Source organism: Eschscholzia californica, unplaced genomic scaffold, assembly GCF_041429995.1.
Source record: "Eschscholzia californica isolate CP2 unplaced genomic scaffold, dmEscCali1.0.p SCAF_5, whole genome shotgun sequence".
Taxonomy (NCBI): Eukaryota; Viridiplantae; Streptophyta; class Magnoliopsida; order Ranunculales; family Papaveraceae; genus Eschscholzia; species Eschscholzia californica.
This window is the reverse complement of record NW_028238472.1, coordinates 44,899,113-45,006,608: the sequence shown is the minus strand read 5'-3', so window position 1 is coordinate 45,006,608 and position 107,496 is coordinate 44,899,113. Positions and strand designations below refer to the sequence as shown.

Below are 107,496 nucleotides of genomic sequence, written 5' to 3'. Positions count from 1 at the left end.
TATGACGAAAAGACGTAAAACAACATCGATTTTTCGAAAAAACGCACATAAATCATTTTAATGGAATTTTTTAGACCATTTTGTTATGTACAGAACATAGTAAAATAGATCTGATTTCATTCACAATTTTAGGGATCTAAAAAATTGTAGATTTCATTCATACAACTCTTAATTAGAACCCAAAACATAACAGATCTTACAAACCTCTTACAAATAAATCCAAGTTTGATCACAAATAGTAGACCAATTTAGCAGAGATCTTCAATATATTTTAAAGATACCAGATTTTTTGTTATTCGATTTAATTTTTAAGAAATCCTGGATTTTGATTTTAGGGTTTTAAGATCCATGAATCCAGAAAAATCAAAGATTTTATTCAAAAGTCTCTTAATAAGAACCTAACCATACAAAACCGATCATAAATGATCAACGATCCTTGATCTTCTAAACCATATGAAGCTGACCCTTGATCTTCTTTTAGAGGGAGAAAGAAACCCAAAATATCGATTTTTGATCTTCTTTTAGAGGAAGAGAAGAAGATCTACTTCATTAGAGAGCGAAAGAAACCCAAAATATCAGAGATTTTAGTGGCAAAATTGAGAGAGAGATCAAATATGGAAGATTTGGTTCCATGATTGGCGGGATCGAAAAATTTCGTCAAATTTTCTAAAAGAAAATGCGTCGTAGAAACAATTTTGAGAGAGGAAGAATGTAAGATCTGAATCTTTTATGAAGCTAAAGAAGGTAAGATATGAACAAATGACAAGTTTTAGCGTTTATGGAATATTTGCACCTCATGATTGGACATGAATTTAATCCTCAAACTGTCTTTAGTCAGAAAATAGAAGAGAAGTTGTTGAATGTCCCGTCGAAGGGCAAGAGGGGAAGAAAAAAAAAGTTGTACTTTCTCTGACATTTAGACCTATTTTGAATTTTTTTTATTGCTGGATTGGATTCGAATTTACCCCCCAAAAGTTGGGCCTCCAACTCATTTTCTCTTGTATATTGCAGTCACAATATTTCTTGTATGTTAATGTGGGACGCATTTTCAACAAAGTCAAGATGTCCGAGTGGTCTAAGGGGCCAGACTCAAGTCCATGGTCTTCGTGAGTGGGTGTGAGTTCAAATTCGACATTTAACTATTTATTTTCAGTATATATCCTTTTTCTCATTTAAATGCAAATTTTCGCTACTCTTGTTTTTTTTTAACCGGCTACTCTTGTTTTATAAAAGGCTTTGAACATCAGAAAACCATTACGTATTCTCCTCCTTTCTAAATGAACTTCATTAAAAAAATTATGCTACATCTAAAAGATATAATTTACCTAACCCTTTTTTCTAAAAAAATAGACTGCGATAATCATTACAAGGTATTGATACGTTACGAAGAGATAATACAAAGGTACATCATGATTCATGAATATAATATACATCATAACTGCCGGATACATAGCATAAAGCCCATCCTAAATAAAGAGCCTAAGAGCATCTCCAATGCAAAACTCAAAAAATTTTCCAATTGGCTTATGTGTTAAGTCTTAATTAAGATTCTCTTTACTATGTGGTTAACTTGAGTGTCTCTAATTCAAGTCCTTCTCCAATGCAACACTCTAAAAAACTCTAATAGAGACACATGTCACACATACATTTAATAGAAAAAAGTGGTTGAGAAAGAAAGACTTTTTACTGGTCCAAAAACTAAATTTGATGACTAGGTAAGACTCTCAAAAGAGATCTCAAAAATAGAATTTCTAGTTGAGACATTTTAAAACTTAATGCTTCAACATCATCTTAAGATCTCAATCGAGTTTTGCATTGGAGAGGGTTATTCTCAAAAAAAACTCTAAAGTCCTAGGTGGCACTAAAGATTTTAAGATTGAGTCTTGCAATGGAGATGCTCTTACGCCGCATCTGATAGCTAGTTTTATCTTTACAGCATTTCCAATGCAACACTAAGTCTCGAAAATTCAGAATGTTATGTAAATGAGTAATTTTTTGTTTTATTTTCATTTCGTACGATATTTTGATGGTATCCAAATGTTGCAGTTATAAAAGAGTATCATATTCATTATCCTCTCGATGATCTATCTGTCATATAAACCAAATGTAAGTATTAAACCTCTTACTAAAGCTCGAAAAATTGGATTTATTAGGGAGTTTTGAATTAGAAATTAAAGATGAACATTCGTTGATTGCCAAATATTTTTTGCTCAACTCAAGCCAATCCAATTAAGACATCAACCAATTAATTTTGGTCTAGTTCGAACCAGTTCGTCCCACTTCATCAGTTGGTTTGTAACTGATGTAAAAGAATCAATGTTATGGAGCTTTGAAGCCTACTATTCATCATTCTTTTCATTCAATCTTCAACGTCAACAAATATTCCAACAACTGTTAACCTGTAAATTTCGAGGTATCGCGGAGTGATTAAGAGTAAGTGAACTTTGAAATATCGGATATTCTTTCTTCTCAAGACGCTTAAATTTATCAAACTCGGGGTATAATTTGAACCAAGTGAATAAAATAAGTGATGCAACTGGAAGTGTTTTTGAAGGATATGTCCTCGACTAAGATGACAATACGCTCAATTTGTGGGGATAGTGAAAATGATGATGAAGACCATCAAGTCTGGTCGTTTTAGAAATCGTGATGTTTAGCTAGAAACCAATTATAATCGAAGAATTACTCAGATGATTTTCGACTAACTACGACTAGATCCTTCAATGGGTTAGACCAAAGAGTGTCGACTCGATCGAAAATATGACTGAGGGAATGGAATGAAAGAGCTTGGATTATATATACCTAAAAGTAACTAAAATGGTCTGGAAAAAGCCAGGACAAAAATACCATTAAATGAGGCAAAAGCGCCAAAAGCTGGTTGGGCCCATGGCCCACAGAATGGCTTGTCCGGCCAGACTAAAAGAGTCTCTGATGGGAAAAAAACCCATTTGGGAACTCTACTCATATTTGGACTCTTATAGAGTCTTAATTTGATTAGGTTTTCTGATTCTTCAAGTCTCTATATAAGGAGCTCATTAGAACAGAAATACGTGTGGGATTTTCTCAAGTAAATTTTTATCGATGTCACCTAAAGCAGAAGAAAGAAATGGAGGAAAAATTTTCAACTATCTGTCAAGTCTAAAGGAGAATATATTCTTCATCTTCACTACTGAAGAAGGTCTTAACTAACTGGAATGGCGATAGATCAATTCCATTGCTTTCGTGTTTTAAGTAAAGGAGTTGCACAAGTGGAGCTCTTGATATTCGAAAATAAGCAATCAATTCAGTCTGAGAGAAAACAATATAAAGTATATTTCTAACCTAACTAGTTCATCTTGTATTTATGCACGAGTTTGTTGCAACCTAATGTTAGACGTAAGACGTCTTAGATTCTGCTTACAACATTTGGAGACTCCATAATCCAGCAGTGGCGTCAGAGCCTCCAGAACGAGCTAATTTTTACTAGTTTAAGACTAAATTTTGATTTAGTAGATAGATAAATCTAAAGAGCTTCACATATCAATTTGATGAATTTCGGATTAAATTTGAGATTATCAAATTGGTTTTTTCAAAGTATTATTTGGAAAAATTTTAAAAGTTTTGGTTTTGAAAAATTTTGGTTCTTGAAAAAGTTCCAAAAAAAAAATTGTTAGCCAGAGGAGTCAATCATCCGATAGAGACATGGTGCCAAACTTTTTTTTGAAATCGTACACATAGATTTCTGACATAACTATTGACAACAAAATATCTTTCGTAAGAAGCAAGATACATTGCTTCCGTCACGAAACAATAATATAGTACAAAATAATGTTAGCTGAACAAATAATTTTTATGAGAGAGAAAACAAAAAAAAATAGATCAAACTTGTACTTATTTGTATTTTGAAAAACTATAAAATTTCAAACCAACAAACTTATATACATTGATAATCTATCAAAAACAACCGTTAATGGAGCTTCAAGATGTTAAGTTCACAATTATATAATAATCGGAAATATAAATTTAAATAGTTGACACGATAATTCAACGTGGGTCGATCGGATACTCAAGACCTACATACAACTTCATTATTAATAATCACCACATACAATTGTATATATGTGGGTTGATCGGGTACATTGGTCAGACATAACTCGGTGAGTTTGATTCCTACAACCCTCTCTATTCATAGGGTTTCCTAGTTTTTTATTACTAAACTAGGAAATAATATAAAATCTATCTAATATTACCATTAGATAGTTACAAGAGATACTCCTAATATATTATACTAAATATTACATATATTCAAATATATTCTGAATTCTTCTTGATCGTTGGATCTCGTCATCTCGATCCGTCACGTACATACAGGTGTTAAACACATATATTATTTCTTGAACTCATCTTGACCGTCTGATATCTTATTTACGATCCGTCTTATATCACGTATCGTATTACCCCCCCGCAAATTGGAGCACGTAAATTTTGAAGGGTCCGACTTGGAGAGAGAAAAAATATTTGTTGATTATTTGTAATCGTCTTCTTGCAACTCTTAGATTGTGGATGCGTTTGTGAAGATGATTGAAGAATGATTAAGTCACAACTAAAAGTTAGTAAATGTGGTCAAAGATTGAACGATAATCAATGACAATGAAATTACATGTATTGTTCTCATGTATATAAAGTTCGTCATTGTATGAATAATGTGAAAGAAAATGTCAAGAACTAAAAAGTTGTGATGATCAATATCTTGTCGTATAAAAACGTCATGTATGAACTTAATGAGTAACAACAAAATAAATTGTTGTGTTTTAAAATTGGCAAGTGAAACATTGCCAAATAAGTGTCAACAAAATAACATTGTTGCATTGAAAATTTACAAGAGAATTATTGTCAAATTACCCAAAAATATTGGAAAAGTAACAACCAAAAAAGATGGCGTTGTGAAAATGTCAAAGTCGCGGGTATAATTCCGGAAGAAAACTCAAAATAGATGAAACAAGTCTAATTTGGAGAAAAATAAAAAAACATTAAAAAAAAATATGGTTTTGAAAATGTCACGGTTGAATCCGGAAGTAAAGATCAAAATAGAGATATTCTATTTGTGGTAGGAAAAGTCCAAAATATAATTGGTAAGAAATAAAATCATCATAAGAAAAATATGATTAAGAAAATTTCGCGGGTTCAATTCCGGAATTTAAATCCAAAATAGGAATTCTTTCTCCATTCAAGAGAAAGTCCAAAATTTTGGTAGAGAAATAAAATCGTCATAAACTAAGTATGACTTTGGAAATATCACGGGTATATCCTGAACTAAAAGGCAAAATAGATGAAATTAATCTATTTAGTGTCACATATCGAACAGAAAAGATGACCGAAAAATTGTGTCACAACTATAAATAGTTGGATATAAGTGATAGGAAAGGAAAACCTATCACAAAAAATATTTCCAACAGTAGAAAAATGTGGCCAAATAACAGTGTATAGTTGCGACAGATTGTGAAATTGGTCACACAACTGGGTCGTCACAAAAACTAATAAAGGAAAATAGTGACAGTATGAAACAACATCACTTTCCTTTTGATAGCAAACATGGCAGTGGGCGAAGTGTCACACTTACAGAGTAGTGTCGTTGTTGAAAGAACTCGTCACAAAAAACGAATTGGGGGATATTAGAAACTTCTAACAAAGTTGGGTTTTCTAAAATTGAGAATTTCTCAAAATTAGGGTTTCCCAAAATCAGGAGTTAATTGAAAATTAAACAAGAGAAATCATCTGTGATGTGTATGAGACTCCAAATCGAAAATTGGTATAATCCATATCAAACAAACTCGGCCAAGAATTATCGTTGATGAATCTGGTTTGCAGAGAGAAAGCGCCAACAAAATGAATTTTCGGGTTTGAAAATCGTGAGAGAAGATATAGGGTAAGTCAGAATCTACCAGTGATGTTATTTTAATGGTCATTTCCGACAAGAACAGAAAGTTCTAGATCTGGTAGTCGAGGGCAAGAGGGAACCCTAAGGCTTTCTAAAAGATTTAGGTTTTGGATGAGGAAAACCATATACCTCCATATTTATTTATGGCCAGCGCTTTGGGGAAAGCTAAATAGTTTTCGGGGTGTGAAGACTTGGTCAAAAATTGGTCAATTTTGTTTGACAATTTTATTTAGGGGAAAGCAAAATAGCTTCTCCACCTCATCTCTCTCTCTTCACCTCATCTTCTCTCTCCCTACCATTCTCTCTCTCTCTCCTCCGAATAGGTCGCCGGCCAGAAAATTTTCCGGCCGGCGACCATGAAAAAAAAAGTTCACTCTCTAGTCTGTTCGAAATTTCAATGAACACAAGAAGAGACAATATTACACATACTAAAACTGAAATCCTTAGAATCGGTATGATCAATGTAGTTCGAAATTTCTCCCATATAATTCCAATTTCTACCGTTAATTCTTATTTCTTCAAATGACGTACTGATGAGTCAGGCAATAGCTCCAAAATTGAAGAAATGGAATCCATCCCTTCCCACTTTCTCTCTCTACTTTCTCTCTCTTTCTCTTCTTTGAATGTCGTTTTAGAAGAACAGAAAAGCAGAGATGGGGAAGTGACAAAAGATTACTGGATCTGCATGAATTTAAATAAGATGATTCCCAGCTCGGATTGGCCTAATCTTCTTCTCTCTCTCTAACTTCTGGTCGTCTAAATTGGGAGGAAAATAAGAGAGACCCACGGTTGAAGAAACAAAGATTGGCTCACCTTAGAAATATTATTAGTCCAGATCTCACTTTCTCTTGAATTCCAGAAATACAGCATTAATTTATCTTGTTTATACAACAACCACAATCACAACAAGAACCAACAGATATAAGAATTAAAAAAGATGTATTTCAACAGGCCAGATCCGGTCTGTTCTTCAACAGACCGGAACTCCGGCGAAGGGAAACCCCTTCGCCGGAGTTTCTAGAGAGAGTGAATTTTTTTTTTTCATGGTCGCCGGCCGGAAAATTTTCCGGCCGGCGACCTAATCGGAGAAGACAGATAGGTGAGGTGGAGAGAGAGTGAGGTGAAGTGGAGTGTTTTTCTTTTATTTCCCCTTAAAATATATTTCCCCGGAAAATTTCTAAAATACTACATATTCCCTTTAAAATTTCACACCCCGGAAATTATTTAGCTTTCCCCAAAGCGCTGGCCTTATTTATACTAGAAGAGAATTACAATCTATGAAAATAAATAATGTAAATATAGAAATAATTTTAATTCTAGTGCATCCATATCTTGGAGTTATATATGAGAATATTTACTTTGGATTTCTTGGGTAGGAATATTTGACTTGAATACTTCTTTTAACCTCCCGCAAATTGAACGGAGGATCAAACTAAAAGTTCAATTTAGAAAATAACTTCATGGGGAGAAACTTCATGATACGATTCTTCGACATATACTTCATTATAATGGATTGGTTGTTAAGAATCTTTTGTTTGGTGTAGATAACACAAATAACCAAGTAATATAGGACAGTGAAAACGAGTAAATATACATAATCACAACGGATTTAGAGGTCATTTAATAAAAAGGTTGCACTTAGTGAGCATAACCACTCTAGGTTCAGAGGCCCATGGCAACAAGAATGCACTTAGTGAACATAATCATAACGGATTCAGAGGTTCATGGCAAAAAAAAAAATCAGCGTCAAAACTGAGGTAATAATCAACGTCCGAGAAGATTTCCCAACTGGGAAGAAACAAAATAACTGCTCCTGTCAAAACCGCCCCTTTTTACGATTATTTTATGATACCCATTTTCCACCAGCACATAACTAACTTGAATAATAAACCATTAACATGAACCGAGTAACACTATGAAGACCATCCTGAATATCTTTCCTTAGATTGATTATGATCTATTTACTAGCAACTACTCTCGTATTTATCATCCAAACTACGATTTGTTGAATCAAATATAATGAGAATACTAAAAAAAATTAGGATATTGACCTAACTTAATTGAAACTGATAAAGAAAAAAAAAATTAATGACTCCGGCGGAAAATAGTCATTGAACCGGCTACCTTTGCCTGTTAAGCGGAAGCAAAATATGATTGAAACTATACTCGTTTGAGTTTTCTAGGCTCAGATACCATAAAAGATTTAAGTTTTGGGTGGGAATATTTGACTTGAATACCTCTTTTACTTTCCACGGGAGAGCTAGAAGAAGAAGAAAGAAGACCGCTTTGGGTAGGAATGTTCAACAAACTATTAAATCCCAACCCTTTTATTGAAGACGAAGACGATGAAGCTTGAAGATGAGCAAACATTATTGGAGCTCCAAGATGAAGAACTTAAACAATGATAAAACGATATTGGAAAAAAAGATGATGAAGCCTGAAGATGCCACATAAATTTATGATGAAAGCAAATAACATATTATTGAAAACAACACATCTTTTTTAAGAAGCAAAATATATTATGGTTCTCTTCACGTTAAAATATATGTGGTAAAAAATATGATGTTAGCTGAATAAACAAAATTTGATGAGAAAGAAAACGAAAAACTAGTTCCAACCTGTATCTTTTTTTTCGTTTGGAAAGCTACACAATTTCAAACCAACAAATCTATATCTACAGATAATTCATCAAAAAGAAGAAACAATACCAAGTTTAACCCAACCAATGATGAATAACACTTTATGATTTCGATTTTACTTGAAGATATTCAAAACAATGAAAAAGAAGCAACCATTTGTTAAAATATGAATCAATTTTGGCTTGACCCGACTCGTCAAACTCAGAAACGGAATACATCATTGTGTTCATCTCGTCGAGCTCGTCAACTTAGAGCCAAGAATCACTCAAATCCGATTCGGTTGAATGAGAAATTTAAGTTTAAAGTTTGAACGAATATCGGTTAAATTAGGGACTAAAACGTCAAATGGACAAAGTTAGATTAGGGGCATCCGGGCGAAGCAAGCACACCCAGATCCGGATGGCTCACGTTCTACCTGAGTGCATCGAACAGTTGCGCACTAAAATATTTGGGACATCAGTGGGACGAAATCAGACGCGTTGGATCAGCGAGATCCAACGATGCGTGTCTCCTCCGCGTCGGGCAGCAAGTTGGCTACACCCAAGTTGTCATCTAACGACATTTGTTTCATTCGTTGGGCAACTTTTGGGACGGATGTAATAGATCATCAAGTCTGGTCGTTTTAGGGATTGTAATGTTTAGCTACAACCCAACTATCATCAAAGAATTACTCAGACGATCTGCGGCTAACTACGACTGAATCCTACAATAGATTGGACAAAAGAGTATTGACTAGATCGAAAATATGACTAGAGGGAACGTGATGAAAGCGCTTTGATTAGGTAACATCAAATTGGACAAAAGTGCCAAATGCTTGTCGCGCCCTTGGCCCACAAAGTGGCCTGGCCAACCAGACTAAAAGAATCCCTGATGGGACAAAATTCCATCTGGAAATTATACTCATACGGGGACTCTTACTCTCTCTCCCTCTCTCTCTCTCTCTCTCTCTCTCTCTGATCAATCTCTATGGTCTCTATCTTCCTCTCACTCTCTTTTTGTCTCTCACTATCTTATCCTAAGTTTCAGTCGATTGAAACCATAAGGTTTTAGCCGATAGAGAGAGAGAAAGAGATAAAAAGTGATCAGAGCTGGAGAGAGAGTGATCAAAGAGTGGTCGAGGAGAAAGATGAAGATATGTGAGAAAGGCGACCAGTGGAAGAGAAGAGAAAGGTTTGAAAAAAGATATTAAATGTTGCTGGCATTGGCGGTTTAACGACCGCGCCAAGAAAATGGTTTTAGAGGTTTGGGAGAAACAAATATTTTAAGCTAAAACTTTTCATTGATATTTTATACTCCTGAAATTTTTCAGTGAGGGTTTTGGGCATAAAGACTTAACCAACCTAGATTGATGTACAGGGTATAATTATATTTTGGTCCAAAAATTTACTAACTCGTCTCTTCGCCTTAAATAAATTTTTTGGCAAAAATTTGTGGGGAAAGATAACGATTAGGGGCAAGAGACAAGTTAGTAAATTTTTGGCAAAAATAAATATACCCCCTAAGTAATTTTTTTCCGCGAAGGGCCAAATCGATTACGAAAACTAACCAGTTTAATCATTAATGAGGGTGAGAAAACGTCGAACTTGACCAAGTGAACCGAGAAGGAACATACGTGTAAGCATGTTAAACCTGGCTCTATCATTTTAGGGTTAATTCTGTTTTGACCACTAATTTGTGACCAACTCACCGTTTTGGCTCCCATAAGTGTCTAATAGTTGGGTTTGACCCTCAAGAGCCAAAAAAATATCAACTTTTTCTAGAACTACCCTTGGAGGCCAAAATGGGATGAATTCCAAAAAGTTTGAAAAACACAAGCCGCCTCATCTCTCCATCTCTCTTCCACTTCATCGCATCTCTCCACCACTCTATTTCTCTCGCCTCCTCATCGTCTTCCCCAGCGAAAGCCGTCAGCCGACCAAATTTTTTCGCGACCTTCAAACCAAAAATTATAGTAATTTCTTCATTTTTTTTCTCCTTCTTCTTCATCCAGACTTCCTGGACCTTCGAAGGTTTGGGTTTTCCCGGACCTTGAAGGTCTGGGTTTCCAGATCTTGTCGATGAAGGGCTCGCCCCGTCACCGACCAAAAAATAGACAGAGATAGAGTGGGAAGAGAAGGAGAGAGAGAGAGAGAAATAAGATAAAGAAGAGGAAATATAAAAGAAGAAGAAATACAGAGGAAATATTTGGAGCTCGCGCGGCTGGAAAATTAGTCATCCGACGACCTTCATTGGAGAAGAAGATGAGGTGGCGAGAGGGATGAAGTGGAGGAGAGATGATCAAATGGACGAAAGAGACGGAGAGATGACGTCGCTTCAACGTTTTAAAGTTCTTGTGAATTTATTCAATTTTAGCCCCCAAGGGTAGTTTGGGGAAAAAAAGTTGAAAACCGAATTGTTAATCAAACCACTAAGTTAGTGTTGGCCAACGGGCCGTGTCGTGACTGCACGGCCCGTTTGACAGTCGTGGCGTGTTAGATACGCAACAGCCACACCAGGCACGGCTTTGAGTCGTGTCGTGTCTTGTCGTGCCTAGACTAGAAGGTCTTGACACAAAAACGCCCCATGACAACGACCCAACCGTTGTCGTGCCGTTTCCGTATCGGGTCGTGGCTAATGGGTCAGTTGTTGCCAAACGTAACAAAAGAAAGCATCAAATAATTTTCAAGTCAAACATTGTGATCTTTGTTTAAACTTTAGAATCTATGTTTATTTTATTACTTAATAATTTTATTAACTATTAATTTTATCAATTAACAATTACTTTTAACAAAATAACAGTAATGTTTTGTAAATTAAGTACCCGTTTCTAACTGTTAGCGTGTCGTGGCGGGTTAGGAACACCACGGGTCGTGGCGTGTCGTGTTTCCGTTCCTAACGTGCCGTGATTGACGGGTCTGGGAGCTTTAAATCTCAGATCCGCCACGGCCCGTTTGACCCATGACGGGTCAACACGACACGACACGCGACGGTTCGTGTTGTATCGTGTTGCCTTATAAATGGGTTGTGCTTACGGGTGGGAATTTTGCCCATGAGCCCGAACCCGCCCACGGGCACCCGAGCCCAACGATGACCATGGACGCCCGCGCCCGTCTCGGGCACAACCCGCCCAGCCCGCCAAATTTTAGTGGGCGGACATGGGTTAAAACCTCTACCCGCGCACCCGCCCATGCCCGCACCCACTTAACCTCACCCAATGATAACCAACCAAATTACATCAACTTTATGGGTTGATGAAGCCCCAGCTGTCTATGTTGCTAGGCTTAGTTGAAATGGTAAACAATATGCTTAAGGGAAATCACACGAACCCAATATATTGGTTTGCAATGGCCCAAGAGAATTCTTAGTAGAATACTGAAGTAGTCTTTGGCTTTGAGGGAACAAAGAGTGGGGTAAGTTTATATTATATCTCATGAGAATTCTTCATTAGTTTTCTATGTGAGATTAAATTCCTAAAAGGAACAACACAAATAACGTTTAGTTTTAATCTCACATTGTCTCTTTAGAATCAGGAATGGTGTTTCCAGATTCTATAAAAAAAAGAGGAAAAAGTGATTTTTTTTTTCAAGTCATGAGATTACCCGCTACCCGCCCGCCCATACCCGAATTACCCGAACTTCTTAATGGGCTTGGGCGGGTAATGAGCAAGGCGAATTTCAAATTGCCCGCCCACTTAACCCGCTTACCCTAATAGCCATTGAAAATTTGTGCCCTACCCGCCCAGCCCGATGCTTCAAGTGCCCATGGGCCATGGACGCCCATACCCGCCCAATTCCCACCCCTAGTTGTGCTGGTCCGTTTACGTGCCTAAACGACCTGTTGGCCACCACTACACTGAGTTGGGGAAAACGGAATTAACCCATCGTTTTATGAGACGAGTGTACAAGGTGATCAAATACTTGGGATTCCGGAAGAGAGAGAGAGGAATATTTTTTTTCTTTTTTGAATTGTAGAGAGAGAGAGAGGATTTGATTGTTGTTGAAATTGATTAATTGATGGCGACGAGTACAAGGGAAGCAAGGAGGAGGAGAATTGTGGAAAGAGGAGAGGATCGTTTAGCTCTCATCACCGGTCGTATACAAACCCTAGATTCATCTCCTTCATCTCCATCACCATCATCTTCATCTTCATCTTTATCATCTTCAGCATCATTATCACTATCTTCACAACAACCACATCATTCTCACACCTTCTCGTCTCCTCCTTCCTTGCTTCGTCAAGATCAAATTTCTCGTGACACCCGCGTTCATCCCACCTCTATCGGTAATCTCTCTCTCTCTCAATATTACTATATAGATCTATTATAGAAATCCTTAATATGTTGTTCATCAAGTAATTAAATTGTTCCTTTCTGCATAATTTGTTTGAAATTGATATTGTTTAGTTACATATGCCCCCAAATTTGATAAAGAAATTATTTTCCCGCTACCATAAATACAATTTTTGTATAGGAAAAGAAATTTATGTGTTAACTGAAAACCCTAAACTTCATTTGTTCCTTCAAAGCTTGTAACTTCTATTATCTTATTATATTTTTGCAACTTCTTATTTGTCATTATTAGTTAAGTTCTTAGGTATAACATTTTACATGAGTCAGGCAATTCCACAAGTAATAAGCTTGCCATAGCATCTGTTATTGATCGAGCGGTTACACAACTTTAGGATATGAATACTGAGAATTTTCTTAGGAGTTAGGACCAGATTGATAATAAATCACCTTTAGCTTTTTTATGTTTTAACATCCTGCATATTTTAGATGCTTTCCGCACGTTGTTGGTTTGAGTCTTAACATGTAAATTACGAGCGACAAGTGGATAATATATGAGTATATCTTTTCTTTTTAACTTTGAAATGATATTAATAGGGGCAAAAGCATCTACAAATTATATACTTGGTGAACCATTGCTTGGTTCTCCGTAGAAAGATGGAAGATTGTTGGGATTTGGGAACCCATCCTTCAATGTGATTGTGTGGCACTAGACATCATGCCAGAAACTGATGTTCTTACCATCCCCACCCCCACCCCGTTTCCATCTTGTATTGTATTAAAGTTTCTCACCCTTCATTGTATCCCTTTCCAGAACCCATATCCATAAGAAGATTTGGTGAGTTTATGATCCTAGCCTCCCTTTTCTTCATCATACTTCTCGGCAACTATGTTACGCCAGAGCATAGTTTTTTCAGTGCAAATCTCCACAACCATTTAGTTAGCAGTGCATCATTCATGATCCTCAAGTTTTTTATCCCGAACCTCCAGATTGCAGCTCCTGATAGATCATGCTCCATGCGATCCAATGAATTCTTTTAGCTCCCTCTTTATCATCCCAAAGGAAATCAAACATTTTACTGTTGCTTATTGAGAATAGAACTCAGCATACTGAATTATGATAGGAAATATAGAGGTAGAGCCGGTAATAATGCCTCGATTTAATGTTAGCTTTCCCCCGTTAGAGGCAGGTCTCAAGGTAGATATCTATATGAGTATATCTTCTTTTAGAACTTCTGCAAGATGATATCTAGTTAACTATTTAAGATTTTTTCTTAAACCAACTGCCAACTTATTTATGATAAAATATTACAATCCCAGATTTCTTTTACAATACTACAGTTACATGGAAGTGTTCTGTTTAGTAGGTACCAAATGAACACCTTCATTTGGCATCTACTAACAGAACAGAACGGCTTCCATGTAACAGTAGAATTATTGTACATCAGAAAAAATTATTATGTAGTCTTTGAAATTTTCGCACTTGAATCACAAAAAGAAAAACAAATCGCCTCTGTAGAGAAATGTCAGGAATAGTAGAACTTGAAGATTACTACAGACAATTTTGTTTAATATCATGCTGGTTGGAAACATTGGAAACCCCTTTTAGTCAATGAGATGCTGTTGCCTTTTGGCTGTTGCTATGGCTAAAATTGCCAAGTAATATGATGATTCTGTGAGCCGTGCTTCGGTTGGCTGGTAGTATGTGTGTCTCCATTATGGAGATTAAGATTCTTCTCTTGACTATGGAGGTTTGTGGCCTCTGTAAACCTGGTCAGCCATGTAAACACTATTTTCTCCCAATTGGTGATTTTACATGCATGAAACCTTATTTTGATTGCCCCACTAACTGCATTAGTTCCATCATATTGATGTTTGATCCCTTTGGTGTTGTAGTTGCTCCTGATGCCATTAATGAGAATGAGGAGAACATCCGTAGCACACCACTGACCAGGGATGTGACCGGCAATGGATCTTCAGAGAATCCTACCATTGATAGTGATAACAAAGTGGAACCTCAGCTACGTAAACACAAGACGAACGTTGAGGACATAAGATCACCTCCACTGGAAGTTAGCAATGTCTCCTCGTCAGAGGTCGAAAACACGCGTGACTTAACACCCCATGATTCCAGGCCACTTCCACGTAGAGAATCACAGCTTCATCGCCCCAAAATATTCACGCCCAAACACATTAGTTCCTCGATCACTGCTTCAGAGAATTTTCGTGTTCTATGTTCCATATTAATAGCTCTTTTAGTTGTTCTATCCCATATAAGTTTTCCTATACTAAATGCGGAAACAGTAAAGAGCTTCATAACATCCAAGCCTCTTTATCTAGTCTTACTGAGTAGTTTCACAATTGTTGTTGCACATTTACTGTTTGGGAAGCAAGGAGGTTCTAGGAGAGCCGGGGTCGAAGCAAGAAGAGTACCATCTTCTGAAGATCTAAAGGCGGAGAACGCAATGAATATCGGAAATGCATTGGACACAGGGTTGCTCATATACAAGGCTTTTAGTGCAGCTTTTATGGATTGTAGTATCTATGCAGTAGTTGTTGTATGTGGACTTTCTCTGCTACAATATACTGGGTTGTCCGCTAGTTCTTGATTAGCGAGTGACCAGTTTCCCGTACCTGGAACAGTCGGGAACCCTGATCTCGATGGTTTTGGCTCATTTTTGTTTTCTTTTGTTAGTGATTTTAGTTTACCCGATAACAGATCACTGAATTGTAATTGTACTTGATTTGGCTGTTTTTCAGCAGTACAAGTGTATTCTGTTCTGTTCCATGAAAAAATATGGATATTTCACTTTTTTTTTGTTGCAATGGATATTTCACTTGGTTAATGGTACCTTTTTTTTACTGAAGGTTAGATCGCATTATAGGCCAAAAGTATACAAGCTTAGTTCAGAAAAATAGGGAAACGAGGTCCATGACCATTACAATTAAGCACGGCCGGTTTAGCTAATTTATCCTCTTGCCAGTTGTCTTGCCTCCTGGTATGAGTGGAGTAGGTGCCTTTGAAGTTTGAGATGACAGAGATGGTCGATGAGGCTTTTGTTGTCACTTTCGATGTGGGGATACTCAGATGTTCTCATCTAATGCCCATGTAATACCCTGGCAACCGATCCCGGCTAGATCCATCATACTTGTAAAGGAGGCAACAGTGTTGATTTTAATGTAGGGATGGGTTGGTGGAGTCCATGAAAGATCATTCCTAGCAACTTTGGTAAATTTAGTGTGTTCCTTGAGAGTCTGGGAAGGCTCTAATTTGGTGGATGACCTGCAAAGTAGAGACATCTAGTTTTTTAAAACAGTGTTCACATCTGGCTTTCCAGATGAGCCAGAGTATTTGAGCAAGACTGGTTTTGTTTTGCTTCTTCATGCTGAGATTGTCGTTCCCGGATACAATACAATCCTTCACAGAGGTAATAAAATCCGTACGCACTGAAAAGTAAAACCATATTTGTCGAGCATATGTGCAATGTAATAAAGTATGGCCAATCGTTTCAATTTGATCACAATAAGTACACTTAAAGGTGTTGCCTATGAATTTTCTGAGTTCTATCTTTAACCGGAAGACTAACCGTACAACAGTTCCAAAGGAATAATTGAACCCTAAGAGTGATTTTAATGGTCCAGATAAAGTGCCAATTTGTTCCAGTATGTTGCAAGGTAGTCTGAGTCTCACTAAAGTGGCGGTACATCGAGCTAACAGTAAAGTTTCTTGATTTTGTGAGGACCACCGAAGAGTGCTCCTGTTCCTCCAAGGTACTAGTTCTGATAATATTGCAAGTAGTGTCATCAAAAGTGGAAGTGATAGCAAGTTCATTCCATTTGTTGTTGCTAATGAGCTAAGAGACTCTAAGTAAGAGAGGAGTTATAAGGGTTGAGCAAGGTATGGGGTGGTTAGGGATCCAGTAATCCGTCCAGATGTTTATGTGTGCATGGTTATGAACCTCCCAGAAAGTGAGGGCTTTGGTTTGGGAGTGATGTTTATTGTTGGCTTTCCAAATCCAAGAGTTATCTGGTTTTTCTTTTATCTGTAATTGGTGCTTCGTTAAAGAGTAGATCTTTCTCAAGAATGCAACTCAAGGCATATTTTCACCTTCGAAGTCACTAGACATCTCTGTCGATATGTTGGAGATTCTGTGTTCTGTTTCTTACTGTCTATATCTGATCTAAATGGATCTATAATCAGCCCATCACAGCCATTAAGACAAGTTGGAAATCTCAAAAACAATTTAACCAACATATTGAAAATGGTCCAAGCTAATTCAAATCTGAATCAGGAACTGCATTCTACTAGAAACAAAACACAACCTAAGAATAACTTGGAAGACTAAAGTATTCTCAAGCTCAAAACTGAGAAAGGTTCTTCATTTAAAATTGATTGCCTCTCAAAATACAAAATTTCAGTTCCAAGTGCAGGTCTTTTAAACATCCTAGAAAGAAAGAAGAGAACAGAGCTGTAACTTTTTGAGTTTAGGATAGACAAGGTAAAGTAGTATAGACTACTGGGGATACGAAGGTTGGTATGGTGCAGGTACTCCGCTGCCATAATTGTATCCACCATAGCTGGTAGGCTGTGCTTGATATGGTGCTGCTGCGCTCAACCGGTCTCCACCAGCAGCAACGTCTTCAGGTTTATATGAGTATGTTTGAGGTACTCCGCCACCAAATGATCCCGAAAAAGATGCTGAAGGAGTATCGTACTTCGATTGATGAGAGTAACTGTATGAACTCAAATATCCGGCAGCTGGATGATGGTGATGTCTGGTTGGTGTTGGGTTTCTCCTGTCATAGGAAGGATAAAGATTTGTGGCTCTTCCCACTTTGGCTGGCCGGAAGTGACCTCCTACACCACCTCCACCACCATGTCCACCGCCACCTCGGGCTCGTTTACCGACAGCTGCACTCCTCTTATCTGTCCTGACTTTCTCCAACTGAATGACGCGCTTCCTAAGATTTTCAAGTGTAAAGTCAGCTTCAAGTTTGTGCTCTTCAACACATCTGATTATAGCTTTCAGGGAGTTCAACTCTAAACCATCGGCAGCTTCCTGTCAAATAAGTTCACTAAGATCAAATTCACATATTTCCGAAACATAGTCAGGACTTAGTAGCCACAAATTTCAAAAATCACTCGTGAAGTAAAGAATTTGTATACGACGAATGGCTGAAATAGGAAACCAAAAAAAGTATGTTAACAGACCGCTGCAGCTGCACTAAATTGGCCATTCTTCAATATTGTATAGGCATTCTTCCTTGAGTTTCTGAGATAAGATCTGAGAAGAGAAACTGGAGGAAACCGTTCAGTGAGACCAGATTCACAGGCAAAATCTACTGCTTCAATCTCCTTCCCGCTCTTTACCAATTCATCGATTATGTCTGCAACAAAATAGTAGTCAAAGGTTTTGGTCAGAGCTTCTTCCATCAAACAAAATCCCCATAAAGAGCAAAAACCATCATAGTTCTGTTTGAAGTATAAAGGGTGCAAGTGGTCAAGGAATATGAGCAGAAAAGGGTCTTAAAAACACCAGCAAAACTCGAAGCATCAGCATTGGAATAAAAAGTGGGAAAATGATGAAACCTTCCTAGGCCAAACCCGACAACTTTTTTTGAGGTTTCATCTCCCTATGTAAGGTTTGTATAGGTTTACACAAACTCGTACGAATGTTAAATGAGATTTGCATAGGTTTGAACTTGAAGCACAAGCCTAAAGAATATTGCCATGTCTTTTAACCAAGACCAATACAAAATTTGGTCTTCCGGCTAATTTCATATCAGAAACTAGTACTCCTCAAAATGGTAAGATAACTCTTCCGACACCAATCTATATAATAAAAGGGGAGGGTATCTTTTTTGACAATACACCCTCCTCTTCAATGACTAAGATTACACCTCCCAAACTTATCTCAAAGGGTTGAGATTACGCATTTGATAGAACTGTTTGTGCCCGGTGGGCACGGGTTATACCCTTGTTTAACTACAAATATATGAATTAGAAAAAAGATCATAAATCCTTAGGAAGCAAAAGAAATGTTCTTGAAATTGTTATAGAGACAAATATTGCTGCAAATTACTATCCCAGTAATGGATAGCACCAATTTTCCCTACTAATTTTCTGCAAGAACACGTTTCCTCGCATAATGTTTTGCAATTGAACTAACTCATTAACAATTACAGTCATCATAATTCTCAATGATTTCCTTCTAATGAAACCAAACAAAGCAAAGTTTCTTGCAAAATATATTTTCATAAGCATTGGTAGATAATTATCTATTTTGATGGTGGAAATCAATAAAAACAAGTAAAATTGAAATACCCATACCTCCAATTTTCTCTCCAAACCCTAATGAAGCAGCAAGCTTAGCCATTTCCCTCCTTGAGGGAAACCCTAAAACCAATTTCTTCAAAAAATCTTCTTCAAACCTTGATTTCAATCCAAACCCAACCACCATTTGAAGAAACATTGAAGCTTCAGCTGGTCCCATTTCTTCCCCTTCTTGACTATCCATTTTCCCTTTCCAAGATTCAGCTATAAACCCTGCTCTTTCTGAAATACTTGAAGCAACCCCAGAAGGAGATTTTGAAACCAAATCAGGAGTTGGAAAAATTGCTTGTAGCAAAATTCCACATGCCCAACGCCTATCAGAAACCCCAATTTTTGCAGATTTATGTGACAAAAAATCTTCCATTGAATCCAAAACTAATCGAAATGAGTCAACCGATTCCACCATTGCTAAAGGAAGTTTTGCCCTCAAATTTACAGAATCGTTTCGTTTCGATAACATATACTTGAGTAACCCTAAAGAATCCATATTCCTACAATAACATTTAAGACCTTCTTCTAATTCCAGATTTCTTGTATCTGTTTTTTCTACTTCAGCTAGGGCAACTTCTTTTTGTTCTTGGATACGAGCAATGGCAGCAGATTCTCGTTGAGGGATTGAATTTTCTCTTTCTTGTAAAAGTTGAAGTGATTTTTTAGTTTCTGAATCTAATGTTTGGAGTTTTGAATCTAGGGTTTGGGTATTTTGAAGGAGAGATTCTTGTAAAGAAGAGTAGTGATTTGAGAGAGTTTTCCATAGTTGAGTACAATTTGATAGAAGAGATTTCTGGGTTTCAAGCTTGTTAAAGGCATTTTGAATCTTGTCTCTGTTGATTATTTCGGTCGCCATTAATGGAAGAAGAAGTGAAGAAACAGAGCTTGCTTCTTCCGCTGAAGTGAAATCGTAAAATTTGCTCCAATCCGAGTGGTGACTTCGTAGTATTCCAAATGGACAAGTTACACTGACTGACTATTGTGTATGACCTTATCTGTGATTACACCTTCCTTACACCTCCTCGCCTTTTAGACTGTGTTAGAACAAATCCAATGTTAGTGCATCTCCAACCCCAGTATCTGTTAGGCCGAAAAAACCACTTTTTCACTCAAAATTTTTGGCCTCAGCTCCAGCCTCTCTTGAGGTCGAAAATTTGTTCATGTGGGAAACGCGTGTGTACACTTTTAGTTGGTGTGCGAAAAACGTGTGCGATTTTATGTATATAAAACACGTGTTTGAACTATTTTTCGAAAAAAAATTATTCGGAGACCGACATTTGGTGGATGTATTTTAATTATTAATATTTAAGTTTTTCTAGAATTTTAAGAAAAATTAAAACTAATTAAAATTACAAAAATATTATTTACATTTAATGTTGGTTTTGATTTTTAAGTTATTTAGTTATTTTTAATTTTATATTTAATTTTTTTGTATTTATTATTTTACAAAAAAAAAAGATAGATTTGGATAAACCAACGGTCAGATCTGTCCCCAATGTGACCGTTGGGGACCCCAACGGTCACATGGGGACCCCCTTCGGTCGCCCCTAATGTTAGGGGCGACTGAGCTAGGGGCTCCAGCCTCCGCTCCGCTCGGCTGGGCTTGGAGCACCGGGCGGAGGCCATAATTTCAAAATTATGGCCTCCGCCCCGCTGGGGCTGGAGATGCTCTTAGAGGCTCGGACTCCCAATTTTGAGAGCTATTGAACTTTTGGATTTCATTGTGATGATGTAGTTATAGGATTTTGATTTCAATTTTTGACTATAAATTAATAGTTTCAAATATAAAATTTGATATTATTCTGAAAACAATTTTACAAAAGTTAGACAAGACAAAAAAAAATATTAGAATTTCTGTTTTTTAAATTATTCAACATAATAAAAAGATTTAAATAAAAACAAAATGGAGTGGATACTCTTTTCTAGGAGATCTACCCTAATTATGACCATGACCCCTAGCGAACATAATTGGGGTTGAGAGCCCGAAGGGGGCCCCGGAGGGGACCCTGTCGGCTGGAGCCTCAACGGCTTAGGCTGGGCTGTTGGGACCCCCAAATTTGAATTTGAGAGTCCCAACCCACAAACGTCGGGTTTGCTCTTAGAGATTGATATTGTTTGGTGTTTTGGAGAAACAAAAACCACTTTTCGGAGAAACAAGACTATTTGAGTAAGAATATATGATTTCCGCCAACTTCTTTTTTGCTCTGATCTTCTCCTCTTTTCTTGAAAACAACACACTGTTGATTGACGACCTCGGAAATTCTTCTTCTCTAGAGCGTCCTTTTGAAATATCTCTATTTAACTGCAATCACGTTATGTCAGAGATCCAAATTAAATTTTGTATTAGAAAAAACTTTCCACGAGAAACACCGTTGCCCCAGTAGAGTTTATAAAAATTGAGTGTTCATTGAAGATGCTCAAGATGGCTTTGTTTAGTGCGAGTCAAATAGAATGTCTTACTGGAGAACTTTTAATAAAATTATCTCCAAACATGCTAAATTTTAGAGTTTGAGTGCCCGGTGGGAGATGCCCTTAGGATGAAAAATAAGTAGATTAGCTACCAACCCTAAATTTGTTTAGACCCATGAATGATTTATATATGTCTTGCATAACATTGTGTTATATTTCAATGAAAAAAGAGCATTGTTTTATTTACCTACAAATGTTTACTCACACTTTTAACAACTAGGTAGACAGGCTATACCAGATATATTTGATTTAAAATCTCACTCAATATTTAACAAACATAACAAAAGAAAGGTTAAAAACTACAACATTTGGGCATTTTATTGTTGGATATTAGAGGATTTGGAATATAGTTAATTAAGATTTCATACTTTGAAACAATTCTACCTTGCTTAGAACAATGACTTAATGAACAAAAACTAAATAAACAATTTTGTTAGGTTAGCCAACAAGATCCCAACTATTAAGAGTACAGCTTCTGATCTATGAAAATTTATATTACACTACAAAATCTTTATCATGCTCAACTAGAGTCAGCTACCTCTACAAGAAGAATTATGCTTCTCATTGTCTTACTCAAGTTGTTGGAATCTTGAAGAAAGGATGGTTAAGTGCTTCACGGGCCGTGATCCGTTCTGTTGGGTCGAACTTCAACAGACACTGCAGTAAGTCTGTCAGTGAAGATTTTGCCTGCCCAGCATCTCGAGAAACGATATCCTATAAAATCAGGCGAACAAGGATTACAGTTCAAAACACGTAAATTGTGCAGAGCTATTTATAAATTTCCATCCAAGTAAACAAAAGTTTTGAGGATAAACAAGGAAGAATATGAGAACCTTCAAGTTGTTGAGTTTCCTCACAGCTCTAATACTCTCTCTGGAAACCGCTCCTTCAGGCCAATTCAGCCGAGCTCCTCTCCTAAAGTACTTTTCAGCGCCATGCCTGCAGATTACCCAAAAACAGGTTCAAAGAACAGCAACAGCAAAAGGAGTCAATGGAGTAGGTTTCTCAATCAACTATCCCCACTTCGCAAATAAGGCTCCGCATAGCAACCTGTGATTTTTTTCATGTGTATCCTATGAACCAAATCATAACTAGCTAACATGAATTTGGCAAAATAGGAAGTGGATATTTAGAGTTTTGGGCGTGGCCACAAACACGCACGTCAACTTTTCCGAGTTCTGTGAATAACTAATTCTGGTTTATACATACTGAGAAAAACATAACTTGAATTGTGAATATATAGATTAATTTAGTGGAATAAAGTGAAGCCTATATAAGACAGGCTACAGGTGAACTAGCGTGGGAGGTTTGTATTACAAATATGAAATGTTTAATATAAATTTATCTGATCACTTATAATAGTAAACGACTTACTTGGCTTTTCGAATCATATGCTCCGGCAAAGGTCCCAATATCCTCTCCATCATTGCCAAATGCTCCAAGTTTTCATGTGTCTGAAAAAGTGCCTTGCCCTGAAAACAATGGTTAAACAAATTGAGCATTTGTGTTGCTTATTTCGCTAGATCCGAAGTCTTGAATAATTGGTACTAACTGAAAAGAGTTCGATAAGTATGCAACCAATACTCCATAAATCACAAGGGTAACACCACCCTAAACCTGAAAAAATGAGTGAATCATGGGATTAGAATAGAATGGTTTTATGAAATTCTATATGCAAATTCAAGGCCTCAAGGGCCAACACAATGATCTCTTTCCTCGCCAATCAGTAGAAATTTAGAAGCTTGGTTTTTGACTATTTAAAATCGAGAAGATCAAGAGTTTCATCCTTGAGGTAAATAATATCGAAAGGAGATGAGGCAGTTGGTGGTTTATTAGATGGTCGGTCCAAAGATCGAGACAAACAAAATTTAACTTATATCTAGAATAATAATCTCACCTAAAATGACCTCAGGTGCTCGATAATGCCTAGTCGAAACGATAGAGCTATGCTCTTTATTAGCAAAGGCAGTACTACCAAAATCAATCAGCTTTATGGCACTTGACTTTGGCAAGCACTTGAACTGCAGCTCACCCTGGGAGTTTCTCTGCAACATTTCAAGAATCCGTTCATGGTTACTTAGTTAGAAATGAAGTTACAAAATTTTTGTAATGATTTGAAGTACTTACCTTGCCGTTCGGAAGCTTTACACTCTCAGAAGACACGAGAAGTATGTTTTCAGGCTTCAAGTCAGTGTGAATCAGGCCCATATCATGCATATCTGCCAATAGTTTACAGCATATTTTTGTTAAGCAAAAGAAAATTGAGAGGAAGACTACAAACACATCTAACGTCTGAAAGTCAAATAAAATCTGTGGAGTAATCCACATTATTAACTATTAAAGAACAGAAACAAGTGAAAGGCAAAAATTAAAAGAAAATCCACACACATGCTACAGATTCCAAAAGCTGGCGACCGAGTTCACGAACAAGATCCACAGGGAGTGAGCAGTATTTATTTCTCCGGAGAAAATCATACAAACTGGGTCCAAGCTTTTCAAACACCTGGTAACAAAAAGGAAGTTTTTAGAGAAAGGTTTTTATATCGAGTAGTGTATAAGCTAAGCAGCCGAATACAACTTCTGAAAATAAACGAAAACGAGCCATCATCCCACCCTTCATAAAAAACATAAAAAAAACAACATATCATATGCTCCTTTCCAGCAGTCAAAAGAACAAATAATAAAAGCATGCATCTTACGGTGTTCAACCAAAAGTGTCACCCCATTGAGGTATTGGCATTCTTTAAAGAATTTCTTAAGGATTAGCAGAGACAGAAAATTTGCACACTTACAATGCATATATGATTCCGATAGTCAAACCAATTAAGAATCCTCACACAACTGCAGAATAGAAATGCAAAAAAAAAATGGAGCTAAGAACATAAAAGGAAATGGAAGATAGTTATAGTTGCAAAACCAAATAGTATTTACCGTAATCCACCCTCATCATTTTTAGCAAGATGCTGAAGTATATCAACTTCAATCTTTGCTGCATCACGATATTTGCTTATGCTTCGAACTACCTTAATTGCCACCAAATCACGTGCCTCACGGTCCCAACATTCCAAAACACGGCCAAATGTGCCTACAGTACTAGCAACTTGCTGACATGGACACAATCATAATTAATTAAAAGATCTGGGAGATAGTAGAACACTGAACAGCTAACCTTCACCCATTACGCTGATAATTTTATCTGCAAGGAAGACAAGGAAAAAGGTGTCATAAAGGGAAAAGAAAAAAAGAATATCCGTTACAAACTAAATAAACTAGATCACCGGCTTGTATTGGCATCTAAACATAAAAGTGTTAAGCTTCTTATGATTACCTATGTAACATAGGTAATGTTATAATTTGTAAGTGTACACCATAAACATGATATAGAAACATCCCACTTGCCAAATTTTGGCTTAACCCATACCCATATGGTTTCATTGCATGTTGGAGAAGCCCAAGGGTTGCATTAGTTCAAAACTATAATTTCCAAACATAGTAGGAACTAAATTTCGAAATATTTCGGTTGAAATGACTGAAATATATCCATTTCCACGCCTACTGAAAGTCCCATCGAAACCGAAATTCAACTAAGTTTCTCTTAACAATGCCTTTTCAAGGAAATAAATTTCGAAATATTTCGATCCAAATAACCGAAATATTTCAATTTCCAATGCCTACCGAAATTTCCACCGAAACCGAAATTTCATTCCTTGAATAATACAAGCAATCATTATCATACTGAATATTCGAACTATATATATTAAACTTAAACTATCTTCTCATGTGACAAATTGACAATCAATCAAGAGAACCATGAATATCACAGAGTTTAATTGCCCAGTATCATAGAAAGTAATTAAAAACAAAAAATAGATATTGCTTACATCTTGGAGTAAGATTATCTCCCAAGCTAAACACATAATGTCCTTCACGATCATCTTCTCTCCGAGGCGGTGATACATGACGTTTTGAATTCGAAGCTTCATTAGACACCACCGGCAACAACCTAGAAGAAGCCTACAAAGATCCATTCCAAAGCCATACTCAAACAAGTCAAAATTCCAATGATAGAAAACCCTAGTTTCCGCAAAAACCCTAACTTTTCCCTCCCCCCACTTGGAACTGGTGTGTCTGTTCGGGAAACCTTAATCTAACTCTATCCAGTGGAGAGATCGAACGGACCTCTTGTTGAGCAGGAGGAACATCCCAGGCAAGTCTAGGGCGTTTTCTGATGCGTTGTTTATCCATTTTTCCCCCCAATTAGCACCGGTCAATCTTATCCTTTCTCTTTCAATATCTGCAACAAAATATTCCTACAAAAAAACTCAATCAAGAGCAGCAAAATTGTGATTTTGATTTTGATTTTGATTTCTGTAACTGCTACAAAATCGAATAGCAGAAGAACTCTCTGGGGAAGAACAAATTAAAGGAGGCAACGGACACTCGTGGCAGGGGGTCCAAATAAGGAGCGCCCTAGCGGTGAGCCGGTGACCATTTTTGCGGTTCAACCCAAACTCAACTCCAGAAAGCCCTGGAGGTCCCAGGTTCGAATCCCAAAGAAGGTAGAATCTTTAGTTATTTGAATTGGGATTATTAGGGTGTAAATAATGTTGTTGGACTTTAGGCCATTGTCTAGTTGGACTATAGGTCCGGTCTTGTTAGTGTCTGAGTGGGTGGTTATCGAACTTATCACATCTACGATGTATCAAGTGTCAAATGTAACGACTTGCGTAAATCGTAGTCGACTTCCAAAAAAAATCTAACTAAATGAAAATTATATACCACAAGATCCAAGAAACCCTTTATCATTCTCTCGATAAATAATTGTTATACCACAACTGACTTAGATTATAAGCGTGCTAAATTTGGTTATTGACCAAGATTAAGTCGAAGAACTCATCAAAGCTAGTTAGATGACATAAACAAGCTGCAACAAATGGAGGTGGGGCAAAGAACGAGAAGAAGATACCAAAGTAAGAAAGCTAGTCGAAACATAAGATGACTAAAGCCTTACCAAGGAAACCCATATTGACTTTCGTGGGACAAAGTCCTGCTCGAAAAAAATTAGAATCAGAGGCCACGTAACTGTCCTGGGTCAAATGGTGTGCTCAAATGTTGATATAAGCTGGCCCAATAGTCTAAACAATAACTGGAAGGGGCGCCACTAAACGCACCCGACCAAAATATTATAAAATGGTGGAGCTTTTCTTGACTCGGGTCAATGAGCTCTCAATAAGCGCCCAGTCAACTAATCCGGGTAAAGTTTACCCCATCTTCTATCTTCTTCTTCTAGAACAACCAACTTTCTCTTTCTAACTGGAATTAGGAGTAAGAACTTGATATCTTGCCTAAGGCCCAGATGAGTTCTCATCTCCTGATACCAAATAGAGAAATTACAAAAACAAAACTGATGAAATCGGAAAGAAAACAAACATCAATTTGACATGAGCATACGAAGAAGACTAAGGGCCATGAAACTTTGGAAGAACAATGAAATTTTTTAGATGTTTTGCCACCAACTCTTCTTTCTCTTCCCTATTCCCTATGTACTTTAGTAACTTTCCAAATATGCTTTTCCGGTTTGGTCTGTTTGGTTTTGGCATGCCATCGTGCCATATTGCCACGAGAGGTCTATTAATCAATTGGGTTAATTCCATTTTGGCCCCCTAAAGATGACCAACTGGCTAAAATGAGTCCCTGAAGATGACCATTTTCTAATTTGGTCCTCTTTTTCATTTTCTCGTCTTTTGCTTCGTTAGACATTAGTGAGCTGGCATTTTCTTGTCACATTTACCCCTGCTTGCATCTATACATGTCTTTAACGTCAGACCAAAAATCCCAAGAGTAATTATGATTGTCAAATCAAGTTACTTCTCAATTTTCAAAGGTCACATCAACTCATCTTTATCTTCCTTCCCCTTAACCCCCTACCCCCCCCCCCCCCCCCAATCTCCATTAAAGAATATGGGTCCAACAGTAAGAGATTATAAAATAATACGATAGTTTTTTCCAACCATTCAAATGTATGATACCAAGTTAGATTTCAGAACTAAATTCGAAATGAAAGAGAAAAAAAAACACCAACAAATACTGAAATAACAAAATACAAATAGATGAAAAAAAAATATGAGAAGGGGGAAAGTTAACTTTCCAAAGCAAAAGTTTTTCCTTCGCATTTTTTTCACAAGTCAGTACTATTTAATGGGAAAAGGGTCAGAGAAAAAACAAATCATGAGAAACTATATTGGTTTGTTGATGAACTTATCTTAGAGAAACTGGATTGGTTTACTGATGAACTTATCTTGGAGCATTAGAGGAGGAGTTGCAGAATAGCTTTCAATATTGCTTTCAATCAATCTACTCCAAGACCAACTTAACTAATAACCTCATAACAAATAAATCAAATACCCAAAAACAAAGGTTAGTAAAATCTCACTTTGCAGCTCTAATTATGAGTTCATTTCTTCCTTATTCTTATTTGGTTGAAGGGAAGGAAGATAAAGCTAAGTTGGTGTGAAGGTAGAGAGAGGAAAAATCAAATTTTGAAAATTGAAAAAATTAATTTGGTTTAGAAAATCATAATGACTCTTGGGACCACAAATATTTTCAGCTGCAAAAAAGATAAGGGTAGGGGTATTATAGGTAAGAAAATCAAACTCATTAACGGCTAGCAGAACAAATCACGAAAAAAGTAAAAAGGGGGGCCAAATTGGAAGTTGGTCATCTTTAGGGAGCCATTTTGGTGACTTGGTCATCTTTAGGGAGCCATTTTGGTGACTTGATCATCTTTAGGGGGCCAAAATGGAATTAACTTAATCCATTCAACAAATATAAAAATATTAATTTTTTTAATTTTTTTTTGTTGAAGAATTAAAAATATACTAACAAAATCTTTTTTTACTATTCGTTTCTAATATATATCAGTTGAAAATGTAATATTGTTGTTGATATTCTAAGAAAATGAAGCAAAGTTCAATCTCCACGACATGTATTGAGACAAAAGTCTCAACTTCCAAGTTAAAAAGCTCATGAATATTCAGGGTGAGTAGATGTTTTTTTTTGTTGAAATGGGTGAGTAGATGTTGATCTAGATTTTCCATTCCCTCACGTCATATTCTTTGTCGATTTACATAGTGATTTTTCTAAAAGAAACTAAGAGTACTAAAACCTTTTTTTTTCTTTTTGAGAAAGGATGCTTCTCCCACTTGGTCTTTGTTATTGATGCACCCACAACCTCATTGTATTTACCTAATTTTGCAATTTGACATAATGTCGACATGGTGTGCCACCATTAGTAGCATGATGATTTGTATTGGGGTAATAGAAGTGACAAAAACCAACGGTAGCATCATTACGCGCCCACAGTTTTTACACCCTAATTTCTTTTATCATCCATCTGATTCTGGGGAGTATTTACTTCCATACATCCCAACTTCAAAATCAAATCTCAAACGTTAATGGTGAGATTCCCCGCGCATCTTCAGATCCCCACTCTCTAAAATGTGCGTGTAATCCACGCGCACCTCACGCGCTCGTCTGTAAAGAAAACTACTACTAGTACTCGCAAGTCTCGCATAGACTTGTTCATCGTTCTTTTTAGAGAGAGAAAAAAAACAGAGAAAGAGAGAAATGCAGTCGCTTCAGCAGAAAGCATCAGAATGGAGTGGAGTTGATTCAAGTGATGCTTTTGCTATTGATGAAACTAATCTATTTCAGAAATTAGGGCTTCAAACTTTCATTAATCTTTCCACTGATTTCTATACCAGGTACTTTCTCTTTCTCTCCTCCTCTCTTCTTTAGTTTCCTACGAAACGATTTGATTGTGTTTAATGAACTATTAAATTTAGGGTTTATGATGATGAAGAAGAGTGGTTTCGTTCAATTTTTGCTAATTCAAAGAAAGAAGAAGCTATTCAAAACCAATATGAGTTTTTTGTGCAAAGAATGGGTGGACCTCCTTTGTATTCTCAAAGAAAAGGTAATCAATCAATCTCTTTTAGTTCCCTTCTTTACTGATTTACATGTAAAGTTTGTTCTTCAATTTTCTGCATGATAATGAATGTATGAGCTATTTATGTATTACTCACATTACTCTGGAAGTGTTTGTGAAAATATATATTTACAATGTCTTTAGTTCGGAATATGTCTAATAAATTTTCTTTTTTGAGGTTGGACTCCAAGAGTCATTACATTTCAATAGCATTGATACGTCATGAATATATTCTGCAATATCCCTCAATTAACTTGGGCACTAAAGGCCATATAAAGACCCTTACGCCCTCCTAGCACACCTGAAAGCCCTTCCATTCCTACCTCTATTTTATTGCATAGATTACGTGGAATAAATCTTGATGATAAACTGCTTCCACTGATATTCGATCCCAAGACTTCATGGGTTAAAGAGGTAGTGTCCAACTACTGCACCAAAGGGTGGTGGACTAATAAATTTACGTAATCTCATGCTTTTTATGTGTGTTGTGTGTGTATGAAATTGCTTTTGACACGTGTGCACAAAAATTTTCTGGTTGCTATTGTGAATCCTAAAAGTCTTTTTTTTTTGTTTTTCTGCGAAGACTCTGAGAGTCATTTACATTCATTATGACATTGATTGTGTGAATGAGCAGATACACTAGCATAATTGATTGACACTTGCTTAGGTCAGGCCATCCTAAGGGGCCTTCAATCCCATCTCGACTATCTTTTAGTTTTTTATTTTTTGCCTATAAGTCTTGTGGATGAACTTCTTCTACCAAACTCGAACCCAAGACCTCAGGGACTTAAGAGGGAGTTGCAAGCCACTAGACCCAAAGGCTCATTCGCAACCATAAAAACTTTCGAAGATAAATGTGCAGTTCGTATTAACAATTGATGGAGTACCCAAAGGGTTCTTCCCTATTTGAACAAATATTTTGTTCAGAAATTGCTGAAGTTTTTAAATTTTCGATAACATCTGGTAGGTTTCACTTTTACATTCCCCCGAACAAAATTGTGGCTCCTTCTAGACTTCTAGTCTTTTTTTTTTTAATTGTTCCATAAATTATAATGAACATGATAGGGTAGAGAATATGTAAATAGATAAAAAAAAAATTCTCTTGGTGAGCTTGTAGAAGGTCTAAGAAGTGCCCCAATATAGTCATTGTTTTGTGTTTGGTGTGCTCTTTCATTGAACTTCGACTTGGCATGAGTCATTTTGTAGCTTTTGCATACATGGTTTTGTTATGCCAAATTCTATAGCGGAAGCTGGAATGTGTCACTTTGGAAGCGATTTATCTTATTTTCTTAATAACATTTGTAATTTGTGGAGTACACAAGTCATATAGAAGTTTTTGATAATTTATCCCTAATTCAATCAGTCAATCTAAGAAAGTTGAGTTGTAGATGAAGTTTCTCATGCCTTTCTAAAGTTGGTTAATGTGAAAATCCAGTTTTAGATTGGATAACCTATAAAGAAGTTAGGTATGTGGTGTTTGTGGAAAGTGTCGAGATTTAATACTGCTGGGGCTAGTATTATGGATTTGACATGTTTTAGTTCTGTCAATCATGCAACTAGAACTAGTGAAGCTGAAAGACTAGTTTGAGAGCAAGTCTGATACTATTGTTGAAGAGCCCAAACCATCCTGTTTACCCCATAAACTTTCAGGCATGATAGGCTATTCACTTTATTTCAAACTTTTGACATCATCGCAAAATGACCAGAGTATATTTCTAACGAGTTGATGCCATACCGCAATGATGTGAGTTTTGGAGGGTAGACACTTTTTATGTACTCACTGTTCTTTCCTTTTCGGAATCGAGAACGTGAACCTATTAGTTTGTTTGATAGTAATGATTATCTAATTGCAAATTTCGCATACTAAGATAATTGAGGTTTGGTTGAGTTTCGCATACTAAAACATGGGGCTCACTTCCCTAGTTTTCTTAGATAACTTTTGTTTGGGAAGGGTTCTGGCTTGAGTGCTGTTATTTTAAGGTTACAAATTTTTGTCTTCGTTTTGGACACATGATTACTTTTCAGGATAATGTAATCAATGTATTTGAAGTTCCACGTTCAGGGTATCATCTTGTATTCGAACCTCACCTTATTATTACGTGGACTGTTTCGAGTTAATAGTTATTGATACTTCAGTAGGCCTTTATCTCGCATAGCAATAGTTATAGTGGAAGCCTTGAGAAAAGATGCAAACTGAGAATGCCGGCCACTGGTTTAAGTAATAGAACTTGGTTATGATTTAACCTTTTATGCAAAGGGTTTGACATTGCGCTCATTCGTTGAACTTTGCATGAATGCTCAAGCAAAAAAAAAAGATTGGATGATTAAGAACTAGATAGGAGTAGAGATGTAGGAACAACCGGACAAGTTCACATTGCTTATATTGAATTTTTGACACCATTTGTATTGGTTTTCATGCAAAAATCTTTTGTTCTTAATGTTGTAGTTAAGAAACCTTACCAACTGAAACACTCGTCGACAAAAAGCAGTATCGTGTGCATTCAAGTTAAAATTTAAAGTATGAAAACATGTATTTCTGTAATAAAGTTTAAAAAGAACTTAAACTCAGTTCAGGACTTGTGTGGAAAGGGTTTCTCGAGTTGAAGATATCAAAGTTACCCAAATGCCTTTAGATAGTGTCGAATTCACTCAATCATTTTTGCAGTATCTGATTTGGTTTCTGAATAAGAATTCTGCAGTATATGAATTATATTTTTCTACCTTGCTAAGTTCTAATAATTGAAAAATGATCTGTGAATTGCATTGAATGATCATGTTCATGGTAATATTGTGGTGTAATTATGTAGGTCATCCGGCTTTGATTGGAAGGCACAGGCCATTTCCTGTCACACATCAAGCAGCAGAGAGATGGTTGCATCATATGCAACTAGCTTTGGATAATGCTACAGATATCGATCCCGACTCAAAAATCAAGATGATGAATTTCTTTAGGTACTCTTTCAAAACCCATAACTTTGTTCTGATTTATTCACCAAAACATAAGAATTTTTTTTATGCTTTCTGATTGACATAATTCACTTTTGTGGTTTCAGGCACACTGCTTTTTTCCTTGTAGCAGGAGATGAATTGAAGAATCAAAATCAACAAGGAGCAGCAGCTTGTAAGCATGGCCCATCCAAACCCACTTAACTATATTATCTGTTAACTACATAGTCTAATACCCCATATTGAAGAACACAAAAACGAAAAAAAAGAAAGATTTCATAATTCATGTGACACTTGAATGTGTTATACAATATTAACAGGAAGTTGTTTTATGCCTCCCTTATCTTTACAATAAATTCCAGAACAATCTGTCTTTCTCTCTCTCTTTGTTTCTTTGTCTGTCTGTCTCTCTCAATGATCAAGGTTTATTCACCCAAATTCATTACGTTTATTTTACACATAACTGGTCATGTCACGTGGTTATCGATATTTCATTATTTGATCATTAAACATTTTGGTTTTGGGTGGTGTAAAATGTCAACAAACAAGACAGTGGTGGGGGAAGATGTCAGTTTTGAGTGTTGAGGATAGAAGGAGAATGCTCGTATCAATGCTGGTGCTATTAATATGCCTTAACATCCCAGGACATTGGTGGACCAGAAGAGTGAAATTTCTGTGCCACACAAAACCCATTCAATGAAGAAATGGGAGTAACAGATTTAGTGTGTCCGATTCCTTGCCATTGATCAAGAGTCCCTAAAATTCGACACCCACTTTAGTAATTTAGTTGTACCTCTTCTATAGCATGTCTCTTTCATTTGAAATTTTAACCTTTTATAGTAATAGACATAGACCTTTAACTAGATTGGATCAATTCCTCTGGTTTCTTATTGTATTCGGGTTTTGTATTTGGCTCCTAATTTTTTTAATTTCCGTTAGTTCGGAAGGTTTTGGCCCTTCCCCTTCGCCTGGAGTACCCAATGAAGGGGATAAAACCCCCGACGACGAAAGCTCTTGCCATCGACTAGGAGGGAGCGAGAGAAGAGAGAGATCTTAAATATTTTCAAGGGTCGTGGTGGTTGGAGGATTGGGGGAAGCAAAATTTCTCTCCGCCAACAAAATTTTGTACTCTCGAAAATTTTGTGTTTTCTGAAGCGACGATTTTTTCTTCAAAAAAGAAATTAACCCAACACCATTGAGGTTGTGTGGAGAGAAAGAAAGCCAGAGATATGAAGAAGATAGGGTTAGTAGTAGTGGTGGTGGAGAGAAAGAACTCCAAAAAAAAAAAAAAATTCCAATGGATGACAGAAAGGTCGTCCGGTCGGTAACCTTCCGATGAAGTGGAGGAAGGAGAAAGAAATAAGAGAAGAAAATTATGAAAAGGGTGAAAAATCAGGGGTAAGACAATATGTTAGTAACAAATTAGAAATTAGATGGGAATTAATCCTACTTCAACAACCAATTTAACATCTTTCACCAAATGTGGAAAAGAAAAAGAAATTCTATTTCTATCTTAATGATGGGATTTATGATTTCGGTTAAAATATGAATCATTTGGATATTATCGTGCAATACACATTACCTTAACTTATAACCTTAAATATAACAAAACAATTCTTGATGAAAATATATAGAACTTCTATATATTATTCTTTTAATTACTTTTAGATCATTATATCATGTTATTCCAGTGAATTTCTTTTTGTTTTTGTTTAATTTGGGAGATATCCTGAAGTCAAGATAATATTATTATACTTCCCCAAAATAATCAAAGCCCTTACTTGTACTCTTTTGCTTCTTTTCTTTTATTAGGGTTTTTTTGTTAAGAATTACTTTTTTCTTTATGATTCTGCTTTGAAACCAAAAGAGATTTAAGTGTTAATAAATCCCGATTACACCAGTGCGAGCTGACACTTGAGCAAGTGCTAAAGCCCAAAAGTTCGTTTATGTTTTTTTAAGATTGTTCTCAAAATAGCTTTCAATTTAATCAAAGATACAATATGCGACGAGAAATGATAGAAGAGATTATAAAAATAGACATACTTTATGCCTAAATGGGAATCAACAGTCCCTCCAGGAAATGAAAAAGATCATTAAGAGAGAGAAAGGGTTAACCTAGAAATGAGTATCATTGATTTCGTTTAGGTTTTGAATAAACTTTGATTTGTAACATTCACTAGCATTGCTCATAAATTATATCAACACAATAAGTTTTAGTAGTCTTGACAGAGTATATTACTTGCCAAAAGTGATAAAGTTATAGTAGTTAAGCATGTTGTAACTTGTCATACCTTGAAGGAAATGAAAAAAATTTGAAGTTTGACGTTGTTTTGCCAACAAATAAGCATGAGACCCACTTAAATCTTGAGATGGATAGCTTCAATTTGAAAAAGCAAGACATTTGCTTTCCAAATAAGCAATAGTTTGGTTCTTGAAGAAGAGAAAGAAGAGCAAAATTTTGGTTAGAAAACAAGTTTCCAATTATCATTTAACTTAACAACTTCTTAATACTATTTTTCCCCTCAAAATCGGTGAGAGAAACAACATTATAAATCCAATCTTAATGCAATAGTCATGCGTCTCTACTTGGTCCGTTCTTCTTTAGTAAGTATAATAATGTTCACGACCTTTAGGGTCTCTTTCGTGATCTTTAAGATATTTAATTTGTGACCTTTAAGATCTTTTTATTTTATTTTGCAATATTGTACTCATTTTCCTTCATATTGTCTTTATTTTTGTAAGTTTCATGTTGTTATTTATTTTAGTAAATCCATGTTGTACTCAAAGGAGTCAAAATTCTCAAAACCACGTAATGCGGATTGTATTCCTTCGTATGAATGAAATCCTTGTTTAACTCAAAAAAAAATCCATTCTTGATGGGAAATTAGAAAATAAGTCCCATAAAGCTTTCCACGTGGCAAGTCCTGTATATTCGAGAAACACCTTAAAGACTTTTTGTAAAGATGAAGTCTCTTAAAAAAAAAATTAGATTATAAGAGAGTATTGCTAGGATGTTATGGATCCAAGTCCTAACCGAATGAGAATGAGTAGCTCTATTAGCTAGTCTATGAGCTCCGTCATTATACTTCTTAGCAGAGTAAGAAAAATTCGTTTCAAAAAAAAAAAGAGTACGAAAAATTCAAATAATAAAGGTTTTGTTTAAGTCTTTTATTTTCTTCAAAATAGCTTGATACATCCAATGAGTTAGTTTAGCCTATTGCACTCCTTATAAAACTATCTTGGCTTCACCTTCTACACTGTTTCTGACTCTAAAACTACCATGGCTTCACCTTCTTCACTGTTTCTGACTCTGACGTTTGTCTTTGTAGTTCTGATGTTCTAGAAATAACTTATGATCTTGACTTAGAAAATGTGATTTTTTGATCCTAAGCTAGAATCACAATATTCACTTGATATAATTGAATGGGGGAATGTTTTACCATATCCTTCTATTAATGGTTAGTGTATATATATATAAGATAAATCATGAGTCAAACTTGTGACTAGGAATGACATAGCTAGTAAAACACATGCCCTCCCCATATTGGAAGTCAAATTATACTACTACACTAATTTTAAATTATTGATATTTTCTCAAAAAAACAGTTAGATTAAAGTATAAATTAGGCTCCATCTTCAACATAGAGTTTTTTCTAGATGTGAGAGAAAGAGTCCATCCATTATTAGAGAAGCTCCACACTCCACTCCCCCAAAAGCATCTTCTCATACTTGAAAATCAAGTAAAGACCAAATTGTACTCCTACTTTAAAATTAAAATGCTTTCTTATCTTCTTCTCACTTTTCTTTTTTCTACTTTAGACTCACATAGTCACATTACTAATTCAGTCAATATTCCAATTTTCATTATGTTATTAGAATATCAATCAACATAATCAAAATGGAATCAAATAGAAAGTTCAAATCCTAGTGTTAAAGATCACTAATCAAAACCCTAAATTAACTTTCCTTACTTTTTTTATTTCTAATTACTTAACCTAATCGAATCCAAATTAGTCTTTTTGGTTTTTGATTCCAATTATAAACCACAACAATATCAACTAAAAGAACTCAAATTAGAGAGAAAGATGAAATAGTACTACAAAATTAACAATGGGGTTTCATTAATCAAGATCAAAAGATATAAACAGAACAATAATTTTTTTTTCTTCTTTCTCATTTCTTCTCTATAAAACTAAGAACCTACCCATTAAACCTTTCTATGAAAGATTCTAGATGGATCAGCAAACCTAGCTGAGAAAGATCTTGAAAGATTATCTGGTTCAGTCCAAGCTGACCCATGATCAAAATTTTGTGAATAACTATAAGCATCATAAGTTACTTGAACTTGATTAACACTTGATGATGAACCAAAAAATTTCTTCTTTTCTTTCTTTAATCTTCTCCATAATACTCTCCATCTTGGTGAAGTTGATGTTCGGGTGACCGGTAAATTTAACAACACTAGCTCCTCGTAATCTTTTCCGATATATTTTCGACCTAATTCGAACCCTCTACTACTTGAATTACACCATGACCCAATGTCCATGATCAAACAACAAGAGCAACAACTTCTCTTTCTCTCTCTCTCTTTACTTCTTTGTAAGATGGTAATGGCCTATGATTTCTCTTGCTGTAAAATGGGGTTCTTAATTATGACAAATCTAAATGGGTATAGGACTATATATACTAAGAAGTTAGATTGGTTTAGATTATGAACGGTTAAGATTGGGTAAAGTCATGAAGGGCCTAGATTTGTTGTGAACGTATTGCTGACTATGATTTTGCTGGTTTTAATTATTCTACCTGGTGGATCTTTTCGGATTGGGTCAACCCACATTGATGATTCATACTGCATGTGGATTATGATGATGATAATGATGACTTGGATGTTTTTTTTTTAAGTTAAAAGTGTTGTGATCAAATCAGACTGATAGACTCGTTAGCAAGGATCCTATGTGCATTTTTGCATATATATGGGTATCTTTTTTTATGAAATATATATGGGTGTTGGATTACATATTTGAAATTTCCTTGGGGTAATTCATGTTTTTTTTTTTTTTTTTTTTGTTGAAATTCATGTTGTTGTGGAACTATTAGAATTAGTAAGTTGCTTGCAATTCGTTTTGGTTGAATCGTTACATGCATGTCTATTGATTGGAGAGATTGAAATTTGAATCTTTATCCCAAGCATTTCTCGAACACTTTTATTTCTGGAACAAATAGTCAATTTGAATCTTATCCCAGGCATTCATATCTGGAACAAATAGTCAATTTTAAAAGAACTCATGTCAACGTCTTTCAGATATGAATCTATTTGAATCAGAAGGGAAGAAGTTGCACCAATATCTCAATTTCAATTCAAACATGGGTTTGATTCACACTCCATGTTCTGATAAATATTTACCATCCGAAAAAAGAAAAAAAAACGGAGTCGTTGAAAAAAGAATGAGTAGATTGTATTCTTTTTAAGAGTTTTTATCCATTCTCCTCACAAGCAATTGGAGAGATTGAAACTCAAATCTAATAGTCGAATTCTAGACGAAAACAAGGTTGGACTCAGAATCAATTCTATTTGACCAAAAGTTTAATGCCCCAAAACATTTTGGATGCTTCAAAATCTCAATAAAATAAATCAACAATGATGGAAGACTGTTAAAATAACTCCCATCCACGACCTTAAAACAATAATGAAGCAATTTGCTATTGTCATAGTAGAAGAAAGTTGTCCTTATTATATACAATAATTTCATTGGTGGTTGTATTTCGGAAACAAAAGTATATTTTGGGAAAACAATATTCGGGTGGAAATATCAAATCTTCCCTAAAGAAAGGTTCTTTAATCTTCTTCTTTCTCATCGCCTCCTCCCACCACCACTCATTGGCTGAAAACCGTCGGCCAGCACCACCACTTCTAATTGTCTCTCTGGAATCTCTATCTTCGATCTCCCTGTCGTTGTCTCCCAAACTCTCTCTCTCTCTCTCTCTTGACTTCTCTCTCTGGTTTTCCTTTGTTGACAAGAACACCCGACTAGGGGGAATCATAGAGGACTTTTTTCTTCTGTGAAGAAAAATGATTTCTGGATTTAGAAGTCTTTCTTCTTCACGAAAGTTTTCTTTCGTCGGGGTTCCTGCCTACAAGGGGGAACTAGATTGAGAGGTCACGATGAAAGTTTGAGGAAAGGAAGAAGAAGAAGAAAAAAAAAATTATGGTCGTCGGCAATAAAAATCGTCCGACGATGAGGAATTAAAAAGTGGTGAGGTTTGGGAAAATAAAACTAAAAATATTTTTTTTTCGGGAAATGATAAAGTTACAAAAGATTTTGACAAAAGATAGTTCCCAGCTGATGTGGCGGTTGTGGTTTGAAATTTTGACCAAATCTAGACCGTTAAGAGATGAATACCACAACCGCCACATTAACTGGGGAATTTTTTTGTCAAAATTCTTTGTAACTCTAGCATCTCCCTTTTTTCTTCCCAACCTCTTGTGCAGAGAATACTATTTTATTTTGCCTAAAGCTACTGCCATTTCATATGGTTAGCAAATAGCAATCAACATTAGATGATGATAATTATGGTCAAGTCAATTGAATGGGTGGTTAGGATGGAATCAAATCTGTTACAGGTGGGACCTAGAGTCCCACAACACTACATGTCTACATGTGCAAGTGGCCATGAGCTCAACTGTAAGTAAGAGGGAGGGGAGAAGATTAACTTAAGGTGGTCCTAACTATGGAGTATTAATGTAATGAAGAATTAGGTGGTGGGTGTATTATTGACTTGGGAGCCGCAAGCTTACCTTAGCCAACCACTCCTTGCCGTTATTAAAGAACTCATAAGTCAAACAACTTGCCAAGAACCTTTGGTTTGAGTGGCAAGAGATTTAGTCTTCCGTTAGAGGTTAAGGATTTGAAACACGTTGACAAATTAAAAAAAAAAAAAAAAAAAAACTACACTAGTATACTAGTGTGAAACGGGGCATGGCAACCCGTGAAACAAGTATTCACTGTCTAAACTGAGCCTGAACCAACCTGCTGAGATATGGGTCGAGTTAGGTTGACCCACAGGTTTAATTTTATTTAGGTCAAATTATCTTTTTGGGTCACATAATAATACGACGGTCACAATATGGTCAACATAGTACTATAGATGGTCGACAATAATCAAAACTATATTTTTCAAAAATTAAATGTGGTCAATGTTGTATTTAAAATGATCAAATATGGTCTAATAATGTTTCAAATCGTCAAATCAGCGAGAAGGTGTGTCGGTCACGAGGAGTCGTGGCTCTCCTTGATTTACACACAATAACACGCTTTTGGTCTTGTTGGCAAGAAGACGATCATTTATTGAAGATGTTGTTGTGGTGGCTAACATTTTCTCTAGTAGATTGAAGTTTTTCAATAATAACAACAATATAAAAGTTTCTTCTTTCTTCATCCCTAGCATAGGGTTTTGTGGGAAGTGTTTTGAAGTTCATGAGTACCGATTACCACTAATTACTGTTTCATCTTTAGAAATGGCAAATAATAGTTTTAAGCATTTTATCGACCCAAATTTATATGGAACAAAATCCCAAACTTAATAGAACATAAAACTAACAAGCTAACTGGTTAAATCCTTTATCAGAATTCATAACAATAAAAATAAGTGTCAATATTTTCAACATCTTAATGTGTGGTATGTTTTTCTCAGTATTATAAAGCTAGATGATTTCTCTATTTGACTACTTACACAAATGTCAAGAAATCAACATGTCAATAATTGGGTAATTGATTATATTTGAGCTCACTAGCCATAATCATTTGATTGGCTAACTAAGTGTGATTTGATAGGATTCCGATCACAATTAGCATTTAGCAGTACTATGAGTTCAATTATTATTAATTTCTTTACACTCATGGAATATCCCAGAGACCCAGAGTGTACAAGAGGATCTACATCCTCTCAAGTTCCATCATCATTATGGTTTCTCTCTCTCTCTCCATTCATAATGGTAGTTGTCACCAATGCATGATTAACTAAAGGGTTTTTTTGGGCTTACCCCCACATCACTAATTGGTAATTGAGTTTACCCCCCTCAATAATGAGTAATTGAGTTTATCCCCTTAGATTTACTATTTTTGACAAAAACACAAAGGTTCTGTTTGGCATCCGTGAAATAAATATGACTAACAAGAACAATTATCCTTCAATATGATTTCTCGTAGTTATTCCACTTTACTTTTTATATTTGATTTGGTCGGTAATAAGATTAGTAAAGATTGATTTTGGTTGTAATTTGTGATTTTATCATCCCATGCCAAACATGTCCTTAGTAGTTTTGCTAAAAATACTAAATTCAAGGGGGTAAGCTCAATTACTAATTACTGAAGGGAGTAAACTCAATTATTGATTAGTTTTGCGGGGGTAAGCCCAAAAAACCCTTAACTAAAATGGATTTGTTATAGTGCTTCTTCTGACCAACCAATCTAAACCTCAAGCAACACTACTAGTGGGTGTTCCCATTCTCACTATTAGTCACAAACTTGGTGGAAGGTAACTATATGTAGAAAGTTTGGTAAGACGTAATACACGTGTAACTACTTTCTCAAATCAGTTATATGTATAGTTCCATACGGCCTTATCAAAAAACTAACAAAGTAGCGTTAAAGATGTAGTAAATCTAGGAGTGAGAATCGGGTGGGTTCGATCGAGCTCGGACATATTATATATCTGATCTCCATACAAGATCTTCCACCCACCAAACCACTTATAGAATACGTCGTAACACACCACTAATCCGTTGGCTAATCACATTCATATTTATTTGTGTTTAGTTAAATTACTAATTAATGAGATCTAAACCAGCTTCAAATTATAAGATGAATCATCCATCATAGAACAACAAAGGAATCACATGATGCACGTGAGGAGAGAGAGAGAAAGAGAGATAAGTAAGAATGTGTCCACATGGGACAAGATTCATCTCCATGGCTTTTGAAAGAAAAGCTTTCAGATTGGTGGGTTGCCCTAGGAGTAATTTGGTCAAGCGTAGTCGGCCACTGTACAAAATATTATACAAAATTACAAGTAGGTCCTTTTATTATTAGTTTGATTATAATTACTTTTAATTAGATCTCCTCATGGACTCTTGTTATCCCAGTACTAAAAGTTGGATAATTAATTTGAGATGTCAGACTTTTTAGTAGTTTTTATAATTTTAATTTTTTACACTTTGACTATGATGATTCTTAGCTAGGGTTTTGCAGAATAAAATTTCTCACTTCTAACATGTGAAGAGTAAGTAAGAATAGGTGTGTGTGGAGGCTCTTGGATGAATAATATAGTTTTTCTTTGGTTCTTTTCTAAAGTCTAACCGGCGCTCATGACTTGTAGGCGATTTTTTATTGTAGAATTCAGAATTCAAATTTTATCATTTCTTATTTTAACTGGACGGAAACTGATATTTATTTCTACTAGAGTCTGAGTCAAGGGTTTTGAATCTTATGGTATCTTAAAACGGTACATTGATGACAATAAGTGATAGCTTAGAATGAAAATTGGTCAAAAGCAATTGACTGAGTCAAAAATTAGACATTCGATTGAATGCCCATAAAACTCACATGGCTCTTACTTTCAGTGATTCTGGTGGTGCCCATACCCCATTTGTCTGGGTCATCTACCCAGGAAAGCTACATAGGCGTATCGATATTCTGTCAGGAGGAGGGAAGACCAAAGATATTCTTTTAGACATATTGGTTTGAATAGAGAAGGTGACCCGTCTTGGTAAGAGGAAGAAGAAGAAGAAAGAAAAAGAAGCAGCGGTCAATAAACATTAGGAAAAATAACAGTTTTCTCTCGTAGTATGGCCAAATATTGGCATGAAGATGCGCCCTCAAAACCCACGAAGCCAAAAGTCTTCAACATAGAGACATGACGGAAGTTACATACTCGTCAGAATCTACTCACTTTGTAAGGATAATATATAAGGCCCATCAACAGGTTGGTAGCTCGCCTGGAAGGCGCTATATATCCAAAGCAGAGCCTTATAATAGCCTAGTTTACCATCCACGCATCAGATAACGGGGAGTTTACACTGATTGATTACCCCACGAAATGGCCGTAGGAGTGAGTTTTTCCTCGCGGGGCACGAATCCAACTTCCAAGCGCCAAAGCCATGCTTTACATCGGTCATAAGGCTAATGCATTCGGCACGTGCATCGCAACTACTACCTACACGTGTAAGGATCATCACACGGCTAAAAAGTAATCGCATGACGTTTGTTAATTATCTTGTACACACGGTTACATCCCAGCCGTTACTAGAGATTCACTAGCACGTATCAACAAATTCAATCCATCAACACGTCCGGATGATAGACCCATCATCTAAAGGATTATGACCCAACTCACAATTGTTCGAATTACAAATTCTTGTAAGTTTGAGAACATTTTTCATTCTTTAAAAAATCTATTCACAAAGTTTCCATCTTATTCATTACCAAACATTTTTGCCACAAGGCATTGGTAACCATTAACATGTCTCAAACATCTGTAAGGAGATGTGTTGAAAAAGACACACAAATGAATCAACTGTACACTATGGAAGAAAACATATTTCTTGAAGCTCCATGCTTCCTGATGGGTCATCAAACAACTCTCTTATCTTCCTTCAAATCCCTAATAATCACAAAGAAAGCAAACAAGAGAGTTTATATGTGTTAGATACAAGGTTCTCTCATACTTGATTACAATCACACTGGTGACTAAAAATTCTCAATCGACAATGCACATGAGGCATGAGAATGCTAATTTTCCCAAGTCAAAATTTATGTTCTGCTGTCGAACTAGGCTCTAGAGGGGATCATGCCGAGTGATTCAAAAGTCACTTATCCAAGGACTATGCCAAACCTTATTTTTAAGAGATTTATAGTTAATTGTAAAAAGAAACTAAAACTAAATGAAGCAAGAAAAATAACAAAAAAGTGATAAGGCAAAACTAGGCCCTGTCCCCATACTCAGTTGGGCTACATCCGAGCCGACTCGTGAGCCCAACTGCAGAGACTGTTAAAAAATCCTATCGACTTTTGACATGATAGCATGGTAAGAGCCCACATGTAAGCTTGCTTCCAAGCCGGCCCGGCCGCGAGGAATCAAGAGATCTTTGCCGGTGCTGACTTGGATCTCGGGTGACGGAATAAGGCGGCCAGAAGCGACGAGCAGTCGCGGTCGAAGCTTGGCTCTAGCCGATAGGCTAGCAGTAAGCTTGGCTACAGCGAAGCGCTTACCAAGCGCGAAGGGAAGGGCCTTCGCCACTTGAGCCGTATGCGGTGGAACTCGCACGTGCGGTTCTTAGGATTTCAGGTATTAAAACAATAACAGGAAGATACATATGAGTTAACTCAAAAAGAGTAATTTCTTACCTCACTCAGGGTAGCAATTTTGGTGGCCAACTGTTTGGTTACTAGTATTCACAAACACCTCGCACGAAACTTTTGCCTGATAACAATTAAAAAATCTATTACTGTGATTATATTCTCTTTAGTTTCTGCATAATATGTTCTTCTTGTGTTTTGATCAATCAATTAGATGCCAAATACAATCACCAAATAAAACGATTTACAAGCTTTTGCGCATAAAAGTCTCTCGTCCAAACTTATTAAAGAGACTTTGACCTTCTGTTCATAGCTTTCAAGCGAAAGAATATGAACCCATAGACTAAATAAACAAATAACGTATCTAGATAGAGTTTAGAGATAATTCTCCCATTAAGTAGTTTGGAAGAATAGGCACGCCTTGTTCTCATTGAATTTCTAATGGAGATGTTTGCCTTGTGCGTTATAAAAGCCAAAATATTTCAACCCCGGAAATTTCCTTTACTTAGTACAAAATGGGGCATGGAAAAACCGGGTTATGCACCAACACAACTCACATAAATGGGAAAAGCATTGAGAATAAGAATAGGATGTAAAGAGAAAAATGACATGAAAACTACATACTTCGATAATTTTCTATACTAGCCTACTACTACCATGAGATCACCCACAAAAGATGAATGTAACTATCAACCATGCTCGAACTCCATTACTTCAAAAAGACGCAAACATCTTGTGACCACACACGAGGAATACCACCACCCTAAAAACCCATGAATGTCAAAATCATAATTCATATACACAAGAGGGATTTCTTTATCTAAGGATTTTCAAGCATATCAATCAAGATAACTATATATAACAAGGAATGCCCATTCATTATAATTTTTCTTCAATTCCTCTAAAAAATCCTAGTTTTTTTATTCATCTTCGATATAGGAAAATCAACTCTTGCCCAATTCGGACGGCTTATAGTAACAAGTAGCACCCTTGTGGAACATAGAAGTTCTTGCCCACTCCAAAGTGAGTATTCAAAAAATGGGTAGAATTCTATAAGTTTAAGCAACATGAATAAGAAATGAAAAAGTAAGGTTGAATTGAGTTGAATGATTAGTTTACCTTGATGGGAACTTCAAAAAAGAAAATCCCAACTTTTCCTTCAATTTCAGTAATAGTATCAAAAGGAATTGAACCCTTAGCTAAATCTCTTAACAAGTAAAAAACATCATGAAGAATCTCAATTCCATTCAATTGAAGAGTAGCATCAACATAAGAAGAACTCCTTGGTTTCAAATGTCCTTCATTTGATCTAACAAACCCTAATTGTTTACCTCTATACCCAATTGAAACAACCAATGATTTATAATCAAGAAAGTAAAGATCTTTATTAAGAAGTTTAATTGTTAAAGCTATTGAAACATCAAGAGAAATAGATGGGTGTCTATGAATATGAACATGGTTGAGTTTTAAACGAACTACTTGAAGGGTAGGATTGGAAGGGTAGAGGAAGAAGACGATGAGAGAGAGAATTGTGAGAGAGAAAAGACAGAGGAAGCAACGGCGGAGGGATTTGAAGAAGCGGCGGTGTGGGTGGAGAGGGAATAGAATGTGGTTGTCTTGATTGGGATTTTGATGGTAATGGTGGTTAGGATCTGGTTGAGAAGGTATAGGTGAATAGAAAGCAACTGGTTCACCTTTCGCTGCCATTTTCGTGGAGGTGGTTGCGGCGGCGACGGTGGTGGGTGGGGTCTTGATCGGAGGATTAAGAGAGGTGCTGACTTTTTCAGCTATAAACTGGGAATGAAAGTCAAAATCAAACGGTTAAGGACAGGTCAGTATAAAACCTCCTGGATCCTGGTAGTGGGTATGACCCGTATGGGCACACTCCGAATTAATGGGACTTATAGGAGAGAAAGGGGGATTTTAGGGCTATACATTTGCCATGTTGTAATGGATGTTGTGAACTAAATTACTCTAGGAATCTATTATGGTGTAGAAGAATTGGCTGAAAAATATATAGAATCAAATGAAAAAAGTCAACTGATTGAAACGGATAAAATCGAAGCTACAAGATTTAGAATGAATGTCTTTCAATTATTTATCTTTCGACCTATGATACAAGAGGACTTGAGTATCAAAAGTGTCTTTGCAAGTACACCCTTTTCCTCTCTCTCAACAAATCTTTAGTTTTCTTTTTTGATGAGAAACAAATCTTTAGTTGATTATATAAATTTTTTTCTGTTGATAGTAGTTAACTATTAACGATCAAAAACAAAGCTACGGATATCAAAATGACTTCTTTCACTTGTTTATCTTTTAACCTACAACATTGAATTGACTTGGACGTCAAGAATGTCTTTGCAGGTACAACCCTCCCTCGAAAGAACAATAACTCAAAGATTCAAAGGAGTTACTTTTTGACATCAATAATACGAAAAATCTTGAATACGGAGTAAAATCTAACTATAGTTTTTTTTTTTTTTTTGTTGGAAGTAGTTAACAATTTAGTTAGTAAGAGATTAGAAAAGGTAGATGAGGTGGAGCCACATGGTAGGAGAATTGTCTATTTTCTAGAGAGAAAGTTGAGTTGGACCACTATACTTTATTAAAAGAAGACCACTGCATCCATTCCACGTTTTTGACTGGCCAAACCCAAAAATTGTCTAGAATCGATAGCATCCGATCATGTTATAAGAGCACACCTATATATAATACGGCCACCGCTCAGCCCTCTTGGGCATCACCTTTGTTAAGCATGACGAAGGTTTTAGTCCATTAGAGTTAATCCTACCAGGTTTAACCCAGGAGGCCAGAACACAATTTAGTTTTCAAACCTAAAATTGATGTCTTTGTTTTATCTCTTCACCTTCACCACCACATCCACCATCTCTGATCGACCGATCACCACCACCAATTTTTTTTCTTTCTCCTCATCTCCCTGATCTTTAACCCCCATTATAGATTGCTTACTATACCTGATGTTGTAGCATTATAGATTGTATTGTTACTCTTACTCCCATCGGGATAAATTCGACCCATTCTCCTGTTCCTGCCTACATATATAGGATATTTTAAGAAGTAAACGTCTTTTTTTAGTAGCGAGGTCCGGAGAAAGGATAGGAAAGGTGATTTCATTTTTCCCCCTCTCCTCTCTATGTTCCGACAGAATTTTTTTTTCCTCTCGTCGAATCTCCTTTGTCTAATAAGAGGAGTCGATTCTCCTAAGACGAAGGAGATATGTTTGTGAACAACAGAGGAACAAAGAGAGAAATGGTGGGTGGCTTGGAGGGGGTGGGGTGAAATGAAAATTAGAGAGTAAAATATAATTAAACATGATAATACTTGAGGTGGAAATTAAGCTGACCCCTAAATTAATTAAGACCAACTCTGGTTCATCAAAGTCTATATCTACTCGAAGTAAAGGTGGATGATCATGAATGATCATGAGCTCTCAACTCCCACGTTAGAGAGGTGAGAGAGATCAATAGCTAAGAAAATCAAGTCACAAAACTACATGAATATATGGTTGTATTTTTTGAAGTAGAGATAGAGAGAAACCTCAATAACACAAAATAGTCACAACTATAAGTTAAACACTTTCAAACTCATTCAAGTATTTCATGTTATATATACATACTCATTGATCTCATGTAGACTCAATTGACTTGGGAGAGATTGATGAACTATTAACCGGCATAGACTTAGATCGCTTCATCCTCCAAGTTGAAGACAACGAACGATGAAACCTACATCGAAACGAACCTTGATGTGTAGTAGGAGAGCATAAACATTGACCCTTCGGTGTATTCGTCGGCACTGACACCCTCGTTTTTCCATTATCGTCTTCTTTAGGAGATATTACTACATTAATGTTACCATTAGAACTCATTTTTATCAATATGAAGTAAAAAAAAAAAGTCAAGTAAGAGTAACACTAAAACCAAGAGTGCAAATTCCCTTTGATGAGAGAAACCCCTATTTATATGTGTGTGAGAGAGAGAGAATCTAACTAGATAGCTTGCTAAATTTTAAAAAGCTTTGTGTGAGGATAGAAAAGTTTGATTAGATCAAGTGGTTTAAAATTTGATTGCTATATTTGGATGAGTTTTGGTGGGGTTTACGAAGTTGGCAAACAACTGAAGAAACGGTATGTGTGGTGTCAGACCTGACTTAGAACTTGAAAAGACATAAATCCCAAATAACCCGATAAAAACAGATCGACAGAAACCAAGTGTTGACATGTCGTCCTACCATTAATTTGGCATGAAGAGATAAAAAATTTCTTGAACAATGGAAAGATGACACATCAGCATTCGGCCTGTGCTCGCATGTTTTGTCAAGGTATTGAACATTTCTCTTGGAAAGTACTCTCGAGTTCGCATTAGAAGATGTTTCCAACACGAAAGGCGATGAAGGAAAAGGGCACGAGCTTCAAGGTAGGAGATGATTTGGATTAGATAAGTTAGAAAAGTGAGAGTGATGAACGACTAAGATGCACTTGCTTTTAATAATTGAGGGCTATAGGATTCCACCACGAGTTCATTTTGTGAGAATTGAAGAACCTTATCTCTTCTTGTCACTACTGATGTCAATATGCAACTATCTTTTTCATTCCCATGTCCTGTTTCTCCCACTAGTATAACTAGACTTTCAATATTCTTGGGCTTCATTTTCTAAATCTACAAAAAAACAATTTAAACTTCTAGAAAAAATAATTTGTTTGGGTGGTGCTAAATAAGTTATAAATAGGAAATTTAGCTATTACGTGTCACACTACTGAATACCAATAAAAAATGACAACATGGACGAGGAAATTTATGCTTATGTTTAATTCAGAAGATCCATAATTAAGGAGAGGAAGTCAATCCTCTTCATTATTCAGGAAAGGTAGCTACATTATATAATTTTTGAGTTTATAGCCCAAAAAACGGGTCCGAATAGGAGATATAGTCCTCTACAATCCTATAAAGGGTTTCAAAACCAAAATAATAATATAAATGGATATCTAGTCCATTTGGTCTCATCTAGAGAGAAAACACAAATCCCTAGAATACCAAATAAATCATAATTCCTAATCTAACCTTTCTCATATATTATAACTGATTTGTCTTCAAAATCCATAAAGATCTTCTTCCATTTTTATCTCCCACATTCTCTCTCCAATCACGTTTCTAAACAAAAAAAATATATATTACAACTGATTTATCTTCAAAATCCATAAAGATCTTCTTCCATTTTTATCTCCCACATTCTCTCTCTAATCACGTTTCTAAACAAAAAAATATATACTATAACTGATTTATCTTCAAAATCCATAAAGATCTTCCATTTTTATCTCCCACATTCCCTCTCCAATCACGTTTCTAAACAAAGAAACGTGATCCATTATTTTCAGTAACCGAAACTTCTTTATTCTCTCTTTCTAAATCCGATTCACATAACAAAACCTCCATTAAACTCAGAAATCTTGTTTCATCTTCATTAGATTGTTATTCAAACATTCGTCTTCTAATCCAATGCACAAGCTCAGAACTCCATTTCCATTTATATCTCTTCATATCAAGTTTATTTTCAAGATCTACAGTTTCATCTTATTATAAGGTAAGAAACCATCTTTCAAATTTATGTTTTCGCTTAACATCTTCTAACATTTATATGATTTTGTTTATAAATGGTTGTAATCACTTTATCATTGAATCATCATATCATATTTCATTAGATTTAGTTTTCCTATTGATAATAAATCGTTTTAATTATTTTGTTTACAAACCAGATTTTGATCTTTTTCTAAAACTGAAACATCTTTCATTCTCTTTTTCATACAGAAGATTTCAGATTTGTAATTTAGATTTTTGATTTTCTGATATTAGGTTTTTGATTTTCTAACATTTCTTCACATCAGAACTTTGCATCCGTACAATTTTTTATCAAGATATTATTCCGTACGGTTCCTCTTAACAGAATGTACATTATAAGTAATTCGTATTAAATTTTTCATACTTTAAAGTACATTATGCCAATTTTGGCCGTATTGCAACTGTATAACAGAATGTAAAATGTATGTAATCTGTTAACAGTTATACATACTTTAGCAGCCTTATTTAAAAAGAATGTTTAATTATTCATAAAGTACGTATAATTGAGTAATATCTGAAACAGTACATGTAATTTATAGCAAATTACACATATTTGTGTTATATTACAATGTCAATGTGATTCAAACTAAAATACTATTTATCTCCAACACATGTTGAAGTTTATCAAACATTATGGATAATATATTCATTGTTTAATGTCGTTTATGATAAATTATAAATTTTTCTAACTAATGTACATGTTTTTTTTTCTTGTAGTAAACCAGCATTGATGGAATTTCCTACGGAATCATCACATAAACTATAGAAGTATAAATTACGATGAAGAAGATTGTTTCTATGATCCTGTGTGGATAACAGAGTCTTATGTGAAGACTTACAAGGAACATATAAGTCCTGCCCCTAACTTTGATGAACCACGTACATTTAATGAAGAGTCAAATACACTACCATGTTTGATTCGCCGTAGACCTGGAAGACCAAAGACAGTAAGGATCGAGAGATCGGACAACATTCCAACGGAATTTGTTTTTAAGTTACCTAGTCTACTATGTTATTTTCATTTACAATAAAACACAGATTATTGTTCAATAAAATTTCATTTCAGTTGTACAAAGGTTGTGTTATTTACTATACAGTATACATAATTTATATATACATAATTTATGATAAATCACATACTTTATTACAAAAAACATGATTTCAGATTTACATTTCCTAACATGTTACCATAATTTATGGTACATAATGGACATGTACGCGTAAAAAACAAGTAATTTATGTTAGAAAATAATCTAAGTATTCAATGGTACATAATGGACATGCCACACATACATATGATAAATTACGTTGTATACATGACAAACGATGGTTTCCTCGTCATAAATAACACATAATTTACGAACTTGTTTCATAATTTGTATTCGATGTGTATTTATGTATGAGTAAAAACGAAAGTTAAGTGAGAGAAAGTTAAGTGAGAGAAAGTTGATATATATGTTTTGAATATTAACCCACAAATCACGCTAATTGATCTCAGAAAATATACTCTTTCCAAATCTGAAAGTTAAGTGAGAGAAAGTGATATATAGATTTGGTTTCCAAATCTGAAAGGATGAGAGAGAAAATCTGTTTTGGAAAATATCCATTTTCCAAATCTGTTTTGGAAAATATCCTTGATCCGTTACTTCCTATAAAACCCCCCAAATCACGTCCAAATCTTGCCTTTCCAGATTCTTTCTGCCCCCAAATAAAAAACCCGTGAAATATGAAGGTGAGACATTGACGGGACTATGTTTTAGAAAGCGAGGGTTTTTATGTCTATATGGTAAAAGGACTAAGAATCTATTTATTGGGAAGATTGGATCCTAAACCCTTTTTGAACATTATTTTGGACTATATACCCATGGACTCTACATTATATATGCGAACGTGTTAGAAACACATGAGTTACACCTGATTAAGAAATTAACATAACTAAAGAAAAAATTATGCTTACACGTAAGATACACCATTATCGTCACTTTTAAACATAAGATCAAGTATGTATTTGGGAGATTTGCTGTTTGGACCCCTTTCGTATAATTGACTTGCTGTTTGGACTCCTTTTTTCCAGTGTTGCACTTTGGACTCCCTTTTGACAGAATCAAGGGGAATATTCCGTCTTTAGTAGACATTTATTATTTTAATATTATTATTATTGTTTATCACATGAAATAATATATTTGTATGAAAATTTTAAAAATATATTTTTCGACTTTCGTAGACATTTGTGAATATTTGTGGGCATTGATGGACCATTTAATAGACATTTATTATTTTAACATTATTATTGTTTAATCACGTGAAATAATATATTTGTATGAACATTTCAAAAATATATTTTTCGACTTTCTTAGACATCTGTAAATATATGTCGACATTGATAGATATTTGGTAGACATTTATTATTTTAATATTATTATTGTTGTTTAATTACATGATAGACTCCAAATGTCTCTTGTTTTTTTAAAGACATTTTAGACTCTAAATTTGTCCCAAATCCTTCACAAAATCCATCAAACTATGAAGTCTACCAAAGTCCGCAGACATTTTGTCAATAATTGAATGCCACAGACATTCGGGGATTTGAAAAATGTCTAGATTTGAATGCCTCGGACCTTTCAGGACTTTCAAATGTCTGGATTTGAGTGCCTCGGACATTTCATGATTCTCAAATGTCTGGATTTGAATGCCCCAGATATTTCACAATCTTGAAATATCTCAATCCACTAACCCCCCCCCCCCCCCCCCTCCCCCCCCCCCCCACCCTCGTAGTTAGCTTTAGAAAGATATTTCAGGATTCTCAAATGCCTGAACGACTCAACCTTACCTTTTTTTTTATGAGATATATTAAACTTAAAACGAAGTTCTTACAAGAAGAAAACCTTAATTTACATTCCATATATTTTTCTAAAGATGTTTCCGTCTCCGTTTAGCTAGCGCATTTGCTTTAGAGTTGCATTCTCTGGGAGCGAAAGAGAATTTGATATCTATGAAATGATGCTTGAGTTTGAGATCTCAGAGATACATGGTTTAGACTGTCAGTGAATTCCCTCGTCTTGCCTATTGATGTGATGACCCAACCCAACCTTACCTGTCAATCCTTCTTTTTTTTTTTTTTATTCTTTTATGTTTTCTACTCCACTTAATATTAGAAAGACTTCAATTTGCGAAAGTTTAAAATAATGTTTTCTTTTATGTTTTCTGTTTTTTTTGTTTTAGTAGTTAACTGTTTTTCTATTTAAAATAATGTTAGCATTTTCATTCGCTTATAAAATATGAAAAATAAATTATTTTTTTTTTAATTCAAATCAGTCGCCAGCGGACGGTTGACCAGTTGTCGTCGGGGGTGCTAGTCAGTCGTTGCCAACTACTATTTTTCGATCAGAAAAAGACGAAAATGACAGAAAAGTAATATTTTTGAAAAGAAGGATAAAAATGGAAAAATAAATATTGACGGTGAAGTTTGAGTACTCACGGAATTATGATCTTTGGTCACAAATTGAGGGCCAAATTGGAATTAACTCTTATTTTTTTAGTGGATTCCATGGTAAGTACATCTTATGAGCACACACGCTTCGACCATAGACAGCTCGAACTAGTTTGATTTGGCCCCATAGGCTCAAGTCAATTGCCTCCTCACAGGCCCAAGTCAATTGCCTCCTCCCAGGCCCAAGTCAACTCCCAGATCGGGCTTACCAACATATTCATCCGCACCACCGAAACCCATAATTATTCACACACCTTCCTATTTTGCCACTAACTCACCAGAAGAACCTTGCCCAAAATGGCAGGGATGGTGTTGGTGGGCGGGGACACTTGACGGGTGTGGTTAGTAAGGTCCAAGGTGAAAATGGAAAAGAAGGTGGTCGACAGTTGGTGTGTGCAAACAAAAATTGACTTCGTCGTAGTAAATTGGCCAAGTCAAGTGAAAAATGTGAATGGCAGAAGATGCGTCCTTAAAATTTCCTTTTTAAGAGCATCTCTAGTGTCAGGGTCATGAAAAACCTGTGGAGACGCGAAAAGCTAGGACTCAGTCTATACGAATAAGTAACAATCGTCGCAAAACACTAATGTATGCGACCCAATAAGTCCTTATGCACCACATTTTATCAAAAGTTCGAAACTAGGCGTGCTTGGACAAGAGTAGTACTAGGATGGTTGACATTTTTTATTTAGAGTTTATAATGATAATCTTTATGACAAATATGGTAAGATAACAGAATCACATAGTTCTATAATTGTAAATTCCTAATGGCATTCACTTGAGTCCTCATTCAAGTATCTTTCAAACTCTCATAAATAATCAAAAAGAGAAAGAGATGCATAGATCTTGATCTTCACATGAGCAAAAGATAGAAGAGATGACAAGAAAAAGAAGACATAATTTACTTCTACTGTTATTGTCCAAAACCAAAAACTTCAAAGAGAAAACAGGTTAATAAGATTAAATAGAAGCATAGATTCTGCAACAAACTATACAAAAGAACGCAGCAACTCTCATGCCCCTGCTGCTTTCTGCGAATTTGAGATTGTCTGCAAGTTCTTGTACATCTCAGAACAACAAAGGGCAAAGTCAGCCATGGCTCGAAATAGCTCTGGCAAGTGTGTCTTGAAACTCGCTAACGATTTCTCTCTCCCTTGCCTGCAATGTTTTTGGTAAGCTTCACTTTCTTCATCTAATCTCTTCTTCAAGCTGTCTACTAAGAATTGTCTCTCTGCAACTGGGTCTTTCTCGTTTGGATCTTCGGTCCTTTCTGGGTCCATTTCATCTGGTGGAGTTTTTTTCTGCATATATTTATGATACCAGTCCTCAAAAGCCCGACTCTTTTTCAAGTACTCTTTGTTGGTTTCTGCCCATTTCTCCTTCAACTTCATCTCTTCTTCCTGATGGATTTTCATGGTTTTAACAACAGCTGCAAAACTAGATATAGCACTTCCCGCTAATTCGGCCGGAAGTTTCTCAAGGTATTCGTGCCAGGCTTGTAAGAGAGGTTGGATTGGGGGGTGGACTACTCTTGGTGGGGATGATACTTTCTCCTTTAAGCTGCTCTCGATTGGGATGAGATTCAGTTTTAACCAGCTGCTAAGAGCTTGAATATATTCCTTTTGATGACCGACGAGCTCTTCGAACTGTAAATGCCACATTTGAGCAACTTCCCACAATTGGATTGTTCGTTTATGATGCTGTTCACTTGTTTCCTTGGGGGTTTGGGTTAGATCAACAAATCTGAGATCTGCAACAACCTTCAGTTGCTTGTCGTGCTGCTCGTGCATTGTCTCCCACATCTGAACCATCCTGCAATTAAATAATAAGGGTTCTCAGATAATTCTGAATGAAGTACTAAATACATATTAGAATATGGGTAATCGTTGATACATATTACAGAGTCGAACTAGTTTGAAGCCATAGGATTAGGAACCAAATCTTCACAAATGGGCCAAATGGTTGGAGAAAGACAGCTATTTTCAGTATGTGGAGCCAGAGGGAGGGAAAGGAACAGATGAGAACAAACTTAACCGCCCGGCTATTCAATATGGAATTGGATTTTGACTCAATGAAATCGTTCCGAGTCTATAACAGTATAATGCTAGAAAATCAGATCTTTGCATTAAGTTGACATCATACGATTACGGAAACAAAAGATAGTTCATGAAGGACTGGTAGCGACTAAAATGCACAGTAAAGATATGGATTATTGTCGCCACTCCAAGTCGCGAAGAAAAGTATTTTAGCACAATTTCAACCTGCTACTTAAGATTGAATAATGTTTACCTACTTTCCACAAATAATTTTGTAACATACCCATCAACAAGATCAGTGAGCTTTGGATATAACTGTTTGTCACGCAAGCGGTTTATTTCCGAAACTGTTGAATCCATGGACTGCATATCAACTATATATCTTGTATGTAGATGACTAACAGCAGCTTTTGTCTTCTCAAGTGATTCTGCACTGGCGCCACGTTTCTTTTGTTTATTCAATAAGGCAACCTTTCGCTGATATTCAAGTTTCATAAGCTCACCTGTCTGTTCAAAATAAAACAACCTCATTGAGATAAAAAATTACCCGGTAAAATATTAGCAGAATTATGGTTTAGAAGAACATTTATATGACAGTCAATTTACAGAGCGACACTCCTTAATTAACAATTACTCCAACCGAAACAGTTCTAAACTGTGGTCTGTACGGAGCAAAAAAATCCTAGAAACAACACGAAAAAATGTATAATGCCGTTCCTATGTACATGGACACTGGTAAGGGTACTTGTATCTGGTAAGAGTACAAGGCAGGTACTAGATAACGACCACATACATACATTTTATGTAATTAGGTCTTCTTTTTAACAAAGAAAAGAATAAATATATGCAAGTTTACAAAAGATGTACACACAAAGTATCACACATTACCCACTGAAGTGACTTGAGTATCTGACAAGAGTATTCGAGTTTTCAATACAATTATAAAAGAACTTGAGTACCAAACACGGCAAAAAGAATTTACTAAAGAAGAGCAAATGATTTTTCATATCCTGATGGATGGGTGTTCCATGGCCTGCAGGAAGGATAAAGAAACAGATGATAGGCAGATGATAGAACCAACTTGGAACAACGAACCTTCACTTCATCGTAAAGCTTTTTCTCCCACGCAAGCAACTTATCCAAAATAGTAGCATGAGTTTCGTATTCGTCTGAATCAAAATCATCCTTCCCATCATCAGCATTGGGTATACCTCTAAATGACCTATTCCATGTAATAACTCGCATAACCCTTGCTGAGTGATCAATGTGACCTGTAAAAACAGCATTATCAATCGCATTGTATCTATCACATTGTACAAAATATTAATTCAGCAAAAAGTAACAAATCAATTCAACGAACAAAAATGAATACAAGTTTGTTCAGTCTTCTTGCTATTTAGTTGGGGAGAAACATCTAAGTTGTAAATTCATTGTTGTACTCCATGTTCAGTATCAAGCAAGAATCCCAACTCTACACTTTCTGAACTCATCGTCAATTATATAGTACTACCGACATTCAAATACATCAAGCATCTGAAATTTACTATCTTAGCATAATTTGGATTTGTTCTCTTTAAAATTCCGATTCTTGTGTAACATAAAACTCGAATTTTTAATCAAAATTTAAGGAAAAACAAAACTGATCTTAACAAAAGTAAACAATGTAGATGTTATGCCTAAACATATCAAGTAATGTTTTTTATGTTTTCTTCCTCCAGAACCAGCAACCAAAGAGTCCCACAAATCATAAAATCAATCAAATCTGCAAGAAAAAGAGAAATGAAGGAAATTATACCTCGATTATCAGCGAAATTAGAGTGATAATGCAACCGAGTAGCCTCGAGCATCTTAGACACCTCTTGAGCACTTTCTGAAGCTTTCAGGAAATGATCATCTAGGTAACTAAAGACCTGCAATAAACTAAGATTTGGTCCTCCTTTTCCCTGTTTCCTCTCAAGAGGAGCAGTATTAGAATGAACAATCTGCTTTGGTTTCTTCACAGGTGTGGGTGTCATTTCGTCGAGTTCAACAATCACCTTCTCCGGTGTTCGAGGTTCCACTTCATTACTATTACTAGTACTACCAATCCCACCACCACCCCCATTTTCATGAACATCCATTTCTGATCTTTGAAACCCATTATTATGATACCCACCACCATCACTTTCATCAACATCAGAAGGTCTAATTTCATCATTTTCACTTAAATTAGGAGGCATATCCATTGAAAAGAAGTAATCCCAAGTCATACCCTTAGAGTCAGGTGGAGGAGGTGGTACTGGATTTCCTGGTGGAGTATGAGGTGGTGAAGGAGGTGGTGGTGGCCTTGTCGTTTCTGCATTTCCTTCACCACCACCACCATGACTACCACCACCCCGTCCGCGGCTTCTCCGGTGATTTAGTTCGCCGGCATTGTCATGATCGTCCTCATCACCATGAACACCACCACCACCATCATCATCTTCATCGTCATCTTCTTCTTCTTGAATGGTGTCAGTGGGTTTGAAGTCTGGTTTAGGGATGGAAAATTCAGGCATGGTAAATGAACGTTTGAGAGGGCTAGGTGAGAAGTTGGGAAGTGGGGGAGGAGGTGGAGGTAAGTTTTCATAAGTAGGTTGAGGGGCGGGTTGTGGGTGGTGGTGAAGGTGGTGGTGGGAATTTATAGATGGCCGGAGAAGATCATTAACTTCACCTTCAGAATAATCACTAAGAGCTGCTCCAGTATTTTTCAAAGCCATTAAATAAGCAGAATGAGCAGCTGCAAACTCATTTCTAGTTGTTACTGCTTTATTCATGAAATGTTTTCGATCTTTACATCTTGCTACTGCTTCTTCATTCTCGATCTTAGATTGGGTACAACCCATTTTTTTTTTTTCTGATCTTGATTTGGGTAGGTAGGGTTTCTATAAATGGTTTTTAAAGAAGAAGCTAGAAAATCATAAAATGAGATTTGGGTTTTTTTGGTTTCTTCAGAGTCTGAGTTGAAAACCACTCCACTCTCTTTCTCTCTCTCTCTATCTATCTGGAAATCCTTGGAAAATACAGAGGAGTTTTTTTAGAGAGAGAAAGAAGAAGAGAGTGAGAGAGAACACACACTGCAAGTATTGTAGTAGTAGATGCTGAAAGAGTGAGTGGTCCTTCTCCCTAACCACATGTATGCTGTATAGTTTTGCAGCACATTTTTTTAACTTTTGTGGGTCCACATTTTGAGATTTACCACTCACTTGGGCCCACTTACTGTCCAACCATTAGATTATCACTTGGGCTCATGGGCCCACAGTATGGTGTCAACCACTCGATTACTCTCGGGCGCTTCTAAAGGCGCCGGGCCATTGACCCGAGCTTTCTGTAAGCACCTGTTTTTTTTTTAATGTGGGTGACGTTTACCATAGTTTTATATAGTTCCTTTATTCCCGATTTGATGAAGCTGTTATTCCAAATACAATGTGGTTCAACCCTGTTTTTTTTTTGGGATATTTTCAACTAATGAAAGGGTTTTGTTCCTACCCAGAGCTTTATTTTCACCATTAATGGAGTTTGAAGAGGAGAAATTATTATTGTTGGTGATTTAAGGTAAGATCGAAAGGCAGCGAAGATCATTAAATGGGCCTTCAATGTTACAGGGTTTTGAAGAAGAAGAAGAAATAAGTTTTAATGTGTAAACAACATATGTTAATGAAACAAAAATAATAAACCAGACCATTAATTTGGGAAGAACTCTAGTTGGAGAAGAAGAAGAAGAAGAAGAAGATACAGTGATGGAATTACCTGAAGGACTTTTTGTATTTACCATTTGTTCCCAAATTAATTTATCTGGTGAATCTTTCTGTGACCCTTTCATCTTCTTCTATAATTTTCTGTAGAATGAATCAGAGGAAGAAATCAAGTTTTAGGTATTGTTTAATTTCTTTTACTTTACTAAATCTCCATCATTTCTTCTCTAATTCAAACCCCCACTCTCAAATAGCTGGAACTATTTCTCCGAGTTAAATCCAAATGTTTACTCTAAAAACCGACCAAATTCAAGAGAGAGGGAATGTAAAATAATGATGAAATGCAAAAGGAAGGACTTGATCTTTGATGAGGTGGCGGGTGAATTCTAGAGAGATATTTTGAGAGAGATTCGTGTGATTATGAGCAATTCGAGTAGAAGTTCGGTTGTTCAAAGCTTAGAGAGAGAAACTGTTGAATTCGGTTCAGATTTTGTGAGAGATGACTGATGAGGGAGGGGTTAGGGTTAACTCCACTTTGACCGGTGCCTACATAGTTAGACGGTGCTAAGAGAGAAAAGAGTGGTTGGGCCTGGTGCTAATAGAGATGGATGCTAACAGCCTTTTGGCCCGGTGTCTTTAGAAGCACCCTTTACTCTATTGGTCTGGCCTACTTCAGTCTTCCTAGTTATAAAAGGCCATTGCTATGGTAAGGTTTTGTTATGGTCACAGTAATTTCAAGGAGACTAGATGTTTCTTTGATTTCATGAGGAAGAAAGAGGCCTTCTCCTTTTTTTGAACTACTTAATTTTTTAATATTGTAGAATCACTTAACAATCATCTATCTTCTTCACCATTACCAATAATAAAGTCAGAAACTAGATCACCAGTCACAACAGGTTCACCCACCGCACAGGTTGGCAAAAGGAAGAGGACCGTGTTTCTCTGAGCGTTTAGGTTATTTTCCGGTAGAGTTCGTGAATTGGGTTTGAGTGATGACGATCATGAGGTTGTGGGTTCTTAAGGACTTCTCTTTTCGGTCTTTGTTCAGTTTGTGAATGTTCGAGAGGTTGAGAGTTATAGTGAGCTTTATGTTGTCTTTCAAGTCTAATTTGTGAACGTTTAGCAATCGTTGTTGAAAATAGAGATACTCAAGTCTCTCATTGTTGTAGTCAAACTGATGAAACCAGGAACTGGAGTGCTTAATGCTTTGATGTATGCCTCACACAGGTTGGCAGAAAAGAGGGGGATGTTGTTTTCAGAATGCTCTGATGACCTGCAAAACAAAAGAGACCTAAGGTATGCCTCGGGTTTTCCTCAAATCCTCGACCTCAGGTTTCCTCCACAGTAGGAACCTACACCCCTACCACTAAGTTGGGGTGTTAGCTGATGTTTGGTTTACACGTGATTAGCTATATATGTTACATATGTATATATATATATATATATATTAAAAAAATGACTACTGTTGATGTCAAAATCGTCAGTCCCGGTTATCAGTCAGGAAACAGAGACTTAATGTTGGAACAAGTGTGGTTGATCGGCGTATGGATGGATGAATCTGAATGAGTAATACTGCTCCTTTAGCTCTCGCTCATCTTCTTGGAAACCTGGGGGAAACTTGCAAAGAGTTTGGAAACCTCTGTGACACTTAAGACAATCAGATTGTCGTTTGCAATTAAAGTGTTAAGTATTGATCATTTGGGAGCGTACCTTGTTGAAGGTGATGAGATGCCCTTTTATAGGCTGCTTCAGACCGACTATGATAGACGGTGAGATTGAGGCAGTTCGGATCCACCGTGTTGTACTGAAACTACTATTTCGTAGTTAGGGTTTCCTTTTGAGTTTATCTCGTGTCTAGGATAATTAGAAGTTCCTCCGTTTGAGGATCCTTCGTAGATATCCTGCTGAGATGATAGATCTTCTAGGAGAAGTTTCTCCTTTTGAGACTCTTGAAGCCCAAGTTAATCAAACACCTAAGATCTTAACCAACTGAGATCTTTAAGAAGCTTTGGAATTAAGTTGGTAAGCGTGCGGCGCGCTTCTGCCTTTCCATGTCCAGGGCGTAAGGCACCGGTCTCGCTTACGTGGACCCCCAGCTCTCCTTTGAATCCCAGGGCAGACCTAGTTATGTTTGAGGCATGGTTGGAGCTCCTTTAGATGATCTTGCCGACATCCCGATTTCGAGCTTAGGTGGCAGACCTTTACGGGCTCAGCGGTCTTGTTTCCTTGAGACGGGTTGATCCGTTGGACTTTTGGTATTTTCTTGACTTCTTGACGTCAGTCAACGGTTGACTATTTTATGTATCATCAACTATTATTATATTTTTCGAGATGATCAAGGGGGTGAGGCCGCACACCCTCGCACCCCCTTGGATCCGCTCCTGATCAGTTAGATGTTCTATAACAACTCGAGGGAGTTTTATGGATCATGGAAAAGTGGTGCAGCAAATCGTACCTTTAAGGTGATGATTGATCCTTTTGTATGGACTCTTGAGTGGGTCACATAAAAGGGAAGGAGATGTGATAAGGAAGTCGATCTTCTTTCTCGACAAGTCTTAAGGAATATGGGATATTTTTCCTTTTGGGCTATATATCCTTGAGGTCCTCGAAGATCATGCCACGTATGATGAGGATTGTTGTCTTCTTCCCTTGATTTAGACTTATCTTGTAGAAGGAATATTTCCGGCCCAGGGAACGTAAGTCAAGGTTCACATCTGGAGATGTTTGGTCGCACCGTCTACAGTATAGTTGTCTGTCAAAAGACTCTAGATAGCTATGCTAACTTCTTAAACTTCATTAGTTATTCAGATAAGATTTTATGTACTCATTAACAACCATAACCACCACATCACCAACAAATCGACCATATGATATCATTTGGTGTGAAGTGGCTCAATTTTTTTGACAAAAATGTACTAACAAAGATATGAAAATCAATTTCTTTGAACATCAGTATTGTGACACCCCGAACCCTAGCAGTTGTCGATATTGTCCCCACTTTCCTCACACTGGTACAGAGTTTTGTTCTTGCCGAATGCACCACGAGCCAACCCCCTCCAAAGGCCTCGATACTTATTAAGCTTGAGCGTGACCTATAGTCCAGACTCCGGACACTCTCGTGAGAGATGTGGGACTATCACAATCCCCCCACTCTCGACGAAGAATCGTCCTCGACTCTGATACCACTTGTAATGCATCGAGCCCTAAAAGTCATTGATATTGTCCCCACTTTAGACACCTCGCGCAAGTACGAGATTTTGTTCTTGGTGAAGGCTCTACAATTCTCCCAAAAGGCCTCGACACTTATTAAGCTTGAGGCGTACACCTATAGCCTAGGTTCCGGACACTCTCGTGAGCGGGACTATCACAAGTATATGCCTAATCATTTATGATCATAATGCTAACTTCATTGCGGCTAAAATAACCAAACTCAGGGTTCACACAAGTGAAGAAAGTGAAGCTAAAACTGTACTAGAAGTGATCAAATGGGCATCGGAGCGGCACTATAAGTTCACCTGTATCAATATTGACAATAAGAATATCATTCACTTCTTAAATATAGTGAAGAGAACCCTTCAATGACAAACCAATCTCCAAATAAAGCAAATACATCAACTCGAAAAGCAATTCAACATTAGATATCATACATCTCAAGATCAAGGAATAGACAGCCAGATGCACTAGCAAGCTGGGCAAGATCAAATCCCAGGATACATTCTGGAATTATATCTCATATGTATTTTAATTAAATGCTTCTTTATTAATGACATTATGCCTTAAAACAAGTAAATTAAAAAGTATATCACAGTGACATGTATGGCCTTACAAATTCTTGTTTGAAATAACAATTTTAATATATCAGAGAGAGAAAAGAGAATGAGTAATCTTTTTCTGGTTTTATGGTTGGAATTAAACACTAAAAGAGTAAGTTTATATGGGCCGACCAAGGGGGGTCCAAATGAAGCATTAAATATAGTTGAATAAGTGAGATGTTGTAGGTGTCCATATGTGAAAGCATCCCATATTTGGAAGGCAGCATTAAAATTTATAAAATTGCAAAACAAAAAGCAACCTTAAAAGAACAACATTAGATATTTGAAAATGATAGATAGAAAATTTGTATGAGGTTTGGCAAACATTATTATAAGATTTTTCTCCTATTACAGATTTGACTAATATATTGTTGCGAGACTATTATGCATCATGATTCTCATAAGTTCATAGTATAATATAAGAAATATGTCCGATCATAGAATAACATGAATATGTATGTTCACAAATTATCTCACAATATGTCGTCTATTTTTGTCACAGTCACTCTTCTTATTAACTAATAACATATTTTCGATATGTCTTTTTTTAAAAGGCATTTGAGCAACTTACTATATCGAAGTAGTATGTTTTGGGGTATGAAAAAGCTTATGAGAGAATGAAGTGGGAGATTTGGGGCAGGGAGAAATGAGATAGATAGTCAAGATAAATTCGGCTCATCACTAATTACTATCAAGACATATTCCATAGGATGATTGAAGAGTGAGTATGGTGATGTGACCATTAATGAGAGCAATTAAAACAATGGCTCATTATAACTCATAGTCGGAGTAAATTATGTTTTGTTTCTGAAAATAACTCGCAAATCATGTCAAGTACGAGTCACTGTAAGTTTGCGTACTATGTTGGTTGATATAATAGTGACATCTTCATAGAAGTAACTCTTGAATCATCTCCACTTAAACCTCCTACTGTCTTAAGACTAATTAGGACTTGAGAAATTAAAATGCAAAAGTCTAGAATCTAAGTCTCACATGATATGGAGTGTTTTCACAGTTTTCTCGACAAAAAAGAGGTTTACAATATTGCTTAAGCGTCTCACTAGATATGCTCTTAGTACGTTAGCTCTTCCAAATCCTCATGTTTGAGTATTGATCAAAGTTCAAGTTATAAAGTTTTAACTAATTGTTAACTTAAATACCCACAATATCCCAAAGTAAGAGAGATAGAGAGATATTCATAGACATTTGACTTTTCCCATTTTTTTTACTTTGGCTTCTTAGGATTCCCTCAGTAAACGGTTAAACCCCTAATTTTACTTTCGTATGGGAATCGGAGGAGTCATCATCGTAAAGCGAGAAAATCGTCTTAAACCATCTCGACAAAAAAACCAGCAACGGGCCACCTACGGTTCCATTTGTTTTACATTTACCAAACAAGCCCAAAATTTGTTGTAAATTGTTCTTAAGATCCTAATTTTTGGAACCCTTCCTACTTAATCCATCATTGAGCCGCGCGTTAATCAAAAGCTCTTTTTTTTTTCTTTTGGCATTTGTAGGCAGGTAGGTTAAGGGCCTGCCCACCCCATCAATGAAAAACCCTCATCTTCATCTTTTTTTTTTCTCTCATCTTCACCTTCTTTATGTCATCTTTATCTTCTTTCTTTGTCTTCTACTTCCTCTTTAATTTCTCTATTTCTCCACTAATGACCCATCAATAGAGGTCTTAAAATAGCCCATCTCTTCTTTGTGAAGGGTTTTACCCCATGATATGTTGTTATTGATAACCCGTAAAAGTGATACCCCAACTAATTCCAATTCACCGAACTGATAGCACAGTTGGTAGTGTACATATTCCAAAATCTTGGAGGTTCCAGGTTCGATTCCCGGAGAAGTAGGAAATCCGCAGTTATTGAGTTAGTCGGACTTTAGGTTATTTGGCATGTTAGTTGGGCTTTAGGCTCCTTTGCTTGGTAGGTAAAGGTTTAACTTATGCGGTTATCGTGCTTATCATATCTTGATGATATATCAATATCATGTAATTACTATCGTAATCCATTTAAAAAAAAAAAAAGTACTCCTGTATAGTAATTAGTACAGGAAGTTTTTTTTTTTTTTTAAATCCTAATAATCTGCCTGTACCATCTACCTATCTCACATTCTCACATAGTCACATGCATCTTTCTTTGTGAGAGAGAAGAGCAATGAGATAGTACTTGGTAAGACGAGAGAGAGACACACACAGGAAATGAAATGAAGTGAAGAACATAAACTCCAGAATTACTTTTTCCAAATTACAACAACACAAGTAAATAAAAACAAAATACACTCTGCTCTAGATAAATACAACCAAGAAAAATCAAATCAAAAGAAGGTTTGGAGAAGAAGCGTGACTTGGGTTATTGAGCCAATGCCCTTTTTTTGTTTCTTTTCCTATTGATTATTATTATTATAATTCATCACCATGAAGGAGATGTAGAAGGAGAACCAGATGAAGAAGATGATATACAGTTATTATTACTATCAGACCCACCACTATCTCCTGAAGTATTAATAGATCTTGCATCTCTTAAACTCACTGAAACAGAACTACCCTCTTCCATTGGTAATAACTTCTTCATTGGTGTTAATGGAGGAGTCATTGCCAAAGATGATGATGATGATGAAGAATACCCATTTTCATCCTCCTCCCAGTATTCAATTTCTAAATGAGATGGAGATGAATCTGGTGTTTCAAATGGTGTTGAATTCATTCCTTCATCATTGTCATTCCTACAACCTTCATTATCATAAATGGGATTTGATATGTAAATAAAATTCTCCTCACTACTACCATTATCACCACCACCACCACCACCACCACCAAGACTAGTCGTAGTGTAATGAGTAACTTCTATTAATACTTCTTGTATTGGTTGTTGAGGTGAAGATGGAGATGAAGCAGAGACTAGATTGATGCAATTTGGGGTGTTTTTTGTTTCTTGGGTTGGGATTTCTAGGACTTGATGATGATGATGATCAGACTTATTGGGATAATAATGAATTGTTTCTTTTTGATGTTCTTCTTGTTTGGTAGTAATGGAAGGGAAAAGAAAGCTTCTTGGAGCAACAAGAACACCTTGAGAGTAAATGCTAGACAGAGGACCTGATGGAGGAGGACATAGTGAGGATTGAGGGGAAGTGATGGTGGTGGTGGCGGATGTAGTGGTGGTGGTTCGACTACGACGCTTTCTTAATAGCAAAGAGCAGTAGAGCTCAGCTAACAACACCATTACCAGAGCTAACACTACAGCTAAACTCACCACCATTATAATTGTTGCTCCCATTACTAACTTAGTTGTGCCCTTCATCTCTCTCTCTCTCTCTCTCTCTCTCTCACTTCTCTCTCTCTCTCTCTTCCTCTCTCTCTCTCCTCTCTGTCTCTCTCTAAGTTCTTGGGTGTACTCACTCACAGTCCAAAGTATGGAAGGAGGAGCTTAAAAAGGGAAAGGGTGAAGATTTTTTTTTTGTGAAAGACTTTTGGCGGGAAAGAAGTCCTTTCCAATGACAAAGAAAGTGGCCTGGGAGAAAGCCATTGGGGGAATGGGAGGTGTAAGCTTTTTGTTGCACTTCCTTTTTGTTCTGACACTCTAGGTTATTTTTGTCATTTCACTATCATTCTCTAGCTGACAATATAGTGTTAATTGTCAAATACACCCTCTTCCCACACAAAATGAAGTTACCAAAAAGACCTTTGGTTCAAGAATCCCAACCATACAAAAACTCTAAGGGAGACAAACTCAATTCTTTCTCTTTTCAGTTCTCTTAAAGTGAATGGAGGTATTACGTGGAAATACAGATACGTTGGTAAAGGCGTCAAGAACGTTACAGAACTAACAAGCTATTGTTATGAAGAGAGAATTATAATAGAGGGAACATGTAGGTGGTTTCAAGAGTTCCATCATCAGTTATGCTCCAACTTAGACATTAAAATGTTACCCTCTCCTTAAGTTGGCAAGACGAGCTGCTAAATCGTCGTATTCAGGTAGATTCGGATGCACATTAACACGTTCAGGTTGCAGTGAACCGGCACGAACAGGTGGTCCTCTAGCTCTATGTGATGTAGGAGTTGCTGGTTCTGAAGGCAGTGACACTGATCTGAAAGGAAGATGAGATGATTCCAAGTTCGATCGTAGTGTGTTTCTGCTCTCTTGATGCCATTCTGCTGCATCCTGAGGAAATGGAGGAGCACTTGGTTTCGATATTAATCCTGCTTTTACTTTACTGGGTTCATATTTTGATGGTTTCTTACTATAATGCATCAGTAACTGATCCATCTCCTGTTCTTCTTCATCTTTTAGACCACGATTAACCTCATCGAAGGCTTGGTGTACTTCTCTTCTCCTGCCATTATGAATTCTCCTTGTAGCAACTTCCTCGTCATCTGCAGTGCTGGTGCGGTGTTCATAACTTGAAGGTGCTTTTGAATGTCTCCTCATTGATCTTGGTTTTGGTTTCTCGTATCGATGATCGTTCATCTTAGCCTGTTCAAACTCCTGTCTATCGTAATGGGTTTTCTCTGATCTGTCACTGAAGTCTCCTATGTGGACTGTAGGATCTTTTATGGTTTCAGACTCAGCCGGAATAACATTCCGAGTTCCATACTTGCCATTACTTGGCTTTACATAGGGAGGAGGGGCGAAACTTCTGGATGGTGGTTTCACACTTTCGTGGGAAGTTATTTTTTCTGCCTCCTTACCTGCATAGACGTTAGCTCTGCTTTCCATCTTTGCTTGTTCGTGTCTGTTATCAGATGAAATGTGCTTGTGATACCTTTTATGTCGGATATCCTCCTCACCTGCAAAAGTGTTATCTGTACATTCAGTCCTTGAGTTTTCGGATCTCCCATTTGATGGAATATGATGATTATCTCTCCTATGTGGCTCCTTTCGGCTTTGCAGTCTATCACCATCATCAAACTGTTCCCTCTTTCCATGAGATGAATCAGCGATGTTGTCTTTTTGTAGGACAGAATCCGTCCTGCCATCTCGACTGAATCCATTTCCAGTAAACTCCCTTCTTGCGCCTCTGTCTTCTCCTCTCATTTTAGTTTCATTTCCATCAATAAAATTACCTCTGCCCAGAACAGCATCATCCCTGGCATTTCGAGGTTTGAAGCCATTACCAATGAAATCTCGCCTTCCTTGAGTGAAAGCATCACGATTATCTCTTTCGAGTATACTTTCTTCCTCACCATTCTGGATGCGGTGACCATATATGCTTTCTCCCTTTCCATGAGATGAATCACTATCACTAATGTTTTTTTGTAGGACTCTATTATCTGTGAACTCCCTTGTTGCACCTCGGTTTTCTCTTCGCGAGATACTTTCATGTCCATCGACAAAGTTACGTCTGCCCAGAACAGCATCACTCCTTGCATTGCTGGGTTTAAGGCCATTATCAACTAACTCTCGCCTTCCTTGGGTGAGAACATCACGGTTATCTCTTTTGAGCACAGTTTCTTCCACACCATACTGGATGTGGTGACTATATATGCGTTCTCCCTTTCCATGAGATGAATCACTAATGTTTGTTTGTAGGACTCCACTGTCATTAAACTCCCTTCTTGCACCTCGGTCTTCTCTCCGAGAGATAGTTTCATGTCCATCGACAAAGTTACGTCTGCCCACAACAGCATCATTCCTTGCATTGCTGGGTTTAAGGCCATTATCAACTAATTCTCGCCTTCCTTGAGTGAGAAAATCACGGTTATCTCTTTTCAGCACAGTTTCTTCCATAACATTATGGATTTGGTGACCCTTGATGTGTTCTTGTCTTCCACGAGATATTAACTCTTCATCTTCTCCTTTTACAACAGTTACCTCCTTACTAGCCTGCGGCTTAAAGTCATCATTAGCGATTTCCCGTCTTCCATGGGAAGAAAAATCTTGCTTGTTTCTTTTTACGACAATTTCCTCCGCTGCTGTACTTTGTGCTTTGTAACTCACATCAGTGGGTTCTCGTCTTCCATGAGCTGAGTTAGCTTCCTTGTTTTTTTTCACAAGAGTTTGCGGACTGTCATTTTGTGGAGGCAAACCAACAGTTTGTGCTTTATCATTACGGCTAACATGGACCGGCCCGTGTAAGTTAAGACGATCCTGTGAGAATGGTGAAATGATCACATATATATAGAGATGTACAAGTATGTAGACATGCATCAGTCAATTTTGTCTATCCAAATGCAGATGCCTAGTCCAGACAACATGGAGATACAAAATGCAGCTTGATACAAGAAGAAAAAAAAATCTTAAGAAAAAAATTTTTGTTTGTCACACTTCATCATTTTTGTAATTCCTAATCTCAAATTGAAAACAAGATTCCAGACAAACATACCTGTATAGATGCAGGAGGATTAGAAATCTTCTGCTCAAAGTCCTTGGAATCCCACTTTACAGAAAACTCTTTGGCTATGTCACGCATTAACTGCAGCTTCATTTCTTTTGTCGGAGGGTTCAACGCTAAATTCTCAGCGAACTATTCACAAAAAGTTCAGCAGCTTAGTATTTAGAAGTTTAAGGAACCATTATAGTTCCGTTATTTCTAAAACAAAGAAGCATAAATTGCCTACAGTATTTGGACTGACAAAAATAATCACCTCTGGCTTGACGAATGGTTCTAGGGAGTTCCCATATTTGTCAGTAAACAGTTGTCTGAGGTCACGTAGTTCTGGCAGATCAGAAAATCTAGCTGCTGCAAAGATTACAGATGCGACAGCTTCTCTGCATTCTCCGGGGCATTCACTAAGCAGACGAAAAGAGATGTGAGCTGCAACTAATATATGACATTCTACCTAATTGATCAAGTGAGGAAAAGAGAAGCAAAGGAAACCTTAACCTGTATATAAGAGCACAAATTATTTAAGTAGTACATTTTAGGGGTTTATACATCACGAGCCTTGCCCATATAAAATGAAACCTAAACCTCGCCTTGACCTTACTGACAGTCCTTCAACCCTGGACATCTAACTCTAGTTAGATTGTCTTTTCACTTAGAGTACCAACACGCCTAACTCCTACCTGAAATCCCGGTTCTCCTCACTTGCCTAAGCTTTTAGCCTCTTATCCTCTTTTAATTGATCGAGCAGTTTCCCAATACTTCACACTTACTTTATCAATCACTGGAAAGGGATTTCTCAGTGCTACTGTACAACAGTAACTCCAAGGAAATTGCACTTCAATACCAATAGTGTTAGCATAACGGACGGGCTATTGGGTTTATATGGGCTGCTACAGAACTAAAGTCAACCAAAAGAGGAATATTTGTCCATGAAATTGAAGCAGCTCATTCAAAAGCGGCTTCCTTTAACACCCAGACCTATTTGCAGGTTTACCACACCACAAATCCCCATTTACATAGTTCGTTTAACGTATGTTAGTCCACATCAATAAGATACTAAGGTCCGGAAGTAAGAGCACAGCAAAGGGTAAAACATATATGAAAGTTAAGTAGACCTTATAAGAAGGATGGGATACACTGCAGTTACTAAAATGAATATAAAAAACAACAGAAGACGAGAAAATATTCAGTTGAAATTTGTAACTGCAGTACGGTGTTACTGAACTGTAGTTGTATCTCCATAATACCTTTGCTTTTGCATGACTGAGAGATGCCTTGGGATAGACCCACAGAATTGCTCTATCAAATCATAAGAGGAAGAAAGGGATAGCTCGACCAGTAGTCCATCAGCCTGTTTCACAACAAACAGAATGGAAAATGTTTCAGGAACAAACCAAGATAAGTTTGCTCAAGTGAAGCCTAGTAACAAATCACCTAAGGAATATGTTGAAAAGTTTGGGGTCAGTGCTAAAAGCATTATAATGAATAACTGTTTGATGCAATCATTGTATAGTTCTTTTGTAGCTCTGTTATGAATATTCCTGAGAGGCTAAGACACACCCAAGTATCATAAATCTCGCCAAATTTTTATAGCTAATGACCCAGATTATCAGCCACAAATAGTCAAGGAAAATGTTGATTGAATACTCTTGAGCACCCCGAGAGAATGTAAGATGCAACCGCAAAGAGTGCAAAGAGGGGATCAAGCAATTGATCAAAAAAACTGAAAAGAACTTTACTCCATATCAGTAATGACTGAACTCGCAAAATTTAACATTTCACCACAGAAATATCTAATAATCCGACCCACAAAAGAAGGTAGCAAAATCTATTACCATGACCTAACTGATAAGATTGACAGACCAAAGATCTTAGCTCATGAAACTTGTACAATTTCTATGGCAAATTCCTGATCACGTATGATAAACTACCTCAGTTGCTTTACCCAAAACCGCACTAGGATAAGTGAATAAATTTCCCATTTCAGGAACCCTCTTCAAGAGATAGGGGATAACATAAATAACTGTATAAGCTAAAGTAAATATCATTTGGAGAAGTTCAAATAATGAAAATTAAAAAATGCACAGATCTCGAACGATCTCAAATGAGCAATGACAAAATACTATAGAGTGTCCAGACATTATCAACGATACATGTCCGAGGTATCGGAAGTTGTGATAATAGTCCCGGTACACAAAGGGAACTCTCATAACAAAAGAGCGTAACATCTAGGTCATCTCCACTCATTGACAATTGATTTTGAGTTCGATGTCCACAAAACTTACATGGGACCAAAGCTAGGCCTACACATGGTAGGCTGAAATGCTACGCGTGCTCCACTTGACCCAACGAACAGACACATGTTACGCTTAAAGTACGACACACCTGGGGCGTGTCAGAATAGTCCTACATCGACAAATGGCACTCTCATAACTAAAGAGCGTAACATCAAGGTCATCTCCACTAATTGTTTTGAGTTGGATCATTGGATGTTCACAAACTTAACATGGTACCAGAGCTACGCACACTTGCTAGGCCCAGAGGCTACACGTGTTCCAAGTCACCCAGCCAAAAACCACGTGTCAGACTCAAAGAACACCACACCTGAGGGGCGTGTGAGAATAATCCCTCATGAACAAATGACACTCTCATAACCAAAAAATTTAACACTTAGGTCTTTTACACTCATTGCCAACTGATTTTGAGTTGGATGGACGCAAACTTAAGAATGTTAAACCGAAGAGAGCGAGCTTATCCACAGAGAGAGAGAGAGAGAGACAGAACAGGAAAGCATGCAAAGAACTGATTAGCCATAAAACTGAGTACAGACATAAGAATTTTTCATGAAAAATGAAGGATTAAAAAAGATGAACAACTTTAATTCATCATTCTACTACTCAGACCGTAAAGGGATTGATTATAATGTGCTTAAAACACAAAAAAGAAACTGGAGATAGAGATTACCCTGCTGTATGCATTACTATCAAGTCCGTTCTTAAGAAGATCAGCCATATCTTTCTTCAAATATTTTTGCATTGCATTCCTCTTCCTCCTTATGACATCGATTCTAGTTTTAATAAGCTTGATATAAGATTTACTGCAAACATCAATAATCTCTTAAATCCCCAATTAAAAAATCAAAACTTAGCAAACAGTTAACCTAATAATCAACAAACAAACAAAACAAAGCGAGATCCGTCCAACATAAACTAACCATTTAGCTGAGAAACCTCGCCCTAGCAATCCATCCAACATCTCTTCTCTCTTTTCACTAACTTGAGAGATTTCTAGAGAGAAGAAATTCGATTAGTTGAAGAAATAGTAGATCTAAGAGAAGAAGCTGATAAGATGTTTATCTATCATTCAAGCAAATAGTAGATTGACATTTAGGAAAGTGATCGAAGAAGAAGAAGAAGACTGAAGTTTGTAGCTTGAGTAGAGAAGGAGAAGCAGGAAGATGAAGTTTTAGAGAGAGAAAATTGAAAAACTGACTGATTCGTGGGGGAAGCTTGAAACTCACTCTCTCTCTCTCTCTCCTTCACTCTCCGGTCTACCGGTTGTTGGGACTATTCGTTTGAAACCTTGCTTACCTAGAAACAGATGAGTACAATTTTATTATGACTATAATAGCCTCAGTTTTTAACAGAAAGACAAACTACCATAAGAAAAACTAGGGGTGGCCGTCGGAATTAACCCGTTGGTTCATTGGTGGGAAGTCAGCCCGAGAGCCCCTAAACATTAAGGTTGCCTTTGATATCAGTTGTTTATGCGGAAATAAAGAATTTTCGTGGAAATAAGAATTTTCTCCATTTGATATAAAATGTATTTCAATACTTTAATTTCTTAGAGAATCTTTCTCTACAAAGTACTCTACTTTCGATTTCTTGCTCCTCTAGGAATTAGTTTTCATGGAAAGTTGAAAGTAAACCTCACTCCTAAAAACATTATCGTGGCGTTCAAAATCTATATATAAGAAAAAACTGTTGTTCTCTGGTTATTAATCGATAAGTCGATTTCTCTCTGTCTTGGCTTGATTCGGACAGAGTTTCCTTTCTCTAACTTTATAGAGAGATAAACTATTAAAGAATAAAGATAAGTCAATATTCCTTCTTTCGGGCTAACCGAGATAGGTGTTTAATGTAGTCGAGGCAAGAATAAATTCTCTTTCCTTAAGACATTTTTACACCCCCGTAACAGTACCAAACGTTAGGGTGAATGCCTTCGGGATACAACGACTAACCTTTCAGAATTTTAAGATGGTACTTCTATATTCTGAAAGCGGGCGAACCTTTGTCAGTATTATGAGCTCTTTGACTGATGCGGATGATCTTCTAGATGCTTTGGAAATTCAGATTTCACTCGAGACTTCTTTCTTCCTTTTCCAGATATTCTAGTCTATCCAGAACCTCTAGAAAATACTTCTTTAATTAGATATTCTAGGCTAACCAGAACCTCTAATTGTTAGAAGGGAAGAGAAGAAGAGAATGAATTGAATTGATGTTCTAGACGACCTATGAAGAACTTCTTTCTTCCTTTTCTAGATATTCTAGTCTATCCAGAACCTCTAGAAAATACTTCTTTAATTAGATATTCTAGGCTAACCAGAACCTCTAATTGTTAGAAGGGAAGAGAAGAAGAGAAGAGAATGAATTGAATTGATGTTCTAGACGACCTATGAAGAACTTCTTTCTTCCTTTTCTAGATATTCTAGTCTATCCAGAACCTCTAGAAAATACTTCTTTAATTAGATATTCTAGGCTAACCAGAACCTCTAATTGTTAGAAGGGAAGAGAAGAAGAGAAGAGAATGAATTGATTGAAAATGAAGTGGGTTTGGTGGGTTTATATAGGAATTGAATAGGTATAAGCTTTTGGGACACATCTCTAGAGTTTTGGGGACAAAACTCTTGGTTTTTAGGGACACAACTCTTTGAGGAGAGTTGGTTATATAACTGGGAATTTCGGGTGGGTTTTAGACCGTTGGATCTGCCTTCACAACTCGGGTGAAACAGCAGCCTTTAGATGATCGTGATCTGTCCCGAAACTGTCCCACAGTTGATCAAATGACCGTTAGATCGTAGCCCGGAGCGTGCCCGAACGCGGAAGGAACGCCTGACGTCAGATCGCGTGAAATCCCGCGCGATGAACGCTGACCGTCCAGATTGGCACGCGTCCTCTTCGCGCAAACGCCCCTCAACTTGACTTGTCCTCTTTGACGCTTTAGTACCTATTTCAACCGATCTTCGTTCAAACTTTAACCTTGAATTTCTCATTCATCCGGAATCGGATTTGAGTGATTCTTGGCTCTAAATTGAAGAGCTCGACGAGACGAACGCAATGGCGCGTTCCGTTTCTGAGTTTGACGAGTCGGCTCGAGCCAAAATTGGCTCCGATTCCAACAATCCCCCACATGAATGAAAATTCGAGGTTTACTATATACAAACATACTATACTGACATTCTGACACTGACAGAGCTCATAAGCGGAACTTCGCTGCATCGGAAGAAGGTAGTCTTTCGACTTTGAACCTTTCCTAGTGAATAACTACAAGGTCTACAAGGACGGCAGTGAACTTATCGTCTTGAACTGAGTCCTGGAAATTGTAAACCTGAATAGCTATCACACAGCTAATCCCTTACCGACTTAGGTTCTCGGTTGTGTTCATTTCGGCCCTGAACATTCCCGAATTCATGTGTGCTTTAGAGAAGTCGGCCTAGACGACCTTCCCACGGAACCGGCATCAATTCACACACATATAGGTTATCCGTAATAAGGTATCCTGCTATACCTCACGTTAGAATCAAGTTCTAAGTTTTCGGATTCATTAAAAGTTTAATGCTTAGCCTCTCAATGCAGGCAACACTGTTATCATCCTAGGAATGGGTAAGAGATAGAAATCTCTTACAGTGTTACTGTCGAGTCAGGATATAGCTTCAGTTGCCCTTTGAACCTAGATCGTGGGATCTCCAGTCATCTAGGTAGGGTTTCACCATGCCTTTACTCATTTACTTTAGGCGTTTTTGCCACATTCCCCTTGATGATGCAATTTCAACTCTCTTGTTCACCCTTGTTCTTTACGGATCCGCCAGGTAACTTAGGATTGAGCATAATTTTAATTTATGCATTCCTTGAGAGCAATTGCTTTACGGTGCTAGTCTATTTTATTTTGAATTCTCTAGACTTACCGTATTAGTGCCTACGCAACAACTACTTATGTTTATTGCGTGCACTGGCTTCAATCACAAACAAATATCCTCCAGGAAGTTCACCTACTTCCTTTGCTTTCTCCAAAACAATGTATCCATCAAGGCCTTTAGGATTACATTGTTGATCCAGCTATGCACGTCTGCCTCTAAGGATTTTGTGATATCGTAGCCCTTAGTGGTTTGTCATATCCACTGTTTTGTATCTGGGATTCGAGTGTTGTCCACATATCTTCGTTTTCTTTATGATATGTACAACCAATTAATACGAGTCTGCTCAGATACTTAAGAACTATTTGTTACTATGATAACTCTTTCTTGAATTTGTTCAAATTCAAGTATTTATGCTTATCGTGGTTTTTGAGCGGTTATTCTACCATTCTCTGTCTAACCATGCACTTCAGATTATCAATCATGAGTAACGATTCAATCTGGAAAAGCATCGAATCATATCTTCTTTAAACACTTTCTTATTCCTAACTAGTATTGTCTGTTCTTTTGAACAGATGATTCACGGTTGAATCTCGTTACTTAGTTTAGGATTAGGAGGAGAAGTTCTTTCCATTTGTGTTTTTCCAGATTTGTTGAGTGAATTGGAAATTCACGTCATTACTTATATTCACACACTTGATTTCCAACTCTTGTCACAACTTAGTGAATATAACCATAGTTCTTAACTCAATGAAACCTTATTGACCAAACACTCTTATTGGTTAAATCTGGTTTCCGAGGTACTCTATAATTTCCCTCTTTTTACGTCATTATGACGTTATATCTTCAGGAGAATTTGGAGTTCTATATGCCATTTTATTTCTTTATACTTGGCTTTTCGGTTCCTTCTCGGGTCCCCCCACATTTCAAGAGTATTTTCTCTTATTCGTCAACTTGGGTGGAATCTAATACTATTCCATATAGGGTACCGTTCAGATATGTAATAACATCTGCCCCCACAGTTCTAGGGTAACCATTGGATTCTCCTTTTTGACAAAACTATTTTCGTACACAATTTCTTTAGTGTAGTGTGTTTAGTTTTGTTCTATAACATGATGATTTATGATCATTAGAACCTTGAGATATAATACAAGGTGAGTTTCTCTTTTAACTCTTTCTTGAGTTATATGTCTTAATCATATATACTCCCTTGATAGATTTAAACTATCACATGATCAACAAAGTTATCATTACCTATTTTGTCCTTTATCGTCTCTAGATTTCGTTCATACTCTTGAATCGAAAATCTTACCAAGACCCTTGAATTTATTATTCGAGTCACGTCTGGACCGAATGATGTAATATTCAACTTTACGTCTTATCAACCTTAATTCTCTTGTCTATCCAAGAAGATTAGGTTGCCATGAGGATTTATAAGGACTATTCTGTAATGATACAGAACTAGGGACCTCCTTACAAAGACTTAAGGATTTATTTGTAATAACTCCTGATTTCGAGATTTTTCAGCCAAGGTCCTTCCGTTTAACACATCTGAGGATTCCTTGTAATTCTTAGACAGGCCTCAGGACCTTCTAGAGAAGTATTTACCGCCTGAATATGTTATTCGAAATAACTTACTTTCTCGAAGACAAGTTTGATTTCAGAATTTTGCATTCTTCGTCAACTTTGTATTCGAGAATGTTTCACGGAATTTTCATTATCTCAGACCGATGATTTCTTTCGAACAGTTCATCGTTTCGTAACTATTTGTAATATTCTGTCGTTGACCTTGTCTAACCGTTTAGGTTTTGATCTTTGTCTTGACATACTTCTCCGCTAACTTATGCGGTTGTCATCTTCGATTCGTTATCGAGTTGAACTTTTAGGATCATGTATTCATCATTGATCGTTCTCTGTATTCTCGATATACGGTTTCACACCCAGTATTTATGTCGATAATTGGTGGTCAAGGTGTCGTTTAGTTTTTCGATGTCTCTGTTATCGAGAAGATATTTTAAGAGTCATCAACTAAATCAACATTCCTGGTCACCATGGGTTGAACCTTATTTCTGTTCTTGGCTAATAGTAGAATTTTAGTGAAATACTTCACAAAGTTCATCGAGATTAGATTGATCATCGATTTTAATCTCCACTGATCGAGTTTTATCCCTTCTAATGTTCTGTGCTTTCATTATACCAAAAGAGTCGCCGTTTGATGAACTATGCCATTCTTGGCGTATATCTTGGCGAACGGAGATTCATACTCTCCATCTCAGTCGTTTCTCAAATCCTCAATCTTTTTATAAAGTTGAGTTTCTACTTTGATTTTATAAAGCTCGAACTTTTCGATTTCTTACACTTTAGTAAGTAATATAACAGAAACAAGTGGAGTCATCGATAAAGGTAATGAATTACCTTTTTCCACCTCATGTTTGAACAGAGTTCATTGTGAATTCAGTCTAAAGACTTGAACAACGTTTTAGTCATTTTTGACTATATACATGTTTGACATGTACGTCTTTGAGTAAATTTCGAGTTTCGGAATTTAACTCCAAGCTCATTAATTTCTTTAATGACTTATTATTCACATGTCCTAATCTTTCGTGACAAATATTGGAGGACTCAATAATATACGCATAATTATTAATTTTATTAATAATAGGTGCCTTCGGCATTACATGGGTAACATTTAATTGAAATAACCCCCCACATAAGTGGCCCTTTCCAATATACATCATTTTCTTAAATATGATAACGATATCTGACAGAAAGATTAGTCTGAACCCGTTCTCACTTAAAAGAGAACCAGAAATCAAGTTCTTTTGATTGTCTGGAGCATGGAGTACATCGGTCAAAGTCACCTCTATTTCGGAAGTGAATTTTAACACGATCTTTCCCCTTCCTTTTACTTGGGTGATCGAGCCGTTTTCCTTGAATAAGGTCTCTCCTTCGGCTACCTCTATATAGGAAGAGAATAGGCTTTTGTCACTACAAACGTGATGATTTGTCTTAGAATCGACCCACCATCTCTGGTTGTTAACCAGGTTATCTTCATGTGCCTCTGCACAGAGGTTCATTTTATGAAGTAGATCAAACGCCTTTTCGAACTCAGTAATCATTAGACGGTGATTCCGATTTTCGGTGTCTTTTGCTAATAAAGCTTGGTTATCGGCTTTTTCCCTTTGACTGTCATATGTGGAGTGACAATCTTTGGCTAGGTGGCCTCGCTTTCTACATTTGTAGCATTCGACAGGCCTTTGCCTTTTCCTCGACTTGCCTCGCTTCTGCTTCAGAGCGAAGTCAGTTCCCTTGAACATCTCTGGGTTTTCCACGTATGTGGTGTTAGGCTGAAGAACCCGTAGGGTGGTTCTTGTTCGTGCCATTTCCTTTTCTGAAACACACAGAAAGTAAGCCAAATTAATATCTTATAACCAGAGAAATAATCGCTATATAAAAATGTCTTAAGATTGTTGTTCTCTGGTTATTAATCGATAAGTCGATTTCTCTCTGTCTTGGCTTGATTCGGACAGAGTTTCCTTTCTCTAACTTTATAGAGAGATAAACTATTAAAGAATAAAGATAAGTCAATATTCCTTCTTTCGGGCTAACCGAGATAGGTGTTTAATGTAGTCGAGGCAAGAATAAATTCTCTTTCCTTAAGACATTTTTACACCCCCGTAACAGTACCAAACGTTAGGGTGAATGCCTTCGGGATACAACGACTAACCTTTCAGAATTTTAAGATGGTACTTCTATATTCTGAAAGCGGGCGAACCTTTGTCAGTATTATGAGCTCTTTGACTGATGCGGATGATCTTCTAGATGCTTTGGAAATTCAGATTTCACTCGAGACTTCTTTCTTCCTTTTCCAGATATTCTAGTCTATCCAGAACCTCTAGAAAATACTTCTTTAATTAGATATTCTAGGCTAACCAGAACCTCTAATTGTTAGAAGGGAAGAGAAGAAGAGAATGAATTGAATTGATGTTCTAGACGACCTATGAAGAACTTCTTTCTTCCTTTTCTAGATATTCTAGTCTATCCAGAACCTCTAGAAAATACTTCTTTAATTAGATATTCTAGGCTAACCAGAACCTCTAATTGTTAGAAGGGAAGAGAAGAAGAGAAGAGAATGAATTGAATTGATGTTCTAGACGACCTATGAAGAACTTCTTTCTTCCTTTTCTAGATATTCTAGTCTATCCAGAACCTCTAGAAAATACTTCTTTAATTAGATATTCTAGGCTAACCAGAACCTCTAATTGTTAGAAGGGAAGAGAAGAAGAGAAGAGAATGAATTGATTGAAAATGAAGTGGGTTTGGTGGGTTTATATAGGAATTGAATAGGTATAAGCTTTTGGGACACATCTCTAGAGTTTTGGGGACAAAACTCTTGGTTTTTAGGGACACAACTCTTTGAGGAGAGTTGGTTATATAACTGGGAATTTCGGGTGGGTTTTAGACCGTTGGATCTGCCTTCACAACTCGGGTGAAACAGCAGCCTTTAGATGATCGTGATCTGTCCCGAAACTGTCCCACAGTTGATCAAATGACCGTTAGATCGTAGCCCGGAGCGTGCCCGAACGCGGAAGGAACGCCTGACGTCAGATCGCGTGAAATCCCGCGCGATGAACGCTGACCGTCCAGATTGGCACGCGTCCTCTTCGCGCAAACGCCCCTCAACTTGACTTGTCCTCTTTGACGCTTTAGTACCTATTTCAACCGATCTTCGTTCAAACTTTAACCTTGAATTTCTCATTCATCCGGAATCGGATTTGAGTGATTCTTGGCTCTAAATTGAAGAGCTCGACGAGACGAACGCAATGGCGCGTTCCGTTTCTGAGTTTGACGAGTCGGCTCGAGCCAAAATTGGCTCCGATTCCAACAAAAACACTCGGACCTTAAAAAATGTATGGAATGACAATGTAAAGTTAAGCCTAAAATAAACCTGAAATCAAAGTAGACTATTAATTTTCACCTGGTTTATAAAAAATAAAAAAAAGTACCATGGATTTCGATTCTCTCGCCCCATTTCAACCAATTAAGTTCAGTCATTTTTGAAGAACACTAAGACGATTATAGGGTTTTCATCAAAAAAACAAGAAATCATTATAGACTAAACAACAAATACATCATTATTGTAACAAAAAGAAAATACACCATCAAGCACATAATCTAGATCCACAAGATAAGGGTTCTAGATGTATATTTCAACAAAAAAAAAGGGGTCTAGATGTAGTAAGTGCTACCTCTACACCTAGTCAATGAAGAAAAAACGTGAAAGAGAATGTGAGGAATATCAGGTTATGTTTTGGTGGTTTAGACTTTAGACCAACTTCAACCCTATGGAGACTCAGCCTCGTCACTCCAATCTCTACTGTTTGGGGCTAAACTGAGGCTCAACCCCAAGCCCACCTTCAATGGACTCTTAAGTCTTAAACAAGAATTGACTGAAGGTTTCCCCATAAATACGGAACCAACCCATAACTTAAGAAAAAAATTCAAAGAAAATACTAATTTGTTTTTTAAAAAGAAAAACTTAAAATAGTTCACACACGTGTTTCACACAATCACATATGTATTTCCCGCGCCCACAAAAATCCACACACGTGTTTGGCACAGTCGCAACTTTTAAGCCAAAGTCCTTTAAGGATTAGAGTTGATATTTTGAGGTTGAGCCCCTTGATTTAGTTTTGGGTAGAAAAAATGATTTTTTAGACCTAAACCCCTTTTGAGTTAGAGTTGATCTTATAAGCACATATCACAGAAGAGGGATGATAGGTGTGTGTGGGTGGAGTTCTTCACAAAAATGTGAAAACATCCACATACACACAGACACTTCTTCTGATGTCTTTTTGATTCTCTATCTGTTTCTCTTCTCTCAGTTATAGCGAATGAGCCCTCCCCTTTGCATGAAAATCTTTGATTTCTATTTTGCTTATGATCTTTCACATTGCCCATAGCATCTTTCTGAGTACATTTATATTGAACATTCTCCTAGAGATAAACTCAAGAGCTAGGGTTTTTTCTTTAATCATCTCTGCTTGTATCTTTTTCTTCAAACTTTATTTCTTTTACTTCTTTATTTCCCATGAGGGAACCCCATAGAGTCACCATTGGTTCGTATTTTTTATCATCTTCTTCTTGTTGTTGTAGGTGCCGATCTTCCATGGCTAAAATCAATAGTTTCTGGCAAGAAACCAAAATTTCTCTGAGAAGTCGCTTCCTACGCGGAGAGGAATTTTTTGTGTTGTTGTGGATGTTCTTGGGACCAAATTGAATTGTCGGATATTTATGGAAGCCAAAACGGATAAGTGCACACACATTGAAAGCCAAAACGAAATTAACCATATAAAATAATCATCTCATAATAGGCATTTTTTCTTTCTTTTACCAGCACAACAAATATTATGGTTTTTATGTTCCGAAAGTGCTAGAATCACAAAAGATTTTGACAAAAAAAAAGTTGCTCAGCTGATGTGGCGGTTGTGATATTCATCTCTCAACGGTCCAGATTTAGTCAAACTTTCACACCAACGGTCCAGATTTAGTCAAACTTTCACATCACAACCGCCACATCAGCTAGGTAGCTTCTTTTGTCAAAATCTTTTGTGATTTTAGCATTCCCTTTACTGTGTAGAGTGCCATTTGTCCGTATTTTCTTGTTTAACCTAATAAAACACTCCAACAGCTACACATTACTTGTCATAACTTAAAATGATTCAGACTTTTAAAGTTTTAATGGTAATGACAACCTCTTCACTAAGAAACAAAAACTAATGAACTCTTCATGCAAATTATCAGCCTTAACTAAGTCTTCTGAATTTCACACCAAAAAGTAAAACTAACCAATGCATTTACATATGCTATTACATCTGAGGTATGAACTTTCCCTCTCTCTCTAGAACTCTCTTTCTCTCTCTAAGTTATTAGAAACATCTAAGAAACCCAATGAGGAGATGAAGGAGATGATTTTGAGGATCAAGCATGAGATCATTTCTTACCATTCTCTCTAGATTCAAGTTCCTTGGTAGTCTTTCACTATAATAGAGAATGGTTATCATTGAAGTTAGTGGTTGATTTATCAACACATAAACCATCTTCACCAATGATCTTAACATGGCCACTCCCATTACACTCTGCATCAAATTTTCCAATACAAATTACAAATTTAAAAGAAAACCAACTAATCATTCCCCTTTACAGAAGCATGCAATGATGATGACCCATTGTTTGAAACTAATAAGTTAATAGATATCTAGAGAGTCAAAGTTCAAGTACTTACCATGACTTTGGTGATGAGATAGAGAATGCTGAAGATTTGGGTAAGTAGTTTGGAAGATGAATTAGATCCTTGTATTGGTTAGAGAGAGTGTGAGTGTTTTGAGTGAGAGTATCTACTAGTCCTTACCTCATTTTCAAACCTACCTATTTTTCTCCTTATATTAGAAAGACTACCCCCTCTCTCACACAAACACACACACACGGTTTTATCTATCCATCTCTATGTATTTAGAGAGTCTCTCTCAGCACATGTGTTCTTTCTCAGCATATGTGGTCGTAAAAGAGAAATTCTATTATCCCCATTTTGGTCCCTCCCCCAACCCTCTGTCGATGTGACAACATATCACTTTGAGTGTGGAGCAATTGAAAAGAGAATTGTGAGAAAATATACTGCAGTGATATTTTGCCACATCAACGGGGGATTTGGGGAAGGACCAAAATGGAGGAATAGAATTTTTGGTTCGTAAAATTGTCACATCAGCTCCTCTTTCAGTTTTCAAGACATGTTAAATTATAAATTCTTTCTACTTTTAACAAGTAGATGTTTAATTTATTTAACCCAACGCATATACAAAAGCTACTCACAAAACTTAAATAAAAGTATCAGGAATGGTTTAATCCCTGAAAAATGTATAAGATATCATTTAATGATCAATTCCCTTCGAGTAAGTAAATAACCGATGTGAAAAAATAACTTTTAGATACATGTCAATTTAATCAAAATGGAATTACAGTTGGAACAAAAGTCAGAATAATCCAAACCGTCATGGACATCCAAGTTCGTGAGAGTCTATGGACACCCAAAACTCAGAGAGGGGTTCAACATGACATGCCTTATAAAATAAATTGTGTCGGTCTTGAGATTGGAAATGGTATCCGACATTCCGCCCAAACCCGACCTGTAAATATTTGTCGAACGGTACCCGATTGCTAATTAAAATAACTATATTACATAATTTTGACGTGTTCAGTGAATTAGACATTGGTTTCTTTATAAAATTTTGACTTCACGTCAATACTTGTTTGCACATCGGGTCTGGTCACGCCCAATTTGGGTAACATAAGAACGCACCACTTGCGCCTTGAGTTTTTGTGAGATATAGACCGCCCGAAATCCGGAAAACTAATGGGGTGTGGAGGGCTTTCGGAACATCAATTTTTAATAAATTATTCATCGGGCGGTCCGTCTGATAATCTTAAAGGACATAAAATTCCAGAGTCTAAACGACCCAACGAGTAAGTAATCCCTCGATCCGGCTCATTCCCCCCCTTAGGGGTGGGAATGATTTTCTTTTCTGATGTAAAACAGAATTGTTATTTGGTGATACACTTGTTCAAGAATCTTGTCGTTATAAACAAGGGGTGTTTGTCAGTCAGTCACCTGAGGCATCCAATTGATTTGTCACTATTTACTTCTGGCTACTTCTTAAAGTGAAATCTTGGAATTGCAGATCTGTGCAGATGTCGATGATGCTTACCACCTTAATAATATTGCACACAGATTCAGCCCACAGACTGTGGCCCATTAATATTTGACCCACTGGGCTTTATTAAGTGTAGACCAATAACGTGTGGTTGGGGGTTGCCCGCACTGGCCCTCCACCACATGGACACCATTAGTGTTTGAAAAGCCCTTTAACACTGGGGCACTCGTCCACCACCCTTTGGTGCAGTGGTTGGACGACCCTCTTAAAGTCCATGAAGTTGTCGGGCTTTAGGCCTCTTTCATTAATGTTTAAATTAGGCAGTTATCGTGCTCATCACATCTTCATGATGTATCAATGTCTTGTAACGACTAACGTAGATCGTAGTCGAGGTCTCAAAAAGAAACACTGGGCCAGTCTTTACAACTTCCCCTTAACTCTTAAGGGTCATTTAATTAATTGGGTATAATTAAAGGACTAAGCGGTGAGTTAACTGAAATTTGGTGCAACTGGGGATAACCCTTTTCCCTTTAGGAATTGATTTGAGCACCCAACTGTGAAAGGAGATTTATTGCGGGCACCCATTATAGGCTGTCGTCCCAAAACCAATTTCCCACCCTATTTTTTCAGAAACCCTAACAAGTCCTCTGGTTCGGACATTGGGTCAATTCTCTCTCTCTCTTCGCAATCATCCGTTTTCATCCAAGCACAGGTATGTGCTTTCGTATGTTTCATTCAATTTTGGGTAATTAGGGTGAGTTCTTGAATAATTAAGCATGCTTAGGTTTCCTGATCATTGTAAGTTTTGTCTAAATATTTTGATTGAACTTTGTTGTGGAATCAAGAAAAATTTGTTAACTATCTATAATGAGAATTATCAGTACTAGCTCTGATCAAACTTACTAAAACAAATACGAAAAATTGAAAATTTTGAAGTGGGTAATCAAGATATTACTACAGAACTCCTGAGACATTAATGAAAACAAGAAAACCCAGAGTAAAACAGCACAAAATGGTCACTAAGGAAAGAAGATGCTGTATCTAATATAATTTTCTATCTACCCAAAAACGGGGAGCTCGAGCTGAACTTATGATGTTAAAGCCCTAGTTGTTGAATGTCAATCTTCACATTATATAGCCCGACGTAGAATCTATGTTAGATTAGCTCGGGCTCAAATTGCGATGTTTATATTAAAGTAAAATCTAAAATAAGAATCTATGTTTAGATTAGCTCAGGCGGACATAGAATCTATGAATGAAAATCCCACAAATGATCTTATCAATGGTTATAAGCATTTAGGATTATCTTGCGATAAATGGTACGTTAAGGGTATGTTTAAACAAAAGAAACGAAAAGAAGAATTATAGCAGAAAGGAGGACTGGATAGGGATCGGTATTCCTTCGTCTCATTGACAACTAAGAATCTAGTGGGATTACTTTTCCCTTTTCTGTGTTGGTTTGAAGTCCCAACCTACCCCTTATTATTTGGTCGGATTTTGGTTTATTTATTACCTAATATACCGAGGAAAATCCTGAGGATTCATACATCCTAGGATTCATAATTGCATAGGATTCACGAGTACTTTATATAGACAACCCATTAGCTTAAAATATATGGTGATGTAGTATAAATTAGTCGAGAGAAGGGCAAAATTTGCGTATGTAACGTTGACAAGTGGCCAGGTTCGGAAACATAGCTTTTCATCTAGACAGAATTCCAGATAATTTTCAGAAAAACTATTATTTTTAACACCTAATATAGTAATTAAAATGTTTTCTTAAAGTTCTCTTACTTGGAGAAACTAATTGTTTATTGCTTGGTCCGTGTTGATTTTTATCGTTTTGTTTGCTCTTTGAATCTTTTATGTAGTAATCAATGATTCAAGCCATCGATGATAAATTAGAGATCGTACCCTTTACAACTGATAACGAGCCCCTTGTTGATGCTATCGAGTCCTTTGTCGAAGATAGCAAACCCATTATTGATGACAAAAGGCCCATTTTTGTGGATGGAAAGCCCATTACTGATGCTATCGAGCTCATAGCCAATGCTATAGAGCGCGACGTAGAAGATAATGAGTCGATTGCCTATGATAACATCTCCATTGCAGATGATGACGAGCCCACTGCAGATGAAAACGAGTCCAATGATGATGAGAAGTTAGACTTATCGGATAAATTTATCACTGATATGGTTAGTTTGTACTGTCTAGTGTAAATACTAGTTACTATTTGTCGTGCCCCACATTTGAACCCCCATGAGTCTAATATCTTATATTCGATATATGTTTACAGGTATTTGAAACTCGTCAAGAGCTGGTTAATTGGGCTAAAGAAACTGGAAAAGAAGTTGGAACCATTATTGTGACCAAAAGATCAGATTTTGTCACTGGGAGGAGGCCGAGGCTTCTACTTGGCTGTGAACGGGCAGGAAAATATAGGGCACCAAAACCAAGATCTGAGAGAAAAAGCGAAAGAAAAAAAGTCGGTTCAAAGTTATGTGGGTGCCCTTTCTTACTCAGAGGACTTTTTCAAGCAGGGAGTCGGGACAAATGGAAGGTGAAAGTTGTTTGTGGAAGGCACAACCATCCATTATTTAGTAATGGAATTCAATCAGCTAAGGGTAGGCTAACAGCAGAAGAGCGTAAGATTGTCGAAGATATGTCTGCATCTGGTCTGCGGCTTAAGGAAGCACTCACAGTAATTAAGTCGAGAAATCCTACTAACGCATCGACAATTCGTCATGTATATAATGCACGATCCACTATAAAAAAGAATGAAATGAGAGAAAAAACTCAGATGCAGCAATTAATGAAAGAGCTCCGTGATAATGCTTACAGGTGGAGTAGATGTCACGAAGATCCTGAGCTTGTGCAAGACTTGTTTTGGGCACATCCAGAATCAGTTCAGCTAGCCAAATGCTTTCCTCGTGTTTTTCTGATGGACTCTACTTACAAGACAAATAGGTTCAAGAGGAAGTTATTTGAGATTGTCGGAGTAACGTCCACAAATCAGACATTTTCGGTATGTTTTACTTTAATGGAAGAAGAGAAAGAGGATAACTACGTTTGGGCCTTGGAGAAGTTTCGTTCGTTACTTGACGATAATGCCCTTCCAGCAGTGATTGTGACTAATAACGAGTTGCCTTTGATTAATGGTTTGCGAAAGGTCTTCCCTTGGACTAAGCTTTTATTGAGTCGGTGGCACGTCTCGAAGGATATAATGGGCAAGGCAAATAAGGAGATTTCCGATTCAAATACATTCACAAAATTTATCGATAAGTGGCAAGAATTGGTGGTGGCTCCGACTGAGGGTGAATATGACAATTGTTTAAAACAACTCGAAGAGGCCTTCTCTGAATATAGGCCTCTGTTAGACTATGTAAACGAAACATGGTTAGTCCCATACAAGGATCGGTTTGTTGCTGCCTGGATTGATCTACATATGCATGTTGGCAATACTAGTACAAACAAAGCAGAAGGTACCCATTCAAGGCTGAAGAAGCAATTACAAGCTTCAAATTATGATATCCTTGGAATGTGGAGGATTTTGCATCCATTATTGAACCTCCAATTTACAGATATCAAATCATCGTTTGAGACAAGTATGAAAGAAACACAACATAGGCATCAAATTAACGCCTTGAAAGATGTTAGAGGGATTACATCGATCTTCGCTATGGACATTATCCTAGAAGAGAAGAAGCGAGATGGAAACATTATTGGTGATTCTCACTCATGCAGATGTGTAATTCGTCGAACTCATGGATTACCTTGTGTTCACGAACTTATGAAGTACCAAAAAGCAGGATGTGCGATTCCTTTATCATCAATCGACCCTATGTGGAGAAAGTTATCAGCAGTTATAGACGCACCAAACCGAGGTGATCTCGACACTCATCGGGAATTTCATTTATTTTCCAAACATTTTAATGAGTCTAATGATGATCGAAGAGTGTATTTATTGAACATACTGAAGGAACTAGCTAGCCCAGAAGCTACTCACAAGATTGAAGGTTTTGATACTTGAAAATTTCTTTATATAATTGTTCATATCATATTATAAGATTCATAAGCATGTAAAAAGCATTCATCACCATTTTTAAGGAATTGTTCGATATCAATGAAGCAAATCCTTCTATATTTCCTTGTTCTCTTTTCAGTTATATTCTTAGTAGTAATGAGCATTCTTGATTTCTATTTAAAATGTGAGGTGGTGGTAGAAGTTGTGAGCTAGGGACATAAATATGATGGAGCTGTTCTGCTGAATTCGTTTGTACGGGTTCTGTAATTCAAAGGGACTGCCATGCTCTTTGGGGCATCGTAGACGTCTTTTACTTGTATTGGTCCTTTTGGCCCATTTTGTCGAGGGTCTGAATGACTTTTTCCCAATGGTCAATACACGACGTTCCTGGGGAACTATTTGTTAGGTCTCATTGACCTGCATTTGAAAACATATATGCCTGTATGTTGCCTCGTTATGGTGACAACTCAGGAATCGTAATCAGGGGCCAGTTCAGGCGCAAATTAATGTGCACATTAGCGGCAATACTCTTGTGCTTAAATTGCTAATGGTTTGTTGGTCCGGCAATACTCTTGTGCTTAAATTGCTGATGGTTTGTTGGTCCATGTCGGCAAACGTACGTTAAGTAACGCGCATTAGAGATGGTTATATGTGGGCACATCAGCGACCAGGTTCCTCCATATGTCAGCACCTGGTGCAGATAAGTTGAGAGATCAAGATGCAATCCACCTTGCAAACTAGCAATAGTACAGCTTGTGAAGCATATGATATTCATATATAGTTTGGTCATTGGGCTATATAAGAGAGATGGATGCCAGTACTTTAGGATATAAAGGCCTTTTGGTTAGACTTTGGCGAGCTCCTGCCTTGAATAAAACCTCAGTCCACGGGCTTGATGTGGGGTGTCAAAACCAAGAACAATATCGACAAAATATCAAGACTTGTGAGACCTCTTACAAGGAACAAACCCTCCTACCTAGTAGGCCCAGGTCTCCAAGGCAGATAGAATACCAAAAAAACTTCAATTAGGTCACGGACAATTGAGCCTGCAACAATTGAGCAGGAAGCTTAAAGCTAGTACAAAGTGCAAGTAAAGCGACGGCTTTAACCCGCACTAACAGTTTTTTGCTGCTGATGGCCATGGCTTTGATGGCTATAGTTTGTCACAATTTTATAGTCAAGTGTTATGCACACAAACCGACGACCACTACCTACTTCCCAGTTTCCACGACAACCTCACCAACCGCCACGAACCCCAAAAGACTCCACCTTCTCCTCTCTCTCTCACCCTAGACGAGGGTGAGAGAGAGAGAGAGATGTCATGTGCAAAAACAGTAAAAATGTGTTGGGTGCTGTAAACAATTTCCCATATCAGAAGAATCAAATTATCCCAACATCTAAACTATCCTTGAAATTAAACTTAGTTAAGCATTCATTTACAACCTTAATCCCATGTTTCTCTAACTAAAAATCTTCAAAAAAAAAACATGTATTTTGTCCCCAAAATGATGACTTCCACCATTTTTCTTACATTAAATAGCAGCTCCAACTATAAATAATTTATACTTCCCTTTGCTTTTGCTTCAATTATTTCAACCTTGACCACAAAAAATGGAGAAAAAGATTTGGAAACTCATCACAGTTCCTGGCTTCTGAAAACTGAATTAACAACTGAAACCAACAAAAAATGAAGATATGGGATGATTTCAGACTTTTCAATCAGTTCGAAGACGGGTGCAGACATTATACAGTTTTACGATGCTTACAAAAAGAAGCCGAAACATGCTCCTCATTTCGACTTTAGATTAGCCTGAACTTTTCTCAGCTCATCGCCATGTTGCTGCAAAAGAACGTGGAATCAAGTAAACCGATCGGTAGAAATTACTTTAATGTCAGTAGTCGAACCACCTCGAAAACAAAAATGGAACTATAAGGGGGATTTTCTTTTTCTTTTACCTTGTAAAGGTCTTTCCACCATCTATCTGATCTTTTTTGTAGTAAACACCATTCCATTGCCATTTCATATTCGACAGTATTAGGCTGAGAACAATGTGAAGTTGATACTGCTCTTTTCTAGAAACACGAAATAAAAGCGAGTAAGATAGGGAAGAAAAGTAAGAACTTGTAACCAATAGTGGCATTTACGCAGAATTACCTCTCGCATTGCTTGAAGTTTAACTTTGTCAATGAAGAGATGGCCCACAAGCGAAGTAGATGGTTTTCCATTTAACTTGGGAGGAATTCCACTGCTAGCAACCAAAGGTCTGAAAATAGAACAAAACCTCAGAATGAAACCCTAACAATGATGACTTCCTATATTTATGTACGAGATCAAGAAAGAGGTAAGAGAGAGAAAGAGTTCAACATTTCAAGAACGAAAACATTGGGTTGGCACATATGTTTGAATTTTGATACACTAATTGACACATGTCATCTGACAATTGCTTTGATGGTTTTCGAGATATGAAGGTTCAATGCCCCGTAAAATGTAAATAATGAATGATCAGATGACCCTGTATCAGATAATTGTTCTTTCAAGAATCTACATGACAATTCAATTTAACACTTCTTCTGCAAAGTCATAGTAAACGTTTGAAGTATATAATAAGTCCACACATCAAATACCTCCCATTTGGTAGCATCAAGCATTCTTCATCCAATTTACTTATCGCCGTTTCTGCTGCATCTCTTGTTTTGAATATAGCAAACGCTTGACCTAGAACACGTTAATTACACAGAAAGTTATCTTAATTCATTCATGCACGCAATTGAGATATGAAATGGAGGACTATATTATCTTGGAAAAAGTATCACCAGTTCCAATCAGAAATGCAAATAATATACTAATATGCATAGCATAAAATAAATCAGCTTCAATTGCTCAGTGTTGTTACCAGAATGTGGGCTAGAAATTGCTGTCTTTTGTATAATCTTTGCCGAACAAATTTCCTTAAAAGCATGCCAAATTATATCCTGAAATCGCATAACAATCAGAAAAGCAAGCAAATGGGTTCTGAAGCAACCACCGGTAATAGCTAACACTGACCTAGCATACACTTGCTAATTAATACATACAAGATAATGAGATAAAGAAATAATATATGAGAAACAGTAGTTGCCTAAATATCCATAGACCGGTTATGCTATGTAACTGAGGTCATTTGATACATTGAAATTATAAAGTGAGACTACATTGCAAATCAATTGATCACATAACTGGAGAAACGTGTGAATCTCCGGCTCTGAAGAGCACATGTAGGTGACCTCAGAATTAGGAACAAGCCACGATTTAATGAGCTCAAGCTAATCTGCCGCAGATATACTGCTATTAGCTCAAGCTCAAAATATCACAGTTTGGGCGGAACCTCGTTAGATCATTTCTCATTTGGCCACACTTCACTGTCGAATGTTTCCAATTTTTTGTACAAATGATAAGAATGCCAAGAGTACTTCCTCAAGGGTTATGTCTTTCCTATGAAAGATTAGTGCAATATCATAAGGAATAACTTACAGTAAAACAAAACCAACTATCATACTCCGAGAATCTGAAGAGTGAATCTTACCTCTACTTCAGATGAAGTGTAAGTTGGGTCCAAATTTTCAAGCAAGACTAGTGTTCCTTGATCATGTGCTGCATCTATTCTTTCCTCCCAGGGCTGACAACAAAACATAATCAATATTTGATATTATAAATGAGGTAAATAATAATTATGATTGATAACATTTCAAACAAAATCAACAATTTAACACACTTCAACACAATTAGTGATGGCAGCAAGAAAAAATTTTGCACCAATTATACAAATAAGATAGAGACGCTGAAGCTGCAATAAAATGAAGTTTGTGACAAGGGTAAAAGAATAGGTTCCAGATTGATTTGCAGTGAGGATGAAACCACACTATTCGCAAATGTGACCAGGTTGAAGGCTTGGAAGTTCAAGATCTTTGCATAAAGACTACTCTAACATGCTTGGATGGGTATTTATCCTCTTTAAACCTAGGGTTAATGGAAAATTAAACTCGGGAAGTACGAGTGACTTCATTATACGGGAAGCTAGATCAAACCAAGTTGGGAAAAAGAGATGGCAACGCTTTTATTATAGTCCATGGAACAGTGGAACTAGCATGCCAAACCATCAGAATAGGCCATTTTACAGAAATTGTAGTATACAGATCCTTCTCGACCAAAAAAAAAAAGATTAGCGAAAAATAAGGCAATAACAACTTACAAGTCCCTGGAACAGTGGAACTAGCATGCCAAACCATCAGAATAGGCCATTTTACAGAAATTGTAGTATACAGATCCTTCTCGACCAAAAAAAAAAGATTAGCGAAAAATAAGGCAATAACAACTTACAAGTCCCTTGAACCATTTGCTCCTATCCTGTTAACAACACACAAAACATGGAAACGTCAAGCAAATGGATTGATTTATGAAAGAAAAAAAAAATGCTTTTTAGTCCAACAAACGCAACTAAAAAAAATAAATCAAAAGTAGGCATTTTGGACTTTAATGCTGATTTAGTCTTAAAACATAAACGCAATTTCCATTTCCTGTGTTCTCCCTCTTTTTATATTTATTTACAGATTCTGTCGTTATTACTATTGTTTACTTTAAATTACAAAGTTCAATATCTTCTAAAAGGAAAAAAAAAATTGTGAAGTTACACATTTAAAAAGAATTTTTTATCAACATCTTTCAAACAATGTACTAGATTTATGGTTTTCGGAAGAAAAAATGGGCCCTGACATAGTCAATTTTGCAAAAAGAAAAAAAGATTATTAGACAGACAAACTCATATTCGACGGATCAAATTCAAACTTCACAACATTGACATATTTCAAATTGTCATAAATTTGCAACAAGATTCCAGAAAAGAGATAGAAAACTTCTGCTGAGATAAAAATAAGATTTTTAAAAGAATGTTTCCTCCTTCAAATTAACAAATTGTGCTCGTATATAAACTTACTGCAACAGGCCTTCTGCTGACTTCCATAGTTTGGCCCTCTTTAACAATGTCCTTCTCTGCACAATGAGAAGCAGCTGGTTTTGACAGTTGCCCATTTGTAAGCTTGCCCTTGTCTCCATTTATCTTGATCTTCTTAGTAGGAGCCTTGTCTTGCACTAAAGAATTCCCAGCAACTTTAGGTGTCTTTTTATCCTCAGAAACCGCTGTATCATCCTCATCAGAATCAACTCTTAGTTTCTTCTTAACAATAGCCTCTTTCTTTTCTTTGTAAAAGGATAATGGAGTTGAGGTAGTAGAATCCAGTTCCTTCGACGATTTAGCTGAATTATCAATCCTAACCTTCTTGGAAGGCCTGTCACTTCCATTCAAATTGTTAGCAGACTTCCTCTTTTCCTCATTCGCAACTTGACCGTCGGATACTTTTACAGCTTTACCGCCACTCTCGCCACAATCATTAACGGGTATTGACCTTGCCTTTTCTGGCAATGAATTCTCATGTTTAACGTGATTCGCACTTTCTTTTGGCTCACGCAAAATATCTTTCTTAACCGATGGAGTCGTCAACTTTTCATCTTCTTTTGCCAATGAGTTGTCGACTTTCCCAAGCCTCGTTGAGTCTTGAGGAACTACTCCCGCGTTTAACTTGACTGCCGGTTGTGAAACTTCACTACACCCAACTACCTCATTTTCTTTTTTACTGTTATTGTCACATTTAGAAGTATCACTGGCCTTTGTGCCTCCATTTCTGTTATATATGAAGTTCACTGTAATACATCACAAAAATTCACCGAATCAGAAAACATTTAGAAACAAGGAAAAACAACATCCCTGTAGACAATAACAAAAAGGTATTTCGAAGGAAAATGTACCTTCAACTGTAGCTATTTTGTCTTCTATCTTATCTGATATAGCAAATGTGCTAACGTTAAATGTACGATAGAAAATGAAATCAGCCATTTTCAGTTCTTCCTCAGAAGGTTGCGGATTTCTACTATCCTTTGATGTACAAACAACATTGCACTTTCCAGCTATTACTTCCTGATGTCATAACCGTAAAGAGTATAAGATACGCAACTAGCAATAATTCTTAAAATATTGAGAAAAAATATTGATTCGGTTGTTTGACACAATATGAACTGATCTACAAGTGTACAAAAATATCAACTTCGATACACAAAAACGTGCAACAACTTACAGACATGCCTACGGAGCTAAGAATAGAAACAACTATCTTAAAACGACAAGTTGTGATCCAATAATTTACTTACCACGGGGTTAACATTGGCAAGCCCAGTACCTTCTCCACAAGCCAAAAATAATTCATTCTCAAGTGCCTCACCTTCTCCAAGATAATTAAGAATTTCAATAGGACGGAAAAACCATAAAACCTTCATTCTCCTTTTCTTATCTGGCTGCTCCCAAATCTTTATAAGTTTACCAACATAAGGCTCAGGTTCGTCATCCTTGTAAAGATACACACAATCATACAGAGAGTACTCAACACCATCCCAAGTAAAAGATTCATAAAACTGAACCTCTTTCTTTCTCCCGCCTCGTCCTCTTTTTTTACCCCACTCAAACTCACAATCGTCTAATTCAGGACCATCTTTTTCAGTAGACATAGCTACGATTCACACCAATTTGACCAGGACCAACTTAGATAATTCAACAACCTAAAAAAGGAGAAAAAAAAACATTAAGATTATGTTTTAAACCCCTAATCTGCCAAGAAGTACATAAAAATATTAACTTGGTCAATGACTAGGTCATCTAACATTGTTCAAATTAGTCAAAGTCAGAGAATTCGCTATGCATGGATTGTATCTAAAACCCAATTTTATATATTTGATCAATTCGAAAACCTGCAAATTTTCAGTTCATATACAAATTGACAAGATGGAGCAAGTAGGGCATTATAGAATACCACATATGAATACCACTTATGAATGGAAATCGATTCCCATGGCTTCAAAAAAAAAAAAAAAGAATACCACATAAAGTTAGCTTCTTTAAGTGAAAAAAGCTACTACCAGTGTAATTCTAAAACGCATGACTTCAATTCCCTCTCAAATTAGACAATGATAGTTACGTAACCCCAAAAAAAACCCTAACTTTACAAGAATTTCTCAAATCAAAAATGGATGAAACAGCCTTGTTGCAGAAAAAAAAACCCTAGATATTTCATTATGGGTAGGTTATTGCATAAAAGCTAAACCCATGAAAAAGATTATTACCTAATACTAGAAAAAGGGAGGGAATGGATAAACTTACAGTTAGAAGTGGAGAAGTTATAGCAAAAACCCTTCCTTTCCAATCAAATTCTGACTGAAAACCCTAGCTCTCTTTTCTCTGTTACAGGAAAAGAGCAGTTTTTTTAGCAAATTTTGAATAATTAGTGTGTCAGTCCTAACAGGAAAGTGAAATCTTTTTCCATCACTATTTTTGTATTTCTAAGTAATATCAAATCCGCAAAATAGGAACTTCTTTAATTCATACGAGTCGGGTTAGAAAAATCAACCTAACCCAACCCGAAACTTAGTTTTAACCGACCTAACCTCTCCAATATTCGTTCTGTGAGTTTAAACGGGCGGTGCACCCCCGACCCGCTTATGGATAATGGTGGGTTTGGGCTCCCTCAAGAAAAACCCTACTCAACTCATTAAACCTGGCTGGTCGATTGGGCCATAAGTGAAGCATGTCATCAAAGCCCTTCAAATGAAGGGTGACCTTAGATGAGAGCCTCTTTTTCTTAAGGTAGTAGAGTATCTGTGTCTCGAACTCGAGACCTGTGGAAATCAACTTGGTAAAAATTCCAACCAAGGATTGTTGACGATTAGATGAGATTCTTTGTTCTAAGGTTTCTTTTTGTAAGAGCATCTCCAATGCAACACTCAAATTGAAAAACTCGAAGTATCAACTAGGATTTTTTGAGTTTTTTCTAAAAATCTCTCTCCAGTACAACACTCAATTTGGATCCCAAAATGATGTGGCATCATTTAATGTTGGATATCTTAATAAGAAACTCAATATTTGAGATTTCTTTTGAGGATCTCGGGCCACTCAATATTAAAAGCAAATCTACCCATGTAGGAAATGACACCTAAGTTATTTGTAAGTTTTTAGAGTGTTGCATTGGAGATATCTTTTGAATTGAGGATCTCAATATTGACATCTAGGAAAGAGAAACTCAATTGAACCTTGACACATAGGACAATTTGAAAAAAAAATTGAGTTTTGCATTGGAGATGCTCTAAGTGTGTCACTTCTAATTTCACCCTAACCCTATTCCCCTGTCAACTATTAAATCATCTTTTCTTCTCCTTCGAATATTCTTGACGACTCCAAAGAAATCAAACCAGAAAAAAATGTTAAAATGAAGAACGCGGAGCTTGATTTGAAGATTTATCTAAGACGAATCTAGATAAATAATCTGTTAACTCGAGTCAGATGACTTCGTCATCATCGTCGTCATCATCATCATCATGAGCAATTTATGGAGCCATGACTGGAGCCAATCATTGAGCAACAACTTTTCAACAACCTTCTAAATTCTTTTAATACTCAACATGTATGTGGTTGCCGATGAAGGACGAGCGTGGTGGTGAGCTGGACTCATGGACGGTGAAGATGAATTAGTACTTGAACCACTTCTTTGCAGTGAGTATCATGGACTTCCAGTTCGTATCCAATCCATGACTATTTGAAATTTTAGATCAAAAGAGATATAATCCTGAAAATTCTCAAACCTAGATTCTCTATAGAGAGAGAAAAACAATTAGATGAAGACTTTAGATCGAGAGATTAACGAGAATGGTGTTGTGCGGAGCAGAGAGGAAGTTAGAGAGAAAAAATAGAGATAGAGAAAAGGAGGAGACGATGATCAAAAGGATGACGAGATTTAAAAAAATTGGGGAGGGGCGTTTAAGGTTGTCGACTGGGTCTCGACTAGCGACCTTTTATCGGAGAAACACGATAAGGTGGTGAGAGGGAGAGATGAAGTGGAGATAAAGAAGATGGAGGGTTGGTTAAGTCATTCACCTACCGGCGTGAACTGTATCATTACTAAAATGGGCATTGTCTTCTTTTGTTTGTGTTTCTTTTAATGAAATATGTTGTAAGGGTATTTCCTTTGACAATAAGGGGCACCATTGCCCATAAAACTTTCCATTTTTTAGAGGTTGATTTTTGGTAACTACCTTTCGGCCGCATTCATAAGACATATCTCTGACTAACTACGGTACATGACACATAATTTTGATTCACAGTTAAATCAAAACTCCTACAACAATACTTTTGGAGATGGAAAAATATAACTGAATGAGTAATAAAGATGAAGTAGATTTCAACAATAAAGAGAGAAGAATATCAGGAGAGAAATTGATTTTTTTTCATATCATCTGTCCAATGTGATCTCCAACAGACTCAATAAAAGTGGACGGTCGGATTTATCCCTTTTGTATAAGGGAGATTTTAGAGGGCCCTCTCATTTTTGTTAAAAGACCTCCCCCCCTCAATGATAATTTACCAAGTAAAATGGTTCATGGGGAGGCCTTTTAACAAAATTGGGGAGGCCTTATAAAACTTCCCTTTGTATAATTGACCAAGTTGTTTTATTACCATAGATAGATGTTAAAGACGTCGTGTTTTTTTTTTTTGTTATAGGCGCTTCTTTTGCACATCAGGAACAAATTCTTTTTCCCATTGATTTTAGTGGTCCGAGGAGATATCTCAAAATTCCCAATTTTCCCCAGAAGATAGGTTTTGAAATCATATAGTAGAAAATAAAGCCGAAGATTTAAACAAGGTTCTTTCTTGTAATCCCTTTTCTTTATTTCTTATTATTCGTATCATACTTGCGTTTAAGTTTTTTTCTTGTCTCAATTTATGCTTGATTTTGTTTTGTGGGTATCTTCAACTTTTTGTTTTTCAATTTGGGTTTTTTTGTGTGTTTTTAATAGAGAAATCCAATTAGTTGTAAACTGAATCATGAATTATTTAATACTTCTATAAAGTAATTCACACACGAAATTGATAATTGAGTAGAGATGAAACTTGCACAATAAGAACTAGAAATTGTGGAAACTGGAAATAGTTTTTTAGAATTGTCCTCAAAGTGTTTGATAAATTTCCTCACTGAGAGAAGACAAGAATTTATTTTACATCAATTCTAGTTCCATGACTTGTTTGTTTTTCTTCTTAAATTTGGGCAAATGCCGATCAAAAGGTCAAAGATTTCATTTGCACTCATCAGATTAGAAGAATTCTTGTGCTAACCGAAACTGTTTTCTTTGTATTGTTTGGTAATAGGAATGGCTCAAGATAACTCGTCTTTGAAAAGAAAACGACCCGGTTCAAATGCAGTCACTCAAAAGCTGACTGATGCCGAACGCACTGTGTATGAAGCGATCTTTAACAAGGGAGACATGGGTATGGGGACATGGGAAATGCAACGCGAAACGAAAGTTCAAGATACTCTTATTACCAAAGCTATCAAAACTCTCAAAGCCAAACTTCTTATAAAGGATGTTGTTAACATACAAAATAAGAGAAAAAAGCATTATATGGCAGTAGAATTTGAACCCTCAAATGAGTTAACAGGTGGATCATGGTATTCGGAAGGGAACCTCGACAAAGATTTCATAGAATCACTGAAGAAGCAATGTCGATACTTCATCACGAAGATGAAAGTTGCCACAATCGAGGGTATTAAAGATGCGATCGGAAATTCTGGTGTACTTAACGTAGAGGTTAATACTAATCAAATTGAAGAAATTTTACAAGCTTTGGTTTTGGATAATGAAATCACAGAGGTAAGGAGTACTGAGACTGGAGATTTTGCTCGTATTCGAAGAGGTACAAAATGTTATACATGCCAAACTAAGGGACCTCCACAAGTAGGGGCAATGGCTTCGATTCCGTGTGGAGTCTGCCCGCGGATAAATGATTGCACGTCTGATGGAATTATATCCCCGAAGACTTGTGTCTACTATAAGAAATGGTTGGACTTTTAGTTGTATATGTTGAGGTACCTTCTATTTTTTGTGATATAAATTGAGCATTCTATCTTCGATCAAGACTTGTTTAGTTTGTTTAATGATTGAGAGATTGCATCAAACTTTTGGTGTATGGTTTCCTGTTTCTTTTATATCATGAATATTGTACTAGTGTTCAACTCTATTATGGTGCTGTTTTTCTTTTTTCAAATGTAGATCTGGAGTCTGACTCGGGATCTGAATTAACTCGAATCATATTTTAGGGAGTAATATGTTTGCTCTCTATCTGGCTATCTTACTTGTGTTTTTGAATAGCTAACTCAGACTGGTTTTATGTCTATTTGAGTCAAATAAAATAAGCAACACAAAAGACATAACATTTCAAGTAAATCAAATTTAACATGAGAATTTCATAGTATAGTAGTAGAAGGCATCCTTATTTTTGTACTGAAATTCTTATATAAAGTTTAGGGCAATATACTATCACACCCATGAGCAATACAAAAGACATAACATTTCAAAATAACAGTTTTACATTGATAGCTAACCAAAAGAGTTTATACTTGTGGTTTGTTAATCTTTTTTTCCCACCGAGCGCTTTTGAACGAGTGACAGTCTAGACCTCTTATTTGCCTTCGCTTCCTCCTCACTATCTTCACTGTCCAACACAATCACTGCTTCTGTGTTCGTAGAACTCTCTTCTGGTTTCTTTTTTGCGGTCTTCCCTACAGGATCTCGTTGAAGCTGTTCATTTTCACGTTTACCAAATGGCTTTGGACGGGATTTGCTAGAACCTGAAGGGGTTTTAGATTCTCCAAGTGGTAAATTCTGAAATGGTGGTATGTTCTCTTTGTTATCAAAGTCGCTCTTCCTTTTCAGGCCTGAAGATCCGAGAGAAAGTTTTTGACTGATCTGTCGTTGCTCTTTATGACCCATTGTTCCACCTCTAGTGCCTAATTCTGCACCAAGACCTTCATTGTGAAGCAGTTCATCAGGGTTACCCATTTCTGACATCTGCACATCCGATGATTTTGTCGGAAGAGATTGCAGTACTGGCATTATCTGGCCTGTTGGCTGCAAACTTTTCGTGTCTACACTATCTGAGCTCTGAGTTGACATAGGAACTTCAAGGGACAGCTTTTTCTTGAGCTTGCTTTGCTTCTTACTACTTGTTTCAGTGCCAACATTCTCTATTTTACTTCCCTGAACTTGCTCAGATTGCTTTTCAGTCTGGTCACCGACCTTCATTGACTCAGACTCTTGGATCGATTCACACTTCTCCTTCAGACCAATATCACTTGACTCACTTCTCTGTGATGGGTTAATCGACTTCAATGACAGCTTCTGACTGACTCCAGGAGGTTTCTCCAAAAGGCTATCTTTTTCTGCTTTGCCTATCAGATCTTGCACTTGTTGTTCACCTTGCATATCAGTATTCGGCACAGGCAGTGTTTTAGATGAACTGGTACTGGAACTGGTTTCCGATAGTAAGAGAGATGATTTCTCAGTCTTTGGCACATCACCTTCTTCGTCGTGATCTGATGTCTCCAAGGACAGCTTCCTGCTAACCTTAACTGCCTTACCACTTGGTTTCTCTTCATTTTTGGAGGTTCCCTGATCTTGTTTTGTTCCTTCTAATTCTTCTACCTGCAAAATAAACGGCACAACAATAAACAAGTCATAGCTTTAGTAAACAAGCGATAAATGAGTTAACTTCTACAGATTCTTATTACCGTGCTTGGTTTTGGTTCAATCAAAGTATTCTCTCCGCCACTACTGTTTCCAATTTCCCCAACCTTTGCATATTTCTCGGTCATGGAACGTGCTTTTTGATTGAAGATTTGCCTGTTGTACTTATACTCCCTGCTCTGTAACAACAATCAAAATAACAACCATATCAATGTTACCTATTTTAGGATTGTCTTTACTAAAGTAAGTTAGTGTTTGTTTTTTCTCTAAATCAGATCTAGAAACTAAATCAGACCTGGAATATAAATCAGGTTAGAATTGATAAGAGTCTAATTTCACACAGTTTGTTTTTGTTTAATTCATGATGTTTGACTTGTCTGGATCAATGTTTGAAAAAGTTTTTTTACGCCTCAATGCAGTTTTCGTGTACAATGTCAATCAATGCCTTGAGGCGGTAAAGAAGTGTAGCTTCAATTTCACATATTTTAATGTAGCATTAGTATTTTGTTCCATCAATAGTATATTCAATTAAATTCTTTTGTGTCAACACTTGGTTGCCCAAGTGGTTGATAGTGTTGACATAAATCCACAACCCTGGAGGTCCCAGTTTCGAACCACCAGAGAAGGTGGAATATGTGGTTATTGAATTTGGATTATTAAAGGTTTAAATAATAAGTTTCATGTAATGACTAATGTAGATTGTAGTCCAAAAATAAATTATTTGTTTATGGTACTCGAGAAAATTGGTTTTTGAACACTAAAGTTAAAGGATATAAATGTTTTTTGGTCACTTCTACCATTTTGACTGCTACAAGTTCAAAAAGAAGAAGTTACAACAAAACCTAGGCGTAAGTTCTAATGCGGTACACCTACACAGCTACACTTTGCCTCGAGACGTGCACATCGATGTGCATCTTATGCACCTTTTTAAACATTGGTTTGAATGGTTCATTTCGGTTAAATTTGGATCTATCTGATTTAGACAATTAGATTTACACGATTTAGATTCAGACAACGAGAAAAAAAAAAACACCACCTAAGCTTAGATAGAGAATTTTAAATGAACTAGAGATACTTACAGCTTCACACATTAGGCCATCGTCCGGATTAGGCTCCCTAAGTAACAACCCAATACTTGTTAGTACTGTCCAAACGTTCAGAGATGGTTGCCAAGAACCCTGGAATCGAAAGAAGATGATTAAATGTGTTAATACCAAACAAAATTGAATAAAATCTAATTCCATAATAACCATTGAAAATACACCTGATCTACCAGATTCCCTTTAAATTTAGAGAAAAGATTTTCTTTTATGACATAATTCATGGTGAATATGATAAAGATATCAAGAGAAAATGAGTGGGATTCAAAGTTTAAAGACGATATTCGTTTGAGTTCGAAAATCCACCCAATTAAGAGATATTGACTATAAATTTGAAATCAGTTGATGTTTATAAAAGCAAGCAGATACAAATTAGTAGTTGAAATGTTTCAGATTACCTTAGGAGGGAGATTGAGAATATCAAGGCAAATTCGACCACCATTATCAATATTGGGATGATATATAGGAGTTGAAAATGTCACATTTGGAGGCTGAAATGGGTATCTACAAAATTTCAAACAAAATTATCTCCAAATCACAACCATATCAAAAAGAAAACCTAAAAAAATGAACTTGATGATGAAAATACACTTGAAAATTACACCTTTCAGGTATTTGAATCTTGATAGTAAAAACCCCTTTTGCATATACAGTTTCTTCTGGACCTTCCAGCACTGAGATCCAAAAATTTCAAGTAAACCTAATTAGTTAAGTGAATAGAGAGAGGAAGTGAAAGAAACCCTAATACCAAATTATCTAGAGAGAGAGAGAGAGAGAGAGAGAGAGAGAGAGAGAGAGAGAGAGCTTACGGGCAGTTATGGTTGTCAAACTGGAAGAGGAAGAAGAAGAAGATGGAAGATCTGAACTATCACTAGAGAGCATAGGAAAAGAAACACCAGGAGGTGGATCAGTGAGAAGAATCTTCAGTTCTTTCTGCATTCGAAGTGCTAGCCTTTCAGCTTGAGCCATTTTCAAAACTTGGAATTTTTTTAAAATCAAATTGATTACTTTGAATCAAATTTTCAAGTATTTCTAGGGTTTCAGATAATTTGACGAAATTTGAAGTTTTAAAATTTCCCCCAATTTTCAAATACAATTTTGATTTGGCGCGAAAGGGAAAGTGCGAAATTTAAAAAATTCAAACTTTTAAATGATAAAGTTAGATGCGTTCTTATACTCTGTTTGTTTTACGAATTATTTGGTCTTGTGGAATTTGCAGGCGAGAAGTTCTAAAAGCGCAAGTATTAGTGCTATTAGCGCCCTTCCACAACTAAAATTATATAATTCATTTCTTTTATCATGTATGAGTATTATCTTCCATGTAAAACTTTTTTATTGTTTTCTACTAAATTTCTTAATATCTTCTTTACCTCGATTGGACACCACACCATTAGATCCATTCATCAGATAGTTGATTACAATCCAGACTAGTTTACATACTAATGGTTCTCCTCAGAGCGTTTTATAGGTTTATTTTTCGGGTTATAATTAATATTTCATATGAATCTGATTTTTTTTTGTTGATTTTGTATCAATAGTTTCATTATAGTAATTTTGTTCTTTTTAAACGACTAATGAATACTTGGACCGTGAAAAATTGAAGTTTGTCTTAAATTATAAGTTATTTGAAACTTTCAATTAATATCTTTTAATAGGCATGGCAAGCAAACTCATCCCTAAGTTAATATATTTAACACCATCAAAAACTAGCGTCCCTTGATAAGGTTCTTTTTTTTTTTTGAATTGTTCAGCGTGCAAATAAGGTTCTTTTACTAGTGTACTCAATGTGTTATTGTTAATCTATTACAATTTGTATAGCCTAAGTTACTGTGATCTAGTTAATGGGTGTTTCCTAAAATAAATATTAATAGGAAATTTAAATACTAAGTAATAATATCTTACAAAATCAATTAGTCGATCATGATACCCATTAAATTCTCTTATACTTTATTAACTATTCTAAACTTCATGACTCTAATTATGACTAGTATCCAGAACTTTTAAGTTGAGGGGATTATAGTAGAAAGTTGATTAGTACTTTTAACTCCTAATTTAAAATAGTCATATAGGTGGGAGTTTTAGTACGTGCTCCACGCCAGTTTTTTTTGGGTAATTTTAACAATACTTATTTTCTTAATTGAATATTAGAGCTCCCTTTTTTTTTGCATTCTAAAGTACGAAAATACCCTTATATTTATTGTTTTTTCTATCTCTTTTTATTCGATCTCGCATACATCTTCAATGATATGTTCCGCAAACGAATCTCTATTTCTCGTACTTATTTTTTTTTCTTTTTATCCATCTTTTTTCATACTGTACCATCAACATTTATCGAAAATTTAAACTTAATAAATCACAACAATTCGAAATAAAATCGTAAAATTCTAACAAATCATTTTAACTTCTCAATTGTTCTTTATTTTACCTTGAAATCGATGTTTCCAAGTATAACCAATTTGAAGGAGACCTCTTGATATATGTTGTTTTTTCTATTAATTATAACTCATATGCATTTAAAAAAGGATACAAATGCAAATTGAAATTATAAATTGAACGAAAAATTTAAAATTTAGGAAATAAATTATTAATTGAACTTACATATTAGATAGAAAAATTCAAGAAAGACCGAAGTTAGAGTGCTATGTTAGCCACGAACTTACGAATTAGATAGAAATATTTATGAAAAGACTGAAGTTAGAGTGTTATGTAGGTCGTAGTGATATGAGAGGAAAAAAAATAAGTGTACGACTATTTTCGTAATTTTAAGTGCAAAAAAGGAATTCCACTAATATCTAGTTAAAAAAAGAGTACCCCTAATTAGACATTGGAAGTCAGGAGGTTTCCCTAAATTCCCCTACAAATAACAAACGCACTTCCATTTGAGTGAAATGTACAAACCATTATTAGAATTAAATTGATCTTCATTTACACAAACTATGACTCCCGTTAGAGAAATTGATTATCTCCCTTAAACCAATTTTTACCTCCTGTTATTGTACTGAAGCTCACAAAAACCGATCTCCCTTTAAAAGAGACTACAGATTTCCCCTGAACTATATGTGACCTCCAATTAGCAAACCACCTGTTAATAACTGGAGATATCATAGAAGCCTGGCTGTATCAACGGGAGTTACGGGACAAACGATTCTTCAAACCGAGACACGGAGGTGCTGGTCACCCACTTTTGATGTTCGGCACAATTATCGTTTACGCCTACCGAGGAAAAGAAGACAACGTACTTGTTCTTGTCAGCCCCGGATAAAAAGAAACAAATATTTGCTCTAAATTTGGAGACTCCAAAACTCCTGCTCGGCTGCTAGCTCCCACCATAAACCTTGGTCAAGCCAGACTTGCCTGATTTTTGAAGTTTTATTTCTTGTTCTTCCTACATCTTTACCGGCGACAATAACTCTATCATCTCTCTCTCTAATCTCCATCTCTCTCTTGCTCTTCTCTCTTCTATGTTTCTTCTATCTCACTATTTTCTCTTCTATAGTTCCGGCCAAGGGAGGGCTCTTTCATCGGAACCCTCGTTTGGTATAACTAAATCGTTTCACTTGGATCTGGACTCCATATCCAGTCATCCAGATGAAGGGTTTTGGCAAAGAGACCATTCCCTTCGTTGTAACATAGAGAGAGAAGAACAAAAAAGAGAGAAGAGAGAGAGAAAAGAAACAAAGACGAGAGAAGAGATGAGCTATGGAGTCGCCGACTGATAGAAATCAGAGAAGATGAACTTTTATTAATCTCTTTAGAAAACTAGATTGATTTGATTATTACAAGCTAATTGATTTATATAGTTCTTCACTCATTTAGTTATAGAGAGAGAGAGAGAGAAACTGTTCGTAACAACCTAACTAACTGAATTAGTTATGAGTTAGTTAGGTTGTTATTTAGTCTATAGGCACCTCGGCCAACTACTCTTATAAGCATATTATTACACTTCTGTAACACCTTCTTCTTCCTTAGTTATTTATCTTTCTCACACTAAGCTTACACCACTAATATACTCTAACATCCCCCCTCAAGTTGATGAGTCGAGAAGAACCATTAACTTGTCCCTTAGAGTAAGAAACAAATCTTTAGGCAGACCTTTTGTAAGCAAATCAGCAGGTTGTTCTTGAGTAGGAATATGCTGAATTTGAAGAGAACCAGAAGCTACCAGATCCCTTACAAAGTGATAATCCACTTCTATGTGTTTTGTCCTCGCGTGACAGATAGGATTAGCAGCAATATTCTTGGCTCCTAGATTATCACAATATAAAACCATAGGAGAAGTAATTGGATGATGAAGCTCAGTTAACAAATAAGATACCCATAACATTTCAGCAGCAGTGGAAGAGAGGGCCTTATATTCAGCCTCTGTAGAAGACTTGGCAACAGTTGGTTGCTTCTTTGAGCTCCAATTCACCAAAGAATTTCCAAGAACCACACATACACCACTTGTAGACCTCCTGGAGTCTGGGCATCCAGCCCAATCCGAGTCAGAGTAACCTCTTAATTTCGAAATATCTCCTGGTGTAATGGTAATCCCACAGTTGATTGTCCCTTTCACATATCTTAGAATTTTCTTAAGTAATTGAAGATGAGTTGATCTTGGGGATTGCATAAATTGTGCTGCATAGTTGACAGCATATGCTAGATCAGGCCTTGTCATAGTTAAGTATTGAAGACCTCCTATGATGCTTCTATAAAAGGATGGATCAGAGAGTAGTTCACCATCATTCTTAGATAGTCTGTTAATAGAAACAGGTGTGCAGCTAGGTTTCGAGTCCAGAAGGTCAGCTTTCTCTAGTAATCCAAGAGCATACTTCTTTTGAGTGAGAAACAGTGCACAGGACTCATCTTTGGTAACCTCTATGCCTAAGAAAAAATGAAGGGAACCCAAGTCCTTCATGGCAAACTCCTTGCTCAGAGTAGTAATTAGTGATTTCAGTAGTGAAGAGCTACTTCCTGTCAAGATGATGTCATCCACATACAATAATAACACTAGAATATCATCTTTTGAATGCTGAATAAACATTGAATGATCATGAGCACTCTTGACAAAACCAAGTGATAGGAGAAAGGTGCCAAATCTCTGAAACCAGGCTCTTGGAGCTTGTTTCAGCCCATAGAGACTTTTGTGTAAGTGACAAACATAGGATGGATTAGAAGCATCAATGAACCCCTGAGGTTGTGTCATATAAACATTCTCTTGGAGTAGCCCATGCAAAAAGGCATTAGACACATCTAATTGTTGAATAGACCAACCATTAGAGACAGCTAAGTTGAGAACTATTCTAATAGTAGCTGCTTTTACCACTGGGCTAAAAGTCTCTGAGTAATCTAACCCATCTTTCTGATGATAACCCTTAGCAACCAATCGAGCTTTAAACCTCTCTACAGACCCATTGGAGTTGTACTTAACTTTGAATACCCACTTACATCCTAGAAGATTCATTGAAGGATTGAAAGGCACAAGTGACCAAGTGTTATTTTTCTTAAGAGCTGAGAATTCTTCTTCCATTGCTTTTACCCAATTTGGGTCTTGAGAAGCTTCTTTGTAAGTAGAAGGTTCCTTATGATGTTGTAATAGTGTGAGATAAGTCTGAGGGATAGGGTGTCTCACAGAAAGATGAGAAACATAATCAGGAACAAACTTTGGTTTAAAAATTCCATTTCTTAACCTTGTAGTCATCCTATGAGATGGTGCAGCAGCTGTTGGTGCTGAGGTTGTGCTAAGTTGTGGAGATAGATCAGGTTGTGAAGATTCAGCAGAACTAATAGGAGTTACAGAATTAAGAGGTAATTGAATCACAACAGGAGTAGTATTATCAGAAGAAGAAGTGGTGTTTGACTCAGCAAATGGAAATGTAAATTCCTCAAAGATCACATTTCTAGAGATATAAATCTTCTGAGATTCTAAGTCCAAGCATTTATAACCCTTATGAGAGGGACTATACCCAATGAAGACACATT

General features: G+C 36.5%; 12 protein-coding genes and 1 long non-coding RNA gene across 21 annotated transcripts; 4 read left to right on the top strand and 9 right to left on the bottom strand.

The window, feature by feature from the left end:
- The first annotated feature begins 12,359 nt into the window (after positions 1-12,359).
- On the top strand, positions 12,360-16,910 carry LOC147539632 (uncharacterized). The gene is made up of 3 exons (XM_086641401.1): positions 12,360-12,816; positions 14,717-15,668; positions 16,844-16,910. Exons 1-2 carry the CDS (start codon positions 12,549-12,551, stop codon positions 15,427-15,429), a joined length of 981 nt encoding a protein of 326 aa, XP_086497527.1. The 5' UTR covers positions 12,360-12,548; the 3' UTR covers positions 15,430-15,668; positions 16,844-16,910.
- Positions 16,911-17,170: 260 nt separating this feature from the next.
- Positions 17,171-20,870, bottom strand: LOC147539631 (FRIGIDA-like protein 4b). Its single transcript, XM_086641400.1, has 4 exons — positions 20,831-20,870; positions 19,152-20,225; positions 18,033-18,208; positions 17,171-17,880 (listed from the first exon to the last, which is right to left on the bottom strand). Exons 2-4 carry the CDS (start codon positions 19,999-20,001, stop codon positions 17,335-17,337), a joined length of 1,572 nt encoding a protein of 523 aa, XP_086497526.1. The 5' UTR covers positions 20,002-20,225; positions 20,831-20,870; the 3' UTR covers positions 17,171-17,334.
- Positions 20,871-21,906: 1,036 nt separating this feature from the next.
- On the bottom strand, positions 21,907-26,166 carry AME3 (Protein kinase superfamily protein). The gene is made up of 12 exons (XM_086641083.1): positions 25,794-26,166; positions 25,496-25,628; positions 24,784-24,810; positions 24,546-24,699; positions 24,407-24,455; positions 24,003-24,117; positions 23,742-23,833; positions 23,512-23,659; positions 23,167-23,231; positions 22,989-23,086; positions 22,448-22,553; positions 21,907-22,328 (listed from the first exon to the last, which is right to left on the bottom strand). The coding sequence occupies exons 1-12, from the start codon at positions 25,857-25,859 to the stop codon at positions 22,188-22,190; spliced, it is 1,194 nt and encodes a 397-aa protein (XP_086497209.1). The 5' UTR covers positions 25,860-26,166; the 3' UTR covers positions 21,907-22,187.
- Positions 26,167-28,943: 2,777 nt separating this feature from the next.
- On the top strand, positions 28,944-32,928 carry GLB3 (hemoglobin 3). Its single transcript, XM_086642756.1, has 4 exons — positions 28,944-29,377; positions 29,459-29,589; positions 32,409-32,553; positions 32,655-32,928. The coding sequence occupies exons 1-4, from the start codon at positions 29,241-29,243 to the stop codon at positions 32,749-32,751; spliced, it is 510 nt and encodes a 169-aa protein (XP_086498882.1). The 5' UTR covers positions 28,944-29,240; the 3' UTR covers positions 32,752-32,928.
- A 10,035-nt stretch (positions 32,929-42,963) lies between these two features.
- LOC147539628 (uncharacterized) lies at positions 42,964-48,036 on the bottom strand. The gene is made up of 4 exons (XM_086643699.1): positions 47,162-48,036; positions 45,021-46,735; positions 43,950-44,025; positions 42,964-43,206 (listed from the first exon to the last, which is right to left on the bottom strand). The coding sequence occupies exons 2-3, from the start codon at positions 45,606-45,608 to the stop codon at positions 43,951-43,953; spliced, it is 663 nt and encodes a 220-aa protein (XP_086499825.1). The 5' UTR covers positions 45,609-46,735; positions 47,162-48,036; the 3' UTR covers positions 42,964-43,206; position 43,950.
- Positions 48,037-53,902: 5,866 nt separating this feature from the next.
- Positions 53,903-58,189, bottom strand: LOC147539627 (protein ALTERED PHOSPHATE STARVATION RESPONSE 1-like). The gene is made up of 4 exons (XM_086638788.1): positions 56,856-58,189; positions 56,156-56,331; positions 55,344-55,567; positions 53,903-54,836 (listed from the first exon to the last, which is right to left on the bottom strand). The coding sequence occupies exons 1-4, from the start codon at positions 57,922-57,924 to the stop codon at positions 54,038-54,040; spliced, it is 2,268 nt and encodes a 755-aa protein (XP_086494914.1). The 5' UTR covers positions 57,925-58,189; the 3' UTR covers positions 53,903-54,037.
- Positions 58,190-64,802: 6,613 nt separating this feature from the next.
- LOC147539624 (uncharacterized) lies at positions 64,803-81,973 on the bottom strand. The gene is made up of 2 exons (XM_086639170.1): positions 81,960-81,973; positions 64,803-65,909 (listed from the first exon to the last, which is right to left on the bottom strand). The coding sequence occupies exon 2, from the start codon at positions 65,891-65,893 to the stop codon at positions 65,003-65,005; it is 891 nt and encodes a 296-aa protein (XP_086495296.1). The 5' UTR covers positions 65,894-65,909; positions 81,960-81,973; the 3' UTR covers positions 64,803-65,002.
- LOC147539626 (uncharacterized) lies at positions 66,309-72,641 on the bottom strand. 2 transcript variants are annotated; one of them, XM_086639168.1, is made up of 6 exons: positions 72,133-72,641; positions 71,883-72,015; positions 70,166-70,269; positions 69,178-69,322; positions 68,916-69,056; positions 66,309-68,680 (listed from the first exon to the last, which is right to left on the bottom strand). In XM_086639168.1, exons 1-6 carry the CDS (start codon positions 72,171-72,173, stop codon positions 66,518-66,520), a joined length of 2,727 nt encoding a protein of 908 aa, XP_086495294.1. In that variant the 5' UTR covers positions 72,174-72,641; the 3' UTR covers positions 66,309-66,517. The 2 variants fall into 2 exon arrangements, with proteins under 2 accessions (XP_086495294.1, XP_086495295.1); XM_086639169.1 differs by having other exon boundaries at positions 70,166-71,160; positions 71,383-72,015; positions 72,133-72,494.
- LOC147539625 (uncharacterized) lies at positions 77,685-79,940 on the bottom strand. The gene is made up of 3 exons (XR_015226147.1): positions 79,211-79,940; positions 78,827-79,049; positions 77,685-78,442 (listed from the first exon to the last, which is right to left on the bottom strand). It is a non-coding gene; the product is annotated as an uncharacterized LOC147539625 (long non-coding RNA).
- Positions 81,974-84,303: 2,330 nt separating the features above from the next.
- Positions 84,304-87,902, top strand: LOC147539623 (protein FAR-RED ELONGATED HYPOCOTYL 3-like). Of its 2 annotated transcripts, none has more exons than XM_086638785.1 (3): positions 84,304-84,471; positions 85,631-85,954; positions 86,056-87,902. In XM_086638785.1, exons 2-3 carry the CDS (start codon positions 85,637-85,639, stop codon positions 87,787-87,789), a joined length of 2,052 nt encoding a protein of 683 aa, XP_086494911.1. In that variant the 5' UTR covers positions 84,304-84,471; positions 85,631-85,636; the 3' UTR covers positions 87,790-87,902. The 2 variants fall into 2 exon arrangements, with proteins under 2 accessions (XP_086494911.1, XP_086494912.1); XM_086638786.1 differs by having other exon boundaries at positions 84,333-84,471; positions 85,872-85,954.
- Positions 87,903-89,168: 1,266 nt separating this feature from the next.
- On the bottom strand, positions 89,169-96,575 carry LOC147539622 (bromo-adjacent homology (BAH) domain-containing protein). 7 transcript variants are annotated; one of them, XR_015225157.1, is made up of 13 exons: positions 95,025-95,215; positions 94,022-94,426; positions 93,623-93,791; positions 92,754-93,517; positions 92,141-92,167; positions 91,347-91,439; positions 90,678-90,756; positions 90,409-90,499; positions 89,939-90,047; positions 89,740-89,856; positions 89,550-89,623; positions 89,334-89,454; positions 89,169-89,247 (listed from the first exon to the last, which is right to left on the bottom strand). XR_015225157.1 is itself a non-coding variant. In XM_086640174.1 (12 exons), exons 2-11 carry the CDS (start codon positions 94,373-94,375, stop codon positions 89,573-89,575), a joined length of 1,854 nt encoding a protein of 617 aa, XP_086496300.1. In that variant the 5' UTR covers positions 94,376-94,426; positions 95,025-95,215; the 3' UTR covers positions 89,169-89,454; positions 89,550-89,572. The 7 variants fall into 7 exon arrangements, 4 of the variants coding, with proteins under 4 accessions (XP_086496300.1, XP_086496303.1, XP_086496299.1 ...); XR_015225156.1 differs by having other exon boundaries at positions 89,334-89,623; positions 95,025-95,212; XR_015225158.1 differs by lacking the exon at positions 95,025-95,215 and adding an exon at positions 94,784-94,989 and having other exon boundaries at positions 89,334-89,623.
- An 826-nt stretch (positions 96,576-97,401) lies between these two features.
- On the top strand, positions 97,402-98,957 carry LOC147539621 (uncharacterized). The gene is made up of 2 exons (XM_086642475.1): positions 97,402-97,557; positions 98,061-98,957. Exon 2 carries the CDS (start codon positions 98,063-98,065, stop codon positions 98,762-98,764), a length of 702 nt encoding a protein of 233 aa, XP_086498601.1. The 5' UTR covers positions 97,402-97,557; positions 98,061-98,062; the 3' UTR covers positions 98,765-98,957.
- A 228-nt stretch (positions 98,958-99,185) lies between these two features.
- LOC147539620 (uncharacterized) lies at positions 99,186-102,665 on the bottom strand. The gene is made up of 6 exons (XM_086642474.1): positions 102,345-102,665; positions 102,140-102,209; positions 101,934-102,039; positions 101,515-101,613; positions 100,480-100,614; positions 99,186-100,393 (listed from the first exon to the last, which is right to left on the bottom strand). The coding sequence occupies exons 1-6, from the start codon at positions 102,502-102,504 to the stop codon at positions 99,320-99,322; spliced, it is 1,644 nt and encodes a 547-aa protein (XP_086498600.1). The 5' UTR covers positions 102,505-102,665; the 3' UTR covers positions 99,186-99,319.
- Between the last annotated feature and the right edge of the window lie 4,831 nt (positions 102,666-107,496).

Excerpts from the sequence above, each read along its gene's own strand:
- LOC147539632 (XM_086641401.1), top strand. The coding sequence starts at position 12,549 with ATGGCGACGAGTACAAGGGAAGCAAGGAGGAGGAGAATTGTGGAAAGA. Across the intron at positions 12,817-14,716 it reads CGTTCATCCCACCTCTATCG|TTGCTCCTGATGCCATTAAT; the intron begins GTAATCTCTCTC and ends TTGGTGTTGTAG.
- LOC147539627 (XM_086638788.1), bottom strand. The coding sequence starts at position 57,924 with ATGGGTTGTACCCAATCTAAGATCGAGAATGAAGAAGCAGTAGCAAGA. Across the intron at positions 55,568-56,155 it reads AGCTTTACGATGAAGTGAAG|ACAGGTGAGCTTATGAAACT; the intron begins GTTCGTTGTTCC and ends TATTTTGAACAG. Across the intron at positions 54,837-55,343 it reads CTCACTGATCTTGTTGATGG|GATGGTTCAGATGTGGGAGA; the intron begins GTATGTTACAAA and ends ATTTAATTGCAG.
- AME3 (XM_086641083.1), bottom strand. The coding sequence starts at position 25,859 with ATGGATAAACAACGCATCAGAAAACGCCCTAGACTTGCCTGGGATGTT. Across the intron at positions 24,700-24,783 it reads TATCAGCGTAATGGGTGAAG|GCACATTTGGCCGTGTTTTG; the intron begins GTTAGCTGTTCA and ends CTAGTACTGTAG. Across the intron at positions 22,329-22,447 it reads GGAAACTCAACAACTTGAAG|GATATCGTTTCTCGAGATGC; the intron begins GTTCTCATATTC and ends CTGATTTTATAG.
- LOC147539623 (XM_086638785.1), top strand. The coding sequence starts at position 85,637 with ATGATTCAAGCCATCGATGATAAATTAGAGATCGTACCCTTTACAACT. Across the intron at positions 85,955-86,055 it reads ATAAATTTATCACTGATATG|GTATTTGAAACTCGTCAAGA; the intron begins GTTAGTTTGTAC and ends ATATGTTTACAG.
- GLB3 (XM_086642756.1), top strand. The coding sequence starts at position 29,241 with ATGCAGTCGCTTCAGCAGAAAGCATCAGAATGGAGTGGAGTTGATTCA. Across the intron at positions 29,378-29,458 it reads TCCACTGATTTCTATACCAG|GGTTTATGATGATGAAGAAG; the intron begins GTACTTTCTCTT and ends TATTAAATTTAG. Across the intron at positions 32,554-32,654 it reads AAGATGATGAATTTCTTTAG|GCACACTGCTTTTTTCCTTG; the intron begins GTACTCTTTCAA and ends TTGTGGTTTCAG.
- LOC147539631 (XM_086641400.1), bottom strand. The coding sequence starts at position 20,001 with ATGGCGACCGAAATAATCAACAGAGACAAGATTCAAAATGCCTTTAAC. Across the intron at positions 18,209-19,151 it reads GTTTGGAGAGAAAATTGGAG|ACATAATCGATGAATTGGTA; the intron begins GTATGGGTATTT and ends ATTTTGTTGCAG. Across the intron at positions 17,881-18,032 it reads AATTTAGTGCAGCTGCAGCG|GAAGCTGCCGATGGTTTAGA; the intron begins GTCTGTTAACAT and ends CTTATTTGACAG.
- LOC147539620 (XM_086642474.1), bottom strand. The coding sequence starts at position 102,504 with ATGGCTCAAGCTGAAAGGCTAGCACTTCGAATGCAGAAAGAACTGAAG. Across the intron at positions 102,210-102,344 it reads TTTGACAACCATAACTGCCC|TGCTGGAAGGTCCAGAAGAA; the intron begins GTAAGCTCTCTC and ends TTTGGATCTCAG. Across the intron at positions 102,040-102,139 it reads AAGATTCAAATACCTGAAAG|ATACCCATTTCAGCCTCCAA; the intron begins GTGTAATTTTCA and ends GAAATTTTGTAG.
- LOC147539621 (XM_086642475.1), top strand. The coding sequence starts at position 98,063 with ATGGCTCAAGATAACTCGTCTTTGAAAAGAAAACGACCCGGTTCAAAT.
- LOC147539622 (XM_086640173.1), bottom strand. The coding sequence starts at position 94,375 with ATGTCTACTGAAAAAGATGGTCCTGAATTAGACGATTGTGAGTTTGAG. Across the intron at positions 90,500-90,677 it reads AATTTCTAGCCCACATTCTG|GTCAAGCGTTTGCTATATTC; the intron begins GTAACAACACTG and ends AACGTGTTCTAG. Across the intron at positions 89,857-89,938 it reads AACTTCAAGCAATGCGAGAG|AAAAGAGCAGTATCAACTTC; the intron begins GTAATTCTGCGT and ends TCGTGTTTCTAG.
- LOC147539626 (XM_086639168.1), bottom strand. The coding sequence starts at position 72,173 with ATGTTGGATGGATTGCTAGGGCGAGGTTTCTCAGCTAAATG. Across the intron at positions 72,016-72,132 it reads CGAGGTTTCTCAGCTAAATG|TAAATCTTATATCAAGCTTA; the intron begins GTTAGTTTATGT and ends TGATGTTTGCAG. Across the intron at positions 70,270-71,882 it reads ATAGTAATGCATACAGCAGG|GCTGATGGACTACTGGTCGA; the intron begins GTAATCTCTATC and ends GTTGTGAAACAG.
- LOC147539628 (XM_086643699.1), bottom strand. The coding sequence starts at position 45,608 with ATGGCAGCGAAAGGTGAACCAGTTGCTTTCTATTCACCTATACCTTCT. Across the intron at positions 44,026-45,020 it reads TTTTTGAAGTTCCCATCAAG|GCAAAAGTTTCGTGCGAGGT; the intron begins GTAAACTAATCA and ends AATTGTTATCAG.
- LOC147539624 (XM_086639170.1), bottom strand. The coding sequence starts at position 65,893 with ATGAAGGGCACAACTAAGTTAGTAATGGGAGCAACAATTATAATGGTG.